General features: G+C 43.5%; 5 protein-coding genes across 8 annotated transcripts in view; 4 read left to right on the top strand and 1 right to left on the bottom strand.

The window, feature by feature from the left end:
• The window catches only part of LOC310871236 (neurocan core protein-like), a 99333-nt gene extending 77554 nt beyond the window's left edge, over window positions 1–21779 (top strand). The window contains exons 14-20 of the mRNA XM_083782726.1: window positions 3321–3434; window positions 10389–10440; window positions 11319–11425; window positions 11598–11680; window positions 14759–14903; window positions 18495–18677; window positions 19949–21779. Of these exons, the coding sequence (XP_083638852.1) occupies window positions 3321–3434; window positions 10389–10440; window positions 11319–11425; window positions 11598–11680; window positions 14759–14903; window positions 18495–18677; window positions 19949–20064 (800 nt within the window). The 3' untranslated portion in view covers window positions 20065–21779. The remainder of the gene's footprint in view (window positions 1–3320; window positions 3435–10388; window positions 10441–11318; window positions 11426–11597; window positions 11681–14758; window positions 14904–18494; window positions 18678–19948) is intronic.
• Window positions 21780–25629: 3850 nt separating this feature from the next.
• Window positions 25630–32172, bottom strand: LOC310870165 (transmembrane 6 superfamily member 2-like; the record flags this gene model as incomplete). The annotated part of the gene is made up of 10 exons (XM_083781248.1): window positions 25630–25839; window positions 26037–26156; window positions 26247–26339; window positions 27821–27922; window positions 28591–28715; window positions 28809–28891; window positions 30021–30124; window positions 31202–31299; window positions 31415–31518; window positions 32081–32172. The coding sequence occupies 10 exons, from the start codon at window positions 32170–32172 to the stop codon at window positions 25630–25632; spliced, it is 1131 nt and encodes a 376-aa protein (XP_083637374.1).
• Window positions 32173–50873: 18701 nt separating this feature from the next.
• Window positions 50874–52168, top strand: LOC310871234 (uncharacterized protein; the record flags this gene model as incomplete). Its single annotated transcript, XM_083782724.1, has 3 exons — window positions 50874–51036; window positions 51212–51219; window positions 52031–52168. The coding sequence occupies 3 exons, from the start codon at window positions 50874–50876 to the stop codon at window positions 52166–52168; spliced, it is 309 nt and encodes a 102-aa protein (XP_083638850.1).
• Window positions 52169–72356: 20188 nt separating this feature from the next.
• LOC310870935 (myomegalin-like) lies at window positions 72357–140468 on the top strand. Of its 4 annotated transcripts, none has more exons than XM_083782317.1 (47): window positions 72357–72973; window positions 82755–82831; window positions 86959–87082; window positions 87571–87731; window positions 88160–88316; window positions 90198–90251; window positions 101468–101605; window positions 102484–102603; window positions 103433–103525; window positions 104533–104763; window positions 105190–105348; window positions 105650–105751; window positions 106250–106387; window positions 106827–107006; window positions 107588–107782; window positions 108014–108202; window positions 108330–108452; window positions 108719–108802; window positions 109260–109366; window positions 109855–109997; window positions 113727–113857; window positions 114289–114491; window positions 115146–115455; window positions 115994–116216; window positions 116688–116804; window positions 117694–117839; window positions 118282–118443; window positions 118887–119095; window positions 119854–119971; window positions 120286–120403; window positions 120759–120813; window positions 121544–121776; window positions 122345–122449; window positions 123303–123467; window positions 123996–124262; window positions 124708–124839; window positions 125767–125883; window positions 126864–127053; window positions 127689–127813; window positions 129799–130041; window positions 130665–130766; window positions 131513–131730; window positions 132383–132526; window positions 133091–133229; window positions 133809–133855; window positions 134148–134208; window positions 136341–140468. In XM_083782317.1, the coding sequence occupies exons 1-47, from the start codon at window positions 72767–72769 to the stop codon at window positions 136496–136498; spliced, it is 7020 nt and encodes a 2339-aa protein (XP_083638443.1). In that variant the 5' UTR covers window positions 72357–72766; the 3' UTR covers window positions 136499–140468. The 4 variants fall into 4 exon arrangements, with proteins under 4 accessions (XP_083638443.1, XP_083638442.1, XP_083638444.1 ...); XM_083782316.1 differs by having other exon boundaries at window positions 109852–109997; XM_083782318.1 differs by lacking the exon at window positions 130665–130766 and having other exon boundaries at window positions 109852–109997.
• LOC310870512 (uncharacterized protein) lies at window positions 95722–98175 on the top strand (the record flags this gene model as incomplete). Its single annotated transcript, XM_083781748.1, has 2 exons — window positions 95722–97949; window positions 98146–98175. Exons 1-2 carry the CDS (start codon window positions 96600–96602, stop codon window positions 98173–98175), a joined length of 1380 nt encoding a protein of 459 aa, XP_083637874.1. The 5' UTR covers window positions 95722–96599.
• Window positions 140469–144179: the final 3711 nt, after the last annotated feature.

Raw genomic sequence — 144179 nt, 5'->3', positions numbered from 1 at the left:
TGCGGATGCGGGTGGAGGGTGTGACAGTGGATTCGTCAATGTTTAATGAAAAACCTCAGGTGGAATTGGTGCAGGGAGTTGGGACCGATGATGATGATGATTTCCGGTTTATTGCAATTTAGTTTGAGAAAGTTCTTTGGCGTCCATGTTTTTATGTCTGTGAGGCAGGCAGTGAGAGTGGAGTGGGTGGCTGGGGACTGGTGATGGCTTTGGTGGAGAGGTACAGCCGTGTATCGGCGTAGGAGTGGAACTGAAGTCCATGGTGGCGGAGGATCTGACCTATAGAGGGAGGATGTATATGATGAAGAGGAGGGGACCAAGTACTGAACCCTGGGGGACACCGTATTAAAACAGAGTCCAACAAGCGCCAGCGTCACATCTCTCTCTCTCTCTCTCTGTCACTCTGTACAGTATGTCTCTGTCGCACCGGTTCTCTGTCAAAAGGTCAGAGGCATCTCTATAGCTTCCATGCAGTGAGCATATTTCTGGGCTTTGCCAAATTTAGGCCACGTCTCCCCGACGTGACTCTCGAGGGAGGAGGGCACGTCGAAGCAGAGGCGGGCGGCGTCGCGCTTGGCACTTCATCCTGCCACGCTGACACACGGCAGCCAGGCACAGCAAGGGAGGGATATATGTGGGAGGTTCATCAAAGACGACAAGGAAGGTGAGAGGGGAGCCGATGAACGCCACCGAAACGGCAGCGCTGTGAGAGACAGACACGACCCGAGACACGCTGATGAAGACGGGACGCGCTGACTGACAGCAGCTGATGCGCAGTTTTATGGATTTGTTGAGAAATGTGCACAGCCGTCTCTGGAGGAGCAGCTTCTCTCTTCTCGCCCTGCATAATGGATGAGGTGGATGAGAGGATCTCCTTTCTTTGGGCTGTGTGGATGTGGTGGTGGTGGTGTGGGTGCAGGCCAGGGTGGAAAGGTGAAGTGAAGGGCAGTGAGATGAGGTCATGCTATAGTATATATAGGCTGAGGTGAGAGGTCAGTTGATAAGATCTCTTATGGGTTTCCAAACTTCCTAAACGCTTCGCCTCTGTTGGTAAACAATGGTAAAATAAAAAATGGTAAACAAAAAAATGTAATAGTTCCCATCTACAAGCTCTCAAATCGTAAAACATTACATTTTGTGAGCATTTTAATGCGTTGTAAAACTACATGTTTTATATATCGACTATATTTTTGAAGGGCACTAGCCCCTCCAACGTCTGGCTTACGTCATATGGCAGCCAAGTTTTTTTTTTTTTTCACTTTTCTACCCCTGAGCCTCTGGCCTCTGAGTGAGCACAACTTGTGTTTTCTCTGTATATTATGTTTTGTATATTTTTATTTTTTGGCTACAACATATAGAAAATGTACCAGTAACCCCAGTAAAGCTGGAATTCTAAATAGTATTATCCTTGGCCTCCAGCCCCCGCTTTTGAAAGCCTGTGAGATACAGAGATCAGTATATGGCATGTTTCAAGTTCCATGATGTTGACGTACTGTTACTGTACCCTAGATGGGGATTATATCATCCGTAATCTATAATCACACACCCTGCTATCATGACATGAAGTGAATCTCATCATCCCATCATTGCACAAAGTATAGGCCAGTCAGTCTATTGACCGGAGCGAGTAATACGCCATTTTCAGGTGCATTATCCGCCACTTAAAATGTTTGAAGCCGCCGCTCTCAGCCTCTCAGCACAGAGGCAATGGTCCCCTAATCATGTCACCTTCCTGCCTTGAACAGAATGTGAGTGTCCCACCACGTACAGTAATTGCTCTGCTTTTCTCAACGTTTTCAATATCAAAGGACTTTACTTGCACTCTGAGAACGGGTCCATTTGGTTCCATTCGTACACTACACTCTCAGAGTTACAGGCCCGTCCGTAAGGGTGCATTTGGTCCAGCTAACTATCAATATAGCTGTGGACCCACGCCGTGGAACCAGCTTAAGGACCCCTGGGGTTCCCTGGACCCTGAGAACCACCACTGTGTCAGGGGATAAGTGTCTTCCTCAAGGACACTTTGACACGAGGCTCTGAGGAGCCGGGGATCGAACCAGGAACCTTTCGGTTCACAGACAGCTGCTCCACTCCCTGAGCCTGAGCCTCCACTGCCGACTAGACTTAGACTACCCCACTAATTTGAACAAAGACACTGTCAATCACAGAACCTGTGTCGTCGTCGTCGCCCCCCCCCCCCCCCCCCCTCCCGGGATGAAATAACTGAGCTCTGTGGTGCAAAGAGTTGTCATTGACTTGGATAAGGGGGCCTATCGGCCATGTTAATTATGTGTGCCGAGTGCTTTTTAAGCTCTTTGCTGTCACTCAGCGTTAAGCCTCATTTATAATCCGCCGGGTTGGCGGGAGTCGCGCGCCGAAAATTGAAGATCTACAAGCTCACAATGTGCAGCAATGCGAGGCATTGTGAGCTTTTAGATCAGGTATTTCCGCATGCGACTCCTATGCCAGTCTTTAAGTAACCCTTAAGGCAGAGTGTTCTTTGAGCTTCTTAAAGCGTTCATCCATATGCTGTTTCTGTGACTTTTAATGTGTTGTATCGGAGGTATTGTAAAATAAAAATAATGTTAACAGATTAAATGGAGAACAAATCCACTCTGCTGACAGACTTTAATGGTTAAAATGGAAATAGCTTGCGCACAAACCAGACCAGGATGAATGGAAATGCCTGTGAACAAAAGCCAAAACATATACCATTCTTCAACTGGCCAAGCTACTTCATCATTTTATGTGTCATTAAAAAGAGTGTCATGGAGTTGAAGCCTAATTTTAACTCCCGTCACGTGGCCAAGGTACGACGTGTCGGAAGCGGGTTGAAAAACCACTTATGTTCATCGAGCAACGTGGTCATGCGGCAACGCATACATTAGCCCTGAGAGCAAAAGAATTACAACAAAGAAAAAAGCAAAAACAAAGAAAGAGAGAAGGAGAGGAAGAGAGAAATAGATGGCTGTCTATAGCAGACGTTAAACTCCATGGAGGCATAATGAAGATCCTCTAACGCCGTCCTGTTTTCTAATAGAACGATCATAAGTCAGGAGAAATGCTAAAACACTATTACACTTCCACGAGGTGGAACAGGATGTGCCTGTCTCGCAGTGGGCCCCACGGCGATGCATTTTACAGTTTTAATTTATGACCAGGGCTGACAATCTATTCATTTTAATAGATGCTTTGTCTTGGACTTGCGGTTAAAGCCCTTCCTGCTAACTGCAGTAGTTATTGAGCAGTCCTTATATGTCCTTATGTTTTTAATGTCATAATGAGCTGTGCTTTTCTCCTGCTCCCCCCCCCCCCCTCAGATGTCGATGACTGCCAGTCTGATCCATGTGATAATGGAGGCACCTGCATTGACAAGGTTGACTCATTCATCTGCCTCTGTCTACCCAGCTATGGAGGAGACACCTGTGAGAAAGGTGAGAGAGAGAAATAGATGGGGTTGGCTGTTTCTACACTCCTCCCTATGTTGACTTTTTGTGAAAGTGTGTGTGTGTGTGTGTGTGTGTGTGTGTGTGTGTGTGTGTGTGTGTGTGTGTGTGTGTGTGTGTGTGTGTGTGTGTGTGTGTGTGTGTGTGTGTGTGTGTGTGTGTGTGTGTGTGTGTGTGTGTGTGTGTGTGTGTGTGTGTGTGTGTGTGTGCGCGTGTGCGAGTGGAATGAAATCATTCAGGTATCCATATTGGCTCTATAGTGTACGAGGCGTCAAAAAACAGCTTCCGTAGGATTTTTGTGCTAAAATAGATTTTTTTTTGACTTTTGGTAGGGGTGTTTCCTCACCTGGGACCTCCCGGACTGACCCCTGGGCCTATCCCAGTTCTCATTACATTCCTTGCTCTGCTCCTGCTCCAGAATATTGTCAAATTAGATCATAAATGAAGCATCAAATATTTGTAGCTGGGCTCTGATATATAAAAAAATAGTAGTAGCCAATACCAGGGGTCTTCCACAGGGGGCCCATGACCCCTAGGGGGTCCTCAGAGTTACTATACAGGGGCCCACCAAATCATTGTGGGATAGGAACTCCGAACTTTTTTCTTTTTTTTTACATTAAACCACTTGAACCATAGCATCCTTTTTCTAAGGAGAACTTTAGCCAACAATAGCTGATCTACAAGGTTGTAGTTTGAGCTTGTAGATCAGCTATTTTCAAAGTAAGGTGCCTCAGACCCAAGTGTAGCAAATATTGCTGCTAAATAAAGATCAGCCAAGATCAGCCAGGCTGCTGCTGTCTTTCTCTTTTCTCTTTGTCTTTCTGTTGTCGCCGTCGGTCAGGTGACTGGGAGGGCTACTTGTCATCCTTAGAGGAACTCATCAAGTATTTCTTTGCTCGTGATCTCCTTAAATATGCTCGACTGATGCCAGTCTATCTTGCCCAAATGAACGCTCTTGAACAGGATGACCCAGAAACATGGAACGCACTGAAGTCAGGTGAATTTGTGGTGGCAAAGTCAGAGATACCGTTCACTCATCTCTTCACAGATCAAGCCCTTGAGCAGGAAATCAAGAAGCTAAAGGGACATGGTGGGATGGTTGGACTCAGTAGAGATGAAGCAGCTCTGGACCGACTAGTCACTACCACATCTCATCTTTCTGGTCTAGTGAATCAGTACCTCACCAGCTTCCCAAAAGCTTCCAGGTCTTCAAGGAAAGAACATTATCAACTCTCAGGAGAGATTGCATTGAGGTCAAGAGAAAATGCTCTCAAGCAATGTAAATTGATTGAGTTGCACTGTGGAGGCAATCTGTTCAAAGAGAACACACCATTGAAGAGTCTGGTTTCATCAGCGCTTGTGTCAGATGGTGCAAAAAATGACATTCTTCCTGGGCCTACACAATTTTCCTGGGCCTACACAATTTATCTGGTGCTGACTGGGTAGGAAAATGTGTTGGAATCTCCAAGAAGACATGGGTCAATGCCTACTTGAGGCTTGATGATGATGATCCTGCCATTAACTGCTTCATGGACCTCGGAATGGGTTCCATTCCTCCTGAGCTTGTTAACGGCAAGCTTTCCTCACCATTGGAGCATTTTGCATGCCGTGTTTACAGTCCAAAAGGTCCAACAACCTTGCCATTACTAGATGGGAACTATTTCGGTCAAAGAACTTGGAGGGTGAGATGCTACCTCCAACTCGTGCTGCACTGCTACCACATATCCTCTGTGCCAACTATGTCACAATGCGGGATAAGTCATTCATACCTGACAAATTGCCCTGAGCTTCCACCAATCGAACAAAATGGATGGAATTCAGATAATGGAGGGTATGTTCCAGTCAGGTGTCTTGCCCTCCCTGCTCCAAAGGCAGTACTTGAGCTCATCACATGCAAAGCAGGTTGCAAGGGACGGTGCATCTGCTCGAACAATAACCTGCCTTGCACTCCTCTCTGCAAATGCTATGGTGGAGACTGTGTCAACACTATCAGGGAGGACATTCAAGATGATGATGACGAAGATGAATAGATCCTGCAAATAATGTATTGTAGGCATAATTGACCATGGGCTCTTTAAGAGGATAGGGGTGTGTGTGTGTGTGTGTGTTGTGTTGTTAGTGTGAGTGCAGTGTGTGAAATAAATGGACACGTTCTGCATGCCCAAAGTGAGAAGTTGCAATACCTTTATTCCCTGCAGTAACATCTGTCAACAATAATGGTAGAATACTAATAAACTATCAAAGTACTTTCAAAGGTACATAAACGCAGGATATTCTAATAATATTCGAAATACTTGCAAATCACATATATGGGTGCAAGAATAGGGGCAAAACTAGTCCCGGCCCCCTGTGGAAGACCCCTGGTATTAACTACTACTCATTTTTGTAAACTTTTAATGCTTAAATTATTATCTAATTTGACATTGTTCTGGAACAGGAGCAGAGCGAGGAATGTAATGAGTACTGAGATGAGTCCGGGGGGCCCCGGGTGAAGAAAGACCCCAACCAAAAGTCAGAAATGATTATTCTGGTTACTTTCAAAGTGTAAGAAATCAACTCAGAATATTTAAAAACCTATAAAACAACCCTAATATTATGAAAATCGGACATTAATTGTCTGGCGTACTATTATGGGGGGTCCCAAAATATATGACCCCCCAAATAAGGGGTGGGGGTCGGGAAAATTTGAACCCCATCATTTTCTGACAGTTTGGTCCCTATGAAAGCCAAAAAAGCAAAAAAATCACTTTTAGCAAAATAATCCTACGGAAATACACCTCGTACCACACTACTACCTGGGGTTGGGCAGTGCATGTTAATCTGCATAAAATATTGCATGAAAGAAAGCAACGCGTAGCATACAAAAACACGGGGAATATATAGATGATGATGAAACTATGGTACAACAAAAAGCCAAGCCCACGTAATCGAATCCTGAGTGTTAATTTGCGGGTAATTAAATTGCGGGTCCATTCAGAGGTACGTGATGAGAATACCAAACATCATTACATCAGTCTGTGGAGATCCTTTAAGAGGAGGGTACTGATTTGCTTCCTTAAGCGCCCGGAGGCAGATTGTTCCCGAGTCTAATTGGCCCTGATGGCTCTGATCGTCCTCTGATTCTTCCGTCTAGACTTTTGAGAATGGTCAAAGTTCCGCCTCCCGTTTGTACGTGCCGTGTATTTGCATCAAAGCGGGCTCAAAGGTCCCGAGATGTAATTACGAGCGAGGCTTTTGCAGAATCGGAATCGGCCGTCCCGAGAGTTATACGGTCACACAGTTTTGCGAGGGGCTCGTCTTGGCAGCTCACGTGCTGTCTGTCATCACAAAGAAAAGCAATCACAGAGTAATTACGTCGGCCGCCGAGCGGTATTGGTTCGGGGCTGGTGGTAATTTGGGGAGGAAGAGGAGAAAATATGAAAGATTTGCGAGAGGAGGAGGATGATAAATACAGCAGCAGCTTTGTCGGGTCGATCAGCACAAGTGACTGGATCAAAATTATCATTAAACGTTGAAGTCTGACAAATTTGTGATAATTCTTCATTGTAAATGTGTGGGATATTGCACTTGTCTTTGTAAACAGATAGGCCTACTGTATATGAGGAATGTATTGTGTTAAGTTGTGTGGGTCTGTGTGAACAGATAACGTATAATTATGAACAATGTATTTTGTTAAACCTTGAAGTCTGACAAATTTGTGATCATTCTTAATTGTAAATGTGTGGGATATTGACTTGTCTTTGTAAACAGATACTGTATATGAGGAATGTATTGTGTTAAGTCGTGTGGGTCTGTGTGAACAGATAACGTATAATTATGAACAATGCATTTTGTTAAGTTAAGTGTGGGCGTTCGTAGTCTGAAAGACGTGTGCAGCACCTCAAAGTAATAAGTGAGAACTTGAAAAATCAATTGAGAAACTAAATGGAAGTCAATGCAAAGAGGCTGAGGAAATGGGCCAGTGATCGCACTAATGAAGCAGCACTTAGAGAGCACTCGCTGCTGCTTTGTGTACCCGGCTGGTATTGTGGCTTTCTGTTTGTTGTTTTTACCACAATCTGAGAACACATCGACAAAAAATAAAGGAAAAACAGCACCCTCTTTTGATGTTAGTCAACTGTCTGTCTCGAGAGACTACTATATCCAGGACAAAAGGGGAGTTAAGGAGTCATCTGAATGTTGAGGAGGCAAAAGCATGAAGGCCACTACATTCTGGAAATAACAAAACGATGGAGCTTCCACACTAAAACTAATTTCACAGACTTTGTTACCACTGTAACCCTGTGACTTGACAATGAAGGCGTTTGCACACTGGTGCCTTTTTTCGCTGCATTTTGCGAATCAGAAAGTAGGTGGATATCATTAGCCTGTCACCAACACCCCACTAGACCCCACTAGAAACACGCTCCGAAAAAACACACGAAATATTCGCAAATGTGATTGACAAAAATCAATCAAGTTGATTTTTTTGTTACGTCCCCCGAAATTCGCTCCGATATTCTTCTGAAAAGAAAACCTCACCAGTGTGCAAAAACCTTAAATCTGATTCTGATTCTGTAAAGTAAAAGATACCGTAGGAGTAATTTTCTTTTAACATTTCTGAGTTGGATAAATGGGGAGGGTGGACCGTTCTTTAACAGGGCCATTAGTACTCAAATGAGAGGAAACCATGTGAGCAGCTTTATTATGCATTATTGTTATTCATTCATTTATGTCTGTGGTTATATTTAATTTCCCATTTCTTGTTCCAGTTTCATGTATTTACTGGATAAATATATTACTGTGACAAACGGATCCAATGACAATCCTGACAAGCGCATTGTAATAAGCAGGCACACACACACCCACCAAAATGAAACAAAAGAACACTCTTAGCAAGTGGATGCACCAGGACATCTTTAAATGAATCAACAGAAAGGGAAAGGGATATATTTACTGGTCCTCAGGGGACAGGACATTTCCGCCCGTATCCACCCAGCCGATGGATGCTCAGATGAGCGCATCACATTTGTTAAGTGTCAGGTGTCTTGCTCGGGTGTACACATCGAAGCATAGACCGGGCGCGCTGGGGGTCAAACCAGCGACCTTGCAAGTCCCCGACGGCCATTGTACTTACTCAGCTACGGCCCGAACAACAGTGAGCTTGTAAATCAGCTATTTTGGGCGAGTGACACTGGCGTACAACAGGCTATAAATGGAGCATGACTCATGCTCGCAGCGTCTGCATTGACCTTGCTGATGTGCTGCGTAATCTGATGCTCGCTGCGCTGCGGTCGTACGCATGACCCCCGGTCGTTGTGTAGTATCGGTTACAGCTGAGTCTGTCACAACATCCAACTTCACAAGGATGTTGTGACTGTCGGGCTGAGTGTCTGTATCTGTCAGCGAGCCGTTAGGGTTACAGATGGAGACATGCACACATGTGTAAATGGAGACACACATTCATATTCCTACACATAATAGACAAACAAATGCATGCATTCTTGCACACACATACTGTATCTTATCTTGTCTTGCTGCAGTGCTCATACATGCAGAGAGACACGTGTGCAAGCCAAGGTTATCATTAATGAAAAGTAATGGGAGAAAAAATATTTTAGCTAACTGAAATAAAAAATATTAAACTAGGCATTACAAAGGATGAGTGAAACTGTATTGTGTTTAGACACATAGTAACTAAAGTTAACAAATTTAAATCATAAAGTGTCCTTAGTCCCTTGTCAATTCATTTTTTGCATATACAGTATATCTAGTATCTTGGGTGGTAAATGTGTTTTTGTTTCATTTTTTGCTACAAGCTGTACAACCAAAGAGTCTCTTAGCTTTTTCATAAAACATATTTACAAAACACAGACACGCAACACACAGATACGCAACACACATATACGCACACTGACACGCACACAGACACGCACACAGACACGCACGCACGCACGCACGCACGCACGCACACACACACACACACACACACACACACACACACACACACACACACACACACAAACACGCAGATACGCACACATATTTCTCAGCTCACTGAGCTCCAGGCACCTGGAGGTTCACATCTGTCCTCCCCTGTGTATGCCGCTGAACAAATAGTAATGAGGATTAATGAATATCTAACCTTTGGAATTATAAATGAATCTGCAGCCCCTCTTGCAGTTATAAATTAATACTAATGGTGCAGGTCCATGTGTGCATGCATTGAAAGGGGGAGCCTGCCGACTAATTGCAGTTAGAGTGCCTTTGAGAGAGACACAGAATGCTCTAGAACTGATGCTGTTCTAGGGGCCGAAGTCCTGACGTCTCCCCTTCATCCCCCTGGGTTGCAGAAGGTTTTTACTATGGAGAATAACATCTTTAAATGGTCTCATGTGCTGTAGCATTGTGGTCCAAAAATAAACAAACTGTCTCTGCGGTATTGTCAGGGAGCTGACTCTGTATCGTTATAACGGTAGTCAGTCACTCATATTTGATACAGTCTGTTTCTGGCGAAAATGTAACTAATTCGGCAGCAATAACATTAGCGTCAGTTGATTCTTCAATATGAGTCAAACGGCCTGGATCATTTGTTTTGATGTGATATATTTTATATATAAAGTCTATGGGAATTCAGAATGGGGATGTGTAAATTACCTATACATACCTATATACCTATATACCTATACACCAGCAATTCCCAACCTGTGAGTCGGGGCCCACTGGTGGACCATGAGGGTATTGCAAGTGGGCCTCCCCAATCTTAAGTGGTCAGGTGAGTGGGCCGCTTCGCTTTTCATGTGGGCCCAGATCCAGAACGGGTTGGCGACCACTGACCAACACTATACAGTAGCATATATTATGTTCCTGCGTACTCAATGCAATCATTTATTCATCCATGTTGTACTTGTTCTGCTCTCTCTCTCTCTCTCTCTCTCTCTCTCTGACGGTCCATGTCTATAGACATTGAAGGATGTGAGCACGGCTGGAGGAAGTTCCATGGTCACTGCTACAGGTAGGACATAAGATTGTCTGTCTGTCTGTGTCTAAGTCAAGTACATGTTATTATGTTATTGTTATTATACAACAGTATCACAAAAACATGTCCCAAAGGTCTGTTCATATAAAAACAAGCAATAATAAAACAAAGAACTGCATGCAGCTCAAAGTGCTTTACAGAACAATAAAGAAAAAATAAATGCATGAGCATAAAACAACATTAGTAAGTAAGTACATTTTATTTATAAAGCAACCTTTCGAAACAAAGTTACAAGGTGCTGAATAAATAATAGCAAAATAAGGCAGTGAATATGGCAAAACAGTGAGGACATGAATAAAAACACAGGATTACAAATCAACTAAAAGCAAGAGTGAAGATCTTGAGTTGTGGTTTAAAGCTATCTACAGAGGCTGCCTGTCTTGGGTGTAATGGTAGTTTATTCCAAGGCGTCGGGTCGTAGAAGCAGAATGCTGCTTCACCGGGTTTTATATGTCGCTGTAGGCACCTGAGGCGGCCGGCGGTTTGGGACATATCTAGGGTCATATCGTTAGGAAGGAGCCAGACCATTGAGAGCTTTATAAACAAGTAGAATATTAAATCAATCCTAAGAGCAACCGAGAGCCTGAAACTGGAGCCTGAAACTCAGTTTTAGTTAAAACTCTGGCTGTCGCATTTTGAACAAGTTGTTTTCTTTGGCAGGCCAGAAAAATGTGCCTTGCCGTAATCAAGCCGAGAGGAAACATTTCTTCATTCGTTCGTTCGTTCGTTAGTTCATTCATTCATTCATTCATTCATTCATTCATTCATTCATTCATTCATTCATTCATTCATTCATTCATTCATTCATTCATTCATTCATTCATTCATTCATGTACTGTATGTTCTTCTTCCAGGTACTTCACCCACAGACACACCTGGGAAGATGCGGAGAAAGACTGCAGAGAGCACAGCGCCCACCTCAGCAGCGTCACCTCCGCCACCGAGCAGGAGTTCATCAACGGTGTGTGTCCATGTGTCCGTGTGTGCGCGCGCGCGTGCGTGCGTGCACGTGTTATTCATCCGACTGCCCTCGATGTCATTCATGTGCAAATGTGTGCATTGTTGTGCACGTGTAAATGCATGTAAGACAGCTGTTGGTAATGACGTAATGAGGTCCTGTGTGTTCCTGGCAGGCCTGGGTCACGACAACGCCTGGATCGGCCTGAACGACCGCACTGTGGAGGACGACTTCCAGTGGACCGACAGCAACGACCTGGTTAGAGGTGTTTTAGTTTTAGTCTAGTTTTTCAGTCGACTAAAAATACGGTTGATTTTGTCGACAAAAATGTTTTTTGGCGGGCCTTGGTGGTGTTGTATTGGTTGATTTTACACTCGGCTGCATGCTAAAGAATAGCAGATCTACGAGCTACGAGCTTGTAGATCTGCTATTTTCAGAGAGAAACACACAAGCACAACCAAACTTAAAATGACTAACATTTTAGCCTAGCTTTAATTTGTTGACAAAATCGTCAGTATATTTAGTCGTAGTTTTTGTCATCATAGCTTAGTTTTTATTTAGTTTTGTGTCAGTGACATATTATGTGCACACAAGGGGGCCTAAGTAAATACAGTGATTCTCTGGCAAACACGTTGTATTTGAACACATATGGACAAACCCACACCTTGACATGAACACAGAGAACACACATTTAGTCCACCTGTAGCTATATGGAATGGAAAAGTAAAATTGTTTATTTGACATTGCAAAACAATTCGATACCGATTATTTCCATTGCAAAACAATATGATACGATACAAAGTCAAACGATACGATTTGTTGCTGTTTACATATTGATACAAAATCGATATATATATCCGATGCTGTTACTATTTGCAGTGGATCTACAGTACAATGGAACACAGGTTCATTTTGTCCATTTCACGAAAAGTTAACTGTCTTAGACATACAAGGTTAACACCCGAGAGTGACAATAATGAATCACCTCCTAGACCGCTGTGCCACTGTGTGACAGAACCCCTGGTCGATCTCACTGGGATATGAGGGACTCACAGATGGAAGCCCTGCGTTCAAATGACACCCTTTTGCGCGAACATAAATTCTACGAGCCCACAGAGACTGTCAGTCGGTCATTAATTCAATGTCAATGGAATTAGTGACTGAATGTCAGTGTCACAGTGAATGAATCTCAGTGTCACACCTGATGAGGACATAAATCCAAGTCCTGTTGCTCTGATTTACAGATTAGAGAAACAGCCTTCTGTGTTTTAATTGAATTCAATTTGACTGTCCGAGATTGTTACAATAGCACAATATGGACATTCTGTTTATTGGATGTGGACTACCTCTGCCAGCGGACAGCCGTGCCCGCAGCACTTTGTTTCAAGGTTGTCCGTTCGTTCGCCTGCTCGTCCGTCCGTCCACTCCAATCTTGTGAACACGGTATATGCCAGGAGCACCTTGAATTCCATGACATTTAGTAAATGGTGCATTTATATTGCGCCTCCATCCAAGGCACATTACATATAGGTTGTGCATTACGATCACCCATTCACACACACGTTCAGACACCGATGGCAGAGGAAACCATGCAAGGCACCAACCTGCTCTTCGGGAGCAATTAGGGGTTCGGTGTCATGCTCATGGTCACTTGGACACTAACTCTGGGGGAGCCCAGTGGCAGCGGCCGCTCTGCCCTGAACCTCTGCCACGTCCACTTGGACTTGAGGATGAACTGATCAGAAGTAGGGGTTCACTGTCTTGCATATTAAAAAATCCTAAAATAAAGAGTTAAAAAAAAAAAGAAGTAGGGGTTCAAAGGTCAATGTCACTGAGACTGGAACCTCACAATTTAAAACGGGTTAATTAAAACACGTTGATGGCTTTACATTAATATATCCAATATACCGAGGCTGCCAGGATTGTTTAACCCATTTACGTCGAAATAAAAGAAAACGTTCGCTCTGCTATTTTTCAAAAATAGCAGACCTACAAGCTTGTAGCGCGACACTCGGTGGCGCACTATGAGCTTGATCCATGAAAGTCCGCTCGAAAACACTCGCGAGCTAAGATTGTCCCTAAACCCTCGTTCACTTTGCATTGGACTCGGTTTCCCAGAAGCCATTGCAAGCCGGCGGTTGGTTGATTTCCACTTACGTCATCATAACTCGTCCGCCTCGTCACCAGGTCCGGGACAAATCCGCTATTTATTTTAAATTATTACAAAACGGTGAATTAAACACATGAAACAAATAGCGGGTTTAGCATATTAAGCAGCAGCAAAACATGGATTAAATAGCGTGGAAAACGGGTTATGCAGCTAAACTGTTAATCCTTCAAAGTCTTCATTCACTACATAATTATGCTATACTGTATATGAATCTGGACAGACACGGTTGTCAGAACCATCCAACCGCTATGCAGTAGGTCTAGTTCTTTTCTCCTTTAATTGAACTTCAAGTTTTCATATATATAAGTGCAGAGGAACCGCTGTGACCCCAATGGCATTTTAAAACCTACTCAAGAGCCATTGTACAAATGCTTATGAAAATCCATCTGATAAACAACGTTGTTGTGCTCATCCCCTTCAAAACCACTTTATGTGAACTCGAGAGAACTCAAGAGTCTATTTTACACAGATGAACCCGATGGCCCTTTGAAACCCACTCACAAGTCGTTGTTTTATTTAAAGTCATGGAAATCCATCTTGTGCATCTTCTGCCAAACCACTTTACTGGATGGAGGCGGTTTCTCGTCTGATGCTAGAGATAAATAGGTCCAGAATGTAACGTTTTTATATAATATATTGGTTATGATGTTATAATGCGTTGGGAATAATATGACTATTTGAAGCAAATGTCTGCCTGTGCTCCAATGTTGTGTACAGCGCAAAATCTTGACTATACATTTAAGAAATAATGGCACCACAGCTAAAGTACCTTAATGTGTGGGCAGGAATGTATTAGCATAAAGACAAAATTGTGGGAAAAAATAGGTAAAAGTTATCGTCTAAAGCAGGGGTTCTCAACGTTTTTGGCTGGGGACCCCCGGAAATGCTTTGGCCATGTCTTGCGACCCCCGCCCCCTCCCCACCCCCAATACAAATGACAAATTACATGATACAATAACCTTAATAATAGATAATACGTCATAAATAAATACTGAAACCAGATATAATCATGTGTTCTATGTAAACTCTTAATTTCCATTTTCAAGCCATTCAGTTTTGTTTTAATAATCTGGGGACCCCCTCAAAATAATTTGGCGACCCCCAGGTCTACAGAGGCACGTTCATGGTCATGTGGAATTGAACTGTGAATTGTGGTGGTTGTGCAGGTGTATGAGAACTGGAGGGAGAGCCAGCCGGACAACTTCTTCGCTGGCGGGGAGGACTGTGTCCTGACCATCGCCCATGAGGACGGCAAGTGGAACGATGTACCCTGCAACTACAACCTGCCCTACATATGCAAGAAGGGCACAGGTATGTAGAAGGATATCCCCCCCCCCCCCCCCACATCCACATGGCAGCACAAATACAAAACAAAATCTTCGAAGAAACATCAGGAAATGTCCATAAATACAGAACTTTTTCTTTTTTTTAATAACAAAAGAAAAAGCCACAGTTAAACAAACAAATGCACAATCCACATGCCTAATTAGTACATCTGACGCCAGCAAAGACTTTAAAGATCATGGAGTGCCGTGATTCTTTCGGCCCTAAAACATGATCATCAGGTACTATAATACTACATGTTTTTCAAAAAAGTGTACAGAAAGTGTTAAAATTATGTTTTTTAAGCCTCGACCACAGATGTTGTTGTATAATCCAAGGCTCTTTACATAGATTGTGCATTGCATTCACCCATTCACACACATTCATACACCGATGACAGCTGAAACCATGCAAGGCACTAACCAATCAGGAGCAATTAGGGGTTCAGTGTCTTGCTCAAGGACACTTCGACACTAACTCTGGGGGAGCCCGGGTTCGAACTGGCAACCTTGCGGTTGCCATCGAGCCACCACCGCACCACCTGATAATGAGGGACAATTTCATGATGTCACTAAAGTGGTGTATTTAGATTGGGCCTTTTGACTCAAAGACTCGATCAGCCTTCAGGAAGAAACCAAAAATACACAGGGAAGATTTGAATATTATAACCAGACCACACCCGGCGGTCTATTAGACACAACAGAAAAAGTACAAAATCACAGCACTCCTTCTTTAAGCTTGTTAATGGAAAGGTATGATCAGTTGAAAATATGTCAGTTGGGTGCTCAGGTGAAGCAGGGATAAAAAGTACCTGTCAACAGTGTGATGGTGGTGCATCGGACTTGGACGAGTGTTGCACGATTGGCCGTGTTCAGGGAAAGGTAGCCAGGAAGGCAGGGCTCCTATATGGGAGGATGAAGGAATGGTGAGGGCTCCTAACTGTCAGGTGATCCAGTAGACTAGCAGTGGTAAAACACAGAACACAGCTAGTCTATTGAGTATACCCAGTTGTTTGTTTAAAATCACACCCGTGTGAACTGAGTGGTGCAACCCCCCCCCCCCCCCCTCTCTCTCTCTCTCATTAGCAGGCAACTCTCTCTCTCTCTCTCTGTTTCTGGCACAACAGTGCCCCTACTGGTACTAATAGTCATACTCGTGCTCACAGTCACATAGGTGGGTTAACGTCACATAGTTAGGCGGACACGGACATTGCTGTTCCTTGGAGTGGTTGCACCACTCAAAAATGCATTAGTTATTTAGTTAAAATGCGAATTGTTCCATTGAAGGTAATTTTAATGGTGGAAACTAAAATAATTTAGTCCACAAGTGGCTAATCGTTTTGTTTTGAGTGTGAGTGAGGATGAGGACCAACTGCACACTTGACTCGGGACTTGACACGTCCAGTAGTGGAGCTAAAGTACTGTATTAATAGAGTAGTGTTCTAATTCAAGTAGAGCTATTGCTTTTTGCCAACATAGGCAATTGTCTTGATTGAACCGGAGTTATTGACCATGTGACCACCCAGCCGCCTCATTCCCTCTGTCTGCCTCTCGCCCTTTTATTCTCTTTTATTGAGAAGAACGTTCTCTGTCCAACCCACTAACATCGCCCATGAAGTCAGTCGATAGACAGCCGGGTAGATTTTGATAGCTGTGTGTTCAATCTCTCCTCCATAAAATGGCATTACGCCAGATGGTCCTGAAGATTGATGAACAGACGAACTGAATGAAGTACGGCTTCATTGTCAAACTTGTATTGGCTCTGAAACCAAGATCGGTCTCCTTCTAGTGTCTACCGGTGTTGTATCTTCCACTCGAGGGCTTACACAAACTAAACCAGAGCAGCGATAGAGTTGTTAGATTTATAGTCAGCCCATGCCTTGCTCACTGGCGGGATGTGACATTCCCACTTGAAGCATTATAGCAGGTGTTTGTGTTGAGTATAATTGCCTTCCTTGCGTGAGCCCCACCCTGTCGGTATGTGAGCTTGACTATAGGATTCCCTCGGAGCAACCCCAGATGTTTGAATGCATAGAATCATTGTCTCGGAGACCATGAATCTCTGTTTCAGTGCTATGGGCAAGAGAGGATAACAAAATATTATCTGAAAGGAACAGACTGGAGTCTAAATAAAGATAGCAGTTTAACAATGATGCTTAATGTGTGCTCCGTCGTTGTACGACAACTTCACTCGCCGAAAATAGAGATGGCGGCGAGCGCCACCGTTGGAGCCTCAAAGTATAAATCGGCCTTGAAAGAGAGAGACAGCGAGTGTGGAGTAGGGCTCGGGAAAAGAAGGGATTTCAGCACTGTCTGGCAAACGGTCTCATGGCTGCGTGGTTTGGCTGCGGGCCCGGCCCTCCGCAGAGCCCCATTAGCTCCCTCTGGCTATATGCTACAGTACCAGCCCCCCGACTTGCTGGAGATTCAGCAGCAAAACGCTGTCATCTCTAAGGACGCAATAAAGAGCTGCCACATTGAGCTGTAATATCGCCGTCCTCTGGTGTTTTGTCCCTCGTCAGCCCTTTCCGGAAATGTCAGCCAGACGAGGGCACTCAATCGTGTTACGGCGCCGCTGTCTCCTCTTTCCCCGAGTACTCCTCTAATCTGCTCTTTGGAAATTACTTTCTTGTTAATAGCGGGGTGAAAGTATAGTCTTGTTGTAAGTGTAGTCACATGTGTCGGGCTAGTTATTGCTATGTTTAGCCCTGGTAGAACATTATCACTCACTTTGGCGGAGAAAAAAGAATATTGATGTATGTGGATGTATTATCAGTAAATCCTTTAGGCAGTGAAGTACTTCAACCTTGCAAATGCTTAACTATCTCTTCTCTCATTGTGTCATAATATCATGCATCTGATGTGACCGAGAGGTTTGAATTAATCTAAATGCATTTGTCATTTCTTTACGTATAACAATAAACCACCAGCTGTTGTAACTATTGCCACAGCAAGCTAAATGATGTGGCTTACCAGTTCGGAATAATGAACAGTGAGGGGAGTCATTATTGAGAGAACCCTGCCAGGGTGATGCATGCAGGACCCCGACGCTAAGCAGAGAGGGGGCTTGAATCACCCTGAAGGGCTTTATTTACCAATAATGACCTCCCCGCTGTTCTTTATCCTGTACTCTATACAGGAATCAATCATTTGGCACAAAGTATAATAACAAAAAAAAAAATTGTATTGATTTAAAAAAAGAAATCCATTCATTTCCTTGAAGGAAATGGTCCATTAGATTCTATAGTTGCATGCGTTGTGATTGTGAATGAGCTGATTATGAATGCATACTGGTCTACTATGAAAAGACCAATAAAATCACACGTGTGTGAAGTGAGGGGCACCCTTACTTCTTACTAAATAAACATCGTACTCTAAAGTCTAAACGATGGGCTAGCGCCCCTCAAAACAAAAGGCTGCAGTGCAGAATACCATGATTGACCAATCATAATCGATCACTCGACCAAGCAATGTGATAATAGATGTGTGTGTGTTGTTTCTCCTTGCCACAATCTACACATTATGTCTGTAGTATAACCCTGACATGGAATAGTGCTTTGATCCAATCGTATCTTGACAGTGTTGTGTGGAACCCCGCCTGCGGTGGAGAACGCCCATCTGATTGGCCGGCGCAGGTCTCACTATGACATCCATGCGGTGGTGCGCTACCAGTGCACCGACGGCTTCTATCAGCGGCACATCCCCACTGCGCGCTGCCGCACCGACGGCAGCTGGGAGCATCCCAAGATCATCTGTACTAAGTGTGAGTGGCCGGGATTCCTTCAAAATAGAAGCTCCGGCGTGCCGGAAAGACATGGCCGCTTTTACTCTGAAACCCCCCCTATGACGTTTCCAGACGTCCCTACGTATGGAATGTGTTAAAGGTGCACTAGACTAGACCGGGGGGGGGGGGGGGGGGGGGTGGGGGGAGGGGAGAAAAAATTATTACTGCATCAAAAGACTATACTATAAAAACTGGTCAAACATTGGCCAAATTAGCCCTTCGCTAAGTCCCTCCCCAGCCCATTCATGTCCAATAGGCACGTTATCACTGAGGAGACATGGCAAGCTGTCCTCCCCCATTGAGCTGCATGTTAAATGACGGGGATATCTCCATATAAATAATCGGTCATTTCAGTAGACAGAGCTTCAGAATGTATTCTAAATCTAGTCAACCAGGCTTGCAGTAGGCTTTGCACTGGATAAATGTATAAATACGAGGAAATGACAGAGGGAGAAACAGTGTCCAACAATCAACTTTAACGACCGTCTGGCAGTGTTCATGCAATGCACGGTCAGACTACAGTTATTAATATTATTGGTCACCTGGTGGCTCAGTCGTGTAACTTTCCAGACGTTAAGCTGTGTATGGCTTCAACAACACAGCCATGCAAATTAACACTGACAACTATGAGGTGACAAAGGTTTTCCCAGCATAGCAATGGCAAGCTTTTTGGGGTGGCGTTTAGCAAAGGGCTAATTGTCAGAAATATAGGCAAACGTTTAGAATAGCTTACAACGCCTCGCAACATGAGGCATCGTAGACAACCGGCCACTAGATGTCACACTCTCAATACCTCTGTTCCATAATTATGGTTCCTTATTTCCCTGCCTCACATCTGTAAGGCAGCAAATATGCAGTTTGCAACCATGCAAATTGGTGGCTGCCTCTAAGCTTTGCTTTAAAGCGTTTGTTCACCTAAAAAAAATAGTTTTTTAAATAAATTAGTTTTTGTCGCTTTACTAAGCCAGTAATTTGATGGATACACAAAGAGCCTCCTTTGTTCCCTATTGGAGACACAAAGAAACTCCTTTGTTCCCTATTGGAGACACAAATAGTCCCCTCAAAAAAAGTCATTTTGGGGGTGAACTATCCCTTTAAAGGAAAAACAATGGTTTCCCAACAAAATTGGAAGCATACGAATAATGCAGTGCAGAACAGCCGTCAGCTTACAGGTAGAATATGGGGGTTTCTGCCCGGCGACAGCAACGATATCATATCAACCCAGGCGTTCATTAATTTCCTCTCCTTAGCCCGACGGTCCCACCGATACCGGCGCCACCACCGCCAGCGCAGGGAACGCCGGAACCACAGGAGACACGGCGGGGAAGGACACCGGGGCGCGGACGACGCACACAGCCACTACTGAACCAAATGATACTACAAGACCCACAATGCCTGGCGCCAACCCAGGACCCATAATAAAGACAATAGTTCAACAGATCCATTCCGATGATGTTCCTGTCGACTTCTTACCTTTGTCTCTGTTTAGCTCGCTACGGTTGGATACTGCATTCTTTAAGGTATTTTTACACATATCACCACCATAACCCCTTTTATTGGTCTTTAGTGTGTTGGGGGTCTCGTATATGTGGTTGGCCGGTTTAGCCCAGGTCCATGTGAACACTAACCGTGTTTGTCCGACTAACAAGGTCTGTAATATCTCAGTAGATCGACAACCTATTCATAAATAACCTTGCGTGTGTGTGTGCGTGTGTGTGCGTGTGTGCGTGTGCATGTGTGTGTGTGTGTGTGTGTGTGCGTGTTCGTTCGTGAGGTGATGTGTAAGAGGGAAAATGTGAGGTGCAGTTTTATTTAGTCTTCGCCCTACTACGTGGAAAACGGTATTCCTTCTAGTATTCTGTTTACAAAGCACAGATGTAATTGATGCAAGATAGCATTCAGTCTCAAATTAATAACCCCTGAGCTTTTTTGTATGATTCGTACTCCGTCGTGTGACTATGTCCCGTACCGGAAGCGGCCGACCTACAAGCTCGCGTCACACCCGTTGTGAGCTTGTACATCGGCGGTGTTTTTTGGCATGGTTCCGACGAACTATAAATCGGGTTTTAATTGTTCCTTTCCCCATAGAACGCCTGGCTAGCGGGTCTGTTTTTTGCTCTATATATTGTACATGCTGTTTTCTAATATTTGCTATGTTTTTTTTGTGTAATGTTACTATTTATTATCAACCCATTTGCTAGTGAATATGCTTGGTTTCTTTTTTACTTAACTGTTTTAGACAGCCGGCGTAAACGTCCTCTTTTATATGCCGGTGGCCCCATTCGTACAGTCAATGGGTAACAGAATTAATCCTTTTGATTGTCTCTAATCTCTGTAACGTTACTGTAAATATTGTGGTGTTTGTTTGTTATTGGCTGATTCTTCATTAATAGCTGGACCTTCTCCAATCAGATAGAACCCCCCCCCCCCCTCCCATCACTGTAAGCAGCGCTCTCAGCTAATGAATGAGTCCCATTGATTTTAGACTGGTGGTGATGGATTCTGTTCAATACTGTCCCGAGATAACTGCTTGATTGTATCTGAATCGCTAACTACTCTCAGTCTTTGCACGGCTATATTAACAGACGGGTGAGACGCAACTGTTGTCTTAGGCCCTCTTTGATATATATTTTTTGGTTTTGTTTTCTGAAGACTAATGTCATACTCAGTCACACGACAGTGTCCCTTGACAACAACTGATTGTCAAGCCTTATGGTGTGATGAATAAATGATACAAATACTGCTGGCAAGTAATAGTCGATATGTCTCAGTCATGCGGGTTGATGCCTTTTATTCGTGATGAATGATCAACCTCATTCCAAATAACAATAGTTTCACGTTGTTCCGTGTATAGCATTCAAATTCTGTGCGGATGTACTCGAACAGCGGTTCAAAAATATTTGTTCTTGCCTTGGGCGAATGAATTACATGGAATGTGTTTAAGGACCTTATAAGCTTTGGAAATCGGTTATTTTTTCGAAGCGTCACGGTCGTACGACAGAGTATAAATGAATCTTTAGTTTATGACTTCCTGTCCTGCTGTTGTGTTACGTTCTTAATAAAGTGGGGGAATAAAATGCACATATGCGTATATTCATTCATTTCTCTTCTCTATTTAGTTTTTCAGTTTGGTGATTGGTTTCAGTTTCCCTTTAGATCATTTTATGAGGTTAGTAGTTTAGTACTAGTTTTAAGATTACTTTATTCAGTCTTAGTTTTTTTTTTTACTTAATTAGTTTAAGCATTGGGACGAAAGCCTTATTTATAGAAGCTGAAAAGGTAGGATGAAAGACAAGACATGGTGGAAAATCTAAAAGAAATGTAGCCTAATTTTACAATTCTATTTCATTTTAGTTACTTTGGATTTGAGTTAGTTTTGCATTGTTAGTAGTTCAGTCTTTACTTTGGTGTCAGTTAACAACATATTATTTATTGTTTTTTTTATGTATCACAGATTCACGGTATATTACAGCTGCTTGACGACACAAGCACGCCTGCCTGTAATCCTCCTCTCTTTTGGCAGAGAAGTAGTAGATGACGTGCAGACACACACAGTCATTTGTATGGTCTCTATCTGAGGCACTCCAGCACAAGAAACCCAATCAGAAGCTATAGTCTTTATCTGATCGCCCTTTATTCAGCCAGCTTTCTGTTCTGTGCTTTTCACTTCATTGTGCTCTGTGTGATCAGTGATTGTGAACAATGACTTTATCCTGTCTGGTTCAAGGAGCAATTTCCTCATGTGACTGGCCCTGTTTTACTGTGTGGCGAGAATAGCCGATCTACAAGCTCACGACGTTGCATTGCGATACGTTGTGACCTTGTAGATCTGCCATTTCTTCTGCTATTTTTGATGCCAGGGTGAATGTGGCTAAAGTGTGCCCCCAGCAGGTGAATGTGAACATAACAAAATGTGGTTACTGTCAACTATTTCCAATGTCCCCAGCCAGAGTACTCATGACACCCATGTATCTGTCAGCCAAGGAAATATAATGACAATTTTGGAATGTTGACCTAGCTGTAAAAACCTTACACTTGTGAGGCATGTGGGTTTGTTTTCTGTAGCAGTAATTATCAACCTTTTTCATTTTAATTTCAAAACTCTATCTATAAATGCACTATGTCTCTGTGACCCACGGTTGTCCAGAACCGCCCCAAAAGTCCTCTGCCCGGGCTCTGGACAGGGCCCCTGCCCATGCTCCATATATGGAGCTGGCCTGTGCTAACATCAGAATACTCCATATTTGGGCATGACTGACACAGAACTCCATATATAGGATTAAAGGGACACAGAGACACAGATGCAGAAGTCTCCATATATGGGCGTACTCCATGCCTGTTCTGACATCATTCTGACATCTGCATAAACTCCATATATGGGCATAAAAGGGGCACAGACATAATAACAGTGGGGCATGCATTTCCAACTTGCATCGTTCCAAGTAGGCCAGTGCCCAACGGGCACCGCTCTAGTTTTTATAATAGGACCCTAACACAGATGATACAGTGCAAATTGGGGTCCCAGAGATCAAAATAGTAGGTCCATAGCCCTAATGCATATCAAACTGGGGGTCCCATGAATGAAAATGTTTGAGAATCACTGCTATAGCCGTAAAAAAAAAACAGCGTTCTCTTATTAGGGTCCCTGCCATACCTTTTCATGTCTATGTCTGACAGGCTGCCACTATCCAGGGTTCAACTCTTATCAGTGTGACAACTACAGGCAGGAATAGCAGAGTTTACTATGGGCCACAGGGGTCAGGGTGACATCACCAGTGTCAACGAATCAGGTCCTATTGCCTAATAATGTATACTCCCTCACACAACACTATCACTGACACTGGCCGACAAAGTACTCAACTGCGCACTATACTCGAGTCAAAGTTTAGTGCAGATACTCCTTGCGAAATATTGCTCAACTACGAGTAAAAAGTACAATATGTGTCTTTGTCATAGAGTGACAAGTCTCCAAAACTTCAAATATTTAAAGTACACTACTCAAAAAAGGTTATTCGTTACTGTCCACCACTGCCGACAAGAAATGATCTTCAAGATACCGGTAACAAGTCGTGTCAAACAATTAACCAACGGATTTAAATCAGATGATTGAACATTAAATTGGCTGGAAAATGAAACCAGCGGTGTTTCACAATCAGATCAATAATGTCTGTTAAGGTCTAAAGGTAAGAACATGGTACAGTATATGACACAAGAGTTAATTTGAGGGGACCGACATGACCTAAATAGAGCAACCCAAAAGCTAGCCGCAATTTGCAAATCTAGATTTTTTTACAATGGGTTGAATCTAGAGTTGCAACAACCTCCATCCACTTCCTATTCATCTTTTTTGGTTTGTGATCTGCTTGTCTTAAATGACGTTAAACTCACCAACATTGCAGCTGCAGTCCAAGCTTGAATTATCCTCTTTCAATCTGCCGAGCTTGTTTTTCATAAAAATCCCCCGTAGACATGTTATGAGCTACTTTCTGTCCAAAATATTCCAAGAGTGACATTTCCGAGCCGCCATTTTGTATTTTTGCAACGTGCCGTAAAACAAGACGTGAGGGGGAGCGCTTGTTTAATAGAAGGCTGTGCGTGACGGGGCGTCGCACAGCGTCGGCCTCTTCTTTGGGTGTCTTACCTGCGCAGGTAAGATTCTATTAAACAAGCGCTCCCCCTCACGTCTTGTTTTACGGCACGTTGCAAAAATACAAAATGGCGGCTCGGAAATGTCACTCTTGGAATATTTTGGACAGAAAGTAGCTCATAACATGTCTACGGGGGATTTTTATGAAAAACAAGCTCGGCAGATTAAAAGAGGATAATTCAAGCTTGGACTGCAGCTGCAATGTTGGTGAGTTTAACGTCATTTAAGACAAGCAGATCACAAACCAAAAAAGATGAATAGGAAGTGGATGGACTGGAGGTTGTTGCAACTCTAGATTCAGCCCATTGTAAAAAAATCTAGAGTTGCAAATTGCGGGTACCCAAAAGCAAGGTTTCATTAAGGGGCATAGGATTTATTTTCTCACATATCAAACAAAAACAGCCAACTCATATAATGCATCCCATATACAGTATACATAAAAACTACACAAAACCAATGATGAAAACACAGACTAAAATTGCTAATACACTTGAAATGTAATATTAGCAATCATTTTATAGAATGTACAGAGGGTAGGCTATACATTCGAGGGTCTCTCCCTGATCAACCCCTCACCCACAACCAAGTTGTGAAACTGCATTTATCATCTCCCTTATCAGCAAATCCATACAGTCATCCAGCTTCACAAACATTCAATATACATTATTCAAGTTATGCCGAGCATCTCCAACATTCACATATTCCAAGTCCAATACAGTGAGTAGTTTCGATCAAGGCAGATTTAGATCAATGAAAAACAAAGAGAGAGGGGGGGGGGGGGGTAAAGCATTTCAAACGAGACGAGTTGTGTGTAAAACACAAACAGTAGGATTGCTGAGTATTGTTCTCTCACAGATGGATTTCTGTAATAACCGCGTGGCTGTCTTTCCCAGCGTACCGCTGGGCTGTGCTTGATCTAAGTTTATAGTTATTGGATGTTAGATGGCAAATGGGTCCCTGTGTATACGGCACTTCCAGGCTAGATGCCAGGCTAGATGCCACGGTCCTTAACTCCACACAAACAGCCTTTATCAGGGTTCAATAGTCCATGCAGGGAGTGCTGAGCGAGGTGACAGTGATTTGGAACGGTTGAGTCAGGAAGCGGCGCTTTAAAAAAAAATGGAAGAGTTCAGCAGATTTCTCCTCTGCGCTCGCCGTGGGTTAAAAAAATGTTTTGTTTGAGGCAGTTTGTGACCTTAAGCTGGGTCACACACAGCACGCGAACAACAGTCTTCATGGCTGTAGCCTCGACAATCCTGTGGGGCCAGCGAGCGCGCGTGTGGTTTATTTTTTCTTTTTGTCGTCGCCGGTCTGACCTTTAGGAACGGCCTTCATGAAGTAGGCCGGGCTGAAGTTACACCGCAGGGCCAGCAGAGCGGGTACGACGGCATACAGGACGTTCACGGTGACGATCGGCCACAGTTTGTCTGTAGGGACCCTGTAGGTGAAGGGGGTTCGAGAGTGGAGAGCCCCCCCGAGGTGGCACCACTGAGTCTGAGAGAAGGGAGAAGAGAAGAGAAGAGAAGAGAAGAGAAGAGAAGAGAAGAGAAGAGAAGAGAAGAGAAGAGAAGATTAGTCACGTAGGCCCTATACTTTGTGGTACGACTAATAGTGAAAATCTCTCATTTACAAGCTCACAGCACGCAGCATCTAACACTATAAGAGCAAATGATCTGAAGAAACACATGTACCTGAATCACTGCACCAGCAAAGAAGAGGGTCCAGTCCAGCATCCAGCTGCATCCAGGCGTCCTCAGACCGTAGATAAAGACAGCCAGCAGAGGCAGGGCGTAGAAAAGATATAACAGCATCTACAGCAACCGATAAACCAGGAGCAGGGTTAGGATACTGTACGATACTCGTGTGTGTGTGTGTGTGTGTGTGTGTCTCTTCAGACTCACCGTGACCTTAGGGAATCCGACAGGGTCTTTGAGATAGGGCTCATACTGGTAGATATAAGTGAAGCAGTAATCCAGGGGACAGTCCATCACCACCTGTGGCGGGCGAGGGACAAGAGTGAGGGGAGAGAGAGAGTGTATTTAAAAGTTTGTTTTTACGTATTCTACATTGTATATTGCAAATATATATTAAATGTTTTCTTATTTATTCTTATTTATTCTATTATGCCTATATTCTATATTTCAACTGTAGTGTACAATAATCAGTTTTATTTTTTTCACTTTGGCAACGCAAAACATGTGTTTCCAATTAATCCCCTTTGAATTGAAGAAAGAGTGAGCGAGAGACATGCATGACTGACTGAGAAAGCATACAGTGAGCTCATCATTGATTTGATTAGTTCAAGCAGATAGGAGTGAAAGCCAGCGACATCATTTGTTTGTTCAATAGGGTTTTGCAAACATGGTGAAGAGCAGAGCAACACCAAACGTGTTGTTCGGGGGAGGTTGCCTGAAAGAAATGCTTCTGAAACAGTCTTTTTTTTGGTGACTCACAGTGGGGGGAAGGGGCCCCTAAAAGGAAAGAAGATTGGATTTATTTTATTAGCTAGTGTAGTGCTGAATAAACCAAGCAGTGAAGACAAATGGGATTGGATTGCCGCTGTGAATGTGGCGTACGTGGTTCAAGCTTTGAGCTCTTCCTCAAACAGCCTTCCATGTGGACTTTTGAGGGCCCAATTGTTCTAACAACACAGCATTTTGAGTTACTTTAGTATGGACAGAAACATTCAGAACTAGAAAAAGTGCCCTTCTGGGCACAGGTCTCCACCAGGTTATCCACAGATCCGTGCAGTTAGAGGTGAAAACACTTTTCGGCCAGTTATAGCGCCACCTTGAGGCTGAGTTGAGATTGTTCATGTGGCATTTCGTCCTCGGCCTAGTGGGAATGTGGGTGCACAATTTCAAGGAAATCACGCGATGTGTTCATGATTTGCAGCATTTTGTTTGAAACTGAGCACTCCTGTGAACTTTGGAAGCCAATCTTAACCAATCAGGATGGAGTCTGATAAATCTGAAAGACCCGTTTCGTTGAATGGCTCTAGAGAGAGTGTGTACCAATTTGCGTGATGTTTGGACCAAATCTGTAGGTGTACTGTGCAAAAACTTGTTTTGCACAAAGCGGCCTCCTGGTGGCGCTATAACAGGCTGTTCTGGAAAGTTTGGGGCAGAGGTTCATCGTTGGCATCCAGGGAGTGTGTGTGCAAAATATGGCATCGACCGGGTTAACGGTGGCCGAGATTAGCTGTTCACGGACACACGGACACACGGACACACGGACGGACACACGGACACACGGACGGACGGAGTGCAAAACATACTCTCGCCACATGCCTTCGGCCTGGTGGAGACAATAAATCTACTTTTTGGGATGAAAAATGCTCTCCCCATGGCTCTCTCTATATCTTTGCACTAGGCCTAATGTCTGGCGTGCCAACTGCCTATACCTCACTGTAAGGCTTATTGTGGGTAAAATACTGTAGTGGTTCGAAGAAGGCTTTCATGTGTCGTTTACTCACGAAACCTCTGAACACGGTGAAGGCCATGGCCCCCAACAGCATCAGTGACAGCAGCAGGTCTACGGGACGAGACAGCAGGCCTCTCTTCTGCTCCGCGGCCACCTGCTCAACACAGACACAAATCCTGTTATAATCCATACACGCTTCATGTGTCTTTGGGACACTGTAAATCCAAACCCAACCAAGACAAAAGCACAATGTATCACAAGTAGAAAATGAACAAATCCCCAAAAGGTATATAGCACATCAAAAAAATCCAAATCAATGGATGAGCCTTCATCGGGGCTCAAAGCCGAAACACGTAAGCGTTTGTTTATTGGTGTGTGTGCCAATTGAAAAAGTGGAAATGTTGAGTTCTTTGTCCTCCATTTTTGGAATGTGCTACATTTGGATATGCTAGCTTTTGGGAATTATTTTAATTCCTCCATTTTGGGTCCACACTCTGTTGATGTGCAACCTATTTTTCTTATTTAAAAAGCACATAGTGTGTCCTATAACACAGTGGTTCTCAAATAGCATTAAAATGAACTACTAGTACAGACAGTGGTTCCCAAAACATTTCAAGTTGAGACCCAAAAGTGAGATTAGATGCTTGCCCGGGACCCTATAGTGAAAATGATTATTATGTATTTTTCTTTTTTTAATGTAAAAATAACAATATATTTTTAAAATATAGGACAAGAAGGTTTTGTGTTGTGACCCATAACAATTGGTCCGTGCCCCACAGATGGGTCCCGACCCACTGTTTGAGAACCAGTGCCCTAACTCACCTTGTCTGCTGTGATGATTGGCATCTCTCTGGGCCTACTGAAGAGCAGGGAGGCTGCCCAGATGGGCACCAACAGGAAGGGGGTGTTCCTCCAGAAGGCGGGGCGAATGTTAGACCCATATTTACCTGAACGAATGAGAATATTCAATATATATATTGATATATATCATATATCAATGGCAGGCAGGGGCACACTGTGTGTGTGTTTGTGTGTCTCACCAATCGCCACCCCAGGGATGAAGACGAGTTGCTGGGCGATGAAGGACCCCGCCCACAACAGTCCCATGCTGCGATATGACTTCCTGCGCAGAGAAGAGAGAAAGTACATTTACTCAAGTAGGCAGGGAAAGTACCTGCAGGGAAAGAGGATTGTTTTATTGGTTGTTTATTCATAAAAATATATATGTTAAAGTTTTATATCTATTACAACGATAATGTATTTAACTTTGGGGAATTAATACAATTGATGTTGAAAAAGGTTTGTTTAGAGTAATATGGTTGTCTGTTGCTTAGGTAGTAGGAACCTTTGTAACAGGTACTGTGTGACACAGGAACCTGTTAATGGTTGCACCGCTGTTCACTTTTGAGCTGGAGAGGGAGTTGCAAACTCAATTAATAAACTAATAACTATTGCCCGGTTGGATTAATTAATGGGGAAAGGGATAGCACTTTCTCCCAAATGGTAAGGTAAGACATACGTTATTGTCTATTGCTATGCTGCCGCCGTGCAGATATGGGGTGTTATTGTGTGTGTGTTTGTTGTGTGGCATTGACCGTGTATAGCCTCTGATTTGCAAAATACACGAGCTCTTTAATCTCTTCAAGCTCTTCAAGTAACTGTAAAATACAATACAATGTAGTCTGTGTAATACTTTTGGTGAAATAGTAATAGAAATAGAAATAGTATTTTTTGTGTGTGTGTGTGTGTGTGTGTGTGTGTGTGTGTGTGTGTGTGTGTGTGTGTGTGTGTGTGTGTGTGTGTGTGTGTGTGTGTGCGTGTGCGTGTGCGTGTGCGCGTGCGTGCATGCTAAAGTAAGTAAGCCTTGCCGAGCCATGAAGGCCCATAGGGCAGGAGCCTAGCTTCTGTTTATGTAGTGTGAGGCAGGTTTGATGTGCACATAGGCCTACTTGTATACCCCCTGTGTAGGCTACATGCAAGAAAAAGAAAAATCACACCCATGTGAAGTGAGGGGCGCTCTTATTATCATACATCATCTCATTCCGTGCCAATCAGAATTTGTGTCCTCACTTTTGTCTTCAATGTTTGTGTTTACACAAACACTCAAAGCTGGGCATAGGAGGGGCTAGCGCGCCCCTCAAATAATAATAATAAATGTTGCACGTGCTCGCAACAAGCTCACGACACATGACACGTGACGCACGACACGTGAGCTTGTAGCTATTTTGAAGTAAAGTTAATAAACAGCTTACCCGCTGAACATGCGGTGGATCATGGTGAGGAAGAGGAGGAAGTGAACCACGCCCTCCCAGTAGCACATCATCACAGCGTAGGCAGAACTCAGATGAGGCTCCCCCTGTGGCACACAGTTTGGATTGATGATTGACAGTTTGCAAAAAGATACAGTTAATACAATTTTATAATGCAAAAAATACCACAAAAGCCCTGAGGGCTTAATTGTTTCCATTGTCCTGTGTATTCAATTCCTCAAGACATATACTATACGAGAGATCATCAATACTAGGAGCAGTAAAAAAGTATAATTTATTTACTTCAAAAATAATGTGGGGGTCATTTATTTTGGCAAGCTAGAAGACGGAGGTCAGGAGTGGCTTATTGTCGGTATCAGCCGGTAACACGCGGGCGTCTGTCCCCGTAACAATCCGCTAGACCCCCTGGGAGATGGATTGCTGAGGTGGAGCGCCACACCTACCATCATCTCCCAGTACTTCCCGCCCAACTTGCCGCACCCAAGCCATGCTACTCATACCCGGGATCGAACCCGTGAACTTGTGGTCCAAAGCTGAGAGCTCTACCGACTGAGCTACCCGGACACAAAGAAGACTTGTCTGTAATAGATCCAGTTGCAAATTGCAGACCACTTGCAATACCTACTTAATCCTCTTTGTGCCGGACAGCACATAAGGTCTTCACCAACCAAATTGCAGACAGGCGCTCTTTATGGCGGTTTATGGAGCTTATATCTATATATACTTTATCTTTATACTTTATCTAACTTTATCTTTTAATCCGTATCTCCTATGTCCTACACAGGAATTTCTATACTGCTCATCCAATCTCGGCTTAAGTTGTCCAGGGGAGATATTGCGCTTATATGAGATCCAGGCAGGGCTACGATCCGACAATGTTGAAAATGTATTCATTCATATTGTATTAACATACTCTACCATATTACTGATTGGAAAATGTTCTTCATTAAAATAAGTCCCAGATTATTTTGGTTTTATTGGGGTCGAACAGTGAACAGAGAGGTTGAGTTTCTCGGTCAAGCGGGTGTTTTTAGACACAAGGCAGCCCACCAGACATTTGAAAGACAGAGAAATAATTGTACATTCGGGGAATATACTGTTACTGTAAGCTTTGACATCAGGGCTTGAGGTCAGCGAAACGATGGCAAAGATTTAAAATTTACCTTCTTCAGGTAGAAGCCCATGAAACCAGATATGTACCCATCCTGTTCCAGAGCGTTGGTGAGACTCACTAAGCAGGTGAAGGAGAACGCTGCGAACACTGGGCCACAAGAATGAAGGAAACGTTATGGATCCACTTTTTTTTTTAATCCATTTTGTACACTCTTTAAATGAACACGATGATGATTGTATTGTGCACTGCAGCTATACTGTACCATAGAACAGGGGGTCAACGTTCTTCCTGTGTCGTACAGTGAGGAGCAGCAGGAGCACTACTGAACCCAGGACGAACATTCCCATTCCCAGGATAGGCAGGGGTCTGAGGAATACAGTATAATTAATATAACACAACTCATCTATGTCACTGTACAGAAGGACATCAATGAGCAAACTTAACCTACACAGTTCAACCCCCCCTCTTTCATTCAAACAGTTAAGGGGGGTGCATGCCTTTGGTTGTGGTGGCTTTTCCACACTTTATTTGTTAACACTTTTAACAATTTTACAACGGAATCCCCGGCTGGGTCATACCAAAGACTCTTAAAAATGGGACCCAGTGCCTCCCTGCTTGACACTCAGCATCAAGGGTTGGATTGGGGGTAAGTCCCGGTGTACTTGTACATCAAGCTGCCTCACGCTTACTTACTTACTTTACTATACCGACCAAACGGAACCTATTTAGGTCTAAAAGAATAATCAACTGTTCTCAGATTAGGGTCCCATGCAGAGATGATAATCAAATTGGGTCTGTGTGCAGGGCCTAAGACATCAAATTGCTGGTCCTTGAAATTAAAAGGGTCTTTTACCCTCTTAAGTATGGTCATAAAACACGTGTATGGCTACTATAGAACATGAAAAGGTGTAAAATAGTGTTCACTTACTCCTGAAGCAGAGGAACATTGTTCATGGTGTACAGAACTCCTGGGGCCAGGGGAGAGAGCAGGAAAACTAATAGCTCAACCGGTGGCCACATCTTCCACAGTTTTACTGTCACTGGACCTGTCAGCCGAGGGAAATAAATAAAATATCCAGACACGAGAGTGAACTGCAGTCGTCTTAAACAGTTCGGGTTGTGATCAGAAGCATATTACTAGGTTCGTATCCTCCTCTATACAGCCAAGACGGTGTTGAAAAGCAAAGGGTGTGTCAGCCGTATTCCATAGGTCTACTTTCCAGATTCTGTGATTAGTTGTGGGGAATTTTGCTCCAGGCAGACGCATGCGTCAATGCATTCACTATCTGCAGGTTTCAAAGGTCACCAGCTTTGAACACGGGGGAGAGTTTCTCATTTCACTCATGTTTGTCACTGCAGGGGCCGTCGCATCATCAGTGACAACAGCCATTTCTTTACTAGGCATTAAGGTTGACAAAATAAACAACACTGCTGTTGGCTATTGGGCCTACAGTAGGCCTGTCACTGATCAATATATTTATAGCGCCACCAGGAGGCAGACTTATGTAAAACATATTTTTGGATATTCCTCCTGAATTAGGTGGTTCGGGCATCTGGTTAGGATGCCTCTCGAGCGTCTCCCTAGGGAAGTCCTCGATGCACGTCCCACAGGAATTTGTTTTAATCCAAATTTCACTCAAATCGGTTCCACATTTTGGTGGCAGAGTAGTAGAATGAGAATTATTTCCAATGTTTGTTCTAATTGTCTGTGTTACCACATCATGGTGGCTCCCTCTAGTGTTAATTGTTGCCGTCACTGTCTTTGGAGAAGTAGTCAGACATGTATGAGGGTAGTGAGGCCGCTGTCCCCTTAAATATCAATCCCATTGTTATTTGCTTAAAGGGTTGGTTCTGATTTTTTGACTTAAAGCTGTTGTAGGAAATACCTGCCATTAATATAGTGGTTGCAAAAAGGTTTTAATGGATTGCCTGAGTCCCGGGGTGGGAGATCTGGTCTGGGTTTGTGAATATTAAGTATAGTTCCGGTCATTTGGTGTGGGTCTGGGGGACACGCATAAGAAATAAATGAATCCTCAAAACTATAGCGTAATCTGTATTGTTGACCTATTTCAACCATATAGTGCAACTTTCGTTCAACTTTGACCCCTCTTTCACATGGAACTATTTTATGTGTCCAGTATCACTGTCCAGTGCCAGCAGCACAAACCCATAGTTCCGTGTGACAGAGCAAAGGGGTCAAATTTGAACGAAAGTTGCTCTGTATGGTAGAAATAGGTCAATATTACAATACAAATGACGCTAGTGATGCACCGAATGACTGGAACTGCTTAATATTCACCAAAACCAGACCAGAACCCCCACCACAGGACTCAGGTAATCAATTAATACCTTTTGCAACCACTATATTAATGGCAAGTATTTCTCTTTGAGCTTTCCTACAGTCCACAAATCTGAACCCTTCAACCATGTCTTCTACCCTGTGCCTGAGACATCCCAAACTAGCAAAGTGTGTTGGAATTAGGACGTGTGTGTGTGTGTGTGTGTGTGTGTGTGTGTGTGTGTGTGTGTGTGTGTGTGTGTGTGTGTGTGTGTGTGTGTGTGTGTGTGTGTGTGTGTGTGTGTGTGTGTGTGTGTGTGTGTGAGTGTGAGTGTGAGTGTGAGTGTGAGTGTGAGTGTGAGTGTGAGTGTGAGTGTGAGTGTGAGTGTGAGTGTGAGTGTGAGTGTGAGTGTGAGTGTGAGGTCAGGAATCACCAGGATCCTGGATGGCTTGATTCTAGGCTTAAAATAATTGATATTTGTACAAATCTCTATGGGAAAAATGAATGGCCAATGTTTCAGTGGAACCAGAAAAACACACCCACTGCTATGTCTGTCCAAATTGTTCTATTAATGTCATTGCATGCCACATGCATAATAAATCCCTGCTTTGAGATAGTGTTGGTCTAGTATTAAGTATTGTTTGTGTATTATAAGCACAAAACAATTCATGGATGTTATTCCCAAATGTTCTGTACTAAAAAAGCATCCTATTTTATGGTATAACTGCAATAGTGTCCATTGGAAAAATCACCCTATGCTAATGGCATTGACATGACATCTACTGGTGAAAATGAGAACTGTCACATTCCTAAGCATGGTCCTGATACTATTTCCTAGCCTCTCCACTCCCTCAGTGATCATAAAATGTTATCACATGAGTAAAACAATGATGACTCTTATCACATGGTTCCTTGTTTGGATACAAGATATGCATTCAACAAGGACTAGAGTTCAATTGTAGTAAAACTCTGAATGTACAACATATATTAATATGTAAATGGTGCATTTATATAGCGGAAGAAACCACGCAAGGCACCAACCAGCACATCGGGAGCAATTAGGGGTTCAGAGTCTTGCTCAAGGACACTTCGACACACAAACTCTGGGGGAGCCCGGGTTCGCACTGGCAACCTTGTGGTTACCATCCAGCCACTCTACCCCTGAGCCACCGCCGACCCAAATGACGATGGTATGTTTAAATGTCCGTCTGTGCTTTACACAGAGCCAGCCATCTGTCCTTATGCACGGAGCAAGATTACACTTCAGTCTTATATCTTCAGCCTTGATTAAATTGTGGATTATATCTGAGAGAACAGCAAGGCTGCAACCCAGATTATGTATTCCAGACAGGGTTGATCAAAAGGTAAACGGTAAATATATATTGTTGTCACGGAAACGGTCAGTGGCATGATGTCACCCTATAAAGTCTGACCAGAAGTGTGTGTTCCAGAGTTCCTCAGAAGTGTTCCAGAGTTCCTCAGAAGTGTTTCAGAGTTCCTCAGAAGTGTTTCAGAGTTCCTCAGAAGTGTTTCAGAGTTCCTCAGAAGTGTTTCAGAGTTCCTCAGAAGTGTTCCAGAGAGATTAACTCAGAAGCGCCAGACCTAAGAGACTAACTAAGTGTACCAGTGTCAGGGAAAGACCGACGAAGTGTGCCAGTTCAGTAAAGGAGAAGGTCAATAATATATATAATATAATATAATATAATATAAGCAGTATAAAAAGAGGTACCCAAATCAATACACTTGGGCTCAAGCCTTAGACTCCCTCCCACAAATTTACACCAGCCCTTTGACAGCAATAACGCGACAGTATCACGCTAAAGGTTCACAACATTTATTACACACAAAGGAACATATAGAGCTGGATCCCAATAACGTGACAACAACACTTGAGACATAATAACCGCTAACTGCAGCAAGGCTGACCTTGCTGTCTGAGATGTCTCTAATAGCCTAACCATAAAGTATGCTACAGTTCAGGCAGTACACAATACATATCAAGTACACTGTGTACTCAAGTACAAGTACACAGCCATGGGCGATCAGATTATAACATCTATGAGAGTGAACAAATACAGTGGGGGGTTTTTATGTAAAAAGCTTTATGTACAGTCAGACAGAGCCGCCTACAGTATGCAGAAGGCTATAGTATAGCTCATATCTAAGGTTTGTTTGAGATGCACCCCCCTTAACGTGGGGGATTGTGATCTCCTGCACCACGCTGACCGTCTTCTATTGGACTATTGGACATGGTTGGTCAGATTGGTCATGACTGACCATGCTATTTATAGATGGCAAAATATCTACAGTGGTACATGTGAGAAACTTTTTTTTTTAATTGAACTAGACAACTCACCCTTTAAAATGAAATATATATAGCATGGGTATGTATATGCCCAACAGAAAAAAAGTTCTTTGGAAAATAAAACTTCAAACGGGCATAACATTTTTGTTATCCTAGAAACACTACAGGAGTGTGCTCTTTTAAATGGCTTCCAACACAAAAACGAAACATTCATTTTTTTTCCTGGAAGCAGACAAGTCAAGCTTTCTCTGAAGGTCTTTTGTTGTCGCACATTCACAACAGAGAATTTTCAATAAATCATTCAAACGGCATTCTCCCATAGAGAGAAGCCTATCAACATTGATTTGAGGCCTAAATAATATATTAGAAGCTTTTTTTTTTATCAAGAATTGATGTCACCAGGCATGGTCCACATACTGTACACAGTGTATAGTGTATATATGCTGTGGGGCACTGGTTTCACATCAAGGACACACACAGGAGACAGCGTCACAATAAGCCTATTTAGGCACAGTTTTATTCATCCCAAAATCATAATGGTCATAGTCTTTGTGCTACGGTGGGTAGGGAGAGAACTGGTCAACTGAAGGAGGCGCCAGCCATATAAAGGTGAGTAATAATTAACTTAGGGGTTTGCTCCAACTCAGGCTTCCAACATAAACGGCGCTTCTCTGAACAGCAGGGGCCGTATTCTCTCCTCTAACAAAAGGAGACAGTCTCTGTCACTGGTAGGGAATAGGGGAATGTTTTGCCATAGCCTTCCGAGCCCAACAGTCAATCATTCCGTCCGTGGAGTGTCCTGTGAGGTGAGAGAATTAAAGTTACTGTCCGGTTTATCATACACAACATACAGGGTGAGAGGGAACATGGGCTGGTCTTACCGAGCACCGCAGGTCAGCTTGTCCCCCGGGAGAGTCTCGGCCAGACTGAGGAGAGAGGAGGCTTTTATGCTGTCTGGGTGACGGCGCGCAGGTGTCAGCTCGTTTGGTAAATGAAGAGGTGTCGGGGGATGTACCGCGCGTCCTGAACCACTCCCAGCAAGGAGCGTCTCATGCCGTCCCTCCCTCTCTCTCTCTCCCTCTCCCCGGGGTTACCAAGCCGTGGTGCGCGGTCCTCGACCGAGACGCCACAATGCATACACACTATATAAAATCAGTTTCTTCACAAGGTCAGACTGTCTCATATTAAACCATCATCCTGTCAGGATATAGCCTATTGTTTCTTGTTTCAGACAACTAAATCATGTACTGACCATGCACAACAACAGTGTGAGCTATATGCACTGTGTCAATAAAGTGTGCGCCTCTAGTGAACAAATATGGTGGACGGTTATACCACGAAAAAAAGCTTTAGGGCTATTAGATTAAAAAGCAAAGGAGGCATGAGAGAGATTACTCACCCAGGCTCTATATGTACAGTCAGACAGTGCAGCCTACAGTATGCAGAAGGCTATAGTATACTGTAGCTCATATCTAAGATCATGCACCCTTTATCGTTGGGGATCGTGGTCTCCAGCTCCTCGCTGGTTTTTTTCTATTGGACTTGGATGTCCACCATTGCCTTCTTGAGTTGGATGGCGCAGCCAGAAGACAAGCCCCAGATGCCCAAGAAGGATAAGGCAGCAGTAAGCCCGTAGTCCTGAAGGAGCTGCCTGACTGAACCCAACTGACAGCTTGTAGGACCTTTTTGTTTAGATCAGATTTTTGTATCTCTTGGCACATTTTTTATCGCATGACCCCACAACAACGCACTATTTTTTTTTCTCTCGACTTCTGATCTGAAAAGGGAGACCCTGCAGACAGAGGACGAGCACACGTCATTCTCGCAGGTAAATGTATGTTAGTGTTCTCTCATCTTCCACTATTAGATGCATCTGGGGCTCCATCTTGTGCCACCCTTATCCCTTATCCCTAAACTTATTATTTCGAAAATCATTTAAAAATGGTTCAACTAGCTGATCTATATCTACACGTTGTGAGCTTGTAGACCAGCTATTTGAACTAGTTTAAAAGTTTTTTTTTAAATAGGAGAAAATGGCAAATAGGTTTAGGGATAAGGGTTAAGGGGTGGCGCAATATATAGCCCCTGATGTATTAAATTGACTGTCTTGGTTATCTATCCGTGGACAGATAGATGTAACTCTTAACAGGTGTCAAACTTAACAGGTGTCAAACTACTGGTCAATCTGCATGAACTATAGGTGCCAAACTGCTGGTCAATCTGCATCAACTAACCTGGTGGTCAAACAAAAAAGTAGATAAACTGGCATTGTTTTCCCTTTTTGTTGTGTGCTGCTTTGTATACTGACTTGGTATAGTGGATTATTAATTGTGTGACAGTGACAGACGGGTGTAATCCAAATCTGTCAACTTGATTAGCCTCAATAGCAGAGAGACAATAAGTGACAACAACAGCCCTTTTCATTGGAGCCAGCCGGTCTTTCTTTTACCAGTTTTGAACTAGTGTTGTTCTAAGACACAGACTTCTCTGCACATCCTCCGTCTCTCATCTTGTGCAGAATGGCACACGTCTTCTATACTTTGGTTGACGGTTATACCACGAAAAAAAGCTTTAGGGCTATTAGATGAAAAAGCAAAGGAGGCATGAGAGAGATTAGTCACCCAGGCTCTATGTACAGTCAGACAGTGCAGCCTACAGTATGCAGAAGGCTATAGTATAGCTCATATCTAAGATCATGGTTGAGATGCACACTTTAACGTGGGGGATCGTGATCTCCTGCACCTCGCTGGTTTTCATCTATTGGACTTGGATGTGCACCATTGCCTTCTTGAGTTGGATGGCGCAGCCAGAAGACAAGCCCCAGATGCCCAAGAAGGTTAAGGCAGCAGTAAGCCCGAAGTCCTGAAGGAGCTGCCTGACTGAACCCAACTGACAGCTTGTAGGACCTTTTTGTTTAGATCAGATTTTTGTATCTCTTGGCACATTTTTAATCGCATGACCCCACAACAACGCACTCTTTTTTTTTCTCTCGACTTCTGATCTGAAAAGGGAGACCCTGCAGACAGAGGACGAGCACACGTCATTCTCGCAGGTAAATGTATGTTAGTGTTCTCTCATCTTCCACTATTAGATGCATCTGGGGCTCCATCTTGCGCCACCCTTATCCCTTATCCCTAAACTTATTTGACATTTTTTACTATTTCGAAAATCATTTTAGAATGGTTCAACTAGCTGATCTATATCTACACGTCGTGAGCTTGTAGATCAGCTATTTGAACTAGTTTAAAAGGTTCTTTTTGTTGTGTGCTGCTTTGTATAGTGACTTGGTATAGTGGATTATTAATTGTGTCACAGTGACAGACGGGTGTAATCCAAATCTGTCAACCTGATTATAGTGGGGTTCCGTCTCCATGTTAAATTTAGTTGTCATTTACAACTCATGTAAAAGTTTCACTTTCAGTACTAATTTGAAGGTGAGGGTCTATAGAACCATTTTGGTTCGAGTGGCAATCACCAAAATAAAAGAATTGGCCTATAGGGGGCGTAGTCAGGTGCCAACCCCCATCAGCCCTACCAACATATGTAAACTGTTGTAACCTTTGATTAAATTATCCAATCTGAACATATGATATATGTATGGATTCACAATCAGGAGTAGCATTTGGTACTTAAACCTTATTAGACATATAATATTTGTTTACACCCAGTATTGGTGTAAATCCACAAAAATAGCAGGAAAAACGAGCTAAAAAGTAGTAGTGGGGTCCCTAGACAGACCATCATTTACAACTCAACAAAAGTTTAACTTTCACTTCTAATTTGTAGATAATGACCTATAGAACAATTTTAGTTCGAGTGGCAAGTCTACAAATTTAAAAAGATATATATTTTTGCCATATTACCAAAATGGCCAAAATTGGAATTATGTTTATTTGAAAAATGTCTTAATTTTCTTATATTGCTGTTTTTTCTTTGTTTTTCTTGCTATATCAAGTTAATCCTGTGTGAGGAATCAACTGGATTTCAAATATTAATGTTTTTAATAATCTGATATAGAAACAAAATAAAGATGGCTGCCAATGTACATTGAATTACTACATTACGCCTAACTTCTATCCTGTTGAACCTAGAATGGTGATGTTGGTGCCTATACCTATGTTATCATGAATGACTAATTGTATAAAAACAAAATACATATAATAGGACAATATATAATATTTCACACAAATGAGACAATGCAGTACATATGTGGGGAACTAAAGTTAGATATTGGAATATAATACACCACTCCTGTGTTATATTTGTTTATTTTATTCTTTTAGTTATACTATGTACTGCCACTATAGGGGGCAGAGTAGCAGGTGTGTCTTAATTGTTCAGACTTGGTAGCTTGTTAGTTATAAGACTAAGCATACTGCAGAAGAGCATGAGCTGCACTGATTGCTCTCTTGTGGTATTGATATTTTGAAGGTAAGCAAAAAAGTTAAACATGTCATGAAGGATCCTAAAGTGTTTTTTATGAATATGGATAGTCATGTGGGATAATTAAGTGGCCAAAGTACTACATCCCAATAGTATGAGCTGGCATTAACCAAAGTAGTCTGTAGCTATAGCACAGGCTAAAACTAAAGGCTAGCTACAGTATAGCAATTATGCTGAGGAAGAAATTGTGTTTTCATTATTTTCATTATTATTACAATGGTAAATGTGAATGTAGCTATATGCACTGCTGACTGTTTTCTTGTATCTATTAATATGTTGAGGCAAACTGTTAAATACAAAAGTTATATAATAATATAGTAATATAATATTTTCTATATTTTCTCATGATATGACCCTAACAGAAAACTAAACCTGGATAAAGTATTTGTCTGTTATGGCTGGGACAACGGAATGGCAGTTGTGCATTTTGTGCCAAAAGCAAACTGAGGAAAGACTTGTTTTCCCTCTTGCAAATCCAGTTGCCAGTCGTAGAGAAGGAGCCTACACATCATAGGCCTTGCAAGTCAGTTCAGAGCAATTGACGCTTCTGCCCACCCAGACGTTGAACTTCCAGATGCATAATTCCGATTTTGGCCATTTTGTAAATTTGACAAAAAGAAATATATTTTTTAATTTGTAGACTTGCCACTCGAACTAAAATTGTACTATAGGTCATTATCTACAAATTAGAAGTGAAAGTTAAACTTTTGTTGAGTTGTAAATGATGGTCTGTCTAGGGACCCCACTACTAGTTTTTAGCTCGTTTTTCCTGCTATTTTTGTGGATTTACTATTATTACCAATACTGGGTGTAAACAAATATTATATGTCTAATAAGGTTTACGTACCAACTGCTACTCCTGATTGTGAATCCATACATATATCATATGTTCAGATTGGATAATTTAATCAAAAGTTACAACAGTTTACATATTTTGGTAGGGCTGATGGGGGTTGGCACCTGACTACGCCCCCTATAGGCCAATTATTTTATTTTGGTGATTGCCACTCGAACCAAAATGGTTCTATAGACCCTCACCTTCAAATTAGTACTGAAAGTGAAACTTTTACATGAGTTGTAAATGACAACTAAATTTAACATGGAGACGGAACCCCACTATTAGCCTCGATAGCATGAGAGACAATAAGTGACAACAACAGCCCTTTTCATTGGAGCCAGCCGGTCTTTCTTTTACCAGTTTTGAAGTAGTGTTGTTCTAAGACACAGACTTCTCTGCACATCCTCCGTCTCTCATCTTGTGCAGAACATGGCACATGTCTTCTACTTTGGCATCCACCCAGTCTCCTGGGGCATTGTCTTCTTCTGCCTGGTGGTTTCCATAATGGAATGGAAATTTGACTTGAATCTGGCAAAGAGTTAACTCTTTGCCAGATTCAAGTCAAATTTCCATTCCATCTATCCATATCCTGTCAGGATATAGCCTCTTGTTTCAGACAACTAAATCATGTACTGACCATGCACAACAACAGTGTGAGCTATATTCACTGTGTCAATAAAGTGTGCGCCTCTAGTGAACAAATATGTGGTTATACCACGAAAAAAAGCTTTAGGGCTATTGGATTAAAAAGCAAAGGAGGCATGAGAGAGATTAGTCACCCAGGCTCTATGTACAGTCAGACAGTGCAGCCTACAGTATGCAGAAGGCTATAGTATAGCTCATATCTAAGATCATGATTCAGATGCACCCTTTAACGTGGGGGATCGTGATCTCCAGCACCTCGCTGACCGTCTTCTATTGGACTTGGATGTCCTCCACTGCCTTCTTGAGTTGGATGGCGCAGCCAGAAGACCTTTTTGGTGTTTAGATCAGATTTTTGTATCTCTTGGCACTTTTTTATGACCCCACAACAACACACTCTTTTTTTTTTCTCTCGACTTCTGATCTGAAAAGGGAGACCCTGCAGACAGAGGACGAGCACACCATCATTCTTGCAGGTAAATGTATGTTAGTGTTCTCTGGGGCTCCATCTTGCGCCACCCTTATCCCTAAACTTATTTGCCATTTTTTACTATTTCGAAAATCATTTTAAAATGGTTCAACTAGCCAATCTATATCTACACGTCGTGAGCTTGTAGATCAGCTATTTTAACTAGTTTAAAAGGTTTTTTTAAATAGGAAAAAATGGCAAATAGGTTTAGGGTTAAGGGGTGGCGCAAGATATAGCCCCTGATGTATTAAATTGACTGTCTTGGTTAAACCAGCATTATTTTCCCTTTGGTTTGTGCTGCTTTGTATAGTGACTTGGTATAGTGGATTATTAATTGTCTGCATGCTGCTGACAGACACAGACAGGTGTAATCCAGATCTGTCGATTTGAACTAAAGGATTACAACAATACACTTTGAGCAGCCTCATCATTTCAGTAGCAACTCTCTATAGCAGAGGGACAACAACTGACAACAACCATGCCCTTTTCATTGGAGCCAGCCGGTCTTTGCTTTACCAGTTTTGAACTATAAGACATGGACTTCTCTGCACATCCTCCGTCTCTCATCGTGTGCAGAACATGGCACACCTCTTCTACTTTGGCATCCACCCAGTCTCCTGGGTCATTATGTTCGCCTGCTCGGTGGTTTCCATAATGGAATGGAAATTTGTCGCCACTGAGATTAAAAGGATTACTGGTAGTAAAACTATGATTCTACAACATAATGATGATAAATGACGATGGTATGTTTAATTGTCCGTCTGTGCTTTACACAGTCACCAGCCATCTGTCCTTATTAATTATAATTAGATTAAATTAATTTACTAATTAATTAATTAATTATATTAGATTTATATCTGAGAGAACACAGCAAGGCTGGAACACAGATTATGTATTCCAGAGAGGGTTGATCAACTGTAAACGGTAATTGGCTCATATCTAAGATCATGTTTCATATGCACCCTTTAACGTGGGTGACCGTGATCATCAACAGCACGATGGTCCTTTACTTTTGGCTTTATATGTTGGACATGGCCTACGAAGAATGGCTGGAGAGGAAAGAACGCGAGAGAGCTTGGGCCAAATGGGGCACGGTGGACCCAGTTCGTCCTGAAGCAGATGCCTGACTGAACGTCAGCTTGTAGCCTAGAACCTTTTGGTGTTTAGATCACATCTTTGTATCTCTTGGCACATTTTTTTATGACCCCACAACGCACTTTAATTTGTCTCTCGACTTCTGATCTGAAATGGAGAGTCTGCAGAAAGAGGACGAGCAAGTCATTCTTAGAGGTAAATGTTAGTGTTCTCATCTTCCACTATATGATGTACTGTATTAAGTTGACTGTATTGGTTAAACTGTTGTCTGTGGACAGATGTAACAGGTGTCAAACTACTGGTCAATCTGCATCAACTAACCTGGTGGTCAAACAAAAAAGAAGATAAACTGGCATTGTTTTCCCTTTTTGTTGTGTGCTGCTTGGTATAGTGGATTATTAATTATGTGACAGTGACGGGTGTAATCCAATCTGTCAAGGATTGACACCTTGATTAGCCTCAATAGCAGAGAGACAATAAGTGACAACAACAGCCCTTTTCATTGGAGCCAGCCGGTCTTTCTTTTACCAGTTTTGAAGTAGTGTTGTTCTAAGACACAGACTTCTCTGCACATCCTCCGTCTCTCATCTTGGCATCCACCCAGTCTCCTGGGGCATTGTCTTCTTCTGCCTGGTGGTTTCCATAATAGAATGGAAATTTTACTTGAATCTGGCAAAGAGTTTAGTGTGAGATTTATAGATTGTGTGTGTGTGTGTGTGTGTGTGTGTGTGTGTGTGTGTGTGTGTGTGTGTGTGTGTGTGTGTGTGTGTGTGTGTGTGTGTGTGTGTGTGTGTGTGTGTGTGTGTGTGTGTGTGTGTGTCTGTGTGTATGTGTGTATATATATACTGTATATCTCCATATCCTGTCAGGATATATATAGCCTCTTGTTTCAGACAACTAAATCATGTACTGACCATGCACAACAACAGTGTGAGCTATATGCACTGTGTCAATAAAGTGTGCGCCTCTAGTGAACAAATATGGTTGACGGTTATACCACAAAAAAAACTTTAGGGCTATTAGATTAAAAAGCAAAGGAGGCATGAGAGAGATTACTCACCCAGGCTATGTACAGTCAGACAGTGCAGCCTACAGTATGCAGACGCACACGTCTTCTACTTTGGCATCCACCCAGTCACCTGGGTGGTCTCCTTCTTCTGCCTGGTGGTTTGCATAATGGAATGGAAATTTGTCGCCAAGGAGATTAAAAGGATCCATTTTAGCCCTGAAAAAGTAAAGGAGGGTGAACCCACAGATTGAACAGCTCTCTAGTAGCTTTACTTAGTGCATTGGATCACAAGAAATACTTGTATGTGGGCTTCAGTTATTGGAGAAAAAAAGCAAAAACAAAACTGCGATGATTGAGTATGTATCTTGTACTGTAGCGATCAGAAGACTTGTTTGGATTTGTTTTGCCTTAATATTTTTCTTTTCTCATGTGATTATTTCCAGGAATGTCTGCCGTCTACATTTCTACATGTAGCTGCAGCAATGGATGCCCACATACAACACACACACACACACAACGTAGCTGATGAGACGTTTCAAAGCTTGCTTACATGGTAAGACATCAGGGCTTGAATATGGTTCATCTGTTATTAACATAATGTATTCACTTCCCACCAAATTAAACTCTCTCAGGCTCCACTTCCTCAGTTTATGTTTTATTTTTTCAATCTGTAGTCCCTATGTTGGTCATGACATTATGGGCAGAATTTGTTTTTAAAAGAAAAACATTTAAAAAGAAATGTTTCAAAAAACGATTTCAAAGTATTTCTACTTTGAAATTTCTACAAAAACGTAGAACGTGTCATGATGCGCTGCAGTGGGAGCTTGAAAATCAGCAATTTTCTTTTTTTCTTATTATAATTGGGCTTAGTTACAAATATTATCTATGCCATAGCCTATTTGAATTTAATGTCAAATATCTTACAATTGTCTTATTGATATTGTTCATTATTTGTGGTCAGTGTTGCAATTATTTATGCAGGTGAAATAACCTTTCATCAGAGAATTCCACAGGAAAGACATAATTACATTTAATTAATACTTTCATCTCTTGATTAATGACACTATAAGAGCCATGGATTGGAAACATTCTGACTTCTGAACTGCAGGTGTGAGTGTGAGAGGCTTAGTGTGGTTGTAACTTAAGGTATTGGACGACTAACTATACTGTATGTCGCCTCTCGTTTCAAGAGAGACTAGGCTTAATATGGGTGTGATACAGTAAACTGCAGTCTGCAGATATGTATGACAGTATTATGTGGACAGTGACCATAAGCCTCTTTAGTGTATTACCATCCTCCTCTCATATCTGTAATCCATGCAGATGGAAAGCTGATATGTCCCTCTGTTACATAGTCAATCCTATTTATTCTGCCTGTCCTATATTCATCTCACCAGCCACCCACCCACCCATCCACTCCTTGTCGCACTGCTCATCCCACCAGAAATTACACTGACTATCCCTATAAAAATAACTGATTTTCAGATTTGGGTCCAAACAATAGCGTATGTTTCATTCCTTACTGACTTCCAGTAGGCAGTAAACAATAGTGAATATGCCTCTCGAGTCTTTATATAAACAAAGTCATGTGACGTGTAGGCTGCCCGTGCGTCCCGGTAGGCTATATAAGCACGTGACAGCCCACACCCGGCCTCTTTGAACTTCTCGCTACCTGACGTGAGTATCGTAGGTAAGTGTAGCTCCTAGAATCTGTACATCAGTTCTATATTTGCAGGTCCAAAGAGTTGTTAAGACACTATATGTGTCGTGGTGTTGACATCCTGCCTGTGGCTGTTGCAGAGAGCGCAAATTGTTGTCCTCTCAAGGCTGTGGTTGTCAAATTATCACCATTTCTCTTTGGTTGTCTTGAGGATCCCTAGCTACAAACACTCTCATAGAGTAGTGTTGTTAAAGGGTTTCCTCCACACACTGGGTGTTGGCCGCGTGCTGCTGGTTTCCCACAGCACTCGCCTAGTTTACCTAGTTCTAATTGTTTGTTTGTTAAATAAACTAATATTATTTCATTCTTAATTTGATTAAGAATAGATAAATAAATTCAGATTACTGGAGGTTCCCACATGGTCTGTGCCTGCACAGTCCTCGCTGGGATTGCCTAGTTAGATGTCTGATTACATTTGTTTGATAATTAAACTAATAGTATCTAATTCTTAATTTGATTAAGAATAGATAAATAAATTCAGTTTACTGGAGGTTCCCACGCGTTCTGTGCCGGCACAGTCCTTGCTGGGATTGCCTAGTTGAATGTCCGATTGACATTTTTGTTTGATGGTTAATCTAATTAATTAATTAATTAATCTAAATAACTTAATTTGTTAAAAAATAAATAAATAAAAACTTTGGTTACTGGAGGTTCCCACGCGTTCTGTGGCTGCACAGCTCTCGCTGGGATTGCCCAGTTAAGTATCTAATTGACATTAAGCTAACAGCAGGCCATCTTAGCCTGACCAGTTAGCTGTTCTGTTTGCTGGAGGTTACTAACGCGTTCTGTGATTGTACAGTTCTCGCTGGTATTGCCTGGCTATACAACTGGCTTGAGACTACTGAGCTATGGCGTGTACGTCCTGTAGCGCTCAGCTCCAAGTCGACGATGGACATGACTTGTGTCCGACATCATCATGCTTGGGTGTCGGGCATCTCAGGGATGCCCTGACTTACCCATGTATGAACTGTGGCACTCTACCACTCTCTGTGAGAGAGGCTAGGCTGCGTGAGGTGGAGAACCTCCTGTTCAAGGGAAACCTCCCACCTTCTGGGGTCCCCGCTGGGGTCCCTTCTGATGAGAAGGTGAAGCGCAAACGCGGGTCTCGCGCAGAGCGCGGTCACCTGGCGAGGTCAACGGCAGCTGTCTGTTATCGCCGCATATCGCCATGAAATGGACGATTTGCGGGCTGAAATGGAGCACCTTAAGGCAATGGTATACGGCCACCGCCTCCTCCGCCACAGGCTTAAAACGAGCTGCCGCCACTAAAATGCCACCCTTTGCTGTCCCACCCTCGCCTCACTACCTAAGTCAGCTGAAGCAGTGCTGGGCTGAGCCGGGTGCATCTGCCCACCGAGGCAAGGATGCAAGGACCCTGGCCTCCATGGACAAGGCAGAAGTGCATGGATTGGTTCGCATGCCTCCTGTAGACCCGGGTCAGGGTGACTTCAGTCACAGACCCAAGTGAAGGCCCAGTGTTTGTTTCAAGAGGTGACCAAGCTCTTGGACATACGAGCATTAGCAACAGTTCACCCACGTTCACAGAACAATGGGTTCTACTCCACCTACTTTCTGATCCCAAAGAAAGAGGTGTCTCTCAGGCCTATACTAGACCTGAGAGGGTTAAATGTGTACCTCAAGGTCCTTCCGTTTTGGACGCTTCGCACAGTCGACGTCCTACAGGCTATCACACAGGGGGAGTGGTTCACCACAATAGACCTCAAAGATGCCTACTTTAATGTGCCTATACATCCAGAGCACAGAAAGTACCTCCGCCTTGCATTTCAAGGCAAAGTCTACCAGTTGGCCGTTCGGCCTGTCTCTGGCTCCCCGCATCTTCACAAGGTGTATGAGGGCAGCCTTAACGTTGCTATGCCGGTCGGGAGTGAAGATACTTCCCTACCTAGGCAATTGGCTCATCTGCACCCCCTCATTCAGGGAGGCGGAACAGGTGACGTCCAGAGTCCTCGCTCACGTCGAGGTACTGGGCATGACCGTAAACCTCGAAAGGAGCTCGTTGCTCCCAACGCAACAGACCACCTTCCTCGGCATGTCCCTAGCTTCGGTATCGATGCAGGCACGACCGACTGCACAGAGGGTGGAGAGAATTACAGAACCTCCTGCGGTCTTTCCGCCCAGGGGCGAGGTTGACTGTCCTAACATAGCTCAGACTCGGCATGCTGACCGCAGTCTCAGCAATCACTCCTCTGGGGCTGTTACATCTACGCCCATTACAGAGGTGGTTCAATGGCCTTCACATGGACCCCTGTCTACACAGGTGGGTCAAGGTCAGAGTCACTCGCAGGTGCCTTGGTTATCTCCGCCGCTGGCGGGACAATGCATTCCTGCTGAGTGGAGTCTCTCTCGGCTCGGTCCCGGCGAGACAAGAGCTGGTGACAACAGATGCCTTGCCTCAAGGATGGGGCGCGGTATGGCAGAGGAGGTCAGTCCAGGAGGTATGGTGCTCTCGATGGAGAGGACGCCATATCAATGTGCTAGAACTCCGGACTGTTTCCTTGGCGCTGAAGCACTTCTTGCCCTCTCAGGGGGAAGCATTCAGACGGACAGCACCTCAGTGGTGTTTCATGTCAACCATCAGGGTGGGACCAGGTCTCTGGAGTCCCTGAGGGGAGCCCATCGCCTGTGGATGTGGGCTTATCCTCTATTTTCCTCGATGAGGGCTATGCACCTGCCAGGCAGAGCAAACTCTGTGGCAGACTTCTGTCTTGTCAGAGACTGCACCCTGGGGAGTGGAGGTTGCACCCCCAGGTGGTACAGTTGATTTGGGATCGGCACAGGGTAGCCTATACGTAGATCTATTCGCCTCAGAAGGCACGACAAATTTTCCTATGTGGTTCAGCCTGGCAGAGACCAGTGCCCCACTCAGGATGGACGCTCTCGCCAACGCTTGGCCGAGAACGCTCCTTTATGCATTTCCCCCGATCCCCCTGTTGTTGCCTGTGCTTCACAGGGTGGGATCGTCAGACCACGAGTTCTCTTGGTGGCCCTCGAGAATATGGTATTCAACGCTCCTCAGTCTGTTGGACGGGGATCCATGGCAGCTTCCAGTGAGTGTAGACCTCCTGTCCCAGCTGGACAGGAAGGTGTGGCATCCATCGCCGAGCCTCCTTCAGCTTTGGGTATGGCCACTGAAAGGGATCAGTCACTCTTGAGTGGGCTAGGCCCCTCAATATGTGAGACCTTGCGGAATGCAAGGGCCCCTTCCACAAGGTTGGTGTACTCTAATTGCTGGTCTGCTTTCTCATCATGGTGCAGCGACAGGGGTCTGGACCCAGTCTCTTGCCCTATACAACACGTACATTATTTACAGTGTCTACTTGATGCCGGCCGTGCGGCATCCACCTTGAAGGTGCACACGGCCGCTATACCCTTCAATCATAGCCATATTGATGGCAAGTCAGTTGGTGCGCATTACTGGGTGACAGTTTCTGCGCGGTGCCAAGAGGTTACGCCCCCCTAGGGTGAGGCGTACTGCAGCTTGGGACCTACCTCTGGTCCTGCGGGCATTGAGCAGGGCACCCTTGAGCCTATGGCTGGGTCGTCCTTGAGCAATTTATCGATTAAGACTGTCTTTCTGTTAGCAGTTACGACAGCTAAGCGTGTGAGTGAGCTCCACGTACTTTCTATTAGCCCTGCATGCCTTCGGTGGAAGGCTAGCGGCACTGGGGTCACACTTGCAAAATGTATCATTTTTGCCTAAAGTTCTGCCCCCGATTATGTTAACCAGGCCATAGAGTTGGCGGGATTCCATCCTCCCCCGTTTACATCAGAGGTGGAGGAAAGGGCCCACTTAATGTGTCCAGTCCGCGCGTTGAAACTGTACATTCAGGCAACACGGGATATTGGACGCTCAGAGCAACTGTTTGTGTGCTACGGCAGAAGGAATAGAGGAGGCGCGCTGTCTAAACAGCGGCTATCCCACTGGGTAGTGGATGCGGTTAAAAGGGCTTATGAAGCACCTGGTAAACCTGCCCCCTCCGATGTCATCTGTTATTCTACATGGGGCATTGGCATGTCCTGGGCGGCGATGAGAGGGGTGTCACTGGCGGACGTCTGTGCGGCGGCGTCTTGGACAGCCCCTTGCAAGTTCTTGAGGTTCTATCGCCTTGATGTGGCCTCTGGATCCTCACTGACGTCTGCGATCCTGCCACTGGCTGCTACGACAGTTTAGTAGGTGGGTTCGATTCCTCGTGACACTTCTGGTATGAGTCATCCACTATTGTTTACTGCCTACGGGCAGTCAGTAAGGAATGAAACATAACGCAAGTTACGAATGTAACTATGGTTATGTGAATTCCTGGATGACTGCCAGTAATAACGGTCACTCGGAATCTTTCAGGGCGAGAAGATTCTTAAGAGGCCGGGTGTGGGCTGTCACGTGCTTATATAGCCTAAAGACTCGACCTGCGCGGAGCGCGAGAGGCATATTCACTATTGTTTACTGCCTACTGGCAGTCATCCAGGAATTCACATAACCATAGTTACATTCGTAACTTGCGTATACTTTACTTTAATAGACTTGGCACATACTGTATGGAGGACAACCGACTCTGAGTACATTGCCATTTCCAAACCCCACCATCAGTACTACTAACCATCAAATAGATTTGAAAGCATTGTTTATATTGCTCCGTATATGTGAATGATTCTTTGCCTCTCTCTCATCACTGGCATCTTACAAGTCTCATGATTGACATAAATTACCCCCCACAATGTGTAATAGCTACGTAAATATTTTGATTGATCGATCTATTACGCCACAGAGAGACTCGCTGCAGACTAGCATCAGTAAACAATGGACCAGCGGCCATCACCGTCGTCCTCTCTGAACGAAGACCTGGCATGGAATGTTTCACGCCTGGCGTTTGAGCGCCGGCAGCTCCTCCAGCTCTCCCCAAGCATGGAGGAGGAGCCTTATTTTGTGGACTATAAACCCCCCGCCAGAGACGCCATAACCCTGCCACGCAACGTGGTCTATGTGCTCCTGGGCGTGGTGGTGGTTATAATGGCCACTTATGCCATAGTGGGACACCTGATCAAAGATCTGATGCATGACCTCGCAGGTAAACGGTTTTGGTTGGCGTTGAATATTTCCCACAACCATCCGACCACCCATCCCCTCTCTGCTCACCGTCCTCACTGGCATCTGTGTTCCACCCTGTGACCTGTCTGAGCCCTCGTGTCCTGAGACTTTTAGTGATGAGGTTGGATCTTGTTTTTGATGCGTGGCCATTTCAGGTTCAAGGGTCAGTTGACCAATCCTGTGTTTGTTCCTTAAAGTGTGACTCCGCTTAGGTCACTTTTGTGACCATCTACAGTTCACAATTATTAATTATTAATTAACAATGGGCAAGTATTAACATCCTAAAATGTTATTATCTTCCCCCTTGCCTCTGAGCATAAGGAAAGACACTTGAATGTCCTTCCTTATGCTCACAGGTTCTTATTTTCCTTATTACTGAACCACAATCATCCTTTTCCTACAATATCCATTATTGCTGTTAATGTGAATCCTATAAAGTAAAATACTTAGTGTTGGTATCCTTAGGGATACGAATTGTATCCAATCAGGAGAGAGAATTCATACAGAATAGAAGATAAACAAGATAAATCGACAAATATGGTCTCTTGAGAAAATGTACATCTGGACCTAAAACAATACTATATACTGATTACTATCAGAATATATATTTGACACATAATTTAACAAAACAAACTAAACCACTTTAAATTAACACTGAGGATTCTACTTTTTTAATGTAAACAGTGTAACATTTTGATTGTGGGGTGAGACCTCAGCATACTGCACTGCATTTTAATTGTTCCCCTGCCACTGTTTTTCTCCCAGACTGTATTCTTGGCCCAAAACCGAGGGAGGACAACACCCAGACTGAAGGGGAGGATCTAGGAGAAAGCTCTCCCGTTGAGAAGTACAGGTTGGAGATGATAGAGGAGGAGGATGAGGAGGATGAGGAGGAGGAGGAGGAGGAGGAGGAGGAGGAGGAGGAGGAGGAGGATGATGATGATGAGAGGAAGATTCTGCTGTGGGTGGAGGAGGAAGAAGGCCTCCTCCACCCACCAACACCGCCTCCTCCCCTACGAAGCGCCATCATCTCATGCCCGGGAGAGAAGAGGACGTCCACCCATAACGTGACCTTTTCTTGTCCCACGATCCCCTATGTCACGTCCCTCTAGGTTCTGCAGGACAAATATATGGCCAATGAAAAGCACTAGATCTAACAAAAAGGAAAAAAACGGGCTACTTTCTGTTGTCAGATTCTGACTACAGAAAGTAGGCCTATTAAGTGTTGGGAAAGTTCTTTTTTTTTAGGAACTAGTTCAGTTCACAGTTCAAAATGTTTAAAATGAACTAGTTCCGTTCATAGTTCATCATCCAAAATTTTGAACTAAAGTTCATCGTTTGAAAGATTAACTATTATAGTTCTTTTTCGTTCTTTTTTTGCTTTAATTTTTATATATTTTTTACATTTTACAAAAATTGCTCTTTTGCAATGTGAAATGCCACCGAATGGGCACAAACTTTTATTGTGAAGGCAAAAGTTTCTGAATGTTCTCAGAGCCTGCATCTCCGCATGCTGGGGGTGGCTGATCTACAAGCTCACAACGTGTCCGGACGCGACGCGTTGTGAGCTTGTATATCAGCTATTTTCAGCACGGAACACATTGTACGGCGAAGAATAAATCAGGCATCACTGCGATTCATTCACTGTGAAAGAGAGATGTATTTTGTTGGCCGTTCGTGGCGATATTATGGACACGTACCTTCTCGACGCGATAATAACCAACTAAGCTATTGGAAGCTATTTTTCGTGGCACATTATGTTTAATCAAACAACAAGTTCCCTCAGTGTTTGTTAGGAGTTGGGACAGTGTCTGCTGCTGTCTGTCAGCATGCATGATCATCATGCAGTAGCTACATGCGCGCTCCAGTGACAGCTGAGAAAGATTAGTTAATTTGTGTCGGATAGGGACTTATTGGTGGGTTTTCAGCTAAATATTAAGGCCTGTTTAGCCTGGGTGTGTTTTAGTGCCGGGGATTTCGCCTGGAAGACTCTATTGAAACACTCACTCTTGAACGAAAGTTGAACGTGAAAAAGTGACGTTCACACACGCCAGAAATGAACGCGTTCACAATGACGTTCATCAAACAGAAATACAGTACGTTCAATTCACGTTCACCCTAAATGTGAACGAGTTCGTGAACGATCGTTCTTTGAACGCGTTCGGGTACAACACTGGGCCTAATCCCTTTTTAAGTGGTGCAACCACTTCTACATCCAGCAATGTCCGTATCCGTCATGAGCACGAGTGGTGTGCGCATGTGTGAAATTGGAACGAGAGAAGTATGTGACATGGCTGCCACCTGCTGGACGCAAACGATACAGAGAAGAAATTGGAACGATACAAATTGGAACGATACAGAGAACCAATAGACGGGAGTTGCACCACTTGGTTCACACTGGTGTGATTTTTTTCTGTGGGAGTAGGCTATGGACTTATGTTTACAATGGTTTCACTTTCCACAACATTGTAGCCTATGTATTTTGAAACAACTATTAAACAGAGGTTATGTTTACTCCAATTAATCATTCAGTACTTTGTCTTTATTTTCCAGCAAATTTGGGCCGCTTTTTGGTAATTAGCCTGGGAAACTAAGAAAAAGCGATGCATGACACTAAATTGGGTTTATATCATTACCATTGGCTGTTTTCAATATGTTTGAGTTAAATGTATATAATAAAAAGGAATATTTTGCATTTTCATGTAAAATGAGCCACCTGATCAGCTAAGATGGGCCACATTTCTTTTTAGCTTATTAGCTCCTTGCTCTTTAAAGTTGAACAGCCATTCACATTAAAAAGGCCTGATTTATAAATACGGAAAATACTTATATTATACAATAATGATTTATTTAAAATGATTGGTTTGATTTATATTATTGTATATAATATGAAGTACTTTATTTTGAATATCCTTTTTATTTTCTACTTTCAGACATAATTATGGTCTCCTTTGTTTGTTGTCACTTATTGCACTTGTGGAAATAAAACGTGTTAAAACTCTGCCCATACTGTGTTGCCTTGCCATCTGTGATGTTCATACGACCCTCGCCTAAGGTCAGATTCTCACCTAATACTTCGGTAGACTCAGATCCGTATGGGCGGGGTAATTGGGATTCTTGCATATTTAATTGGCTGCGGTTTGCCTTCACACTGTCATTCGCAGCAATTGGAAACGCAGCAGGGGGGACCTTTATCAATGTGTTCCATTCATAAACTATAGCCTACACAGTGAAATCTATGGTGATAAAATTACACTCATAACTTGCATGTGTCGTGCCGTCTGGGACCCCCCCCCCCCTCTCTCTCTCTCTACGCATGCAGCCGCCACACACTGTTCTTTTGGGCATGCAGCACAGCGCTGCATGAGCGCACTGATATAACTCCCCAGTCCCACACAGTGACAGCACTCCATGTTTACGGCATGCACAGACAGACAGACAGACAGAATATTATGTAGGCTATAATACACTGCAGTGTTTTTATGTGTTTTCTTAAGCAATTGATTAATGTACACGTCCTCATTTCGATCAGGGCTTCAGTCTCCTTATTCGACCACAGTAACGGGACATCTTTGCGCTGCATAAAATATGCCTTCTCCGTCTCCAACTGTGTTCAGCTCCTCACCCGCCACATTATGTTTGCTTCATTTCCTTTATTTACTGCGGATTGCATTCACACCTGCACCGAATCGTAGTCAAGTGCGATTCGAAGCGAAGCGAAACCCACGTTTTTGGGCGGAGTAAAATGTGGTTATTTGCTGCGCATTAGGATTCGAATGAGCCTTCACACCTGCCAAACGAAGCGCACTTTCTGACAATGCGCAGCAGGATTAGTTTTAATCGCAGCAAAGCTCTCTGGTATGAATGTGACCTAAGACAGGGGTGTGACAGGTGGTCTTCATCTCAAATAATACTGATGTATTGCTTGGCTTTTATGTTAAAGGTAGGTGTTCAGCTGAAATGAGCCACTATTCAAAATTCAAAAGCAAAACGGAGGCTGTGTTCGAATCCATAGGGGGATCCAGACTCAGTGGACTCTAATAGTGATGATTTCGGACAATACTCCCTGTATGGGGAGCACCGAGTCTGTGGCCCATTTTAGCCCATGTAAATTGGGCCACCAACAACATATTTTATTTCAGACAAAAAGTTAGCTAAGCAAAGAAATCTGGATTATATTTTGTAGATGTACATTGGACTTTTATTGACTTATATACACCTTATCATTGACAGGTAGCTGTTAAAACTTAAAGGGCTAGGAGCTAGGAGGCTGAAACCAAACTGTAAGAGCCATTATGACTTAATGTTTTGCTGATTAACAGTGTCACTGCAGCTTGGTCAGTGTTGGGGCCAGCCCAGGTATTTATTTTTAACCAGGCTGCTAATCAGGCACAGGTGTTGCCAGTGGCAGACGGCAGAGGCTAACAGTTTTCTACTGTGTTCAGGTCCCCTGTGTTTGTTACTGTTTCTTTCTTATTATTTTATCTGTAGGCTATGTTGCTATGTTGTATAGGAAAATGACTGCAGAGAATAAAGCAAAGCTAAATTCAACAGACATGTTTTGGAGATCAGTTTGTACTGGCACATGTAAGAGCTTCCACCTGGCCGTCGGCAACAAGTAGTGCCATTAAGTATAGGACTTTAGGCGCATTTTACCTGATGGCCCACTTTACATGAGACCACCCCTACAGTTTGATTGAATGAATAGTCTACTTTATTAACACTACGAAAAGTACAGCGGTACGATGATGCTAACACTAAAAGCCTGAGAGCTTGTTTACATTGTGGTCCTAAACCTGTCTCTTGCCAGATATTAATTCATTAATTCTGCTGAATGTGAAAGAAAATGAAAGCCTGGGTACCTACAGAGGCTATTCTTCTTATAACTGCCAGCGTTGTACAGTGAAACCCTGGCCTTATTTTGAAGGTTCCACCGGAACCCGAAAGCCGGAACTGGATGTAGCAAAACGATGTGTGTTGTTGTGAACTTGTGAGTTTGCATTGCACAGTGAAGAAGAAGAAGAAGAAAAAATGCGTTCTGGTAAATCAAGTTTACCAAGGGTAACTGGACTAAGCATCAGATACTTGTTTACAGCCAGGCCCACATGGAGCATTTCATGGTAGTGGTTCAATGCCTTGTCCAAGGGCACTTCAACGGTGGTAATTTTAACGTGTCGGACCGCTGATTCGAACTGGCGACCTTCCGATATCTAGCCCGCTCCGCAATCCACTCGGCCACCGCTGCCACTGTGCGCTCAGTGCTCAGTGCACTAGCCTATTTCCGAACACACCCTCTATTTCACCCGGAGATTCACCCGTGGTTGAAAACCTGAATTTATTCAGAACTTCGCAAGTCGCAATTTGTTTTTAAATGTAAGTGTAAGGTGGTTTTCGCTGGCACACACTGGCTTTTGAAATGCCTTACATTTTGCCTGTACTGATCCCATGGATGGACATTAGGAGGACAGGTGAATTGTAATTGGCTAGTTAGTAGTATAGATCCCATAATAAGCCTTGAAGGGACATATCACGTGGCCTGGAGGCATGACTGCTTTGTGATTCTTATGCACACAAATGGCATAGTTGTCACTGAATGGTTTGAAAAATATTCTGGAGATTTAGATAATAATTGGCCTCCTGCTGCCACAGACTATATGACATTGATCGGTCTGTAGTTTGCGAGATTAACTGTGGGCAGGCACACAGACGGACGGACGGACGGGTGTAAACATGAATTTACTGGTGGAGATTAATAATAATTAGAATGTGTGTGATTATCTTCATCCCTCTACCTCTCCCTGAGGTCAATGGAAGGTCAGATTGGCCTAAAGCTTTACCCAAATATACAGTACAGACAGAGATAAGTGGCAAAATAGTAAAAATAATATTACTCATGTAATAGACTGACCACATGATCCGCCATGGTGTTCTCTGGTTGGTTGGTTGTCACTGACGCTAAGCCTGGGGTTCAGACAGACAGGTCCATAGATAGACAAACAGACACGGACAGACAGGTACACACACAGACAGACAGACAGGTACGTAGTTAATTCCTAGAACCTACTGTGCTGCTAATCTGTTTCCATCAGCATTCCTCCACAGTCAGGTGGCCAGTCAGGTAGCCTCGACCCTGCAGAGAGATGTGGTGGTGTTGTTCAAGACAGTTCATGTTAATGAGGGTGACATAGCATTAATAGTGAGCAGGGTGTGTTTGTCTACTCAGCGGATTGGAGGATTCGTGGTCATTTCCTGTCACAGCTTTAAGAGGTCTTGTTTGTCCACGCAGGTACGTATTATGTACATACACCTCCGTTGTTCAATCTTATAGTAGTATGTGGACAAGACGACAGCACTTTTGTGTCTGCTGTTGCAGCTTTTATTAAGCCAGTGCGTTAGCTATAGTACACATCTCAAAGTTAATGTTTTCAATGTAGAATAGAAAGTCTGGGAGAAATAATGGATGCCCTGAGACAAACTGAGAAAAAGCCATTGAAAGAAGGAAAAAAGCTGGTGCTTATTTTAGTTACCTGCTTGCCGTTTGTTTAAAACAATAGAGGTTGAAAATTAACACTCAATGTGTGAGCATATAGGCCTAGCATACTTTAGCCATATTATGTGATATATTACACAAGCTAAAGAAATAATTTGCTTGGTATTTAAAACATGCATTTATTAAATATTTTTTATAAATATAATATTACGGTATAGCGATGTCTCCTCTTCATTCTAGGCCAATACCTTTTTTATGAAATTAATCCACAGATTGTATTATGTATTAATTTTTTGTTTGTTTGATTGTTTATTTTCACCTATTTATGGTCTATAAAATTTAAGTGATGCGTTGTAAAGCTTGTAGATGTGTCATAGAACAAAGTAGGAAGCGCCAGCACACAATAAATGTTACCTCTGACGGCCACATGTGACAACGCAGAGGAAGGCCCATCTGACCCGAAACACGTCCGTTGTCTGTTCATCAGAGGTAATAAACCATGTGAAAAGGACTTTTGTTGTGTGCTGGCGCTTCCTTGTTTCCATTTTGCACTTCTGAGCCTTGCACCTATAAGAATTACTCTTCTAGTGTTGCGAGTTGTCATGCTTTTGCGGTCTTTCTTCCTCTCATACAGTGTTATGTTAAATTAAATATTGGGATGGATTGCAAACGTGTTGCTTCATCTTACAGTCCACCTTGTTCCAACGTCTCCTGTTTGACCTTTGACCTACAGGCACAGCTTTTTAAGCAAAAGCAAGCATGGAAGGAGTCACGGAGGAACCCACTGAAGTATCCACTGCGCTCCATATGTACATTGGAGCCAACAGTCGCTTCATAGAAGAGGACGGCTCTGTGTTTTTCAACACGTACATCCCTCCTGCCCGGGACGAGATCCCCCTTCCCCCGTACATCTTCTACATGATGATCTCCCTCTGCGTCATCTGCGGCGTGCTCTACGCCATCATCGGTCACCTCATGAAAGACCTCGTCCATGACATTCTAGGTCAGTGGTTTTCTACCCTTTTCATAGCAAAAGACCATTATTCAGCATTTGAGTCATGGACCACCACTTGATGTCATTTAGCCTCTCAGACCCCAAACTACATAATATTTTGTTGTCGCTGGATAAGATTTTGTCCACATTTTTACGCTGTATTAACGTGGTACCATTTATGAGAGATAACAGGCAAACGTCAAAATAATAATTCTTCTCTTGAGAGCGTAAAATGAAACCGAATGGACCCTTATGGGTCATTGTATTATCTTTTAAGAGTTAAAGAGCTATAAGAGCCCATTTGGTTACCAACTCTCCATCATTTAGCTGGGGACCACCTCAAGGACCACTGGTGGTCCCTGGACCACTGGTTGAAAACCACTGTTCTACATAAAACAGCAGAGTACTATGGCAAGCCGTTTTAACATTTAATCAAACCACCCTCCTATCTGTAATATATGTTTTAGATATCCAAAACCATGTTTCTTCTAGTCAGAACTGCATTCTTGCTAGTAGAAATTGTAATTCAGGATATCTTGAATTAAATTCTTCCTATAGTCAAAATTAACATTACTCAACAGTTGTTGATTACTATCAACAACTGTCATTCTTCCTAGGAGAAATTAAGTTCTTCCTAGGAGAAATTAAGTTCTTCCTATCAACAACTGACATTACTCCTAGGAGAAATTAAGTTCTTCCTAGGAGGAATTACATCACTTTTTCCATTCATGTGTATTGGGCTTTTAGTTTCAGATAGTCATAACTTCATTCTTCCTAGGAGAAATTAAGTTCTTCCTATAGGAGAAATTAAGTTCTTCCTAGGAGTAATTGCATTGTTCCTAGTCATAATACTAATTACAGATATCCAAAACTACATTTGTACTAGTCATAATATGAATTGCAGATATCCATAATTAAATTTGTACTAGTCACAATGTATTTTTGGATATACACAATATAATTATGGATGCCTGGAATGTTTTTGGAATTTTAGATATCTGTAATGGTAGTTTCTCCTAGTAATAATTGCATTGTAGATATCTGAAATGGTAGTTTATCCTAGTAATAATTGCATTCTAGATATCTGAAATGGTATAGTTTGTCCTAGTAAGAATTAAATTATAGATATCCAGAATGTTGATTTTAGATATCCAGAATGTTGATTTTAGATATCCAGAATGCAGTTACGGATATCCAAAACTAAAAGCCCAATACACATGAATGGAAAAAGTGACGTCATTTCTCCTAGGAGGAATGACAATATGGATATCTCAAATGGTAATTTTGGATAGGAAGAACTGAATTACAGATATCTGGAATACATATCCAGTCTAGCGATTAAATGTTAAAACGGCTTGCCATAGTATGCAGCATCTCTCTACACAGCAGGGCTCTTCAACGATTTCCAGGCCAACCAAGGGCCCCTTATAGCTGAGAGAGACATGAAAGTGTTTTTTGTTTTTAATCTACACATCATCTTTTCTATTAATGTGTTGGATTCGTGCTAATGTGTATTTTCCGACATTTAACCACACTTACTGTAGGCTCTGTCGGTACTTGGTCAGTTATTTTTTCCCCTCTACACCAAACCTCAAAGCCAAAAATAGCAAGTCTAAGATTTTGCGCCCCCTGTAGTAACTGAGGACCCGCAAGGGGTCTCGGACCCCCTGTTGAAGACCCCTGCTCTACCCTGCCATACTGTGACTGTTTCAGATGGTGGGAAAGTCCCTAAATACACTGTTAACCACCTAAAGCCTATTTGACTGTCTAGGGTCCCCCAGGGGTCTATACTAGGCTAACTCCTTTTCGTCCTCTAGACTAGTCTACACCACATCTCTTCGCCGAAAATAGCCGATGGTGACAGCTTGTAGATCTGCTATTGTTCGCAGAATATATGCTCGTCACATAATAGAGATAATACAGTTCATGTGGTTAGGGTACTTTTACTTTACTTGGGTATGTCCAATGTATGGTACTTTATAGTTATATACTTCTACTCCACTTCAAATCAGAGGCAAATACTTTTTCTACACTACTATTATATGGCAGCTACAATTATTTCTTAGTTAGCATATTGTGCAGATTTAGATTAAAAAACATACATAACAGATCAATTATAATGTATTGTTAGAGGATAAAGCTACAGTACAGCAGCAGCATATATGTAATTAAAATAATCCCCACCATTACCAGCTGCAACATTAAAGTGATGAATGCAATAATGCACTTATGATTGAGAAATAAACCATTCAGCATTAAACGAGTACGTTTGCTGCTATGAGTGTGTATTATTTAATACTGATACTTTTGTACTTTCACTCAAGTACACATTTTGAATACATCACACTTATACGTGCAGATTATTTCTACATTGTGGTACTATTACTTTTTACTGCTTCCCTGTGTAACGTTAGGCTAATTCGGTTTTCTCCTGTCCTTGCTTCGACATCCCAGACTGGGTGCTTGGCGCTGAGCCTGAAGAGGTGAAGGTGAACCTGTGTGAGGCCAAGGATAAGTTCCATGAGGACTGGTGTCCGGAGACCTCGGCTGAACTCATAGAGATGGTCCGGCAGGAGGAGATCAAGGTGGGCCTGGAGGAGGACACGACTCCCATCTGGACCATCTCTGAGAATGTGGGGCCGCGTGATCGCAAGAGCAGCGGCCCCCACGTGGCCTTTGGGAGGGTTCATGGACTTGCCTAGAGAGAGAGAGAGAGAGAGACCAGCGATTCTCAAAATGTTTCGTATAATACAAGGATCCCACGGTTTGATTCGCATTAGGCCACGTAGATGTATAGGCCTAGCATACTACAGTATACAATACTGACCCCCCTTTGATACAATTTGTTTGATCTCAGGGACCCGATAGTCAATTTAACTCAGAGTGTACAACCAGCTCAGTGGCCTTGTGGTTAGTGTCCGCCCTGAGACTGGGAGGTTGGGGTTCAATCCCCGGCCGGGTCATACCAAAGACTGTAAAAATGGGACCCAATGCCTCCCTGCTTGACACTCAGCATCAAGGGTTGGATTGGGGGTAAGTCCCTGCGACATACTAGCGTCATGTCCAGGGGGTGTACTTGTACATCAAGCTGCCTCACGCTACAGAAACAGGAGATAGGCTCCTGCCCTATGGGCCTCATGGCTCGGCAAGGCTACTTACTTAGTGTACAACTGTTCCATTTCTACATTCTCTGAGTTATTAAGGTCATTTTTGTATCCTCTGTGGTCCTCCTGGACCCAATAACGATGAGAACCAGTGGCTTGGATCAGTGCATGTTTCAACTTCTCAGACATGTACATGTCAATTAAGGGCCCTAAACTGACATTATAAGCTACAGACCTCCCATTTGGAAAGGTTTTCCCAACTGAATTTAGTCATTCTCATAATTCTCTCATTGGACTACATTCTATAGCTGGTGAAATTCTAGTGAAATTAACCACTTTCAGCCTGGCTGGCACCCCTATTTTGTGCAAGTCAAAATAAAAACATTTCAACAACGGCAAAAGTATAGCAGATTGAAAATAGGCCATTTTAAACTATTTTTCTTTTTCAAATAGGGTTTTAGTGGTTAGCGGTTTGTTGTTTTGCTGGAGTGGACGAGACTGCAGAGGCTTAGTTCCATTGGAGTGTCAGCAGTACCCTATGTTTATAGTCAGTGTCATATAGAAAGTTTAGAAACCATTTGTTGAATGTATACATTTATTTTAAATAATTTTATAGGAAAACAGAGATGGTCTGGACAACATAAGACCTGAATTTCCTCATTCTGACCTGGCTGGAAGAGTTGTGGCTTTAACGATGACAATCCAGAGGTGTACCTGTATGAAGGCATGTGGGGAATTTGTTACATGCTTGTGTACAGTGGTGTTATGGTGACACCTAGTGTCCTCTGAGGCCACTACAGCTTATGAAGTAGCCTACAGGACAGGTACATGCCCTGAATCTTTATTCTGCCACCAGCAGGATCTTAAAAAGAGAGAAATGCTCAAGTTAAGAAGAGAAGACTATAGTAAAACTTCCACGTATTATGGAACTTTTAATGGAAATGGATAAAATTATATTTTGAGCATATAGGCTAATCATGCTGAACATGTTGAACGTTGCTGTCAGACTCATTTGTACAAGCACTAGGCCTACAATCAATGTATAGATACATAAGACACAATGTGTCACATCACAATACGCTGTGAGCTTGTATATTGGCTATTTTCACTATACAGCAGGTGTGACTTTTGCTAGCCATGGGACTGCATTGATTGATTGATTGAAATCTTTATTAACAGTTTGTAGAATTTACAGTACATTTTAAGCACAAACTCAATACAAAGACTGTCAACTGTGAGTGGACGACCCAATTAAGCATTACACTTGTTTACAACAGGGTCCACATTGTTCAATTGCCCATTGCCCAATATTTAACTTGAATAATTAATAATAAGCATATGATAATAAGCTTATAATCTGTGTCGACCGTTATGCCCTTGTGTTTTGGCCATATGTCATTAAAGGTGATTTTGTATAACCTTTAAAAAACAACATTGAAAATTGCAGATCTACAATGTACATATATGCGTCCTGCATGTGCATATCTGTTTCTGCATGTTTGTATAAGTTCTTAAGTACCCTAAGATTTAGTCTATGTATTTGATCTATTTTGACATTTTCAACATTGAAAATTTCAAAATCGATAAAATACATCTAGGCCTATAGACTAAATCTGAGTACAAAAGTAGTCCTATAGGCCTACCTTTATTTTGAAAATCGGGCAGTGTGCAAGGGAATGTCTTTACAATGGATACGGGAATGAGCCGTACAATTTGCCCGTTTTTTAGGGTGGCATGCATGTGCTGTGCTAAATAAATATAGCTTAGCAAAATAAACGCTTATCTTTTCCATGAGGTGCTTGTTTTCTTTCCTACTTCCTTTCAACTGCTGGCTTGGAGGTGGGCTACAGCCAGCCGCCAGGGCTAGTCGAACCCCAGGGGTATGTATGCTTTGGTGGGGGCTGCTATGTGTGGTATGACCCCCCCCCCCCCCCCCCCCACACACACACACACACACACACACACACACACACACACCGCGTCCGCATCCAGCCTCATTTCAGGACGCGCATCATTTCATGACACGTCCCCTCCGAAAACGTACTAACGTAGTGATGGTCGAAAAGAGAGCGCAGTGCAGCCACGCACATTTCTTCCATATGCTTTAATATCTGTTTTAGGATTGGAAATAATGGCCGGGTGATTTCTACACAGCTATAGGGGGGCTTAGGTTGCCCTTGGGTTGGCGGGATATATGGATTGGACCTCATCATTAACGCCAGAACAAACCTGGAGCAGCGATCCTGCAAGGTAAGCTTCTGCCTGTCTATAAATAAAGGTATGAGTGCAGCATTGCATGTTGCATGAGGATGATGTGCAATGTCGCTGCGACTCTGCGAGGGATGGAATGCAAGGCTTGCGAGCCCCATAGGCACCTCATCGGTGACAAAGAAAGACGGCGATGATGTTTATTTTGATCGTGGTTAATCACCGACGGGAATGTATGCCCAAAATGTATGATATCGTGGGGTTATTTCGTGTCTCTGAAAGCTAGATACGCGCGCCTCCGACCCAATAATTAAAGGCCCCTTTTATCCCACACACACAAGCGACGTGGTTGGTGGCACACAGATGTGCAGATCGACATCTGTACTTCTGGATCGTTCATTGGCTCTATTTAGGTCATTATTACCGTTACATGCAGCAGCTTTCTATCACGTTGAAAAATAATTCAAGATTGGTTGATTATAGCCGGCGACCCTGTAGCATAGAGCCTTAAATGCTTTTTGTTCTCTCTACACCAGAAACCACATTATTTTCAGAAATATACTAGTGACATAAAGGTATATTGTAGGCTAAATATATTCTTACACGCAGGCATTTATTTCAAAAGAACACATGGTTTCAACTCAGCTCACACGTGAGATCACAGTCAGTGATAGGCTATTTGATTTGACATACACTTGATCAGGAGGACTAATCTAACTACTAAGTATTAATCAATTGATATTGCTGTTTGACTTGTCACAAGTAGCATTTCACTTCTTGAACCCTTATGAGTGACACTGACAAATACACCTTCTTAATTCTTGAATATCCACTTAACTGAGGGTGTACAAATGGTCTATCAAGGGTCCATTTGTACACTCAGGTTTAAATGTTATAGAAGGCTGGGGATTATGGCTGGCCTGCCCTGTAAATATCAAGTGGTTTAAAAGGACTAGCTAATTAATGGATAGAACCATAGTACATGAAACAACATTGAGATGTGATGCTGCCCACCATCTCACCATGCTAGAGAGGCTCAGAGGCAGACTGTGTTGTTGTTTACCCACCTGCTGAACCAATAACGTCTGCATGGCTGGCACGCAGCAGGCCAGCAGCTGTCTGCCCCGACCTCAAGGACTATTCTCTGCCCCAACAACAACTGTCCTTCACGGGACACAGGAATTAAATGACTGTGTCTGATTCTCTGGGATCAAATCAGTAGGAGCTATAGTAGCAGCAGCCGTGCAGCGTAATAGTTATGGAGAGCCAATGAGACAATTATAGACACTAATTGTGTGTGTGTGTGTGTGTGTGTGTGTGTGTGTGTGTGTGTGTGTGTGTGTGTGTGTGTGTGTGTGTGTGTGTGTGTACACACATGCTTGCTTCTTGGACTTGCTGGAGGAATGCCTACTTTTGTAAGTGAGAAAGTGAGCACAACATGGCTATCTGTCATCTCATCATCACCATCTCTTTGTTGAGCTGATAAGAACTACAACTTGTGTGTACACAGCTCTGTGTGTTTGCGTTTATTGCTATTATTGTTAACTTAATAGGATACTTACTTACATTGTTTCCTTTAATCATTGACTGCCTGGCAGACAGGGAGGGAAGTAAATGTATCATTTAGGTGAGGAAGTTTTTGTCCCCCACTCTGCCTTTTCTGACTCCTCTCTATGGTGACACCTCCCTACACACACACACACACACACACACACACACACACACACACACACACACACACGCCTCCATGAAGACCCATATAGAAGGTCCCAATAGAGGTGGTAATGAGATTAGGCTAATGTTGCAAAGATTTGGTTGCCCTTTCACTCCCTGAAAGGGCTCTCCTTGTATCTCTTGTTATACAAAAGAAAGTTAAGTAGCTTGTGTTTAGTGTAATGAAGACAGGATGTTTGTGCATGTGTCTGTGCGTGGCTGCGTGCGAGAGTTTGAACTGAACTCAGAATGTGTATTCCTTTAAATTCAGTTCCATTCAAAGGGGCTTTAGTTGCATAAGAAACGCATACATTTTACTGTTCTCTCTCTCTCTCGTTCTCTCTCTCTCTCTCTCTCTCTCAGTGCTGTGGGAGAGGAGGCTTCATCTCAGACCACAGGTCACATGACAGGTAATAACATCTATTGACAACTCTCTGCATGGAATGTGACATAACAGCAAAACAACTGAGTGTCATGCTCATATTATGGTCCGGCTGGCCTGGTGTTGATGTTGAATTTTCTCATTCCCGTTTCTTTCCCTTCTCTTTGTTCAGACCTGTGTGGTGATGGAACAGACAACTCCCCACCTCTCCAGCTACACACACTCAAGCAGTTTGAGCAGGTGAGGTGTCTGATTTTTATCTCCCCCAATGCATCTGGTTTCCCAGGGAAATGTTTAAAGGGACACTTCACCCTTTTTGCAAAAAAATATATGTTAATGACGTTTAGAAGCTTAAGATCACTTTCCTGGGGTATTTATGTGTGTAATATGTGGTTTTAGTTATTTTAGATTGTAGCAGTGAGCCTGTTGTCTCTGATGTCATGGACACTGGTCTCACTACCTTCCTGGACTCCAATTCCCATAATTCTTTGGTGCACTGCTCCTCCTTGTGGATAGGGGGAGAGCTGTCTTACTGAGACAACATGTAGTCCAGGAAGGAAGTGAGCCCAGTGTCCATGACATCAGAGACAACAGGCTCACTGCTACAATCTAAAATATCTAAAACCACATATTACACACATAAAGATCTCCAGGAAAGTGTTCTAAAGCTTCTAAACATCATTAACATATATTCTTTTGCAAAAAGGGTGAAGTGTCCCTTTAACCCCCGGGAAACACACCAAAATTGTTTGCATGCATGTTCACACTTCTCCAAACAAACCAGGCAAGCGGACCATGATGCCGTTCCCTTTAAAACAAACTAAACCGTGCTGGTGTGAAGCCTTGAGGATTGTGAGTGCCCAGCAGGCGATATGGCCTCACTTTTTGAAGCCATGGTGGATGGAATAGTTTATCATGTGGTTGGTGGTGTCAACCAAAACGAGCTCCTCCATTAGCGTGATGAAGCCAGTTACTAATCACACTTTCCCACCTCTAATATAATATCCCAAAGATGGGAGTTTTTCTTTCCCCACAGTTTTATCCATTTCATTTGGTCCCCAATTTAGTCATTACCGCCTCCTCAGTGAATTCTGCAATCTTTGCCACAGCCAACGCCCACTCCTCCCACATTTCTTCTGAGGAGAGTGTAGACCAGACCAAACAAATGGGTGGGGAGTCGGGACCCATTTGTGGGTCAATGGTGCATTTTCATGGGTGACCCATGTTTTCCCCCCTTTTCCCTCTTTCCTATACATTTCCCCCTTTCCTACATTTAAAACAAATATATTATTATTTCAAAAGATAAAGATTGGATTGTTTCATACACTTTAAACAATTAATCATGTTTTCAAGACAATTTCACAAATAAATAAAACAATCAAAGAAATGTGCGACATAAACAGCAACAACTTTAGAAGTTTGGGTCCCAGGGAGACAAACAAATGTCTCTTTTGGGTCTCCAGCTAAAACGTTTGGGAACCACGGGTGTCGACCATCCAAATGTCCTATAGAGCAGATACACATGGAGTCATGCAGCCACCTTTTTTAGCCATTTCCATGAGAGCATAATGCATGCAGGGGTTCTCTCTATCTCCCCTAGATCCGCTTCCCACATAAACCCTCTCTGGCTTTCCACTTGCAAACACTGCCAACGAGTCACGTTGCACCAATCTCAAGGCACCTTTTTACAGATAACCTGCAATAGCGCCGTAAAAGAAGATCTGCTGTAAATGCTTCTTTGTTCTTTTTTTAACTGCAGAAGCAAACAAAGCCACCCCATGTGTGCATTTATAGCATGCTGACATTCCAGAATCAGAGGCGTGACGTGAACACACAACAGCATCAGCATCTAAAGTTACACTAGTCCAGCGGTTTTCAACCCCTTTTCATGTCAAAGGCCCGTTATTTATTCGGCATTTGAGCCACGGACCACCATTTGACGACATTTAGCCTCGCAGAACAAAAACTAAAGAATGTATTGCAGATGTTTAACAATAATTTTACTCATGAGAGTGTGTCATTTTACACTCCCAAGAGATTAAAGATCTCTAAGGGCCGATTCATACTCCTATTTTAGAGCCGAATAAAAGTCGGTTCGGCGCTGTAGAGCCTACAATGTGACGTCATTTGAGGTTCGGGGGGGCGGGTACCGTCCTAAAGTCGGCTCTTCGGTGCTACTGAAAATTTCTGACGAGCCGAAATCATTTCGGCACTACAGCGCCGAAACAGCGGTAAAATAGGAGTATGAATCGGCCCTTAGGGTCTATTTGGTCCATTTGTTTACCAACTCTCCATCATTTAGCTGGGGACCACCTGGAACCCCCTCAAGGACCACTGGTGGTTGAAAACCACTGCACTATGCCATTAATAACAGTCATAAATACATGTCAGTAGCCAAAAATTCATAGGTTAGTTACAACTAAACCGCAAAATTGATGTACTGCAGAGTAGAATCTGCCAAAGTTGTATAAAAAGTTACAAAGAGTTACATAACTCACTTCAAAATTTCACTCTCTCTCTCTCCCTTTATCTGTTTCACTCTCACTATCACATTCTGACACACATGTACATTGCACACACACAACTTAGACAGTTGTCGGTACAGTTGTCAGTAGACTTTATACATTTACAACGTTCTATGCATTTATTTCATAAAATACAGACTCAAAATAGGTTTATTGTAAACTTATAGATCAATTAATTAGCTGATTTAAATCTGCTGCTGTTGCCAGTGTAAAGTAAGGACTGACTCGCGTCTCGACCCTTTTTCCCCACAAAATAACTGTGTGTGAGAGAGAGAAGCTACATATTAATGCCTGATGTTTCATTGGAGTAGAAACTAGAAAAAGTGCCCTTCTGGGCACAGGTCTCCACCAGGATAGGAATGTAGGACATTGCAGCTTGCCTTCATCTGGTGGTTGGATAAAAGGGCAACAAAAGTAAATTATCCACAGATCCGTGCAGTTAGAGGTAAAAACACTTTTCGGCCAGTTATAGCGCCACCTTGAGGCTGAGTTGAAATTGTTCATGTGGCATTTCGTCCTCGGACTAGTGGGAATGTGCGTGCACAATTTCACGGAAATCACGCGATGTGTTCATGATTTGCAGCATTTTGTTTGAAACTGAGCACTCCTGTGAACTTTGGAAGCCAATCTTAACCAATCAGGATGGAGTCTGAGAAATCTGAAAGACCCGTTTCGTTGAATGGCTCTAGAGAGACTGTGTACCAATTTGCGCGATGTTTGGACAAAATCTGTAGGTGTACTGTGCAAAAACTTGTTTTGCACAAAGCGGCCTCCTGGTGGCGCTATAACAGGCCGTTCTGGAAAGTTTGGGGCAGAGGTTCATCATTGGCATCCAGGGAGTGTGTGTGCAAAATTTGGCATCGACCGGGTTAACGGTGGCCGAGATTAGCTGCTCACGGACACACACACGGACACACGGACGGACACACGGACGGACGGAGTGCAAAACATACTCTCCCCCCATGCCTTCGGCCTGGTGGAGACAATGAGAAAGAAGCAGGGGCCAGTTCAAGGCAGAACATGCTGTGTAAAAGGGTCTTCAGTCTTCACTGGAACCGAAAAATGCTGCCATCTTGTGGTTCCATGATGCACTTCACCATGCTATTTTGGTAACAGGGCTGAGCGCTGATTCAAAAGTCAGTGCCGTGCCATGAGCAACATTCGCCACCTGGCGTGGGCACACTCGCACGCACGCACGCGATGTACACATCTACTTTGACTCTCACTTTCTTTGTCTTTGATGGTGATTGTGTGCTTGCGTCTCTGGCTGGTCCATTGCTTTGGACAAGCTCCCATGTGTGGAGGTGTTAAAATAGACGCAGCCATGTGTCGTCACATCACGTCACCACTCCTGTTGTTCTGTGGCGTCCAGCCTTTCCTCTCTTCTGAATAATTCAGAGGCGACATGTAATCCGAAACCTTGATGTGCACGAGTCATGACTCATGACACACGTTCACTGAATACATTAGGAGTATCAGGAGATTTAACAGTGGTTCTCAACCTGGTGGGCCCCCAGTTTATCATTTTAATGATAAAATTAAAATGAAAAAAACAAACAAAAAAAAGACAATGTTTAATAAAAAATGTCTGGGTATACTTGGAGTATGCTATGTTAGTTCCATTGATCCAAGGTGGAAAACAATTGATTCGATGATCATTACAATTAGCATGCTCTGAGAAATGCAAACAGCCCACCCATATGACCACTTAACATGGCGGGTACGTACGTGGCCCACAAACGCTTTCATTTTGTTCATGTTCGCCCCGATCCAGAACCGGTTGATGAGAACCATCGTTGTAACAATCATCATCTCTGTCGGTCACATGCCAGGGCCCAGTCGCTTTCATTTTAAAAGTCCCTGTTAGTGTTCAACATGCATTTTTAAATAGACACCGTCGTGGCCTCCTCTCTTGGCTCCGGGACGGCCAGGGACCTACCCGTCAGGGAGAGATTCAGGACACCTCCTTATTAATAGCACGCAGTGGTATAGGAAGTAATTAAGTGCATTTACTAAAGCGCTTTGTGCTCTACTTGAGTATTTTCAATTTCCAATACTTTCACTTCTACTGCACTACATCTCAGATCCAAATATTGTACTTTTACTCCACGAGTACATCCATTAACCACTTCTACAGTCCTATACTGTACAATTATTATGCACAATGAGTACTTTCACTTGTATCACTGGTATCTTAAGTTACATTTTGATGCCAAGTACATTTAAATTTTTTGACTTTTTCTTGTAACAGAGTATTTCTAAATTGCAGTATTGATACTTTTACTTAAGAAATGCGAGAATCTTTTCCACCAAAATATCATTCAGCTCACATGATTGTGCCTCCATTCAGTCTGTGCTGCTTGTCCTTCCATATACACTGTTATGTAGCACAGTGGTTATGTAGCACGATGGGTTAGGAGCGACTCAGGACACATTTTGGGGGGTCGCGACTCGCGAGTAAATATCCCCTTTCTTTTAGCATTTAATATTTTCCCCCTATTATTATTTCAAAAGATTTTCACAAGAAGAAAATACTCTGACATTTTCAAAACAATATCCATAAGTAAAAAATAAAATGAAATGCAAAACGTCAGAAGTAGTGAACATAGCCGCTCCACAAACTTTATTTTCACTAATAAATAGCATAAGAAAAGGTATGGGTCCCGGGGGAGACACCAAAATGTACCTTTCGGGTCTAAACTGAAAAGGTCTGGGAAGCAATACTGTAGCGCAGGGCTGTCCAAAGTGCACCCCTCGGGCCAAATGCTACAGTGTAGCGCGATGCCAGATTTATACGTCGTCGTACGACCAAGCCGTGAGCTTGCAGATCTGTTGTTTCCGCCGCGCAGATCTATTGTACGACTGAGTGTGAATCAGCCACGATCAAAGCCATCGCTGTCCCAAAGTGAATGTGGACTGACTTGTGACACTCTCACTGTTACATAAGAGCTGGATGGTTGGCTTTGGCACGGGTTGTTTCAGCTGCTCGTTTAGTGGGGTTCTCACTTTACCCCTAACAACATCCCCCGCGCACGCACACACACACCATACATTGTTAAATCCAGAGTGCTCATTTAACTCTTACAAATGGACCTGTAACATAGTGTCAATTAAACCCTTTGTGCAGGGTCCATTTTTACACTCAAATGAACACAAACATGTTATGCGATGAAGTCCTGAGTACATGTGAGGGTAGTAAGGGTAACACATACATACACAATACAATTCTTGTTGTTAATTCATGCATATCTAAATCTGAGAGGGTCATTTGTACCCTCTCAGAGGTAAATCAATCCAATCCAATCCATTTTATTTATATACAGTAGCACATTTTACAACTCAAAGTTTACAAAGTTCTGCACAGAAAAGGCTAAATACACTGCATAAGCTGAAACACAGAAAACAACAGCAAAATCACACAGTAAAAAAAAGCAACAACAGAAACGCGCCACTACAAGAATCCAAGACGCAGCAGCGTCAGCAGACAGTGAAACAAAGACAATAGACCACAGAAACTCCCAAAACGGAATTAAAAGCCACGGTATAAAGGTTGGTCTTATGGCGAGATTTAAACACAATTTAAACGTCTTGAATTAACAGTCAAAATGTATCACCTCTCTCTCTCCCCCGCCTGTCCCCTCCAGTGGCCAGTGTGTGTTCCCGCTCCCCCTCCCTCCCTCCCTCCCTCCCTCACGGCCCAGGGGTGAGATCTACTTTCATATCACAAGTGCCCGTGAGTCCAGAGTCTGCCCCTTCTCCCCTTCCTCCACCGTGTCCCAGCATCCCCCCTCCCTCCCTTCATGTCCCCTCTGGCTGTCTGGGATTCTTGGGATGTCTGCCTCAGTAAAATAAGCAGCAGTCGCTTCCCCTTCCCTAACCAGAACCCACCATGGAGCCGACATGGCCGCACCTATGACTGCCCGGGCTGCAGAGTTAGCTCTCTGCACCACTAGCGGCCCCTATGCCTATATGAATGAATGAATTTACACCTGTGTGTGTGTGTGTGTGTGTGAGTGTGTGTGTGTGTGTGTTAGCTGTAGTGTGTGTGTGTGATTGAGTGAGTGTGTATGTGTGACTGTGTGTGATTGCTTTTCTACAGGCATCTTAGGACATAACATGTCTAACGGTTACCGGACTCTGACAAACAACAGGACACATCGACAGTGCGGTTATTAACCGTGCAAGTTGACAGATCCCGCGCCGCCTGCCCCATCAATAATACGGACAGGTCGGATTTAAAAAGGCGACCGCGCGGGCCAGGGGGCGATTTGTGATGACCTGAGTGACGAACATTATGTCAAAGCTGTGGGTGCACCGCGACATGTCTAACGAAGCGGCTATAATGTCTAAAGAAGCGGACATGTCTAATGGTTACCGCACTCTGTCGCAGCACCTCAACGACCTGAAGAAGGAGAACTTCAGCCTCAAGCTCCGCATCTACTTCCTGGAGGAGAGGATCCAGCAGAAGTACGACGAGAGCAGCGAGGATGTCTACCGCACGGTGAGTGACACAGCTTTATATGTAGTCGCACGGCGGTGCCGTGCGCTGAAAATAGTGGTGGAAAAAGTACTCAATTCTTTTACATAAGTAAAAGTATCAAAACGGCAATGTAGAAGAATAGATGGGGTATGCATGTGACATCGTCTTACCGGAAGTTATGCGGTTATGCTTACTTAGTGGCAAAAAAATGAGGTTCTGTGTTTCTGGCCTTGACAGCTACACCTGTGTCTCATATAGCAACATCTTTTTTTTTAAAGAATTTGAAGGTTTTCAGAAAACCTTAGGGTAGGTTTGAGGAGGTCTCAGGTCTAAATGTACAGTACTTGAGTAGGTCTACATATTATACTTAAGTTACTTTACACCACTGGCTGAAAATAGCCGATCTACAAGCGCACAACAGGTCGTGATACGACCTGCTGGGGCTTGTATATCTGCAGCTTGTGTCCTGTGCTACTGTTGTACGATAAATTTAGCATTCAGGAATCCAAGGGGCAGTTCTGGAAAGTAACTAAGTACATTTACTCACTGTTCTTTAAGGGACATTTTCATACTTCTACATCCACTACATCTCAGGGGCAAATATTGTACCCAACTACATATATTTACAGTTTATTTACATATTTAGATTAGTAATACAACACATGCATTAAGTGATACATTTTCATTGCTTATTATAGCTTATATTATAGCTTAATCCAGCAGCATTTGAAGTAATTCAAACCCACGTTTACCAGCTGCAACATTAACATGATGAACACATTAATGCATTAGGCTACAGCGGTTCCCAAACCTTTTTGGCCATGCACCCCCTGTTACCTTCGACCTAGCTGAGGCAAGGCTATATTATGCATATACTTGCCATATATTGGCATAATATGTTAATATATAAAATAAAACCATACTGTAGCACCACCATTAGACTTTTCATGTCGCACACCCCCTAGAAGGCACTCGCACACCACAAGAACCACTGTTTGGGAACCACTGTTTAAAATCCAATGATATGATTGTGAAATATGGATGAACACTATTATGTTTGGTACTATAAGCATATATTGAAGTCAATAATTCTGTACTTTTACTAATATTTTTTACCTTATGGTACTGCTAATAGTACCATAGCCCCCCCAGGGCTCCACTTGTTCTTTCCTCAACACCAAAGCCTGCATGCCACATATGCACGCGCACGCGCACACACACATGCACACACGTATACAACACACAGACAGAGTCACAGACCCTCTTCTAATCTAGACGGCTCGCCTCCGGGGAGCCATGCCGTAAAACACCCTAACATTCATTGAGTAAAAGCCATTGATTGATGTTGTTAATGGATGTGATTATGTTTGGGATTGTCCCTCAAAGTTCTGTATCAGTGGCCGAGGTGAGAGCAGCTGATTGCACTTAACTTCATTATCGTTCACTCGATTGACAAACAATGTGACAGATATAGACTAGAGACCTATGATGTGACCCATCATCGCTGTACGTTTTAGATAGAGATAGTCACGTCACCTGTAGGAGCCTGACTTTAACCTGCTTTTGTTTGCTGAGCTTTTTCTGGTCCCCTGGACTTGTACGGCTAAGAAACCCCTGAAAGAGTTTTAGGGTTAGTATTAATATAATGAGATATTTAGTGGTTATAGGTTATAGGTTATAGGTTATAGGTTTAGGGTAATGGGGTTTAGCTTTATGAAGTTAAAATTAAGACCGGGGTTCAGGAATAGTTGTAGTGGTGATTCTAAGGTTTGGTTTAGGGTTTAGGTTGGGCGAGTCGATCAGGGTAATTAAAAGTGGACATTTGTTTCTGAATAATTGCTCTTGACATCCCCACTAAGATCAGAATCACAATTTATTATACCAAAGTACAACGAGATAGTGCGCACACATGTTTCTGTGTATACTAGAAAGAATTTGTCATTGTCACTGCTTTGCATTTCATTCTCTGAGCCTGAGCACGTATTCCATTCCTTTATCCCTAATGAGATGGAGCTGAGAACATCACAGTGATCTCTGTGATGCATCGCTTTAACAAACTGGCATCATCGCTAGACAGCTGTCTGTCTGTCTGTCTGTCTGTCTGTCTGTCTGTCTGTCTGTCTGTCTGTCTGTCTGTCTGTCTGTCTGTCTGTCTGTCTGTCTGTCTGTCTGTCTGTCTGTCTGTCTGTCTGTCTGTCTGTCTGTCTGTCTGTCTGTCTGTCTGTCTGTCTGTCTGTCTGTCTGTCTGTCTGTCTGTCTGTCAGTCTGTCTGTCTGTCTAGAGGGCGCTGTTTTGCCTTTATTTGCCGATGGGTCCTCAGATTGAGGCTAAGGTGAACCTGTTTGCTTAAGCCAGCCAGAGCCGGAAGAGAGATATCAATTGAAGACCTGTGTGTGTGTGTGTGTGTGTGTGTGTGTGTGTGTGTGTGTGTGTGTGTGTGTCACAGTGTGTGTGTGTGTGTGTGTGTGTGTGTGTGTGTGTGTGTGTGTGTGTGTGTGTGTGTGTGTGTGTGTGTGCGAGCGAGCCATCCGATCTAAGTCCTTATCACTTATCACATATGTGGTAATCATACAAGATTACCACATACCAGCAGTGATTAAGTAAACTGATCCTGTTCCATATTATGGATGTGCAGAAACAAGACACTATTAATCCTTGTGTGTCACCCCCTGCACAGTTCAAACTTCATTTCTTTAATAACTTTTACAATGGAGACTGCAACACATTATCCAACAGACCGGAAGGAAATTGTTGCCGATGTTCAAGCTGCTTCCCATTGTTGTTTAGATGAGAGATCAATAATGTTGTGTGGCTGGGTCTCAACTGCAAAAACATTTGGGAGCCGAGCCACTGGAGAATGAGCGACATTGGCCGAGGGAGCGATGACTTCTCCTTCTCTGTCTCCGTCTCTGAGGCTAAGTGATGACAATTCACTGAGCAGAGCTTCAGTGATAAAGGCGATAAAACCAATGACATTTTGGACAGACGACAGCAAATAAAGCGACAGTTTGACATCATTTTGTGGAGATACACAACAGACGATATAGGATATAGTTCTTGTGACACTATTGATCTTATCCATTTGTATACACTCTCAGTCAGAGTTATGGGGGTTCTTGACAACAAAAACAACAACACAGGATTTACATTCACCCTTAATCTACACACCTCAGTGGCTCACTGCCTTATTGGACAGAATGAATGTCAGTGTGACACAACAAACAGCAGCTGTGTTGTTTGCTCTGCTCACATAGTAATGCTGCTGAGAACTGACAGCCTGAGAGACGCTATTCTATTTATAGGGCCCAGTTGAGTGCACTGATTTATTTATCACCTGTGTTCATGTGAGTGTGTCCTATTTCTCCCTACGCGAACATATGAATCAGAGTGTGTAGTCTGAACTCTGTTTCTATATCCTTTCTTGAACATATGTCTTGATTCAAGAGGTGATGCAGTATAATCCCTAGTGCTCATTTAACTCTGAAAGGGAGAAAATGTACTTAAATGATTCCCGTGGGTGCATTTCACTTTTGTGAACGCGTGTGGGATTCTGCATGAACAGTGCTGAATATCAGTTTGTGTAATTCAGAGTGAATGTGCAACAATGCTGATTGCCGACTGATATAATCAATCGCATGATCAATATGATTGGGGTAATTTTGTCTCGGCTGTTGAGCGTGGCAACTTTGTGGCTATACTGAACATATCAGCAGCCATCACGGCTTTGAAGCGGTGCCTGACTGGTGTCTCAGACGGTTTTTGCATGGCTAGACCATAACGCTCCTGGTGTGTGTGTGTGTGTGTGTGTGTGTGAACCCAGGTTTGAATCTTGTCTTGACTTCCTCTGGCCTAATGCAGCTTGCACAAGAAATCTGACACTGGTCGGTGTAGGGGTTTATATACATACAGTAACAGTACACACACATACAGTACATGTAGGCCTATGCAGGTACCAGTGGTGGTGGATAGTACCTACAAGTACTAATTAAGTACAATTTTGAGATACTTTATTTGAGTATTTCCATTTTTCCTATGTACTTCCACTCTACACTACATTTTGACTCCACCACAATTATTTGAAAGTTTAAGTTACTAGTTACTTTGCAGATTTTTTTTTGTGGGCATTTTGTCTTTATTGATAGATTACAGTAGTCTGACAGGAAAGATGAGAGAGATGGACAGGAAGACACGCAGCAAAGGTCGTCGGGATCGGGACTCGAACCCGCGACACACTGTCAGGCTGGATTACCAGCCTAGGTGCCTGGACCGCTCGGCCGGCCCAGGCCAGTTACTTTGTAGTTTGCCCTATTTTATACGTCAGTTGTTCGAAAATATTCAAGCGTGTAGATCGGCTATTTTTTGTTTCGCAAAGTAAACGTTTTGAATACAGGCCTTTTACTTGTAACAGAATATTTCCACATTGTGGCATTGCTACACTAAGTTTTGCTACTTCATTCTCCTTCCACCACTGCACATACATACAGCAGACTGAGACAGTATAACGTGGAAAGAAATGTTATGGCACTTTTTCATCGATCCTTTGTGGAGAGTGCATTGATTTTGTTTTGTTTCATGGTATGGCTCATTATCATTGGTTAATAAGAACAAACTCCATAAAATCATCAACGTGTCCAGCAAAATAGCTGGGGTACGATTTGAGAGTATGACCTCAATGTATGAGACCCGTTACACAGCCAATATACCAGGCTAGGGCCTCAAGATCGTTTGTTCCCATAAGTATAGGACTTATGAACAAGCAGGCCCCATCTCAGTTCCGTGCATAAAGTGTGATGTGATGCCTCTTGGAACTATGACTGGTGGCCTTCTGTTGGCATTGTTTCTATATTGTCTATGTACTGTGTGATCTGTTTGTTTGTATATGTTTTATGCATATCCTGATGACTGCTGTGCACAAAACAAATTTCCGAATGGACAAATAAAGTATCTATCTATCTATCTAGTACATACATATTATGTAAGTATGTATGTATCTTCTGAGGTGCGTGACTGTGTGTGAGCTGCATGTTCTGGCAGCACTATAGCAGGGCTCATGTCCAACCCTATCATATTAGCCCCTCTCCTGTCTCTCATTGCTGGTCAGGTTATAAGAGGAGCTTGTTGCTGTGGGCACAGAGGCCGCCGGGGCCAAAATAGCATGTGCACTGGGATGGCGTTGCTATATAGAGACGTGCTTTGGAACAGGAAAACATCCAAGTGGTCCCACATGGCTCTCAACAAACATGTTGCTCTGAAATGCAATGTACTTTATTCATCGTTACAGTATTAATTATGCATTGGTACGTGTCGAAGATGTGATCCGGACATATGCAACATATGACGGATATACATATAGCACATTACGCAAGTTGAGCCTGATTTATGCATGCGTGCCGGTGGCGTGCAACTATGTATAAATCAAGCCTTTTTTAGATTCATTGCTTCATGACTTACGTAAGCCGTGTGTTGTGCACTTCTTTTTGAGGGTCCCTCCTATGCCCAGCTTTGTGTGTGCGTGTGTACCCCATAGCGATGATTTGATTGGCTGAGGGCTTAAAAAGTGAGGACAGAAAAGTGATTGGCCGGAATGTGATGATGTATGATGACAAGAGTGCCCGCCACTTCACACAAGTGTGAATTTGTAGAGTAAATCAAGGCTTGATAATACCTAAAATTAGACATTTTCACTTTGTGTCAATTTACATTCGACCGTTCACAATGTGACGGCAGAGGCAACAATCTGCTGGTCGGGGGCAGTCAGGGGATCGGTGTCTTGCTCAAGGACACTTCGACACAATGCCAGGCAGAGCCGAGGATCACACCGCGGGCGGGCGAGTATAAACCTCCCGGTTCCCAGACCTGCACCTCTTGAGCCACCGCCAGCCCCACGTGTTTGTAGAGAAGCCCCCTTTGGTGGGCCTGCCTGGAAAATGTACAGTATGCAATGTAATGCAATGATAGGACACACGGACTGCATGCAGCGCTGCACGTGCAAACCAGGTCATTTTGAGTGTCGAGAACAGACTGTGCTGCTGGCTGGCTGGCTGGCAGAGAGAGAGAGAGAGAGGAGAGGCTCAGGCTACTGTAACACCTCTAACACCCAGAGCGATAAGAAAGGGGAGAACAGGCAAGACAAAGCCTTTGTTGTAGTGTAGATTGTGAGGAGTGACTGTTCACACTGTTTATTTACAAGTGATCAGATCTGATTTGTGTGCGGAGACATTGTCAACCTATCTATCTCTCCACTGGTAACAATGCGACAATATCGGCTTCAGTAATACTTAGTCGTACGATGGTGTGTGTCTTACGGAAAATGGCAGATGTACAAGCTCATAACGCGTCAAGATGTGATGCGCTGTGTGGGCTTGTAGATCGGCTGTTTTTTGGGAAGCGACACTGTCGTACGTCAAAGTATAAATCCGGCTTCAGTGGCCGAGTGCCCAGACTCGGACATAGAGTATAGACTTGATAAAAAAACAATCCAAAAACCGACAGAACATCCAATGTCCAGGTGTAAAGAATAAAACGTATAACGAATGACAGCCCTTGGCTGAGGGAGTGATGACAATTCACTGTGAGACCTACAGCCCTACAGTAATAAAGGTGATAAAACCAGTGAAGCCAGCTATCTGTCCAACAGACAGACGGACAGGTGGATGGATAAACTGTCCTTTCCCTGGACTTTAAGGTCAGTCTGGAAAACATGAGCCCCATCGCTCCCACCGTTCTTAATCCCTGTGTCCCCTCATCCAATATAAAAGCATTTAACAGGCCCCGTGCCAGGCTAAAGTGGCAGTAAGTAGTTGTTTTCCTTAAACATTGCACGTAAAAGTAGCGTGCGTGCGTGCGTGTGTGCGTGCGTGTGTACCAAAAGTAAAAGTCCTCATTATGCATTTTGCACAACAGCAGATCTACAGAAACATGTCACAAAGTAACGCGTTGTAAAACTGCTATTTTCGTATGCACAAAGTATAAAATAGAGCTTAATTGGTTAATGTATGTTTCAGAATAATCTAAATCTGCAAAGTATTCTTAATAGGACTGGTTGTTAAAGATCCCTAAATATTCAGCACAACAATTGAATGGATTGGAGATGACCTCTTGGGTGGGGTGTAATTGTCAATGATCCCATAGAATGTAACTAAAGCAGTCCTATTTGTATTTCTTATTGTCTAATTGTAGTGGAGTAAAAAGTACAGTATTTGCCTCTGAGATGGAGTAGAGGTAAAGTCATAGTACCTCAAAACTGTACTTATACAGCGCAGTACTTTGAGTAAATGTACTTATAGTTACTTCCCAGCATGCAGCACCGCAGGCCAGTGGGAGCAGGTAGTGTAAACAAAGTGTGGAGTTTAGCCTTTGGCCCTGCATGAGGATGAGAGCTGCATTCCCCAGCTCTAAATATACTCCCATGTCATGACAGTACACAGAAATGTACCCTGCTGGCGATACACAACACCCAGCCTGACACACACACGCACACGTGCACACACACACACAGATCTGTTTCTGGACTTTACCGTGTTATCCTGTTTTAGCCTGCACGCCTGTCGTCGTTGACAATAGGGTTCATTCTTTCTAATAGGGATGTCCCGATCAATTTGTTTGGCTCCTGATTCGATTCCGTTCATTAGATTTTGATTATCTGCCGATACCGATTTTGTTCCCCATCCGATATTTATATTATTTTATGCCATATCACAATAGTACAATACCCAAGATCACAGACAATATCCAGTCTAATATCATGATATGGATAAAATATTGATACTAGTGACGTCCTTTTTGCTTCCGATCCGATTCCGATCATTTGAAAGTGACGTGATCGGTCCAGATTTCCGATCACGTGATCGGATCGGGACAACCCTACATCTCCAACGAATCAAATCAAATCAATCAACTCCTGGGTTCAAACCCGACAGGGGTCTTTCTGTGTGTGTGGAGTTGGCACGCTCCGCCCGGGTTCACGCGGGTCTCCTTTATGTGCTCCAGTTTCCTCTGTCAGCAAAACACACGCTTGTTTAGCGACTTGATCTCTTTAGACAATTTATACTCTTCCAGGAGTAGAGGCAAAAGTGGTGGAAAGTACTTTTGTACTCTCCACTCTAGTGAGTGAGTGAGTGAGATTCAGACTTTCAATTGTACATATACATTTTGTTTTGATCATATTGTTCAATCTTTTGCTTTGGCAATGTAAGTTACATATGTTTTTCTTATGCCAATAAAGCCCTTAATTAGATTGGATTTGAGTGAGTAAATGTACCCTATGACACCCTGTTATTAAAGTTATTAAAGTGGTCCCACTTTGTAAAGTGGCATGCTACTTTGAGAAGTGGTATATGCCACGTTTTGTAGAGTGTTATGCCAAAGACCACTTTTGGAGCTCGCCCCTCATGGAGGTATTTGCAAATGATCAGATCGAGCAGCGCAATGGGAGTGATGTTCCGTAACTGGACAGTCAGGACAGCGCAAATGATGATGGCTAAAACAGGTGTATTGTAAAGGCAGAGCTTGAGACATGGATAGTAGGCTACAGGCGCAGTCTCTTGAGACATGGATAGTAGGCTACAGGCGCAGTCTCTGTATTGTAAAGGCAGAGCTTGAGACATGGATAGTAGGCTACAGGCGCAGTCTCTTGGTGGAGGGGGTGAGACATGGATAGTAGGCTACAGGCGCAGTCTCTTGGTGGAGGGGGTGAGGCTACAGGCACAGTCTCTGGGTGGAGGGGGTGAGAATTTAGTGCATGCAATGTGGCATTAACATGACCTGCTTCCACATGCACACCCAGCTACCTTTTGGACCCTCGTTTAGTAAATTCTCAGACAGCAGGGCTCAGTAGCTTGCCTTGTCCCTGTGTGTATATGAGTTTAAATATTTGTTTTATTTTTAAATATTAAAATGAACTAATTCATTCTCATTAAATGGTAATGGTAGAGACATAACACCTTTACCCAATGATTGGAGTTTGTGAGCACTATACTTGCACAACAGATATGACTCCAAACTAGGGGTGAGATACCGTAATTATTAATAAAATAATAAGTATAACTTCTATGCTATGTACTATCAGTAATGATATCATGTATGTTTCAAATGAGTCAATGGCTATGTCGGGTTTATGACCTGAAACAGCAGATGTGAATGAATTAGAAGAAGGGTGATAATTTAGTGGGTGCCAGTCTGTCACTAGTATGACACATCTTTCCCAGACTTGTAGACTTATGAAGCTCTGTTTATATTTTATATTATTTATACTTTATAGGAATGTAATGTATAAAGCAGTGGTTCTCAAAGTGCCGCTAGGGTCCTTGAGGGAGTTCACGTTCAGTACATTGATAGTGAAGAACCAATTGGACCCATACAGGTCTGTAATGGCATTTGGTTCCATTTGTACGCTCTCAGAGCTGAGCTATATGGGCTGGTGATCATGGCCTATTGCATATAAAATTGAGGGTCCTTGAAATAAAAATAAATAAAAAATATTGATTTGATTGACCAACTGATTGATTGATTCATTTATTCATTGATTCGTTCTAATGGATACATTTTTTTTTAATTTGTTTTTGTGGCTTTCGTCTTTATTTTATATTTTTTTAGAGGGATAGATAGTAGGCTGACAGGAAATGGGGAGAGAGACTGTCGGGATCGGGAGTCAAACCCGCTGGGTACACTGCCAGATTGGGCTACCAGCCAGGGTGCCTGGACCGCTGAGCCACGGCCCATGCAGGCCATAACGGATACATTTTGAATGATGGATCGATTGATGAGTTGATAACCATATTCATTCTGATCTTCTGTGTTTCAGAACATCGAGCTGAAGGTGGAAGTAGAGAGCTTGAAGCAGGAGCTCCAAGAGAAGAAGCAGCATCTGCACAAAGCCCTGTAAGTTCCGCACACACAACAATGTCATTTTGACACATCTCGAATGAATGTGAAGATTCTCCCAGTCAGTCATTAACACCCCGATCACACCCCGGGGCTATTTAATCCATTAAATCATAGCGCCCGGCGATTTATAGTAGCGGAGCACTTTTACCGACGGACCCGGATGTTATCCCGGATGTGGCTGGAGCAGCTCGATGTAGCCAAAACACTCTAGAGGCGATCGACAACAACGGGAGGTATGATTTAAATCTACCGCGTCTATAGCGGTGGGCCGTCTAATACATGATCTGTTCTTAGAATTAGACGTTATGATTTAGATCAAGAGTTATTAACGTTTTAGATTGCGCAACAGGCGCTCCCAGGCTGTGGGCTGTGTCGGTTTTGATATCAATAACCTCCGTCTTTTTCGATCAATCTCGTGCTGGGTGTTACTAATTGAAAGGATGGTGAACTTCGTCCTGGGCTATCGGGGTGTTAACCTGCGTCGGAACCAATTCATCGCCTTCAAATGGAATCAGAAGAACACCACAGGGAGATTCACATTTCTAGCTCAAAAGCAGAATTCAGCCTGCATAATACCGTGAATCCTTTTCCATACAGCCAGCCATGCCTGTACAGTAAAATAGTTAGAGTGTCCTGTCCCCTATCGACATGCCCTTTACGACCAGCCATACACAGCATGATCCAATTATCCAAATGTTTTCCAGAGTCATATAGACTATATGATTAATTCATGACGCACAGTGCCGGCATGCAGCAACACTATGTGATTTAGTCAGGTTTAAACAGCCAAGCACACTATTTGTCCTGCTTTGATGGCCCATGGAACTGCATAACAAGGCTGTGATTGCCTAAGTCCTCTATGCCAGACTGCCAAAACATCTTGTGGCAGGTGTGTGGGTGGTTGTGCGTGCGTGCGCCAAAGCTGGCGAGGACTTACTGTGCCCCTCGTCGGAGATCAGTGGGACTTCTCCTCAGATTCTCCTCTCTCTCTCTCTCTCTTTCTCGCCACGATAGCGGCGGTGGTAACACTTCATCTCTCAATTAGATCATGTTTCATGCAGCAGGTGGAGATGGCAGGCACGCATGCACACACACACGTGCACGCACACACACGCGCGCGCGTGCACGTGTGCACACTCGCAGGCGCAGGGGCACATACCTGTGAATGGAACAGCTTATTGACATGGAGCAGACAGGATTCACACGAATGGGAACATGCATGCAGCAGCTATCATGTTACAGTCCACTGTATCTGTGAAGGAACATACTGTAGTGCACAAACATACGGTAGATTAAGCATGGGTCACGCCACACACACACACACACACACACTCACGTGTGCGCACACTCGCACGCGCACACACACACACACACACACACACACACACACACACACACACACACACACACATACACACACACACACACACACACACACACACGCATAACACACGCATACACACACACACACACACACACACACACACACACTCCGCTGACCAGAGCCAGAAGAACACTGCTGATATGCTGATATGTTAGCAGGCCTACAGTACAGCATGCAGGGAAAGCCAATACCTCCAATTTCAAACCCTGACACCGCTCTGGCCCATGATCCGAAACTGACCGGTGGTTCTCAAACCTTTTCCATGTTTAGGACCCCAAAATGTATCTCAGCCAGGGACTGTATAGCACACAGGGAGCATTTGCCAAGGCACCAAGGCAGAGAACTGCCAGTCTTCGCTTTGACTGGCAGTTCTGCCTTCACAGTGTGTCCTCGCCGGACACGCTTGCACAGACTCTTCGGTGATGAAGTCAACGACGTTGGCTGCCATGTTATTTGTGTCCAAATAAGTGGCCACTGATACCCCAAATTACATTACGTGCTGCAACACAAAAAGTTAATAACATCAGCGCCACCTTTATACCAGCTGCAAGGTGATGAACACATGAATGAATTACTAATGGCCACGCGCTTGCTTGTACGAGAGGTGTTTAAACTACAAGCCTCAGGATGATTGAAATATTTGTCACATTTATTCACTCATCTTTTACATAAGCCCACGAAGGAATTGATAATTGCTTTGCTCTAAACATAGATATCTTGGATTTACGTCGTAGAATGGAAGGAGCATTGACCTTGGCCACACGCGAGACATTCCACATTCCTTAAGGCGTCACCTCACTCACTGGTCAGCTGGGTGACGAGGACACAGACAGCTAGCCGGTATAGCATTAGCTCAGTCTGCTTTCAAAATAATTCCCGGTTATTTGAGCTGCCACCGACGGCCATGCAGCTGCAGGACAGAAGTTAAAAATGTACACAGAGATAGGTTTGAACGTGGACTGGCCGGCGACAGAGTGGCGCTGTGTACCATTCTGGGAGTGTACATTCTGGGATAAGATGTTTTTGGACTGACTAAAGTGGCACAAACAGATGCTCATTGTAGGAGTGGTGTGTCGGAAGGGTGAGAGAATAGCTCATGTTAAGCTAGAGCACTCAACTCCCCCAGACTTGTTAAATTGGACCTAGTGGTGGAGAGTAACCAAGTAACCATGTACTAAATGCTGTACTTTTTACTTTACTGAGTATTTTCAATACTTTTACTTATACTCCACTACATTTCAGATGCAAATGATGTAGTTTTACTCCATTACAATTATTTGCTAACATATTACTTTGATGATTTGTATTAGTATTATAAAACATTATCAGCCACTCTAAACCACTTCAGCACATTATACTTTGGTGATTTGAAAATTGCCAATCTAAGCTAATATTTTCAAAAGAAAATGTGAAATGGGACATTCTGCAGAATGAGTACTTTTACTTTTGGTACTTTATGGAAGAGCAGAGAGACCACCTGCAGATTAACATATATCGTACAAATTGGTTCAAATAAAATTAAATTCATTAGAATAATTCTGTCTTGCAGCTTTAATTTATACTTACTCTATATCACACAACAGCGACAGGAAATTTGCCTTTTGTTTAAGAAAGAAAAAATGCATAAAATATGAATACCTTTGTCTTCCATTAGGTATTCATATTTTCATATATTTTTTTGTGAAGCATGTTCTCAAAAAGTAAAAGAAAAAGACGAAAAATCAGGTCTCAGCTGTCCCACACAAACATGTTTTGAGATTGACTACACGTGTGTGCCAGTAAGCTTGTTGTTAAACCTCTGAATGAACCCCATAAAAAGCAACACTGAGGGTGTGTCTGTGAGCTATAAGTGGGTGGTGTTGTGTGTCCGTCCGATGAACACAAAAGCATCATGCCGGTGACATCATGCACTGTCCCCCGGCGCCATTAGTCACGTCCCCAAACACATTCGACCACCACTTCGCTCCTTATAGAACATGCCGTAAAATGTGTGAGAACGCATGTGTGAACGTGCGTGTGCACACTTGATCATGTGCAAACTGATTTTTAAGACACTAACGTGCAGCCCATTCAAAGTGCTGCTTGATATTCTTTGGTTAAAATAAGTGCTCTATAATCTAAAAGTAATCATTGCTATATGAGTAGTATTTGTTTGTTCTGTAGCAGGGGTTCTCCCTGTCTCTCCAGCTCTTTCGTAAACGGACAACACATTGTCGGGTCAACTCAGGATACCAATTTTGTCGAACAAAACAAACGTTTGCATAGCAACGATCACTATTGATCTGAACATAGAGCTTTAACCTTTTAACAAAAACAAACAAACAAAACATGTTTGTCTTTAGTGGAAGCTATACAGTCTTTTTGAGTGGTGCAACCACTCCAAGGAACAGCAATGTCCGTGTTCACCTATGTGACTATGTCCGTGTTAACCTATGTGACTATGAGCACCAGTATGACTATGAGTATCAGTAGGGGCGCTGTTGTGCCAGAAACAGAGAGAGAGAGATAGTGCTGCCACTGTTGCCTGCTAATGAGAGAGAGATAATGAGAGAGAGAGAGGGGGGGGGGGGGGGGGGTTGCACCACTCTCTTCACACAGGTGTGATTTTTTTCAACGATTCGAACCCCAACATCCCTATTCTCAAATTTTGCTGTAGAGATTTGGAGTGGTTTTATGTAAAGTGTTATATGACAACGATGACTTATCAATGCTTTCTTTTCCCCCCACGCCCTGACAGCACAACAGCAGAGAGCTTGACCAATCACAATGAGCTGGAGCTGCAGAGGCACTGTGAGGAGAGACGGCAGGAGATTGACCACATGCAGGAGGTGCTGGAGAACAAGATCCAGCTCCTGCAGGAGGTGCGTACTGCGTAGCTTCTCCAGACAGACTGTTGACTCGGGCCAAAGGAAAAGAGGGTGCTGTTTTTTCCTTTGTTTTGCCCAATGGGTTCCCAGATTGGGAGGTGGGTGGTGGACTCGCTCTGCTCTATGTCTCCTGTCAAACTGGCACCGCCGTCTGGGTAGAAACCAGTGGTGGACAGTAACGAATTACATTGAACCCATTTAGACCTGAGGCAGCCATTCGCCATTCGACTGTGCATGACCGTGGCACAGAATGAAATTAAAAACTGTATACGATAAAAAGACCCAAACTTATTTTTTAAGTGAATATAATCTTTTAAGCAAGTACAAACTTTAACTTGTACTCAAAGTCATATTATATAGGAGTATACCTGTATGCTTTGACTCAAGTACTGAGGTTGTTGAGTACATTGTCCACCACTGACAGTCAGTCAGGAACCAGACCAGTTCACCGTGTGCATTTGTTCCCACCATGTGTGTCGCAGGAGGCCCAGCTAGCGAGGTGCGAGGCTGAACGGATGGCCTCCCTGGCTGGATCACACTCCCATGCCTCCCTGCTCTCTCTCGACACCCCCATGGAAGACTTCCCCGAGGAGGACGAGAAACCCCTCGCTGCCCTTCCTCCACCCACCACCAACAAGGACAGGTACAAAGACTGGTGTAGCTCAGTGGTTTTCAAAGTGGGGATCAGGGACCTTGACAGGTCTCTAGAGGGTCCCCACTCCACACACTAATACAAATCAAAACATTGTAAGAGCGACTATTATTAAAAAACACATGTTTCAATACCACCACTATAATTGGATAATGCTTTATGTGGTTATATTAAAGTAACAAATAACCACTTAAACTCTGTGCGGTCCCCCAGGCCTCTATGCTAGTTCTCTTTTGTTCTCGCAACACCAAATCTCCCCAAAAATAACCAACCGATCAGTTGTAAGCTTGCATATCAGCTATTTTCGAGTGTTCACCCCCAGAATAAGGACCCCTGTATTTAAGCCAACTTGTTACTCTGTGATCTTAGTCTCTCGAGAACAAATTCAAACCTGCACTGTGTCATGTTTTTATTTGCAGGCTGATCGAGGAGCTGACCAACGAACTTTGCTCCAAGGATGCTCTGATCACAGAACTGAGTGGAGAGAAGAACTGTCTCACCCAGAGAGTGGGCGAGCTGGAGGCACAGCTGGAGGACGTGACTTCATCTCTACTGCAGAAGGACAAAGATGTGGAGGTAGGCTGGCTGTCGGTAGGCTACACAGTCAAATGTCCACAGAATGGGAGGCGTTTGTCATTACACGCACCTCGCCAGTAGGTGCAGGGCCAACAAGGCAGTCATGGAAAGGAGGTATAGGGCCCGCACAACATTCTTTAGGTAAATGAATACTTTATTGAAAGGAAGACAACGTTTCGATCTCAATAGATCTTCATCAGGTCAGTATACAGAAACAACTTTCCAACGGGGCTTCACGGTATGGGCCGTGCCATCTAGAAGAGGGTCTATGTGTGTGCAATGATGGGTTAATGCACGGGCAAGGCGGGCACATGCCCCTTGAAAATCATGAATATTATTTTATTAGAGCATTTTTGTTTTGCCTTTTTTTCTTTTTAGTCTGTCAATTTCTTCACAATAACATCAAGTAAGTTTCACCTACTTATTTTTTTTTTTTTTTAAGATATTTTTTTGCGGCTTACGCCTTTTATTGATTTTTGAAGGGACAGACAGTAGGCTGACAGGAAACGGGAGAGAGATGGGGGGATGACATGCAGTAAAGGCCGTGTCGGGTCCGGGAGTCGAACCCGCGGCACACTGCGACTGGATCACCAGTCCGGTGCCCAGACCGTTACGCTACGGCCTGGGCCAAGTTTCACCTACTTCTAAGTTAGTCCGTCTACTTCCAGTAGATTTAAAAATATAACCTGTAATCATTTTACAAGTGTCCAACGATGAAAATGAAAGATATTCTAACTTTGAAGTAACTTTGAGTAATTCAGGTGTCTGATGAAGCCATCTTGACGCTTCAAAAATAAACAAAACGACGGACATGGATTAAAAAGCTAAATGTGGGGCAAAACTTCATACTTACGATATGAAGTGTGTGTCTGTCTCAGTGTAAAGAGGCTCATCTCACAAACCATCGCGATGTCCAATTAGTGAAACTTGTTTTGGGCATGCTGCCAGTAGGTCAAATTAGTTTAAAAGTTTGTTAGCGGTTTTGGGGAGCTTCCCTGCGGTACGTAGTGACACAATGACTGTGAGAGAGAGAGACAGAGAGAGAGAGAGAGAGGGGGGGAGTGAGGGAGAGAGGGAGAGAGGGAGAGAGGGAGAGAGACCAGAGGATGTGACAATCCACAGCTTTGTTTCAAGGGCTATTCATGTAGGGCACTGGGACAAGAAGTACCTGCTGGAACACATGCGTGCATCGCACATACTGTGTGGCGTGCATGCCACAGACACACACAAAGGCATGAATACACACACATGGACACAACACAGTACTAGTGTTCATGTACTGTGTTAGTGTTCATGTACCTCTGACAGTGTACAAATGGAACAAAATGGAAAATTTGTTCTCCGCATTTGACCCATCACTTGGAGCTGTGAGCCGCAGGGTGCGTCGCGCTCGGGAATCATTAGTTGATTTGACCCCCAATCCAAACCATTGATGCTGAGTGCCAAGCAGGGAGGCATTGGGTCCCATTTTTATAGTCTTTGTATGACCCGGCCAGGGATCGAAGCCCTGACCTCCCAGTTTCAGGGCAATCATTAGTTGATTTGACCCCCAATCCAACCCATTGATGCTGATAGTGCCAAGCAGGGAGGCATTTTTATAGTCTTACCTCAGCGTGTAGCACTTGACCTGGCCTTGACGACCATGCAGTCTTATACAAAGGTTAAAATGTAATTTACATAACATGTCATTTAGACAGATTCTAGGTTCATTTGTTTACCTGGCATTTTATAAAGTCGGCTCTTCTGTGCTACTGAAAATTTCTGACGAGCCAAAATCATTTCGGCACTACAGCGCCGAAACTGCGGCCCTTAGTCGCTCCAGATAAACAGCGTCTGCTAAAGGCCTGCATTTTAAATTGTTCCATGTTTTTCTGTTCACAGTTCTACCAGGAAGAGTTGGGTCGGGAGAGACTACGCATTGAACAGGAGATGCAGGTAGGGGTCACTTTCTATATTATTATTATTATTATTATTATTATTAGTAGTAGTAGTAGTAGTAGTAGTAGTAGTAGTAGTAGTAGTATTAGTAGTAGTAGTAGTAATAGTAATATTGTTAGTATTCTGCCCCTCAAAGTTATGGATGTCACATTTCATGAACATTTTCATGAGAAAGGTGAATGGAAAATGTATTCACTTTTGAATGAAATTATGAAGGCACAAGATGTTATTACAGAGTTTGACCAGCGGGGGTCAGTGTTGTGTCACTGCAATGGGAGCATGTTGTTTTGTTAGAAATAGCATTATGACTCCTATGGAGAGAGGTAACACAAGGCATGTTCTGGAAAGCACCATGTAGAGACTGAAAATATGAGTCAAAGGGCTATCATTTTTGTAATTTCTGTGTAATTACACCCCATGAAAAGATATGGTGAATTATTAGTTTTATTAATACAAATATAATTCAACAATCTGACCAGTAAATATTTAGCCGTGGGTGAGTGAGTATAAAACGTCTGGGTTTCCGAGGTTAGTGAGTGAGTTACTGGGCCCAAACCAATGAAACCATCCATCACAGATGTTATATTTTGTCATGTTGTTTAGTGTTTACAGTAACAGCATGAGCTGTAGTCATGTCCATGAAATCATTCAAATCAGGGGCCTAAATAAAGAGGAACTGAGTTATTAATACAGTCTCATATACAAATAAGGTGGCACTTTTATGAGTCTTCTCACACTAACAATCCGCAACCTAGATGGCACAATATTACACAATGCCATTGTGTTTACTTTAAACACAATGCGAAAATAGATGATCTATTAAGCTCACACCATGTTGCACATATTTTGTGCTTGTTTAGGATTAAAAAAATGCCAGGTTGAAAGTGATTCACATATCGTTCCACTTTTCCAAATGTAAAATGTACACATCACCAGAGACAATGCACCGTGTAGGGAGGCTACAGAATGCACACTGGGCCCACCACAGTGCCCAAACATCATTATTTATCCCCTCGTTGCTAGCAAGATTGATTCCCCACAGGGGAGAATTTTCTCTTCAGTTAAATGGAACAAATGGAGATGGCCCATTAGTCTGACACCAGTGACTTCAACCAGGATATTTGGTGAATCATTGCACTCCACTGGTTTGACGGATCAATAGTCATTACTACCATATTTAGCTTGATCAATGTGTCTGTCTGTTTAGCCTCAGTCCATCCATCTGGCATTTGGCTGTGGCCTCAACGCCTCACTGTTTTGTTTCAGGGATATTTCTTTTGCTCAATGTTGTTGTCGAGTTGAGGTTCTAATTTGAGTGTTCATTTTAACTTGCAAATCAGCTAAGTCTGAGGGATGCAAAAGGCCGTTGCCAGGGAGGCCCCGTGCTCAGATTTCACACTGTGTGTGCGCGCGTGCGTGCGTGTGTGCGTGCGTGAGAGACATAGTGACTGAAAGTGTTATTGGACACCTATTCGTTCTATAAAATATGACAGGCAAGTTTGGAACTAAATCAGTTCTTGTTCTGATAAAATCTGACAAATATGGCATTGTACTATGCAACTATGCTCAGAAATGAATGGTACAGTACATATTGTGCACATTTTTAGCAATAGTGCATGCATGTGTGGCATGCATGCATGTGTGTGTATGTGCGCGTGTGTGTGTGCGGCATACGTTCTCACGGTGCTTACATCTTCCATGGATGGGTGCAACTGCATGCGTGCAGCCACTTGTGTTGGATAGCATGTTGGAGAGGGTCCGGTTTCAGCTGGCTGGTCGATATGGGTTGAGATGACCTTTGGGTGCTCGGAGACTTTATGGATGTTGGATATCAAGTTCTGTGGTCTCAGACAGACACCCGCTAGGAGAGCTCTTAATTGGTTCCCCAGACACCACAGGCATTACCGTTAAGATGCATCTTAAGTCTGGAGAGAGAGAGAGAGAGAGAGAGAGAGAGAGAGAGAAAGAGAGAGAGAGAGAGATTTTGCTTACAGCAATTTGTCACTTCATGACACGTGAGCTTGTAGATCAGCTAATAATTTCTTTATATTTAAGATATTTGATATTTCTGCCCTGTACATCGTTTTGTTTACGAACAGAAATGACTCATATGTTCCAATGTTCAATGAGAGAGAGATGGCAGACACATTATGAAATGATAATGAGAAATAAATGTTATGGATCTAATGACAGGAGGATTGCCCAACGTTTTCGTTACTATTCGTTTCTGGAAAATAAATCAAAGGGCTCTCAACTGCTGATTTCTAATCATGTTTGTATTCTGGTACAACACAGCAGGCTGTGTCAGGTGATATACAATTTTGTCCCTTTAATGTCTTAAGCACTGTACATTGTATGGCGAATAGCGAAAATACCTGATCTACAAGTTCACAATGTGTCACGTCACAGTGCAGTTGTTTTGTGTCGTTTTGTTTTAGTTGGGGAATTCTTGTGTGATTTTTCTTTCTTTCACCTATAATGACATGCCCAAGATAGGGACATCAGTTTGAAAGGGACAACATCATCACACTTCAAATGCAGCCCACTCTAATCAAAGTCCTCATGAGGCTTCAAATTCGCATTTTCAGGAAACCCTGAGCAGAATATGCTAAGTCAACTTGCTCTGGGTGCACGGGGTCAGGCTCATTAAAGATGTTTTCCATGAAGTCCGCGTAGAAGAAGCCTGGGGGCTTTTATGGTCAGATATCTCAGTCACGGTGTGAGAACGTGACCATCTGTGTGTATGCACTCAGGCACAAGCTGTGTTTGCCATGGAGACCAACTTAAACCAGTAAAAATGCATGAACGTCTGTATGCATGACAGGGGAGGTCTGTGTTTGACTTATAAATGCTCTCAGATCCCTGATACAGCTGACAGTCCCATGCTGATCAATTCATATAGCAAAAAAAATACCTATACGCTTCCATTATTGCAGTTAAATTAACACTGTAGATTTAACCGTGCGTAACAAAATCACTAATTAGGCTATTCTAAGTTCAAATATATGGCACTATAAAAATCTTTTAAAGGCAAATGAGTCACAGATGCACGTTTCTTGCAATTTATGCTACATCAGGCTAACATGTTTCAGCCAGAGCGTGATGATTTGCCTGTGAGTTGTGAGTGGGCTGACAATATGACATAGAATAAGAATTATAAAAAAAGGCCAGATCATTATCATGCTGACCTCATAAAAAAATCCGCGACAACTCGCATCCAGCAACAGTTTTAGGCCGAAGCAATTGCCATTCCATACAGTGAAATCCTACAGTTAACACTCACAGGGGGTACAAATGGAACCAAATGGACCCTCAGGGTTAAGTCAAATCTAGATGTTTACAGTGAAGCTGCCCTATCTCCTTGCACTGCCAGTGGGGGCATGTGTCACCTTGGTAACCAGTTTTATTGCCCCGTTATGCTGATCTGTGGAGGAGGACGGAGGCTGGACACTCCCTGTATCTCCTTCATCCCCTGTGGAGCATGTGGCAGCTCTTTGTCTGATAGCACACAGATGGATAGCTACGCAATCTCCCAGATGCACCTGTGCCATCTTATGCAGACAATAGAATAGAACATATAGAATAGGAATGGATTTGTCCTACTTCTGTGTGACAAAACGTTGCATAGCAACACCGAGTATTAGCAGCACTTTGTATTTTGTAACCTCTTAAACACTGTATACGTACTACGTCATTGACCGGCATGGGCTCTATACTATGACAGCTCCATTTTTCCCAGTCTACACCAAATCTTTTTGAAAATAGCCGGTCATAAGTGGCCCCTTTTCCACCAGGGTAGAATCGGTTCTGTTCTTTTTTAACCAAATTCAATTGGTAAAGTTGGTTCGGAAAAAGAATTCTTCTTGCCCTGAAGTGGGAGCCAATGTGCATGGGCGTGTCACTATGCAGATGTGATATATTAAACCATCGTAAAAGAAATGAAGAATGAAACAAGTTCTTGAACCGAAGTTCTTTTGGTGGAAAAGTGGCCAAATGTGTTGCGAGTTTCGCCGGCTATATTTCGTCCCCCAGGAATATGGACGCTAGGGTTTTCAGTTGTTCAACAGTTGAGTTTCTATGGTCCATGTTTTGTATCTCCGTTTTGTATTTGTATTGTGTGTTTGCTTTTATTCTGTGTGTATCTACAGTGTATTTAGTTTTATTCTTCTGTACAGCACTTTGTAAACTTTGAGTTGTAAAATGTGCTTTATAAATAAAGGGGATTGGATTCAATATGTATAATAATAATAACCTGATAAATGACTGCTTACAGTGCTTTATATAATTAATGTGTTGCATCATTACTGCAGAAATATCACTTCACACAAGCTTTTATTTCGGTACAGTGGATGGATTTGTCTAGTGCATTTTAATGTTTCATTTCAAATAGGTAAATGATGTAGGGAAACCAAGGTAGGGAGAGAGAGAGTAGAGTGGGGAGGCGAGAAACCAGATAGGGGTCGGATTCGAACACGGGTCCTCCTCGCTCTGACTAGCAGCACATGGTCTCATTTGGTCTGTGAATTAACTGAGTCACCAGGCAAACCTCACCTGGTGTACTATAGAATAGATAGAAACTAAAACAGAACAGCACTTATATGTTTGTATGGAAGCTAGCATATAGATCATATTGCCATCAAAAACAAATAATAGGCGGCTATACTTGGCAACTACCTGGAAGGGGAAATGGGGTGGACAAATAAGGGAGAACAACTATGCTGTAGGCCTATTTCTGTTTGCACAAGAGAGCACATACCGGTATGACAACATATTGCAATACTATTGCATGAATTAAATATTCTGGTGTAAGTTCTGTGGAATGCATTTTTCCTTTCATTATAATAATATTAAAAAACATATTATTTGCGAATATCCTGGTCCTCGAATATTCCTTTTGGAGTGTGTTCAGCGATCCAATTTAACGCGTTTCAGTTCGTCTACAGTGTAGACGAACGCTCTGATAATGTAGTGTGTAGACTCTACACACTACATTATCAGAGCGTCACTAATGTAATGTTAGTATTATGCTACTGTGTGTAGAAGCATTTCAACCTGTTCACTGATGCGTATAGAGCTTCAGTAGACTGGGCAGCGAGAAGTAGCACCGTCCCCGGGGGGAGTCGCACTGTGTTCTTCCAACGGACATGCACGGTAAAGCTGACGATAGCGAGGTTTTCAGATTTTTTTCTCTGCCTAAAGTTAAAATAAACAACGATTTGCTAAGCGAAAGCGACTTGTGATTTATAATTACAACCAAACGAGACGCATGCGAAGAATGCACCGCGCCGTTCCACCCCCTCCCCCGTGCGTGTGAATGGTGCGGTCTGCCGTTGCAGGTCTGCTCTGTTCTGTCCAGACAGAAGGCTCTGTCTCCAGCGGCACTACGGAAAGAACGCTGCTCCTCTGTGTCTCTCTCTCTGCCGTTCTGGCTGGGAATGAATGAAGGATTTCACAAGTCATGTTTTAATACCGAAGAATATGGAGCATTCAGAGCAGCCGGACTTCCTCGGGAAGTAGTAGCTTAAATGGCAGCCGAGCAGAGCTCACCGGCGGCAGTGACAACCTGAGAGCGCTCGGTCGGCTCCCATGTCAGCCAACTGATGCAGAGGAACGCCGAACGCGTGTGTGTGTCAGTGTGTGTGTGTTTGAAAAACGCACGTTTTTGTCCGTTGACGAGAGAATAAGGAATATACCAAGAAGATTAATATGAATAAATGACCTGATGGAATCTGGATGACTTGACATTTATTTTTATTTATGCTTTTTGGAACCGTTGTGCACGAATATTGCCGTCGCACCTTCAAGATCAGGAGCGGCGCGGCTGGGACGTCATCCTTCATTGACATTTACCGTCTTTCTATCTCTCCTCGATAATACATATTTACGTCACAGCTTTGGCTATGTCCCAAATGACATTGGCGTTTGCAGCTCAGCAATCGTTTCAGATTATAAGGCTACATATATTACAAATATATATTTTTCTCAAAATATAATAGTGGTTATTTGTTTAATCTTGACGTTGTCTACCTCAACTGATCATATGTCTTATTTTCAAACCAAATCTTATTTGCAGCATCTAAACTGCCGATATTCCCAACTTTATTTATTTGAGACATATGGGGTCTCTATTATGGCCAGAGAGCTCATTGCTTCTATTACCTTCCATGAATAATCAATGCATGCTTGAGCTTCACACCTCCTCCTGATGACATAACGCGATGAGGACTCTGTTGTCTGTGGGATCGCTGATCAAATCAGCACGGTGAAGTGCAATTCTGACGTCCAGTACCTGAAACGTCCTTCTCTCCTCATCACCAAAGCCTCCCCCGCCCTCTGGCCTGCGTAATGCTCGACCTCAAGATGAAGGAGTCTTGTCGTATCTGCGCGCGGGAACTCTGCGGGAACCAGCGGCGGTGGATCTTCCACCCGGCCTCCAAGCTCAACCTGCAGGTGCTGCTGTCGCACGCGGTGGGCCGCGAGCTGACGCGGGACGGCAGGGGCGAGTTCGCCTGCTCCAAGTGCACCTTCATGCTGGACCGCATGTACCGCTTCGACACGGTCATCGCGCGCGTGGAGGCCCTGTCCATCGAGAGGCTCCAGCGCCTGCTCCAGGAGAAGCACCGGCTGCGGCAGTGCATTGGCGGGCTCTACCAGAAGACCAACGGCGTGGAGGAGGAGGAGGAGGAGGAGGGGGGCGTGGCGGTGGCGGGGCCGGGGGGCGGTGTGGTGGACATGTCCGGACTTACCCACGCAAAGTACTGCGCCCTGCTCCAGGAGGACCTGGTCTACTCCCTGTACGAGTCCTGGGCCGATGACGACCTCGACTGTCACCACCACCACCACTCTCAGTGTCCCAATGTCGCCTCAGGGTCGGAGGTCACAGCTGCCACATCGCACCGTTGCTCGGCCGGCACCCCCAGGAGGTGTCGGGGCTGCGCCTACTGGCGGGTGGCGGACTCCGACTACGAGGCGGTGTGCAAGGTGCCCAGGAAGCTGGCTCGGAGCACGTCCTGCGGCCCTTCCACGCGCTACTCCGCCAGCGTCGTGGGAGGTGGTGTTGGTGGCGGCGATGGGCGGTGCGACGAGGACGACACAGAGGACGCCCCTTCGTCTCTCACCCTGGTGCCCGGCGGCGGCGGCTCTCGGGACCCGTCCCGCCGGGCGTCGGACAGCGACCGCACGCTGGCCGGCCGCGCCAGCTCCAGCCCGTCCGTGGAGTCCCTGGAGACGGCGGGGGAATGCGCCATGCAGCGGCCTTCGGCTCATGCGAGGGGCGCGCGGTGCTTCATCGGCGATCCCCTGGGCGATCGGATGTCCGACTGCCTCTTGGAGGAGCACATGGGGCCCGCCGCGCTCGCCTCGCCCACGTCCCACCTGTCCCTGGCCCTCGGGCTGCTCCAGACCTGCGGTCCCCATCGACCGCTCCGGAGCCCCAAGGGCAGCAAGCTTCCGGTTCTGGTCCGCCAGGAGGACAACACTGGAAACGGAAGCGTCCGGCTGGCGTTCCCCGATCCTGTCCTGGGGATGTCCTTCTGCGGTCCAGACGGAGAGCGGGGCGTCCACGTCCCCATGTCCCAGCTGGACGCCCCTCTTATCAGGCTGGACGTGGAGATGGACAGACATCTGGACCTGGCCGAGATGGCGGAGCTGTGGGAGGATTTGTATAAAGAGTACCCACCTCCACGCCCGCACCAGGTACACAGCCAAATCCTTAGGGTTAATTTAACCATTTGTAACTCTGAGAGGGTACAAATATGTAGTGTACCCTAACCCTTCTACCCTCTCAGAGTTAGGTATGACTCAGGGAAATAAGTAACAAATGGATAAATTAACAATAGGGATTGTACTGTGTATACAACATTAGCGAGTGGTTCCTATGGTATCTCTGCAGATCGAGCCACAAACCTCCAGGCAGGCATAAGGGGCTCTACTGCCGGAGCGCTAGATACCCATTTCTTGGTTAATTAGCTGCATAATCTAGCCGCCAATCACACAAATCCTGCCTATAGCCTTTCCACCGAGCATGTGTGCTACAGTGTGGGGGTGTGCATTGCAGCGTAATTGTCTTTGTAAGTGAGTATTACTTTAGCGCTCAGGTCAGGAGTGGGTAAGCTGCCATACACGTCATCGTGGCCTGATATCCTGAAGTGTGTGTGTGTGTGTGTGTGTGTGTGTGTGTGTGTGTGTGTGTGTGTGTGTGTGTGTGTGTGTGTGTGTGTGTGTGTGTGTGTGTGTGTGTGTGTGTGTGTGAGATCTATGAGGAAATCAGCTATGCCTATCGAGCATTAATTGTCTATAGCTCTAAAATTACAGCATAATCTTTTAAAATTAAGAAAATATTGTGCAATTTCAAATTGAGGTTTATGTCTGATATCTGAATACAGTTCAGAATGTTTTACTTGGATAAGTGAACTGGAGGCATTGGGCCAGCAGCCTCATACAATGACAAGCATTACAGCAGCTAGATGAGACCACAAGGCATGACCAGAATCAGATGACGGATTCTTCTAGAGTCAAGTTTCTGTTTTCATGCAAAGCAGTTTCATCCCCTCGTGGATTAGTGTCTTGGCAGTATCGTTCAAACAATGAAGAAGTCTATAGACTTTTAAACCCTCCCTTCCTAAATGAACAATCATCAGATAGACAGGGATGGCACCCATCCCATCACCACTTAATTTAAATGGGTATTTCATTTTAAAACACTTTTCTACTCAGGCTATTGTGTGCACCGCAGACAACTTGATTCAATTTAGATCACGTCCCCGTCCAACACGACCATTCCACTTCAAACTACATGCATTAATGTCCCTGGTTCTGGTGACTGATATTGTCCTACTGCATAATTTTCCAACTACATTTTTTATTTTAAATGTCTAATGTCTTAAACAAAAAAGTTAAGTAAGTAAGTAAGAAAAGTAAATGTAATAGAAAACATGACATGATGTCCCGGGTCCCCTCATGCTTTAGAAATATCAGTCACCATAACCAGGGCCCTGTGTTTTCATTGAGTTCATGTGGAGTTTGAAGTTGAATGGGCTTATATAGGAGTGAGGAGTGTCTGATCAAATTAATATCGAATACCGGTATCTAATTGTTATCGAATAAAGCAAGTAAAATAAAATTGTCGAGGTGCAAATAGGTGAAAATAAAGCAACGTGTTTTAATGTAAAATACATCTTTAAGCCTTATTTTATACTATAATCTTCAATGTTGAATACCAAAAACAAGGAAATTAGGTTGAAAGTGGCAAACTTTGGAAAGGCACATAAAAGACCCAACACTTGATGTTATTTGGGCTAACTTTAACCAATCTGCGCAAGCAGGCTCTAAATATACAGAACCCATACCGTAGGTATTTTTGGTAACACTAACACTATATATATCTCTTAAATTGGAACAAGCTGGCATTTTGTGTGTGTGTGTGTGATGGGGGAGAGAGAGAGTCATCGTGGAGCCAGGGCTGTTGACTTAAGTAGGTTAGATGTGAAGATGCACAGTGACTCTACAACTGGCCTATTTTCGCAAAGAGCCCTCGAGGCAAAGAGACCCACGCAATGTCAGACCACCTCACTGTCTTCACTAGCTAGTAGTACAGCAATACTCTTTTGCTACACTATTATTCTGGTTAAATGAGAAAAAGAGGTTGTGCATCAGCAATGGTTTTTGAGAGTGCTAAACCCAAATCCAGTATACATAAAAAAGTAGAAATTAAAAACAAAATCCAAAAAGGTAGCACATCCCAAAATTACTCACATTTCCATTTCTTTATTGGCAAGCACCAAAAATCATTTCACGTTTCTGCAATGAGCCTTCATCAGAGCATTACTATCATTATACTATTATTCTGGCGTTTATATGTAATGCCTGTACATGAAGTCTAACAAAACAATTGTATTTTTTTTGTAAGCAGCGGCCTGCTTACAAAACAAAAACGTCTGCTGAATGCTGTGATGGACTAACCAAGCATTCAACCAGAAAGAAAAAAAAAAACAAGACACTATATTTGTATTTAAATAAATACTAGTGGTGGATATTGCTGGCAACCTCACGATAGATATGTATCACTATACAGCGGCCACGATATCGATATATCGATTATACGTTTATTGAAAATAATGTCCATGTTGCACAAATGCAATAAACAAAGAGGTAGGAGCGCCCACCAATAGTGGGGAGGTGCTGACCGCGGGAGGTACAACTTGGAAAAAGGACGCACAGCTCGTAGTCACGATGCAGAGCTGCACAAATACAATAAAACACTTTCAGGCCCACAGAGATCTTTAAATTAAAAAAGAAATGTCTAAACATCCTAACAAGGGGTCTGGGATGGGAAGAGGGAGTGCATTGCAACTTGCAAGGGGGGCTTTGATAACGTTAAACACAGGTACGTTTGTCAACACTGATCACCCAGATAATTCATGCCGTTTATTGCCGTATCGATATAGCAGCCTCGATCGATTCACCTATCGGATGTTCTGTCGATATATTGCCATATCGATTAATTGAATGCACCACTAATAAACACCCAGCTTTCATTTGGATCTGTAGTATTTGGTACCTGTGGTCTGACTCCATACTGTACCTTGTACTAATTTCCTGTTGCCCAGAGGAAGTTGTGAAAGATGAACTAGAATTGCACAACTGAAGTGCAGAAGCACTGATGCGCCACTGATTTATTTAAAAGATAGTAATGGTAATGGTACACACTCACTGTTACACATGAACATGCGTGCACACTGCTTTAGAGACTTGTCGTCAGAGTGCAGCTTTTAGCAAAGTGCGCGCATGAATGGGCGATTGAGCGTTGACATGAATTTTTACACAATCCCCAGTGGTGGATGTTATGTCGTTGGTTTTGAGATTTCTGACTGAGTCTAGTTATTTTGGCAACGGATCGCACACATCTCCATAAATACAACCACATTCATGAAGTTGGATATAAAAACAAAAACGTAAAATCAGTAATTTATCTTGCTTATTCTCAGTTGAAAATAAGGCATTTCTGTTTGCTCAGAGTCACAGCAGACGGTCTCAATAATAGAATAGAATACTTTGTTGGTAACTGTGAAAAGCATCAGTATCGCCAATCTAAAGCGCCAAAATTGATTAATAGCAAACAAACCGAAGCTTGTTAGTCGTTTCCATTGTGATCTCATTAGGCCAAAGTGTGAACAAACCTTCTGTGTGTGTGTGTGTGTGTGTTGGTGTTCCAGAGTCTTGTGGAGGAGCAGCAGAGCCAGCTGAACCAATATGAATGTGCAGCAGGGCAGTGTGTCAGCGAGCTGCAGAAGGCTCAGCTTCAGGTCCAATCTCTGCAGGCCAAGATCCACAAGAGCGAGGCCAACAATACGGTATGTTGACTCGGAAGCCTCCTTTATACACTGGTGTTGCTTGCCAAAAAAAATACTTTTTGTTTAGTTTTATAATTGTTTTTTAATTGAGTTACATTCTTGACGATTCAATCGATATCAAGGAGGAACAAGGAATGGTTTCTCAGTGCATGTCCCAAGGTTTTTTCATTTTTTTCCCCCATTCACATCCTCATACTCACTCAGCCTCTCTCACGTGCACACACACACACACACACACACAGGTTACCTAAAAAAGAGCTTGCCAATCCTCAAACGTTCACACGGGCAGATGCAAAAGATTCAAAGCTACACATTGAAACTGAGCTGGGTTCAACTTCCAGACCAGATGCATGCAAAGCTACAAAGCTTTGTTATTGTTTTCTCAATCTTCACCGCCAGCCGCCGCGTCTCCGACACACGTCACTAAGGACGCACGCTTGAACAGATATACAAAGCGACAAATACTGTATGGCGTGATCTTTGCATCTTTGCGCATGCCTCGCACAATAACGGTAGAATAGGAGGACGATCTCTGTCATTGCACTGGCAACTCCTACAGGTTAATGGTTAGAATTCCTGTTCGGTGTGGTCGGGAACTGAGAGGAATGACATGTTAGGAACGGCATGTTCCTCAGCATGGTCCTCCAGGTTTAGCTCCTCACTTGTCAAGGGAAAAGAAGCAGACTGGTGTCGTCACGTCACACGTTTCTGAGGTGGCACCCGTCTGTCACCAATGTCAATCAGTAGGGGTCTGCAGGGACGAGGCAAGGGGGACTACAGTTCAAGGGGGAATCTGGAATTGGCAGGACGACTAAATTGGGAGACAATGTGAAAGACTGTACTGATGACTGTGTGTCTTGTCTCCTGCTTACATACAGAAGCTGCAGGAGAAGTTGACCGAGATGGAATGTGAACTGCGTTCCATCCGCCAGGATGCTCAGAACCAGGAGAGAACCATCCAGGATCTCACCGACTCCGTCAGCGCCAAAGACAATGAGGTGTGTGAGTCTCGTGTGTTTTGTTTATGTATGTAGAAACTGCTTTGAAAAACTAGTCAACTAAGTGCTAGTGGCATGTATGTTTGTGTGTGTTGACTTAAATCTATTAAGGGGCTATTAGTTTCACAAGCCCTTTAGAATAGCTCTCCCAGCATTTCCTTGTTAAAACCCAGTGGACACAAGAAGAAGGCGTTGCAGGACCTGTAATTAAAGTCTTTAGGACGGTCCTTCATATTGGGACGGTTGCACATTTGCTTTCACAAAGCATCGTGAGACTAAGGGGACATTTTAAGTCAAGAACACTTAGTCAAACACATCCTGAATAAACCCACTTGAACCCCCTATATACTGTACTTTGTCGTACTATGAAATGTTACATACATTATATGTAAGATTGCCCAAAGTGTGGTGCTGTGTTCACACTGGCAGCTACAAAGCTACAGTCTCCCATAGATTTTCAGTGGAAGCCAGCTTCATGAAGATCAAAGATACATCTGATACAAAGCTACACAATAAAGTAGCTTTTAACTTCACACCATCAGCTACAAAGATACAAAACGACCACGTGTTGTTTCACCATTTCCACTCACTCATCGCTCTCTCAGAGAGAGTCTCTCCACACAATTTCCTCTGGGAAAACGAATGATTTCCGTGCGCCTGTTCGTCCCAAGCTTTATATTCTCTCACCCATCTTTGACGTTCCCTTTATAACTTCAACCGCCACTCGGCGACAGACAGACCCGCTGGGTCGCCTTTTCTTGGGTTCGTTTTTTTTCCTCGATATTTTGGAGCTGTCGGTGTTGACACTCAGGTCCTGTTGTGCCTCCAGGCTCAGGAGCTGTATCAGCTGATCGAGGGGCAGAACGCCACGCTGTGCAAGCTGAGAGAGATGGCCCACCGTAATCAGCTTACTCAATCCAAGGCAAGACCCCCCCCCCCCCACACACACACACACACACGCATGCACGCACGCACACACACACACACACACACACACACACACACACACACACACACACACACACACACACACACACACACACACACACACACACACACACACACACACACACACTCTCTACTGCTCTAAATAATTTATTTTCCCTTTGGCAGTGATGGAAGAAGTACTCACATTTATTTACGTAAAAGCATCAATACCACAATCTGTAAATACTTCAGTTACAATTACAAGTCCAGTATTTAAAATTGACTTGAGTAAAAGTATTGGCAATCGAAATATACAAGTACCAAAAGTAGAAGTATACTCATTATGCACAATGTCACATAAGTTCAATAGTGTATGAAAATTATCTTTTGTAAATAGCTGATCTACAAGCTAATTGCGAGCAAATAATATTTGTAGTTGCCTCTGAGATGTAGTGTGTTGACAATTGGAAATACAGTGAAGTAAAGATAACTCAAATTTGTACTTAAGTACTGAACACTGTACTTAGTGACTGTACACCACTGCTCCACCACTTTATACCAGTGGTTCCCAAAGTGGGGTCCAGAGACCCCTAGGGGTCTTTGAGGGAGTTCCAGGGGGTCCCCAGCTAAATGATAGTTAGGAACCAAATTAACCCTTATGGGTCTGTAACTCAGAGAGCGTACACATGTGTAGAGAGTGTACACTCTCAGAGTTAAATTAACATTGATTTCCCAGAGATAGAAATGTCATTAAACGGGGTCCGTAGACTAATGCATGTCAAACTGGTGGTCCTTGAAATGAAAATGGTTGAGAATCACTGCTAGAGCCGTAAAAATCTTCTCTTATGGGGGTCCCTGGCATATCCTTTCAAATGGAGGTCCGCGGTCAATGTCAATTTGGGAGTCCTCAACATGAAAAAGTTTGGGAACCACTGCTTCTATACACACAAGAATCCACAATATTCACTGCGTAAATGCGTACTGCATATTTCAACCCCTCAGGCGGCTCCTCCGGAGAGGGGCAGCGAGGCGGAGGTGCTGGCCCGCCTGCAGGGTGAGCTGGTGGGGGTGCAGAGCTCTCTGTTCTCCCTGGGCCTGGAGCTGGAGGCCAGCCAAAGGAGTCTGAGGCAGAGCCAGAGGAGAGGGGACCACATGGCCACCTTCAAGGACAGACTGCACTCTGACCTGCAGGAGGCGCTGCAGCACCGAGAGGCCACCGACAAACACAACCAGGTGTGTGTGTGTGTGTGTGTGTGTGTGTGTGTGTGTGTGTGTGTGTGTGTGTGTGTGTGTGTGTGTGTGTGTGTGTGTGTGTGTGTGTGTGTGTGTGTGTGTGTGTGTGTGTGTGTGTGTGTGTGTGTGTGTGTGTGTGTGTGTGTGTGTGTGTGTGTGTGTGTGTGTGTGTGTGTGTGTGTGTGTGTGTGTGTGTGTGTGTGTGTGTGTGTGTGTGTGTGTGTGTGTGTGTGTGTGTGTGTGTGTGTGTGTGTGTGTGTGTGTGTGTGTGTGTGTGTGTGTGTGTGTGTGTGTGTGTGTGTGTGTGTGTGTGTGTGTGCGCGTGCATGTATGTTTGTGCGTGCGCGCATTTTTTTCCCCTTCCTATAAAATGCACCAAAGGCCATGAGAAGTGAAGTGATGTTTGGTTTCTTGTTGTTGCTGCAGGACCTGCGCAGCGCCCTCCAGAGGGTTCGCTCTGAACTGCAGGCTAAGGAGGCAGCTCTGAAGGAGAGCGAGGCCGAGAGACATGCGGAGGGACAGGAGAGAGAGAGGAGCGACGCACAGCTCAAACGATCTCTGCAGGACAAGGAAAAACAGCTGCAGGTGGGGCGCACGCACACACGTGCAATCACACACACACACACACTGTAAAAAACATGCACAAACACACGTTTATTCCTTATTTCCCTGAGTCTCGTCTAACTCTGAGACTATAGAAATGTAACCAAATGGTTACATACATTATACACTCCCAGTGTTACAAATGTATGAATTAACACTCGATTTGACTGTGTGCTAGTTGTGAACTGACACGCACACACACACACACACACACACACACACACACACACACACACACACACGTGCACAGGTCCCATCTGAAGTGCTGGTGTTTTGTGTGTAGGAGTACTCGGAGATGCTGGAGTCTGCAGAGAGTTGTAAACCCAGAGATGCTCTGCTGGAGAAGCTAAGAGAGCGCATTAAAAGCAGAGACAAAGCTTTGGAGGTGAGACACTAATAACCACGGTTAAACACTATATCCTTGTGAAAATAGCTGACACGACACCTTGTGCTATTATTATTAGCCAGTAGTATTAGCTATTTTCACTTATTGGGAAAACGTGGGGATAATGGGAAAAGTTTGAGTGTTGGAGGGGCATGTAACACATGCCCAAAATTGACATGCCAGGTTGAAAGGTTAACTATTTAAAACTGTTTGTACACGTCTTTCAATATCTATATATATATATTTAAAGGGAACACAATATTCTGAGATGGGGGTAATTCTTGGGGTCCTTGACATGAAAAGGTTTAAGAACCACTGCTATAGAAACATTCGTTTTTCAGAAAACAAGCCTGTGTTTAGAATCAGCATCAGTTCTCTATCGGTTAACATTCATTATGATTGCATAACGGTGGTCAGTGCAACAGTGCTGCAGTATGTGGCGTCGTGATGTGTGATCTGATGTCGCGTCTCCTCCTCCTCCTCCTCCTCACGCCACAGCGCTCCATCGACGAGAAGTTCCGCTGTCTGGAGGACAAGGAGGGCCAGGTGAGGAGGCTGCAGCTGGCCCTCAGAGAGAAGGAGAGAGACCTGGACAGGCTGCGCTCCATCCTGTCCAACAACGAGGAGACCATCACGGTGAGAAGGAGAACTTTTAAACACTGAGCAGGAACACAAACCTAAACGTCCTGGCGTTCCGAGCGGTCAACCACTTAAGCCCCATATATATTCTTTATCATACGACAAATATGTTTTGAAAACATTCAAAACATAATTTTAAAGATTAGATTTATTTGTTGAAAACTGCCCAAAATATTTGAAAAATTGCTCAAAGTCGGACACCAGAGTTAATATAATGTGGTTTAGGGTCTAACCTCATAGCCACAATGTAACAGGTTTGATTCCAAACGCAGTAGAGCCTACCTGACAAAAGACACATAGCTGGCACTACTCATCGGGCGGCCTAATATATATGGGCTAACCATTTCAGAAATGTACAAGAGTTGTGTATATTCTAATAATGATGGTGGATGGTATTGTTTCTGCATTCTTTTGGGGGTATTTTGCATGCGTCCAGAGTCTGGACTCTATCGTGCGTGGTAAGGAGCTGCAGCTGGAGCAGGCTGCGGAGGCCTACAGGAACCTGCAGTGGCTCCGACAGCAGAGCGAGGAGAAGGAGAGGACGGCACTGAGGGAGAGAGACGCCATCGTCAGCCAGCTGCAGGCCGCCCTGCAGACACGCAGCCAAGAGGCACAGGTAACACATAGGCTGCCCTGCAGACAGTAGACATGCAGCCAAGAGGCACAGGCACAGGTTTCCATGAGACCAGGTGTTCCAGGTCTTAATGGATTAAGTAAAAGTATCAATACTATGAGAAAGAGTCCGGTAGCCAAAAATGACACTGATGCTTTCCTGTTTTTAATGGGTTAATATAACATACCGGTACAACAAATTTAGGAGAATCATCGACATGGCAAAACAGCTCAAGGGGTACATGAGACAACCACTGAAGAAACGGACAGTACAAAACAAACCCACATGTATGCTATATGGTTTTGTTCTCATGTTGATTTTTTTCAACATGGAAATGCAGAAACTTCAAGCAAAAATAGCAGATCTACAAGCTTGTGACGCGTTGTAAGCTTGTACTTTTTCAAGTATAGAGTTATTATATGTGTCAGTAATTTCTTCAGCTATATTTTTTGAGTATAGTTTTAGTCCTGTGCTATTTTTGATTACGAAGCCTAAGAGACAAACTTAATATGTTGGATCCATTCATGTGTTCCAATGTTCAATCCCAAAAACGCAATTAAATGTGTGCGTGTATGTACATCCAGGACGTGACTGCAGCGCTCCTGTCCCGCGTGCAGGCTTCTCCCACTGAGGTGGTGGAGGAGCTGAAGGCTCGCCTGGCTCTCAAGGAGAAGCTGTTCCAGGAGCTGCTGTCGGACCGCGGACGCCAGTCCGCCGAGCACCAGGCACAGGTCCAGGACCTGCTCGGCACCATCGGCGCCAAGGACCAGTACCTGCAGGTAGAAAGTGGTGGAGGAAGAATAGTACTCAAATGTTTTACTTTACTCAAAATGTAGAAATACTTTGTTACAAGTAAAAGTCCGGAATTCAAAATGTACTTGAGTACAAAAGTATTGGCATAAAGCCCAGTGGTTTTAGAGGACAATTTGCCGATGAATTAATAGCTCTGCAATATGATTATTGTGAGCGTATGTACAATATCTCTCTCTCCCCCCTCCCCCCCCCCACAGGACTGCTCTGATAGGCTGGCCCAGGTGATTGACGAGCGGACGGGCCAACTGCAGGAGCTCCGCAGGCAGCTGTCTTCCGCGGAGCGCGAGCTGAGCGACGCGAGGCGGGAGAAGGAGCGGGAGAGGGAGGCGGGCGGAGAGACGGAACTCCTGAGGAGTCGGCTGAAGGAGAAGGAGGCCTTCATCAAGGTTCCTACCTCACTCACTCCCTCACTCACTCACACACCCCTCTCTCCGCACGCACGCACGTGCACATGCACGACACATGCACCAACAAACACACACTGTAAAAATGTCTGTCTGGTCTGTTGTCCAGGAGCTGGTTCAGGGCCAGGAGGAGGAGGAGTCCATGGAGTCCTCCTGCAGAGAGGGGGCGCCAGAGGTCGAGGCCCTGCAGGAGGAACTGTGCCTGGTGCTGAAGAAGGAGAGGGAGGCTCAGGTACCCAATAGCATAGATATAAATAAATAAAATAGATACCTCATTGGCCCGCTGCAGTTCGTAGGAGCCATGTGTGTGTCAACGGGAGGGCGGAACAATGTAAACTCCTTATCTCCTTATGTAAATTAAGGGATTTAATATTTTGGAACAACATTAACGAGGAATCCTCACAAAATAGGAGGTGGACGATGTTTCTAGTCTTAGCCCTAGAGTTATGTAACGGTGGACAAAATGAGATCATCCATTGTTTATGTCTCACTCTACAGAAAGAGCTGTGTGCCGTTCGCGTGACTTTGGCCCAGGTCCAGCAACAGGCCAAGCAGTCTGCCTCTGAAGACACCCAACACCAAGTAGGATGGAGCTTCACTCTCCTCCATCTGCACAGCAATCTGTTGATTTAGCTCTGAGAGAGTAACACTGTGGGCTTTATGCGTCCGCCAACCAGTTGCACTTTACACCCATGTCTAATGTAATGAAGACGTTGAAGATATTTGCTATTATTTGGCTTATGGAGACCTTGACCACCAAAATGTAATCGGTTTGGATTGTTTTGTGTTCCTGAGATATTACATTCAAAATGTCGGAAAAGACCGACATTCTGTATGTATGCATGTATGTATGTACGCACGTACATAGGGAGGGATGGATTTACAGATTGACGGGCGGACAGGCAACACAAAACCTTCTCTCTGTCTGTGTTAAATCACCACTTGCCGTGCAGAGGTTGTGCCAGATTGGCTGACAGTTCAGACGTTCGATTTGCCGTCTCACTCATTGCTCCTGATTTCTGTCGTCACTTTAACCCAGTGTGTGCTGGAGCAGATCGTGTCCGAGTACCACCAGCTGAACGACGCCCTGAGGGCGGAGAAGAGGCTGTACCAGAGCCTCAGCCACATTCACACCGGAGGGGACAGGTAAGTGACCGACACCTCGCCAAACGCTTCACATAACACATTCACACCAGAGGGCACAGGTAAGAGACCGTCACCTCGCCCCGCTCTTCACATAACCACTTCTTCGGAGGTCATCTATAGGTTTACGGTTTTCACTTTGGCTTTGACTTTTCAACACCTTATCCTTCTCCCCATATTAATTTAGTTTATTCATTTGTCGGTTTGTTGGTGTTTTCGTTTGTTTACCAGGGACATCGTTCAACATTTCAGTTTTCACATCGATGTAAATATGCCAAGCAAATGTTTATCTGTAGTCTGTAGGTATTCATTCAAAACAATACAACTAAAGTACAAAGGACAACACAATTACAGTCTAACGTAAAGAAAGATTATTGCACGTTCGGTTTGCTTCAAGCCATCTCTTAAGGTTGAATTTGAAAGTAAAACCATTGGCGCTATAACCTGACCTCACTTTACTCCCCTCCTTCTCCACCCCGACAACGCAGCAGCTCAGAGAAGACCCAGGCCCTGCACACCGAACTAGATTCTGTTCAGGCGCTCCGTGGCCAGCTGGAGGAGGTCCTTGCCAGGACCCGTGACATGGCCGCGGCGCTGGAGAGGGCGGCGCAGAGGCGGCCCGCTGATTTTGGAGGTGGGGATGGGCGGTGTCCGCCGGCCTCCAGGGCTGTTTAAACTAACCCGCTGTCTGCGGACGGTTACTGGCACTGTGTATGTGAGAGGCAGGGGGGTCTGTCCATGCTGAATGACAGTTTGGTTTGCCCTTCTACGCAGTCAAATGTTCAGTGTTCATTTGTTCCTTATGTCCCTGAGTCTCGTCTAAGCACGTACGGATGCAACAAAAGGCACCTGCAAGGGCCTTTGTTATGCACGGTAAAATAATTTAGATTTATTCATTTGGTCCTTGTTTATTTCCCTGAGTCACGTCCAACTCTGGGAGTGAGTGTACTAACGTATGAATGAACACTGAGGGTTTTACTGTTGTGGGTGCATGGCGTTGACTTGGTCTCTCTCCGGGACTTGTTACTGATCAGATGAGCGTTTTATGGAGCTTTGAGATAAGAAAAGAAAAACGAAACGACATTTTATTGGAATGGGACTGACATTCAGCATGTAGGGTAACTTTGTCCACTGAAGGCACGGCTCACTAGTGGAGCAGATGCCTGTTCACAAGTATACTGTATGATCTGGCAACTTGTTGGCCTCATATTAATTTATTAATATATTCAGTGGAGTGTTTTGTGAATGTGTTTTTTATATATTGTGACTGCCTGCGTATTGCTTTGCAGTGCGACTGTTCTGTATTGCCATATATCTTTTTTTTTAAACTTGTGTATCGTGTTCTCGCCATTGTCACTCTTCTGCCTTTGTGTCACAGTGACATCTTGTGGTGTGGAAGCTCATTGCCTTATAGTGAAACGTCTCACCTTTCATCTTTTTATTTTAATACCATCTTTGTGTACACACATAACCCAGGCCCATGAAAAGTAAAAAAGAAGAAAAAAAAGATGGCCAATTAGAATGCTGCTATACAATTTGCGCTTTTATATATAGTTATTATATAACCTAAGCCTTTACCTGCTTTGCACTACTTACTAGATGGTAGTTTGGTCGGAAAGACAATGCATGGACAATGAAGTGAACTATAATGAGATATGGTGCCAATATGCGTGCAGATATCAATAAGCACTGTACAACATCATGGTAGAGTAAGGCAGAGTAAGAGCCTAATATACTCTGTTTTACGACTGTGTGCCTCGCCGCCAAGAAGTCAAGTTCTCGGTGGTGAGTGACACCGTCGTGTGATGGAGTGTACAATTAAGTGTGCTGAGGCATGTTGATATCTAGTTGAGCTTTGTATCATCATGGTAAGTGAAAATGGTAATGGATGTTTTGCATAGGAGCCCTGCTACATGTGAATGATATAGGATCAGCCTTTTCCCAAATAAGTTATTAAACTACATTACAGAACAGACCTTAGATATTTTTTATTTGCCCTGATTTCTCATTTAACCTCGAAGATGGTCAGCTCTTTGAAACATTCATTTTTTTGTATTATAAATGCAACAAAAATAAAAATGTGCTGGCTTTTTTTGTCAAAAGCACTTTTGTTATGGATTTCTCTTTCTTCTCATTAATTAGGGGGATATTATCCCTAACTGTTGATCACCCCAGTTGTTCCTTATTGTACTGCCCCCGCCCTTTCTCCTCCTCCCAAAGACCAACCAGAAGTGGATTTGAAACATCCTTAAGCCTTATTTATATGCTTAGCTGTGCGCTGGTGTCACATTAAGCTTGCTGAAAATAGCAAGCTTAGTAGTCGTGCCACTTTTGACACGCAACACCACACACGACAAATCAAACACCAAGCCTTACATTTTATATCCCTCCAGAGTGTCCCAAAAGCCCACCTTTCATAACCTCCCACTCCCACACCCACTTAAAATGCCATGCAATATATGGCTTTAGAGACTTTTACCATTAATGTTGAGACTATTTTGTTTCATGCTCCGTGGTACGATTTTCAAGCTACTTCTCAAACTACGGGGGGGTGTAGAGGCCGTGTGGGAATTGGAAGGTTGCCAGTTTGACCCTTGGGTCACACAGTCTTAAGTGTCGAAGTGTAAAAGACACTTGGCCCCTAACAGTTGCTGGCTGAAGCTGTAAAGGCAATTTTGCCCTCGCCAGGGGACCGGAAATACACTCCCTTCCTTCAAGTTATAGCTTGAAAATCGGTTCCTCTCTGCAATCAACGACATTGTGCAGTGGAGTTTTAGTCTTACTTTTGCAAAAAACGATCATCAATGTCAATGTTTGGTATTTTAGGGCAACGTTGCCAATTGTCCAGACCAAACCCTATAGTTTAATGAAGTTGAGGACATACTCAACATGAATCATGTTGGATCTCCATGGCCACATTCTCCGTGATGGAGTTGGGTAACGCCACCAATCTCCAGACTTCATGTCCTTTCTACGTCATGCATGAGATTCCAGCATGGTGTTTCCCCCTGTTTGCATGGCTACATTGACGTGATGTGTGGCTGGTTATGAATTCACAAACGCACTATACAAAGCACCGAACCATGCCAAAACACAGCTCTGCCTCCTAACGTGGACTATTGTGAAAAAGGTTTGTATAAAAAAAGAAAAGTTCAGAGAAGGATAAAGCACTGTCAAAATCACACGCTCTGCAAAATAAAGGAGAGACTATAATATATACTTTATAAATTGCCGCTTATATTTTATTAAGGATTAAATGCATGCTAGACTATTATACAAGACATACAGCAACATACAGGGCCCATTCTAAAAGACTAGACTACTACCCCATTATATTATACAAGACATACAGCAAAATACAGGGCCCATTCTAAGTATAACCATGATATGGTGCTATGGTATGTAAACAAGACCTCATATCCAGTGTGTTTCTATTGCACATTATTCACTTTCAACCTGGCAACCCGGTGAATCTTTTGCATATGCATTCAAACATTATTCTAGGTAGTAATCCTATATAGTTCTAGCACAAATCTACAGCATTCTGAAGTCCCAGTAATGTAATGATTAACAATTAAGTATGCCCATATAAGTGGAGTGCAAGTGTGCGTGCGTGCGTGTGTGCGTGCGCGCACCGTATGCCGTCCCATTGTGGAAAATATTTGCCCCTTCATAACCTGCCAGTCAAATTCCACTGGGCCTGTGCTTCCTTTTCCGTGCGCGTGCGTGTGTGTGCGTGTGCGCACGCATACTGCAGTGTAGTCCGTAGTTGTCTGGTTGTAACTACTTTTCAAGTTAACACGGTGTTATAATTTTGGTAAAGTGTGTGTTAGGTAACAACTACTCAATAATTTCCAACAACAATCGTGTGTGTGTGTGTGTGTGTGTGTGTGTGCTCGCTCGCTCGTGTTCAGACATTACACTATTGGAAGCAAGCTTTTGGCTTCTTTTGCTTTATGCACAGTAAAATCCAGATTGTTTATTCAACTCTGAACGTGTAAATGGACTTTATATGTGTAGTGGAATGGAATCTCAGAACGAACACACACACACACACGCACACGCACACTCATACAGGGCTGCGTTTCTGGCTGGCTGGCAGCTTGTGACATAACATTTCCCTTCGTTTCGTCCCATGACTTCAGAAGCGGGTGATTCAGTCGGCCAATAGGAAAGGGGAGAGGCAGATTGAGGGAAAGCACAGGGAAGAGTTGAGAGGAGAAAACAAGTGGAAGACAGACAGTGAAGCGTGTCTGTCGTGTACAAAGACCCGTGCAGTGTTAGGGGAGGAAAATAAAACTAAGCAAAAGAGAGAGAGAGAGGTTGTTTGTCCTGACTCTGTTCACTGTCGTTGTCTCTTCAGAGCTCAGCGCAGAGGAAGACGTGGAGGAGGATGAGGAGGGAGACGATGAAGAAGGCAGCAGCGACGAGTTCAGCGACAGCATCGAGGACGACGGCGCCAAAGTGACCTCCCGTAGTCTGGCCTCCGCTCAGGTAAACATAACAATCCTTTGCCAGTTCACCATACAGAGTTGATCTAGAGATTGTTTTGGTTATACGTTTGTACCATCTCAAAGACACAGATGGAATGATTAACGCATTAATTAACGTTTACATTTGAGCCTGTTTGAGTTCACGTGGACAGTTTATTATCACCGATGTCACTTCTATTTCAGTTTCCATGTAAACAAAAAGCACAGGCTCTGTCTGACCCCGTGTAATGTGTTTAAAACAATAATAATTAACAATAGTCATTCCTATTATTAAAGTGTCATGTCACAAACGTTTTTGGGTTTGAAACCTCTCTCTCTCTCTCTCTCTCTCTCTCTCTCCCCTTCTCTCCCTTCACTGTCATCATTATTCAAATGAGCCAAAATGCTTTAATAACAATCTCATGATGGTATCATAAACGCCTCTTTGTGCAGTCCTCTGGAGTGACCCGCTGCGGGCCCATGGGGTTCTCTGGAGGACGGGGGACGGCAGCACAGTCCCAGGAGAACGGGGAGACCGCACAGGTTGACGCGCGGCAGCTCGATGAGCCAACGAGGACCCTGGAGGGGCAGCAGGAGCTTGACGAGATGAGGTCCCAACTGGAGAGAGACGGATACAGCTCCTTGGCTCAGATGAGGTGTGGATGATTATGTCCTCCCTGCAGCACTCTCTGGAAATGTATCGATGCAATAGACCAGTGGTTCTCAACCTGGCATGAAACGGAAGTGACTTTTAACCCATTTAGGCCTAAGGCCGATTCTAAAAACGCCTCTAAATCCTGACCTAAGGTTTCTGAAAAACTTCAAATATTTATATAGCAGCATCAAACTTTTTACATTTTTGAATACTGTACATACTGTACAGAACCCAAATATGGGTTCCCGGCCTGAGGGGGGTTCCCGCCCAAAGACATTTATAATAACTCAAATTAAATTGAAAAGACTAAATGTAATGCCTCGACTCCTACATTCCAATTGCTTGTCAGGATGGCGGGTGCCCAGTTCAAATTTTGGGGGCTTAGTTCAAAATATGATTATTTTGGGGGGTCCCCGGTTCAGATACGATTATTTTTGGCGGCCGTGGCCTGAAAAGGTTGATAACCACTGCAATGGACAACAATGTCGCACTCTCCACACCTCTGTTGCATGAGGATCCTTACTTCCCTGAGTCAGGCCTAAACCATATGAAACTTGAAATGAAGGGGGGAAAAATAGTTGAGAATCACTGATCCAAAGCCTTTAGTTGATGCTATCATGCTAATGATCGCCTCCTGTGTCTCCTCTCCGTAAAGGAGTGTGTTGCTGCGCCTCCAGCGGGAGAACCAGGCCCTGCGAGAGAGCCGAGGTAGACCGGAGGGTCCGGTGGGGGGTCTGGGACCCGAGGAGGACGAGATGCAGCAGGAAGAAGAAGCAGAAGATGGCGAGGAAGATTATGTGGACGAGGAAGAGCAGGGAGGAGGAGCCCCACCGGCGGCGGTGGGCAAGCGCGGCCCCCCGTGTGTGAAGCTGAGAGAGGGACGGGGAAAGAGGCAATGCACTCGACCCCACTCCCTGGACCTGGGGTCACTACTGTCCCACCGCCAGCCCCAGCACAGCGACAAGGTGACCGTACAGGACCATACTAGCATCAATTTACAGTTTGGCTTATATTGTATTGTATATCATTCATACCCCATAGACCACTTTTTAATGGCTTTATTTTTATTTATTTTATTTTTTATTTATTTTTTGAGGGGCGCTCCTACATCCAGCTTTTAGTTATTATTTAATTATAAAATTTTACGTCATAGTGTCTGAGCAAATAGGCATAGTGTCTATTTTATGTCATGATGATAAGAGCGCCCCTCACTTAACACGGGTGTGATTTTTTTATCATCATGCCATACTGCAATAAATGCTATCAAATAACTCATAAATCCAATTACATAATGCTTTTTTACATAATGCTTTTTTTTAAAGCAGCAGCGCCACATAATAATAATATAATGCCAGAGTAAAATACAATTCAGTTTAGTCACTTCATAACCTGCCATGAGACTTACCGTCTCTGTAATAATTGACTACACTTGTATCTGGCGTACAGGCGGGGAGTGCCTTTCCTTTGTTGTCGCTATTGCTAAATCAAGACTTGTCGTCACAGGAAGGGGAGGAGCCTGGCGGCGGCGCTGCGGGGGAGGCGGCGGCAGTGAGGCGGGGCTTCTGGCAGCACGTGGAGGAGGGTCTGCGCGAGCAGGCGAGCGCGCTGCGCGCCGACCTGGCGTTCTGCCGCCAGGAGAACAGGGAGCTGCAGGAGAGGCTGATGGTGTCCGAGGCCACCGCGCACGCTCAGGCCGAACAGCTCAACGACTACAGAGACCTGCTCAGTAAGAGTCACGCAAGCACGTTTTATCCATCCATCTTCAACCGCTTATCTGTAGTCGGGTCGCGGGGGCAACAGCTCCACCAGAGAGCTCCAGACTTCCCTCTCCAGATCAATATTAGTAACTTCATTCTGGGGGAACCTGAGGCGTTCCCAAACCATTTTGGAGATATAATCCCGATTCCCTACGATTAAAACATTTTAGTTGATGATTTCATATACTAATAATTTGACATTTGACAATTTAATTGTGTTTTTGGCATTGAACATTGGAACATATTAGTCCTTTCTGTTTGTCTTTTAGGCTTCGTAAAAAATAATGCACAGGGCAGAAATGTAAAATATCTTAAACATAAAGAAATTATTAGCTGATCTACAAGCTCATGTGTCATGAAGTGACACGTTGTCTATTTCTCTCTCTCTCTCTCTCTCTCTCTCTCTATGTCTCTCTCTCTCTATGTCTCTCTCTCTCCAGGTGAGACATCGGTGCAGCAGGCCAGTAAGCAGGTGCAGGTGGACCTGCAGGATCTGGGCTATGAGACGTGCGGACGCAGCGAGAACGAGGCGGAGAGAGAAGACGCCAGCAGCCCAGGTGACCCTAACGAACCCACCACACTGTTGAACACAAAACAAAATGTGACCCTTATTAACATATCCACTTTTACACTCAAAGTGTCCAGTGACTCAAATTAGAATTTAGAAACACATCATTTCATCATGTTTCCTGTCATTTGTCTGTGTTTTTAAAGTAAACTAAACACTTGCTGTTGTGCGGCCTTTTATTCAGCACCAGCAACGAACTGGATGTGCGCAACCCACTGTTTTGAACTAGTCTCTCCTGTTCAAATCACACTATATTGAAATCGTATGTCCACTGTCTGCTGCACGTACTGTACAGTATGCCAAAGCAATGTGACGACACTCGTGTACATGAACTATTTTGGTCATTTAGGTCTGTGTAACTTATATTCCATGAAGAATAAAAAGTCGTCGCACACTTGTAGCTGCCGATGCCAGTAATGTATTATATCTCACACCGACACTAAACCCTGAAGAAGGGCAGCCTAGACTATCCGTAATAGCCTGTCCTAAATTAATTACTGCCATTGGCAGCAACAAGTGTTTTTCTAGTGTTTATACCGTTGGCCGGCACCTCTCAAGCATTGGTCTGTGTTGCACCCCTGGTTACATAATGTATCATTTTATTCTAGCTCAACAGTGTGACTTACATGTACCATATCAAAGACCACATTTCCAACCCAGCAGCGCCGGGTTGACAATCAGTTCTTTGTGTCAAGCTTCCCCATCGTAGTACAATGTTTGAATTAAGCTACCAAAGTTGTTTGTGTGTTATTGTGTCATGTGTTACCGCCGCACATGCAGGCGGAGCCTATAACTCCTCCTTCTTCACTGCGTCGCCGCTCCCGACTCCGTCCAATACGAATCACGTCATCAATAATATCCGCCTTTCCGTCCCGTAGAGTTTGACGACCTGGAGATGTGCACGTCGCTGTCAAACCCCCAGGACTACGAGGGCGTCGGGGGAGGAGGCTGGTACCAGGACGACCAGAGCCACGTGGAAGGCTCTTATGATCTGGAGGAGGAAGAGGAGGAGGAGGAGGAGCAGGTAGGGCTGTCACCATTTCACATTTAAGTTGACGATTAAATAATTGTGATTAATGATTTAATTGTGTTTTTTTGGTATTGGATATTGGAACATTATGAATAGAAATTACATTGTGTTTGCCTCTTAGGCTTCGCAATGAAAAGTGTACAGGGGCGGATATAAGAAATAACTTAAATATACAGAAGAAATTACTGCCATTTTTATACATTTTATACTTTAAAAAATAATGTAAAAATAGCAGCAATAGCTGATCTAAGCTTGTAGATCAGCAAATTCTCTAATATCTCTATGTATGAACATCTTTCAACATGGAAACGATTATGATTATTATGACAACATAATTGCGATTATTTCAAATAATTGCGATTATTTCAAATAATTGCGATTATTTCAAATAATTGCGATTAGACGATGATGTAATAATTGTGACAACCGACCCTAGGTGGAGCAGGGAGACGGAGCAGCCTCTCTCCAGAAGGTGGTGAGGGACCTGCGCTCCCAGCTGAGCCGCTGTCACAAGGTGATCCGCGGACTGCAGCTGCGCATCCGGTCGCTCTCTGCCACCAGCGACTACGCCTCCAGTCTGGAGCGAACCCCGCGCAAGGTAGCACACAGCTGGACTCATTCATCAGTTAATCCAACTGCCAAGAAAGAGTGTATGAATGAATTGACCAAAAAGAAGGGGGAAAAAATGCATTATAATATTCTATTTTTGACGTGTTTAAGTACCATTACCAATAGCTTGTGCTTCACTATTTTCACAATGATGGTGTAGCTTTTTCAAGAAGTTAAGCTTTTAATTAATTGCTTTTTTTAACCATGTAGGCTACCTGGCTAACTCTTAGTATCTCGTCAAAAGCTACATCAGTGTATTTGGAACGTAACATGAGTTTTGCACATCCTGTGTTTTATTCAATCACTCAATGTCATGACATGTCCTCCGCCACATTACCAACTACATTAGGTACAATGTAGATAGCTATTTTTCTTTTACTAACTTGTGTAAGTGGCTACTGATGTGAGTACTTTTCCCTCCACTGTTTCCAGGTGAACTGGGCCTTTGAGGCGGCGTCTCCGGCGCCCAGCGGCGTGGAGGAGGATGAGGGCTGGATGTCTGACAGCCTGGCCACTCGTACAGAGCCCAAGTCCAACCGAGAGCTCCGGGAACTGGTGTCACGGGTGACATCACTGGAGTCCCAGCTGAAGCTGCAGGGCAAAGGCCTGGCGGAGGAAGGGAAATGTGCCACCTGGCCAGGGTGAGTGGAGTTACCATTTACAATTTAGCAGACACCTCTTGAAGGCGTATTCATACTCCAGTTTTAGGTGATAACGGTGACCCCCGGAAACTACAACATACACATGAATAGGCCTTTACCCAATGTGACTTACTTACGTGTGAAATAAGAGTAAATGGAATGCACCTGTGTCAACAGACAGCAGTGTACATAAATGAGTAAATAGTCACATAGGTAGAGTGAAAAAAGAACAATGTATTACTGTAAACAATGTATTACTGTAGTTCTTCAAAGAATCTCGGATACCGGGTTCTATAGGCAGTGGACAACAATTCAATAATAATAAAATAAAATTGGATAAAAAGGCAGCTAAGGAATAATACAAATAGCCACACATGGGCAAATGTAAACAATTGTGTATAGTCTGTAGAGCTTTAATCGGGCCTAATAATTTGAGCCCGACCCGTCCCAGCCCAACAAAGATTCAGCCCGAGGCCGACCCACAGCCTGTGAAATGTTTGACAAACTGAGACAGAGACAACAAACTGAGACAGAGTCAGAGACAGAGACAACAGAGAGTCCGTTGTTTATATAAATAACGCAGCCACCAAGTGGCTGTACTGGTGATGGTAAAGTAATAGCAAAGCACTGTTGTGCAGAAATGCCTTATCAAATGCAATACACACACCATTATTTTTACGATGTGGTGCTAAGGTGGCGAGCTGCCCGAGAAGAACACCCTGTATATCTATACGTGTCCTCTTCCTCCCTTCACATAGGAAGTATAACACGCTGATCCAGGCCCAGGCTCGGGAGCTGTCCCATCTGAGACAGCGGATGAGGGAGGGCAGAGGAGTGTGTCACATCCTCACTCAGCACCTGGGGGACACCACCAAGGTACCGTCCGTGGCTCATGCCTCACTTATACACTACCGTTGCAGGCCAAAAGACTTGCTGATCTACAAGCTCACAGTGCATCACATTGAGCATGATCAGCTATCGTCATTTTGATCAGCCATTTAGAATTCACAGCACTACATCTTACTTAAAAGTCATCGTCTGCGCATTTATATGCAGTGTTAACATTTCAATACACCTCATAGTATTTCAAATGCATATAGTATAAAATGATCTCATACTGGGGAAAGAACGCATGAAGGCTTGCGGTGTTGGCATCTTTATACCCACTCGACTCCCCCTTGGTGTGACAGGCCTTCGAGGAGCTGCTCCGTGCCAACGACATCGACTACTACATGGGGCAGAGCTTCAGAGAGCAGCTGGCACAGAGCACGGCCCTGGCACAGAGGGTGGGCACCAAGATCAGCGGACGTAAGGAAACACTCTCACCCCCTTCTTCTTGAAGCTCAACTGCACAGAGGGCCATCTTAAATGGGCTGTCCACACCAAGAGCGATGCCTATAATGATGAAATACATCGTAAAAAAAAAAGGCTAACTCAAGTGAAGTTGAGTTCACACCACAACTACAACAACAGTGGTGAACGATATTGTTGGAATCTCTTTCAGAGTGATTCGATGAATGGTAGAAACACCGTCATGTTCAACATCAACACCTCACTTAAGTTCAACATGTTTACGGAAGGTTATTGTTCATCATTGTGGATGCTCGTCACGTCATTATCGTATTTGTGTTTTTCTGCTCATTCTCTCGTCTGTCCTACGCAGGAGATCGCGCCGAGGCCCACGACGATAAGACAGGCCACGAGCTGCTCGCTCTACGGTGGGTTGGCCACTCGATGATGAGTCTGTCTGTACACAGGGATATGTGGTCTGCGAGCGTGCATGCATGCTTGTGTGTGTGTGCGTGCGTGCGTGCGTGCGTGCATGCGTGCGTGTGCACACATATACAAGTGTGGCTCAGTAATTAGTTTACTTGGTCCTATGACCTGACATGATCAGGTCATGAGACATGTTAATCCACACACAGACAGCAGAGTAGACACTGCACGTTGTCTCAGGACACAGGCACAGGCCTCCTATGTATCTTTAAGAGGCTCAGTGACTGCAGGACAGTCCTCCAGTAAAAGACGGAATCTCCTGAATGTTTGACCACTTTGTGTTATTTACATGAGTTTCCAAAAAAACAAAACAAAACAAAAATGTAGCCAGAAACCTGCACAGAATCTAGTCTAGCCTGGATCTATTTTCTCTCTACTTTGACCAGACGTGACTCAAAAGCAGGTCAGGTCCCGATGCATTTCAGGAGTCACGCTTCATTTCTGGGCTTTGACAGGAGCCTCCGGTGGCTCCTCTGTGGAAGGATATGACACAGGAGGTCCAATGGGGCCATTCACTTTGTGGGCAGTAAAAAAAATAAAAAAATAAATAAAAAAGAAGAACAAAAAGTAATTTCAGCAGGAAAAACGTAGAGCTTAGAGCTAACTACATAGGAAATTAAGTAGGCTACTCATCAAGTGTTTGTGTGTGTGCGTGTGTGCGCATGCTTGCAGGCTGAGCAAGGAGCTCCAGCAGAAGGATAAGATCATTGAATCCCTCCACACCAAGCTGCAACAGCGTCCGGAGACTCCCTCCAGCTGCCACGCCCTCTCGGAAACCACCGACCAATCGGACAGGACCTCCACGGTGTCGGACGAGTGCCGGACGCATGAGGACCTTGACCTCTGCTCCGATCTGGACGCGGCCAGCGAATACGCCGAGCCGGGCCACGGCTCAGAACAAGAAGGTATCGTTCATCTGCTCAACTTCCTCGTGTAACAGGATTTCTGCAGATCCTTCAAATCTTAAATAAAAAAACAAGGCCATAAAAGAATGTAATAAGTTCTTAAAAATGCTTCATTTTGCAAATGCTACAGCAAATGCTAATCCTGGTCTCGAAACTACCTCCCCCTGGCCAGCCAGGGCACCTGATGGAGGGGAAAGGGACTGGTTAGAATAACGTGTTCCTTCCACGCGATATGTCCGGCCGGGGAAACTTGGAAGTGTAGTGCCCAGGATTACATTAGATAATTGACACTGGTGTAAAAAAATGGGTTGCAAAATCGTGGGATAAAAATTATATATATATAAAAAAATGCTACAGATAGGCTAAATATTCTGTAACATTTTTTGCAGAATATGTTGCTAGGGTTACGTTTAATCCCGAGCTACATTAAGAAAGTATAACATCTTAAATCAAAATTTGGGCTAAACCTGCAGAAACCCTGTGTAAACTCTTCCTCATTCCTCTCCTTACGGAGTGACTGCTTCCATCCTTGTCATCTTCCGTTCCCCTCTTCATCCTCTCCTTCCAGTGTATTCCTCCATCCCTCCTCCTCCTCCACTACTCAAGTCCTCCGCCAGCTGTCCCAATATGCTCTCCTCCAATCCTGTGGGTTTTTCTAATCAGACTCTCAGAGGTAATGCGACACACGGATGTCTACAGTTTAGGGCTGTGTGTGAGCCACTGTATGGAGATCTTCCCACCCCAATTAATAAACGCATGACCACACGGGTACAACCAGTAACACTGGATGTGCATGCTCACAGCCTGCCTCGTGCAGTCTGCTTTACGTAACTGCATTACTGTTGTGAACCAGTAGGTGTAGCTGCTACTCAACGGTTTATTTGTGCTCTGGGGCTTTGATTAGTTAAGTGCCACGATAACAACCATGATGTCATGAACAGGAAATAACCAGTGAGACTGGTTGAGAACACTTTGTCTACAGATTGTTGTGAAGTAAATAAGGCACTCAAATAAGCTGTTGTCAAGCATGGCACAGACTCTGAGATCAATAACCTACTGAAATAAGATATTCCAAGAACATAACATTGGACACTTTAAGGGCATATTATGAAAAGACACACAGATATGACATCATACAATCCACAGAATCTTACTTTTAACATAGAGAAGACCTAGATGCCACTAGGAGGATAACTGGCATGCAGACCTACAGATGTGGTGCTGTGACCAAATGCTGTGCATGCATGCAGTATGATGAGTGAGCAGTACGAAGTGTTTTTAAGCAGAACGCTTAAAATAGACCACCTAATGAATTGTTAGGGTTGGGGGGGGGGGGGGGGGGGCGTTTGTGTGTGTGTTAGCTTGTTGGCGAAGGGAGATTGAGCGTGGGGGTGGGGGGAACCGCTTGACTTCCATTCTTCCCTGGACTATCGGCATGCACGGCCACCACAGTTCATATCGACTCAAATTCTTTCCATGACGTTCCTCATCCTTTCCATCCTCTTCCCCCTCCCTCCTCCATGCAGCCCGCCTCTCTGGTCCCGTCTCCGGCTCCCTTCCCGGCCCATTGGGGCCTGACCCTGCCTGGGGCCCCCATGTCACCTGGGAGCCCCCGCCCAGGGCCCTGTCTGTAACGGCTCTCGGCCAGGAGGTGGATTGGCTGCATAGACAGATGAATCAGCAGCATAGGGGTGAGGGGCCTGGGGACAGCGTGTACACACACAGTAGTTACGAGTGTGTGCTGATGGGGTTTCTGAGTTGTGATTTAACATCAAGCCAAGGTTATTACAGTTGACTAAAATTTAAACTATAATGCAAACTTACTAGATCTACAAAACACTAAACAAAACATTGTGCCTAGCCCTAAAACCCACTAAAATCATCAATCAGAAGTTCGTTTTTGTCTGTTTATTTAACAAGCCCAGTATTTTGGGTGAATATGAACTATAGCCTATCTTCAAATAGTTTTTAACTGTGAATTGTATAAATTTTTATACAGAATATTTCTTCTAACCTTTTTATATCTCGTCTAATAATACCTCATGTAAACAACTAACAAAAAAAAACTAGAACTAAGCTTTAAAAAAACACTAACTAGCTAGACTAAACGATAAATAAAAACAGTGAGTCTGACAGTGGAAGAGGGGTATAGTATAGCTTCCACCAGCGTGTCAGTCCAGTCATATCTCCTAATAACACCTGGCCGTTTGTGGTTTCAGGCTTCGTGGCGTCCCGCAAAGCCATGTCTGCCCTGTCGCTCGGCGGCCACAACCAGCACGACCTCTCCCACTATGGCCAGCTATCCCATCATGCCTTCCAACCGTACCAGCTGGGCATCGTGCCCGAATGTGCGTCTCACTCGCTGCCGTCTGAGTCGGGTCTGTTGGCAGGCGGCGGCGGTGCACCCTGGGACATGGATAGCGGTCCGCCGCCGCTCCGCGGCTACATGGGATCGACGGGGCAAATGTCAGTCAACAGCCATGGAGGTACAGTATGTCTGTCTCTGTGCTCTGCAATACCACCAATAGCCTATCTACAAGCTCACAAAGCGATGCGCTGCGAGTGTGTAGATGGATATTTTCTGTATAACGTAAGCATCGGCCTTAAAGTTTGCGGACCTTTGCCGATGGTGACAATAAATCATTATTAAACGGAAAACAATTGCTGTGTCTGGCCTGGCCTGAAACACATCTTGCTCTTTCTGAGCGGAACTATGAACTGAACTACTTCCTTTTTAAATTTGTGAACTGAACTTTGAACTAGTTCATGACTAGAAACTAGAAAGTTAACTTTCCCAACACTGGACCCTATAGATCTGATAAAACATGTTTATGAAGTCATATAAGCTGCGCATGTGGACACATGCGTCCCAGGTATAGATCCGATAGAGATGAATGAAACAAACATGTGGCCACATCATGTCTCTCCCAGGTATAGATCTGATAGAGGAACACCTGCGAGAGGTGAGGTGTCTGCGGCAGCGCCTGGAGGAGTCCATCAGGACCAACGAGAGACTGCGGCAGCAACTGGAGGAGAGGCTGGCCGTCTCCGGCCGTGATGGAGGTAGGTCGGTCGCACACTCCATCCATCTGATACCCGTTTCCCAGAGTCACGTCTAACTCAGATGGAGGTATAGGTCGCACACTTATCCATTTGATGCTTGTTTCCCAGAGTCTAACTCAGATGGAGGTATAGGTCGCACACTTATCCATTTGATGCTTGTTTCCCAGAGTCTAACTCAGATGGAGGTATAGGTCGCACACTTATCCATTTGATGCTTGTTTCCCAGAGTCTAACTCAGATGGAGGTATAGGTCGCACACTTATCCATTTGATGCTTGTTTCCCAGAGTCTAACTCAGATGGAGGTATAGGTCGCACACTTATCCATTTGATGCTTGTTTCCCAGAGTCTAACTCAGATGGAGGTATAGGTCGCACACTTATCCATTTGATGCTTGTTTCCCAGAGTCTAACTCAGATGGAGGTATAGGTCGCACACTTATCCATTTGATGCTTGTTTCCCAGAGTCTAACTCAGAGCGTGCACAAATGTATGTACACGTAATTGTCTTATGCACAACTGTGCATAAGAATCCACAGTGATCGTTTATCAAGAAAATATATGAACATGTATATATTTTATATATGCCACATGTTTAACGTGGATATGAGCTATATATGACACAAATGTCCTATAACTCCACATAATATGAACCTGAATATGGCATATATGCAGCATATAGTCTGCATATATTGGCATATTATGTTCGTGTCGGCGCTAATTTCCGGGAGACTCCCGCAACTTCCAGGAGAGATGGGATGTCTGTAACACTGAGAGTATACATAGGCCTACTCCCTAGCTTGTGTTCAGACACACACACACACACACACACACACACACACTTTAATTTTCCCATATAGAGCTGTATTATCAAACTCGACACTGCAGTTCATTTCAACTGAGTACTGCTTGAATTGTTTTCTATCTCAGGAGCGCCCACTAACATCTACATCCAGGGACTGGACACGGTCACTCAGCTGTCCAATGAGATCAGGGTCCTAAAAGAGGAAAACATGGCTCTACAGTCCCGCCTGCAGGCCAACTCAGGTACTACTGGACACTAAACAGCCGTTTGGACTGAAATGAACCTGTCCTTGACTTACAATATGTGATAAGTGATCACTCACTTATGTCAGTTAGTCAGTCACAGCCGAACCTCGTGCACTGTCAAACGACATTCATGATTATGATAAATAATAGGAGCTCATTTTCAACTTTAGCTTTTATAATTGGTCGTCACTAATGCTCATTATCGGATGGCACCATTTCCATCTACTCAATTCAATAGCTAAATTATAACATAATGTTTAAAACACCAAAAGGGGTTCCCGCCCAAAATGGCTTAAGCCCAAACCACACCAATGGGTCGCCATGCAACACCATGTAACCAAACGGTTGCGAGGAGTTGCATTGGTGTTGTTTGGGCCATTGTATTGAAGCCAGTTGAATCACTTGGGTCGACGTGCAACAGGACATAATCACACCGCTGGGACGAATGCTAAAGCCAGACAGTGGCCTTGTGGTTAGAGTGTCCGCCCTGAAACTGGGAGGTCGGGGTTCGATCCCCGGTCGGGTCATACCAAAGATTGAAAAGATGGGACCCAATGCCTCCCTGCTTGGCACTCGGCATCAAAGGGTTGGATTGGGGGGGGTCAAATCTACTAATCAAATGATTCCCGAGCGCGGCACGGCTGCAGCTCACCGCTCCTTGGCTGCGGCTCACCGCTCCAAGAGATGGGTCAAAAGCGGAGAATAAAATTTCACTGCGGCAACGTGTGTGACAAATCGTATGACTTTGACTTTGATTTTGAAAGCTGTCTCGTCCCGTCTCGACCCTTTGGTGTGGTTTGGGCTTTACACGGAACTATCGCAGAGAAGTAACTGTCCCTCCTCTCCTCTCCTCTCCTCTCCTCTCCTCTCCTCTCCTCTCCTCTCCTCTCCTCTCCTCTCCTCTCCTCTCCTCTCCTCTCCTCTCCTCTCCTCTCCTCTCCTCTCCTCTCCTCTCCTCTCCTCTCCTCTCCTCTCAGACTCGTGCGAGGAGGTGGCGCAGTTGAGGGAGGCGGTGCTGGCGTGCCGCGCCCGCCTGAAGCAGGCGGAGCTGGAGGCGGAGCAGTGGAAGGAGGAGCTGAGGCGACTGCAGACGCACAGCCATGAGCAAGGAGCGCAGATCACCGTGCTGCGCCACGAACGCCAGGCCGGCCAGGACAAGAGCAACAGGTGTGTGTGTGTGTGTTGTGTGTGTGTGTGTGTGTGTGTGTGTGTGTCAGATTTGTGTTCAAGTAATTGTTTAATTGACTAATTTAATTCTTAACAATCAATTGATTAATAATAATAATAATGGTGGGTGGGTGGGGAGGACTGGGAAGGGAGTTGTGGGAGAAAATGTAAAAAAACGAAGAGTCGTATTCTCTTTCTGTGAAGACTGCACATGATCTAACTCTTTGAATAAAATTTACTTAAAAAATATATAATAATAATAATAATAATAATGCATTTTATTTATAAAGCGCTTTACATTCTCACAAATCTGTATGGCAAAAAATAAATACAATAAAAGAAGCACAAGTAACATCATAATCATAAGCATAACAAAGCATGATCAATAATATCATGGGACCCAATATGGCTAAACTAAAAGACTAAAGAGTCTTTAGTCTTTAGTCCATTCTTAAATGGATGAACGTCCCTATATCTGAGAGTTGGAGAAATCAATAAACACTGAGAATGTCACTGTATGCGAGTCAAACACGCAGTGTGTTGCCTTGCTCGACGTTTATTTAGCAGAAGCTTTGTTTGTTTCAGTGTTTTGTACATTGTCCCTGTGCACCCCCCCCCCCCCCCCCCCCCCCCAGGCTCCAACACGAGGCGTCTCTGCTCCAGCAGCAGCTGTGTGAGAGCAGGGATCTGATCCACTCTCTGCAGAGCGAGCTGCACGTCTACGACCGCGTGTGTGCCGCCGGAACCAAGCAGGACAAAGGTCAGTCTGGTGACAGGGTCGGGACCCGGAAACCGGGTCCGAAAGAACCGAGATTGGAGAACCTGGAATCGCTTCCATCGTATTTGGAACCTTTTCTGGAACCGTAAATTATCACACTGTCAGAGCTGTTATACCAGTGGTTCTCAAACGTTTTACTCTGAGAGTTACAGTCCTGTAAGGGTCCATTAGGAATTAATCGTTTAAGGGAACCGTTAACAGTGCCACCTAGTGGACACCAGGTTTGGCCCTTGTTGCCTTGCCACAAAAGCCCATTATAATAAAAATAAATAAAATGAAAATCCATTGTGCATGTCGTCACTTTCACACCGGATTAGAGCAAAAAAAAAGGGGGGGGGACGTCATGTGGTACTGAGTTAAGGAATCGGATCGCTAAGAGGAACCGGAATCGTTAAGATCCTAAAGGTTCCCAAAATCCCAACCCTAGTCTCTTCCCCCGCCTACACTCCTCTACTATAGTCAGTGTCATCACATCTGTAACAGGGCCACCTGTACTAATGACACTTGTGGTTTTCCAAAAGTACCTGGTACTCCCCCAGCCCCAGATGTTTTGTATTTTCTATGTTGAGGTTCCAAGCGAATGAATACTGTTAACATACTTTAAATCTAGCTGTTGGAAATGTGAAATAATGGAATATTGAGCAACTGTATGTATATCTATTTCTGACCTAAAATGTTTTGTGTTGGACTGTGCAGGTTAAACAGATAGCTTTAACTTTAGAATTGTTTAGCACTCTACTATGCAGAGAGTCGGACATCGACCAGCTACATTGAGTTTATTCGAGCCGGTACCATACTAGACATGTGTGCATAGATTCACTTGTTCATGTCTGTGACCAGCCCAAGGATTTTTTGCACTTTCAACACCCTCTGCTGGATAAATTTTCTTTAAGTGACATACCGGTACATACACAGTACAGAGTAGACGTAATGTACACAGACAGACAAACTCACTCATTACAATGACTGTGCATGTGCTTTGCATGGGTCTAAACTCTCCAATGACGCCAGACTTTATATGGTTATATAGTTAAGAGTTAGATGTCTAATGTCATGTGTATGCCATACAGATGGTTGACATTTGAATCTATTGGTCACATTTTAGGGCAATAAAGAGTCAGTCAGTCAGTCAATCAATCAAGCACAGAAGTACAATCAGAGTTGACAGAATGTTGTCTCGCCGTCAGGCTACCTGTGTGAGCTGACAGAATGGTTTCTCCCGTTAGGCTACAGTCTGTGTGAAGCCCTACACACACCGTCTGCGAACGCGCGTTCACGCCTCGCCTGACGCTCCGATACGCCACTGTTCTATTTTCCAGGCGTCGCTGCGCACCCGGTGTGTGTTGGGCTTCAGCTGACAGAATGGTTTCTCCCGTTAGGCTACAGCCTGTGTGAGCTGACAGAATGGTTTCTCCTGTTAGGCTACAGCCTGTGTGAGCTGACAGAATGGTTTCTCCCGTTAGGCTACAGTCTGTGTGAGCTGACAGAATGGTTTCTCCTGTTAGGCTACAGCCTGTGTGAGCTGACAGAATGGTTTCTCCTGTTAGGCTACAGTCTGTGTGAGATGACAGAATGGTTTCTCCCGTTAGGCTACAGCCTGTGTGAGCTGACAGAATGGTTTCTCCCGTTAGGCTACAGCCTGTGTGAGCTGACAGAATGGTTTCTCCCGTTAGGCTACAGCCTGTGTGAGCTGACAGAATGGTTTCTCCCGTTAGGCTACAGCCTGTGTGAGCTGACAGAATGGTTTCTCCTGTTAGGCTACAGTCTGTGTGAGCTGACAGAATGGTTTCTCCCGTTAGGCTACAGCCTGTGTGAGCTGACAGAATGGTTTCTCCCGTTAGGCTACAGCCTGTGTGAGTTGACAGAATGGTTTCTCCCGTTAGGCTACAGTCTGTGTGAGCTGACAGAATGGTTTCTCCCGTTAGGCTACAGTCTGTGTGAGCTGACAGAATGGTTTCTCCCGTTAGGCTACAGCCTGTGTGAGCTGCCGCTGGAGCTCGGGGAGCTGCTGGCCGAGGTGAGGAGTCTGCGGGCTCAGCTGCAGAGCAGCGTGCAGGAGAACGTCAGCGCCCTGAGGCAGCTGGAGCTCCACAAGCAGCTGGAGCAGAAGCTGCAGGGTGGGGGCGGGGGCTCGCCCCGGACCCCCTCTCTGTCCGCGCTGACCGCCAGTCCTCAGAGGGACCACTTCTACAGGCGTCAGCTGCTCCACGGTGAGAGGCCGACTGTCTCCTCTCTCCAGACACCCAGCCGTCCCGTTGTTTTGGGATACTGTATTCAGTCCGGATGATGATATGACATGTCTTTGAACGGATGTTGAACGAAAAGTTGACAATCGATTAAATAACCTTACATTTACATTACAAATGTAAATATTATAAATATTGTGCCTTTATCCAAAGCGTGCATTACATTCAGTTCATTGTAGGGTAGGGAGACCATATGTTAGATAGATACTATACTATATACTATTGGTATAGTAGAGTGAATTAATAGAAATAGTTCAGTATGATTGAATAATACAAATAAGTCTCGGATTGTAGCTTTAAAGAGCAAGGAACAATATAGAGATTTAAAGGAAATTATATGTTGAATTTAACAAAGCACACATACTGTATGTATAAAATACCACCAACACCAACTGCACACCATTCACATACAGCATGGAGATAGTCGCATACTTGGTACAGCTGGTTGCTTGGTATCCATACAGTGTGTGCTACGCTACTAACCTGTGCTACTATTTAGTGCTTGGTGTTGTGTGCTGCTGTGTGACCTATAGCCTGGTGTGTGTGTGTGTGTGTGTGTGTGTGTGTGTGTGTGTGTTGCTCAACAGACCCGGCTCCATCGCCACCGGTCAGGGACATTGGTCTGTTTAACTGTGGATCACCTTACGCTCCCTATTCAGACCTGGACGACAGCCACTGCACTGCCAATGGTGTGACATTAACCTATTACTGCATCACTGCATGAGCCGCAACTGCTGTCGCTCTATAACGAACATAGTGGCGTGGTTTATAATTTCTTCATTGTTCGTCAATAGCAAAAGATAGCAGATCATACAAGCTCACAACGTGGTGTGAGCTTGTAGGTCTGCATTTTTCTAAGAATGTGTGCCTATCGTTCACCAATTCTTTGCTGAAACTTTGCCTATTATGGCTATATGGATTCTGGGTTAATGTGGTCATTATGTGGTCTAGACCAAAATCGTGACACTGACAATTTTTGGGTCTAAACTAGAGATGCACGATATAATCGGTCTCAAAATAATCCTAATTATTTTCACCGATATTGATGACGCACTAATAAGGTGACCGTCAATGGCTTCGTTTGTACTCGCAGAGCAGCCTCAGTCTGCCTGTCTGGTCTATTTTAGAGCATCAGCTGTTAGGGCTAAAGGGAGGTTTACCATCCGTACTTTCACCAGCTAAACAAAACATTAAAATTAACATTTTCAGCAATGAGTTCAAAATAAATAATAAATATAACAACATAATGTAATATATTATTGGTATCGGCCGATATGACCCTGCAAATAATTTGATATCGGTCATAATTTCAATGTAGTGCATCTCTAGTCTGAACCCCACACTTTTACCCCATAGTGGTAAAAGTGTCAAGGAGTATAACTTAAGCTTAAAGACACAAATGAAGTCCCGCGTCTCTCCCCACCCCCTCATTCAGACTCTCTGGACCCCCACTCTGAGCTGGAGGGGGAGGCCCCCGACGGCTCCTTCGCCAACCGCAATGGCCGCCACACCATCGGCCACGTGGATGACTTCAGCGCCCTGCAGCAGCAGGTCCTGGAGGGGCGGAGTCTGGTCCAGCGAATGGAGACGACGCTGCAGGGCTGCTTCAGCCAATCACTGCTGGATGCCAACCAGGAGCAGATCCGTGACCTGGTGAGAGAGAGAGAGGGCCAATGAGAGCAAGGCATCTCCAAAACAATCACACAATCACACACTACATATTTGGGCATGCCTGGCACAGAACTCCATATAGGAATAACGGGACACAGTGATAGACACAGAAATCTCCATATATGGGCATAAAATGGACACAGACAGATGGGTGGAAGGGGTACTCTGACACGGGTACAACTGGTATTGCATAGCCGGGTGGGGCATGGATCTCAACTTCCATCGTTACCGACTCGGTGCTCTACAGCCGGGCACCAGCCTAGTAATTGTAATACAGCATTAAACATGACTAAAATTATATTAATAATAATAACAAAATAAATAATCTGAATTATTTCACTGACCCCCTGGCTATGCGTCGCGGACCCCACTTTGAGAACTGTGGTGAATTTTAAGTAAATAAATAAATAAGATAGGCTATTTTCATGCTAAAAAGATGTATTTCAAAATATATCCGTATTCCCGGAAATAAATTAGAAACACGTGTTCCCATTATATTGGGCCCTTTTAGTATTTTTTGTAAAAAGTGAAATGTGTGGGTTTCCTTTACTCTTATGTAACTGTACAGCTCTGTGTGTGTACAGGTGCTGGACTATGGCTGTGTATGTAACTGTACAGCTCTGTGTGTGTACAGGTGCTGGACTATGGCTGTGTGAAGAGTCTTCTGTCCAACACCAAGACTCTGAGGCAGATCTTAGAGGAGGCCGTGTCCCTGTTGAAGATGTTCTGGAGGGCTGCTCTGCCCAGCAGCGACCCACCCACCCACAACCTGGTGAAGGTATACTGTCCATGAAGGAACTTTGATATTCTTTATCTCAAGACTTGCAAATACAATATATAATACAGAACACTGTGGGACAGACAAACATTGCTAATCCAAGATTAGACCGTAATAATATCCAGTTTACCATAATTACTTTCCAACAGTAGAAGTAGTAAGTAAGTAAGCCTTGCCGAGCCATAGGGCAGGAGCCTATATATATATCTCCTGTTTCTGTGGCGTGAGGCAGCTTATTAACTGTGTTAATGCCAGGAACGTGGGATTCCGTTCCCACCCCCACCTGTGCCAGAACGTATACGAGATCCGTCTTTTTTTAATGTCATTTAATCCGGTATTTTTATAAAAAAATTACTCACATGTTAGACAGCCTCCACACGGTTCCGACGCACACGCGGCCGCGGCCCCTTTTCGTGTGTGCGTGTTTGATTGTATTGTTCCACCTTTTGCTTTGTCAATGTAAACGTATTTCCTCATCAATAAAGTCCTTTGAATTGAATTGAATTGAATTGAAGTGTGTGTGTGTGTGTGTGTGTGTGTGTGTGTGTGTGTGTGTGTGTGTAGGAGCAGGGCATGCATGAGGAGATCTTGTCCCTCAGACTGCGCATGTCGGAGCAGGAGGAGGTTCTGCAGGGAACCATCCAGCGCCTGAGGAGCACCAGCCGCACCAAGGAGAGCATGGAGCACTTCATAGTCAACCAGTGTAAGTGTGTGACCGCCAGTTTTCATTGATTTTAACCCATTTAGGCTTGGTGTCAAAAAAAAAAAAAAAAAATCTAAATTCTGACAGTTTTCTGAAAAACCTCTGTTTCTGTGTCAGTGGTGGTGATCAATATTTCATGTCAAGGACCCCAAACATTATATGTAATTGGCCACCGACTCACATCTGAAAATATGTTGTTCCAGGGACCTCCCAGAAGCAAATATTTGAGTTAAAATGTTCACTCTGTAATAATATATATTCAAAGATTTGAGGCACATTTTCACGACCTACAAGTTCACGACCTACAAGTTCATAGCGCGGCACTCGGTGCCACGCTATGAGCTTGTAGATCTGGTATTTTTCAATAGCTCAAGTATAACAATGCTTTAAAACACCAAAAGGGGTTCCCGCCCCCAAAATGGGTTAATCGATTTACGATATATATTGTTACATTGCCTACTATTCCCTTCTCCCACATCAGCACAGATGTCCATAGTCTTTTATCACATGAACACAAGACAATAAAGACATGTTCTTGAAGTTGTCTTCCAGTGTGTTCACACTTGTCTTCCACTGCAGTGTCAAGGACCCGTGATGTGCTGAAGAAAGCCAGGACAAACTTGGAAGTAAGACACCGTTTCAAATATTCCCTTTTATCTGAGTGTAAAACACAGTGAATGTCCTCAGTGTTGCAGCATTCATTTGTAATCCTCCAAACCAAATGTAATTTGGTTTGGACTCCAACTCTGGGGATTTTACTGTTGTAGTGTGTGTTGTGTTATGATGTGTCTTTTCCCAATCATTGTCCTTGGTATTATGTATAATGGTGTAAACGGCCCTTCACTTCTCTCTCACCTTCTTTGCTCATCCTGCATTTGTCTTTCGTTCTCCTCTGTTCCTTTCTCCGAGTACCTCCAGAAGAACGAGCAGAGACTTTCCTCTTTAAGCTCCTCCCCTTCCTGTGCTTATGCCGATAAAGGTTTGACATGGCGCGCCTTTGGAAGAATTGTAGAAGTTGTCCCAGATCAGTCGGTGTCCGGTTTCTGCACAGGAGTATAACCCCTAGGGTTGAGATATGCCGTTAACACTAACCCAGTCAGTCAGGGGCAACTTCTACTGCTATGTGGATGTGCCTGCCTCCCCGTGTCATGCTGTGACATCACTGCTTTAACATTCTGTCATGCTGTTGTATTGATGTGTTCACTTACCTTTGAAGGTTGGGCTTTTACATTTTGTGTTCATTATTTTAAAACCTACACAGACATACTGAAACACTTTTCAAGCTAGCATGTCATTCTAGGTTAAGATAGATAGATAGATAGATAGATAGATAGATAGCAGATTTATTTATTAGACAAATCCCCAACGCATTGTAATGCAATATGCTTGTAGCTTGTAGAGTGACTATTTTAACTATTTTTTCGTGACACATACAAAGAAAGTATGAATACGTATTGATTTATGATGCAATAAATACATACATTTGATCAAATTTCTCTGCTCGACAGTGAGAATATTATAGTGTGCGGAACAATACCCAATGTCTGGATTGATTTAGGTTCCAAATATGTAACGTTTCCCTTTAAGTATATGCAGTTGAGAGAGAGAGCGCACTGCGTGCAGACATGCGACAGAAGACTCCTCACCTTTTAGGTTGTTGCTTTAAATAAGAACGTGTTCATGGTCATCCTGAAGGGTTTCAAAAAAAGAATTCCATGAAATAACTCAGGACCCCTTGACGCCAAGGCCCAGTCTACTGAGCCCACCGGGGTTCCCAGCTGTCTCCTGCTAAATGCCATGGCGTAAAATATGAGACTATTTACAGTTTCGAGCGAGCTACTGTAGTGTGGAGAGGAGGAGACCCCCATGGTGAGGACTGAAATGTCAAAGTATTCCATAGTTGACATTCTGTGTGCTATGCATGCTGTCATGGTTATCACTGGAAAGTGGCCAGTGTTGCAAGGGTGAGAAAGACACAACCATGTCTATGAAAACGAGTCCAAAAGAAGCGACTAGGCTACTGTACATGAGCACTTTACACCTTTGTGTAAGTATATACATTGGCTATTTGAAAATAGAAGATCTACTAGTCATAACAACGCGGTGCGATGTGACGCGTTGTAGATCTGCTATTTTCTAAATTATCTTGAAAGAAAATTTGCGGTGTGGGGTCCCTGAAAATGTTTTGAGAACCACTGTTTTAAACAACATTAGGAAGCAAGCTCCAAATAAGCAACTATACACTTTAGAAACACGCCCAATAAAACGCATCAACAAGCCCATAAAAAGCAGACATGGCAACACTGAAAGAGGGTCATGGCATTGGGTCGTACAGCATGAACATTTACGCCTATCTCACACCCGATAGAGATAAGAGGAAATCACGTGTTTTTGTGGGTGTGCGTGTGCGTGTGTGCGTGCGTGATGCGTGTGTTTGGGAGGGGGATAGATAGATAGATAGTAACTCACAGCAAGTCGCTGCAGATAATTGAAAACATGGAAAAATGAAGAACCTTCTTTTTGCTTTTTGTCTTTCTCTGCATTTCTAACCTGCTGCTAATGACCATTCGTCCTCTGCTTTTCATCACGTCGGCAATTTTATTTCCCTCCATAACAATGTAAAACTTAAAATAACTACTGTAACTAGAGCCCGACAGATATATCGGTCTGGCTGATGTCAGCCATTGTTTGACAACATCGGTATCGGCCGAAGTTGAACCACTTTCAACCTTATTTTTTTGTCATGTCATTATAGGTGCCATGTGAATAGGGCTTAAGTGGTCAAATGAAATAAACTGTTTGCTTAGACTATAATATAAATATTCTCAAAACATAAACTTTTATCAAATCAGTTGAAGTTTTTTTAATTGATTGGAAAATGTTGCACTTTTTGTCAAAAATATCGCTCCAAAATTGGTACGTGCATCTGCCCAAAATATCTGTCATCGGTCGGGCTCTATATAACTAACATTTTTGCAGTGTTAATTATTTGGGATTCCACCGCCACCAATACCGCTTGGCTGTAACATCATCATCCACTCTCGAAATGTCTTGATGATGTCCGCCTTAATTCTGTCTAAAGTACTTCTCCGCCTGCTTCCCCTCCCTCAGCTGAAGACCCACGAGGTGTTTATGCCTGGGAACGGCCTACTGATTGGAGTCTCCTGAAAGCCGGCGACACAGCCAGCGTTGCCATGGCTACACCCCAACAGCGTCCTGCGCCTCGGAAGCGCGGCAGCCAATGCCTGTCGGAGACACTGACCTGTTAAAGGAGATCCAGCCCCAAACAGCTGCCAACTCTGACCTCTGTACCGAAAACTAGCCAAGACCTACCCTCCACCTCCAGCCTTATCTGTCCTGTCCCTCCACCCCTCTCCTACCATTACCAACTGTACGTCCTGCCTTGCGAGTGTCCCCATGAACCCACCCCTCTCCTCTGCCATACCAGCTCAAATTTATAGGCAATATGGACAACAATTATAGTGCAACTTGAGCCTTATCCAACTCTGCCTTCTGTCTTTTAAGGTCAATTCATAATCATCCATCGCACGATGCCAGTATTACGGAATATAAATTAAGCTTCATGTTTCCCCCACACTCTCTGTTCTTTCCCTACAACCGCCTAACTACTACATCTTTTGGCATCTCCGAGTGATAAAGTCTGCAGTTTGCCTTGTTGTGAGAGCGAAGAAGAAGGTGTTTGCAATGTGCCTCTGGTGGTTTCAGTAATGCGTGTCCTGGCTCTCATAGGCGAAGACGGGAGCTGGTTGAAGTTTTTTCCGTAGGTACCGATCTCAGACCGGATTTTTGCTTCCGACCCTAGATTCAGAGAAGGATCAGGATTTGGGATCATGAAGCTGGCCAGGGATCAGTATCTACGTGCAAAGCCTCTCTTTAAGAGCCGTTGGACAGAATTGAGTGTCAATGCATGTTTACTCACAGCTCGTGAAAGGAATCCAATTAGTCACAACACATGTATGTACATAAACGCCTGTGCACAAGAACACGTCAACGTGTGTTCCAATCGCTTCGTCCGAGGACGAAACCTTAACTTTGACTGCCACAGAAATGCAAGTTTACTCCTTGTGGCATGGAGATATTTCTGCAAGTGCAATGCAAATGTAAATGACATCCACAATGTATCACCAGACACCATGGAGGAATGTACGTAGGTGAACACTGCTAATTGTGAACTAGTTCTATTTGTGTCTGTGGGGGAAGCTTGTGAACGGTCTGTCAGCCATTAGTCCAAGGTTCTGAATAGCAGAACCAAGGCCTGAGATAGGTTCCAGTTCAGTCACTCAGTAGCCTCATCCTGCATTGGTAATAATCACCAATAATCTTGGAAGGGAACATTGGACAGGGGAAAGACAGGAGACGGGCTGTGTCAATTTAACTCTCATGGGGTATGTGTAATGAGTATGGTCTCACAGAATATACTAAGTGTAACAGATCAGAAAATCTATTATTTTTGGCAAATGATAAGGCCATTGATTATAGTTAACTAAAACTAACAAAATAAGGAACACTAGATGTAAAACAAATTCAAACATTTAAGTTAACTGAAATAAAATATCCAGGTTTTACAAGAAAAAGAAAGATACAGTAACTGACACCTTTGTTTGCTTACAAAACAAACTAAAACCAAGTAAATAATAGATCCTGCATGTCTTTCGGTTTTCTTAATTCAATTCATACATAAGCCCAGTATTTTGGGTAAATATGAAATCTATTTAATGTTTTAGCTGTCAGTTTTAAGTGTGAACAGATTTTGGTATGACAATCTGTCTTTATTAAACAATACTTTTTGAACCTTGCCCCTGACAAATCAAAATTTAAAAATAAAACTAATCAAAGCTCAACTAAAACGAAACATTTTTAAATAAATAAAACCTTTAGGTGGTACGAGGAAGTTTACAATAAATTAGGAAAGGAAAGGGCATAAGGGCTGAAATGGAACCAGGCCAAACGCGTATTCAAACTCCTCAGCAGCGGTTCTCATACGAGCATGTGCAATAATGACATAGTGTATTGAATGATCATGTACACCAGCTTTACGTTATGTTTTATTTTTGCTTGAACACTGGATCCCATGTATTTACTCTCACGAGGACATAATATCACCGGTGCAATGTTGTACTGCTTAAGCCCGATTTATAGGACACTTCACATGACAGAGTCGCGTGCCGAAAATAGTGGGCCTACAATACAACAGGGGTCTCTTTTCAGCACACGACACTGTTGTACAAGGTAGTATAAATTAGGCATTATCTTTGTTCTAATACTACTGACTTAAACAAAGTGCTGTTTTTTTGTTTTCTGACAGCGTTGATGCATGATAAAGATAAAGTTGACATTGTTTTGTGGAAAACAGGAATCACACCAATACTTGCCAAAGTTTGAGTTTTGAACTCCTTTCTTCACTTATTTGCCTTATCCATGATAATGACAATCCCGGGTTTGATGTGGATGGTCAACAATGCCCTTATGATGGACATGTATCGTGGCTTCCTTTTACAGGGCCTCTAAATCTACAGAGACGGTAACCGTTAGACTTTTTTTTTAATTTATTTTTTTGTGGACCAAATCTTTAAGCAGTGGATCTTAACCGATTATTGCCTATTATTGCTAAATGCGACTATTGTCTACTAAAATGTATTCCTGATGGAAATCGACAAAACAACTCTTTTTGTTTCATTTTGAACTTATTGGTCTTGGTTCACGCACTTTGACAGTATGTCCCCATGGTGTTGGCAATAAATGTAAATTAATGTTCTGATACAAACTTTGGCAGGCTACTGGTTGGTCCATTGTCTAGAATCAGCATATTATTTAGAGTTGATGTTCAAGTCCTTCACATTTGCTTTGATGTGTAGCCTATGCTAGCTGTACATTTGCGATTTTCCAGCTGTAAATTACCTGCTTTTTTCTGTATTTACAAGTTTACTGTGTGTGTGTGTGTGTGTGTGTGTGTGTGTGTGTGTGTGTGTGTGTGTGTGTGGGACTAGCACACGCGTGTGTGCATGAGTGAATGACATCCAACATTTGCTTCATGCAAAGTTGATTATCGGGGTAGCCGTGCAATAGCTTTGTATTGCTTTAATTTGATGTTAAACATCATTGTATACTTTATGAGTGTAGGCCTATTTCACTGCTCTGGTTTGTAATGATTTGTTGTGTAAAAGTTAGAGAATAAGGCCAATGTTTTTTATTTCTAAACTAGTCACACATGCATCTCTTATGAAATCAAACTATGCCTTTTGCTTTTTAAAGTCACTTGTCGCAATATTAACTCCCACAAGCTCCAAGTAACATTGCTTTGCCTGCCTTATAGTTTAAAGTTAACATGAGCTCTTAACCACTTAAGCCCAGATTTTTACTGAAAATGGCTGATCTACAAGCTCAGGTTGTGTTGTGAGAGCTTATAGATCTGCATTATATATATATATATAAAAAAAATAGGAAAGTGTTTTTGCATTTTCCTTTTACTTTTTGGGGAAAGACTTTTAGAAAAAAAAATACAAGCCCAAAATATTGACACCAGGGTTAAAGTGGTTATAATTGGCTCAACTGTATAAATGGCCTTGAACTAGTGCTTGAATGACTGCCCTTTAGGACACAACACTAGCTTTTGCCAAATTAGGTCTTGTTTGCGCTCCATCCATCAGGAAGAAAATCTGAAAATAAAATAGTAAATTGCCAAAAATATTTATAAATTCTGTTGGTTATTTTCTTAGAAAGAAAATATTGTGCAAGTATGTGCAAAAGCATAAATGGAATTGGTTTGAAAACTTGTGAAATGACTGAGTCTGTAAGAGCGCCAGCAATGCCTGGTTACCACGCTGAGTTTGTTGTTTTTGAGAACAGTGGTTCTCAACTCGGGGTATGAGGACCCCCAGGGGTCCTTCAGGGGGTTCCAGGGGGTCGGCTAAAGCTAAGTGAGATATTGTTAGGAAATGCACCCTGTAACTCTGAAAGTGTACTCTTAAAAAATGGTTGAGAACCACTGGTCTTAGGGTGAACTCAAATAGCAGAATGACAGTTTATTGTTGGTATTGAGTTGTATATGTATATATAGTGCTATTTGATGGATGCAGCTACTGTACTGTATGCTATGTGATTGAAGAGAGGTCGTGTGCCTGTGTGTAATGCAATATACTAGAGCACAGGACTCCTATAGATCCTGTCTTGACCGCAGTCAGTGCGTGTTGTGGTGACAAATAAAGTATTATCAATGAAGGACTTGGGAGGGAAAACAAATGTATAAAGAGCATAATAAGGCAACGGTGTGGGCTAAGTTTGTGGAATATTCACACCAAGTGGTGGTCTTGATTCTTAATTTTTGATACATCAAAAATTCAAAAAACGATGGGCGATCGTTTCTTTTCATTTTTTCATTTTAGCTATAGTATGCCGTACGATATGGGCTATAGCCCATGGTCAAAAATGATGAAAAACGAGGATATTCTTTTTTTCAAAAATTCAAAAAACGATGGGCTATAACCCATTGTTTTTTTCATTTTTTTCAAATCCTCAAAAATGATGAAAAACGGCGTGCTATAGTATGCCGTACGATATGGGCTATAGCCCATGGTCAAAAATGATGAAATATGAGGATTAAAAAAGAAATTCTAAATTCTAAAAACGATGGGCTATAACCCATCGTTTTTTGATTTTTTCATTTTTTTCAAATCCTCAAAAATGATGAAAAACGGCGTGCTATAGTATGCCGTATGATATGGGCTATAGCCCATGGTCAAAAATGATGAAAAACGAGGATAAAAAAAAAAATCAAAAATTCAAAAAACGATGGGCTATAACCCATCGTTTTTTCATTTTTTCATTTTTTTCAAATCCTCAAAAATGATGAAAAACGGCGTGCTATAGTATGCCGTACGATATGGGCTATAGCCCATGGTCAAAAATGATGAAAAACGAGGATAAAAAAAAAATCTAAAATTCAAAAAACGATGGGCTATAACCCATGGTTTTTTTCATTTTTTCATTTTTTTCAAATCCTCAAAAATGATGAAAAACGGCGTGCTATAGTATGCCGTATGATATGGGCTATAGCCCATGGTCAAAAATGATGAAAAACGAGGATTAAAAAAAAAATCAAAAATTCAAAAAACGATGGGCTATAACCCATCGTTTTTTCATTTTTTCCAAATCCTCAAAAATGATGAAAAACGGCGTGCTATATATATGCCGTACGATATGGGCTATAGCCCATGGTCAAAAATGATGAAAAAATAGGATATTCTTTTTTTCAAAAATTCAAAAAACGATGGACTATAACCCATTGTTTTTTTCATTTTTTTCAAATCCTCAAAAATGATGAAAAACGGCGTGCTATAGTATGCCGTACGATATGGGCTATAGCCCATGGTCCAAAATTATGAAAAACGAGGATTAAAAAAAAATTCAAAAATTCAAAAAACGATGGGCTATAAACCCATCGTTTTTTTCATTTTTTTCAAATCCTCAAAAATGATGAAAAACGGCGTGCTATAGTATGCAGTACGATATGGGCTATAGCCCATGGTCAAAAATGATGAAAAACGAGGATTTAAAAAAAAATCTAAAATTCAAAAAACGATGGGCTATAACCCATCGTTTTTTCATTTTTTCATTTTTTTCAAATCCTCAAAAATGATGAAAAACGGCGTGCTATAGTATGCCGTACGATATGGGCTATAGCCCATGGTCAAAAATGATGAAAAACGAGGATAAAAAAAAAAATCTAAAATTCAAAAAACGATGGGCTATAACCCATGGTTTTTTTCATTTTTTCATTTTTTTCAAATCCTCAAAAATGATGAAAAACGGCGTGCTATAGTATGCCGTATGATATGGGCTATAGCCCATGGTCAAAAATGATGAAAAACGAGGATTAAAAAAAAATTCAAAAAACGATGGGCTATAACCCATCGTTTTTTCATTTTTTCCAAATCCTCAAAAATGATGAAAAACGGCGTGCTATATATATGCCGTACGATATGGGCTATAGCCCATGGTCAAAAATGATGAAAAAATAGGATATTCTTTTTTTCAAAAATTCAAAAAACGATGGACTATAACCCATTGTTTTTTTCATTTTTTTCAAATCCTCAAAAATGATGAAAAACGGCGTGCTATAGTATGCCGTACGATATGGGCTATAGCCCATGGTCCAAAATTATGAAAAACGAGGATTAAAAAAAAATTCAAAAATTCAAAAAACGATGGGCTATAAACCCATAGTTTTTTTCATTTTTTTCAAATCCTCAAAAATGATGAAAAACGGCGTGCTATAGTATGCAGTACGATATGGGCTATAGCCCATGGTCAAAAATGATGAAAAAAAAGGATATTCTTTTTTTCAAAAAACGATGGGCTATAACCCATTGTTTTTTTCGTTTTTTTCAAATCCTCAAAAATGATGAAAAACGGCGTGCTATATTATGCCGTACGATATGGGCTATAGCCCATGCCAGACGTTCTCTCTACCGCAACATACTTAAAAGTATAGCGGTGTATGAGAATGGGTGTTGCGGAGGATGAGACTTTGTGTCTCGTCCTCCGCAACACCCATTCTCATACACCGCTATACACTCATCCCCAATGCATTCTCAATGGCAATAGCACACACTTTGGCATGCTACTAGTCCTACATACTTACACCTAGCAACCCCATTCTAGCCTACTTAGGTTCATCTTACGGTGGACATGTTTGCCTGAAAAGGAATCTTTGAAATGTTTCATAGTTTTAGAAATATAGTGCTTTCAAATTTGAGACATTTAACATGGGGCTCAATGGCAGCTCTATAGGCACGTCAAAAGTCACTTTCACCTAGAAACTCCATTCACACTTTTTATTATTCAGCTTACTGTGGAGACACATGCTGGAACTTTTTTTTATTTTTATGTTTTGTAGTTTATGAGTTATTTAACTTAAACGCCCAATGCATTCTCTATGGCAATAGCACAAAATTTGGCATGCTACTAGTCCTACATACTTACACCTAGCAACCCCATTCTAGCCTACTTAGGTTCATCTTACGGTGGACATGTTTGCCTGAAAAGGAATCTTTGAAATGTTTCATAGTTTTAGAAATATAGTGCTTTCAAATTTGAGACATTTAACATGGGGCTCAATGGCAGCTCTATAGGCACGTCAAAAGTCACTTTCACCTAGAAACTCCATTCACACTTTTTATTATTCAGCTTACTGTGGAGACACATGCTGGAACTTTTTTTTATTTTTATGTTTTGTAGTTTATGAGTTATTTAACTTAAACGCCCAATGCATTCTCTATGGCAATAGCACAAAATTTGGCATGCTACTAGTCCTACATACTTACACCTAGCAACCCCATTCTAGCCTACTTAGGTTCATCTTACGGTGGACATGTTTGCCTGAAAAGGAATCTTTGAAATGTTTCATAGTTTTAGAAATATAGTGCTTTCAAATTTGAGACATTTAACATGGGGCTCAATGGCAGCTCTATAGGCACGTCAAAAGTCACTTTCACCTAGAAACTCCATTCACACTTTTTATTATTCAGCTTACTGTGGAGACACATGCTGGAACTTTTTTTTATTTTTATGTTTAGTAGTTTATGAGTTATTTAACTTAAACGCCCAATGCATTCTCTATGGCAATAGCACAAAATTTGGCATGCTACTAGTCCTACATACTTACACCTAGCAACCCCATTCTAGCCTACTTAGGTTCATCTTACGGTGGACATGTTTGCCTGAAAAGGAATCTTTGAAATGTTTCATAGTTTTAGAAATATAGTGCTTTCAAATTTGAGACATTTAACATGGGGCTCAATGGCAGCTCTATAGGCACGTCAAAAGTCACTTTCACCTAGAAACTCCATTCACACTTTTTATTATTCAGCTTACTGTGGAGACACATGCTGGAACTTTTTTTTATTTTTATGTTTTGTAGTTTATGAGTTA

Source organism: Protomyctophum parallelum (genome assembly GCF_964188405.1).
Source record: "Protomyctophum parallelum genome assembly, chromosome: 14".
NCBI classification, from domain to species: domain Eukaryota; kingdom Metazoa; phylum Chordata; class Actinopteri; order Myctophiformes; family Myctophidae; genus Protomyctophum; species Protomyctophum parallelum.
This window is presented reverse-complemented; position numbering and strand designations above follow the sequence as displayed.

Coding starts and splice junctions, on each gene's coding strand:
- LOC310870935 (XM_083782316.1), top strand. CDS start 72,767: ATGTCAAAGCTGTGGGTGCACCGCGACATGTCTAACGAAGCGGCTATA. Junction 108,803..109,259: donor CTGAAGACACCCAACACCAA/GTAGGATGGAGC, acceptor ACTTTAACCCAG/TGTGTGCTGGAGCAGATCGT. Junction 120,404..120,758: donor GGGCACCAAGATCAGCGGAC/GTAAGGAAACAC, acceptor TGTCCTACGCAG/GAGATCGCGCCGAGGCCCAC.